General features: G+C 38.0%; 6 protein-coding genes and 1 long non-coding RNA gene across 9 annotated transcripts; 2 read left to right on the top strand and 5 right to left on the bottom strand.

Annotated features, from left to right (window-relative positions):
* Positions 1–4,730: 4,730 nt before the first annotated feature.
* On the bottom strand, positions 4,731–6,142 carry LOC136759560 (E3 SUMO-protein ligase KIAA1586-like). The gene is made up of 2 exons (XM_066714566.1): positions 5,684–6,142; positions 4,731–5,516 (listed from the first exon to the last, which is right to left on the bottom strand). The coding sequence occupies exons 1-2, from the start codon at positions 6,062–6,064 to the stop codon at positions 5,211–5,213; spliced, it is 687 nt and encodes a 228-aa protein (XP_066570663.1). The 5' UTR covers positions 6,065–6,142; the 3' UTR covers positions 4,731–5,210.
* Positions 6,143–7,197: 1,055 nt separating this feature from the next.
* On the bottom strand, positions 7,198–11,357 carry LOC136760371 (cation channel sperm-associated auxiliary subunit TMEM249-like). The gene is made up of 6 exons (XM_066715744.1): positions 11,232–11,357; positions 10,399–10,496; positions 9,744–9,936; positions 9,338–9,423; positions 8,960–9,138; positions 7,198–7,809 (listed from the first exon to the last, which is right to left on the bottom strand). The coding sequence occupies exons 1-5, from the start codon at positions 11,344–11,346 to the stop codon at positions 9,001–9,003; spliced, it is 630 nt and encodes a 209-aa protein (XP_066571841.1). The 5' UTR covers positions 11,347–11,357; the 3' UTR covers positions 7,198–7,809; positions 8,960–9,000.
* A 10,211-nt stretch (positions 11,358–21,568) lies between these two features.
* LOC136759628 (uncharacterized) lies at positions 21,569–23,680 on the bottom strand. Its single transcript, XR_010820078.1, has 4 exons — positions 23,557–23,680; positions 23,439–23,468; positions 22,860–22,892; positions 21,569–22,460 (listed from the first exon to the last, which is right to left on the bottom strand). It is a non-coding gene; the product is annotated as an uncharacterized LOC136759628 (long non-coding RNA).
* A 3,769-nt stretch (positions 23,681–27,449) lies between these two features.
* On the top strand, positions 27,450–38,355 carry matcap2 (microtubule associated tyrosine carboxypeptidase 2). Of its 2 annotated transcripts, none has more exons than XM_066715743.1 (7): positions 27,450–27,704; positions 29,534–30,210; positions 33,049–33,192; positions 33,651–33,783; positions 33,939–34,244; positions 35,957–36,054; positions 37,703–38,355. In XM_066715743.1, exons 1-7 carry the CDS (start codon positions 27,680–27,682, stop codon positions 37,784–37,786), a joined length of 1,467 nt encoding a protein of 488 aa, XP_066571840.1. In that variant the 5' UTR covers positions 27,450–27,679; the 3' UTR covers positions 37,787–38,355. The 2 variants fall into 2 exon arrangements, with proteins under 2 accessions (XP_066571840.1, XP_066571839.1); XM_066715742.1 differs by having other exon boundaries at positions 37,628–38,355.
* Positions 38,356–40,997: 2,642 nt separating this feature from the next.
* On the bottom strand, positions 40,998–68,401 carry eepd1 (endonuclease/exonuclease/phosphatase family domain containing 1). Its single transcript, XM_066715741.1, has 7 exons — positions 67,147–68,401; positions 52,687–52,738; positions 46,971–47,081; positions 45,545–45,679; positions 45,305–45,440; positions 44,750–44,944; positions 40,998–44,372 (listed from the first exon to the last, which is right to left on the bottom strand). Exons 1-7 carry the CDS (start codon positions 67,995–67,997, stop codon positions 44,176–44,178), a joined length of 1,677 nt encoding a protein of 558 aa, XP_066571838.1. The 5' UTR covers positions 67,998–68,401; the 3' UTR covers positions 40,998–44,175.
* An 11,076-nt stretch (positions 68,402–79,477) lies between these two features.
* On the bottom strand, positions 79,478–102,657 carry LOC136760368 (septin-7). Of its 2 annotated transcripts, XM_066715739.1 has the most exons (13): positions 102,460–102,657; positions 95,172–95,278; positions 90,123–90,223; positions 89,627–89,761; positions 87,526–87,643; positions 86,595–86,687; positions 85,864–85,960; positions 83,349–83,400; positions 83,102–83,227; positions 82,301–82,321; positions 81,171–81,306; positions 80,926–81,071; positions 79,478–80,561 (listed from the first exon to the last, which is right to left on the bottom strand). In XM_066715739.1, exons 1-13 carry the CDS (start codon positions 102,623–102,625, stop codon positions 80,522–80,524), a joined length of 1,338 nt encoding a protein of 445 aa, XP_066571836.1. In that variant the 5' UTR covers positions 102,626–102,657; the 3' UTR covers positions 79,478–80,521. The 2 variants fall into 2 exon arrangements, with proteins under 2 accessions (XP_066571836.1, XP_066571837.1); XM_066715740.1 differs by lacking the exon at positions 82,301–82,321.
* Positions 102,658–110,655: 7,998 nt separating this feature from the next.
* On the top strand, positions 110,656–141,261 carry nek10 (NIMA-related kinase 10). Its single transcript, XM_066715738.1, has 37 exons — positions 110,656–110,792; positions 111,928–111,958; positions 113,020–113,130; positions 113,221–113,281; positions 113,525–113,664; positions 113,976–114,074; positions 114,519–114,603; positions 115,369–115,410; positions 115,656–115,734; positions 115,825–115,892; positions 116,339–116,418; positions 116,586–116,672; positions 116,862–117,086; positions 117,925–118,064; positions 118,652–118,713; positions 119,335–119,412; positions 119,695–119,759; positions 119,861–119,963; positions 120,127–120,255; positions 120,469–120,606; positions 121,675–121,720; positions 121,840–121,961; positions 122,568–122,670; positions 123,634–123,709; positions 128,159–128,288; positions 128,773–128,843; positions 129,573–129,786; positions 130,284–130,461; positions 130,918–130,998; positions 133,165–133,216; positions 133,557–133,597; positions 134,500–134,600; positions 135,328–135,438; positions 136,067–136,172; positions 137,005–137,057; positions 137,868–137,923; positions 139,353–141,261. Exons 3-37 carry the CDS (start codon positions 113,057–113,059, stop codon positions 139,372–139,374), a joined length of 3,318 nt encoding a protein of 1,105 aa, XP_066571835.1. The 5' UTR covers positions 110,656–110,792; positions 111,928–111,958; positions 113,020–113,056; the 3' UTR covers positions 139,375–141,261.
* The last annotated feature ends 2,918 nt before the right edge of the window (positions 141,262–144,179 follow it).

Here is a 144,179-nt window from a genome sequence, read left to right as displayed (position 1 = left end):
GAAGGAGCCGCGACGGCTGCAGGGAATGCTGCGGGGAAGTGTGGATGTAACATGGGGTGTAGCGGGGGGACTGGGAGGAGCCGTGCGGGGCTGCAGGATGACCATGAGGTAGACGGGGAGGGGCACGAGCCGCAAGGGCTGCAGGGGGGGCCGCTGGGCAACCAAAATGAGGCTAGGGGTGGGGCAGGCAAACAGCCACCCAGGGCTGCATGGAGGGCCAGGGCTAACCAAACGAGGCTAGAGGTGGGGCAGAGAAGCAGCCACCCGGGGCTGGAGGGAGGGAGCCAGCGAAAGAGGGGTTTGGGAGGGTGTGGCCCACTGCCAACACTGCGGGGCATGAGCCGATCATGCAGAGCAAGGCAAGTGACGGGGGCATCGGGGGCCACGGAAAAGGAAACCGGGGTCCTAGGATGGGATACGGCCCATGCCAAGCGGCACACCAGTCCGGACAGAAGGCAGGATAGAGGAAAAAGACGCAGAGTAGACATGGCGGACGGCGCTGGGCCCAGGGGAGTGGAGGGGGAGGGGAAAGGTGGGGGAGGAGCGATTGGGGGGAACTCAAGGATGATGGATAGGAACAAAGAAAGCAAAAGCAAGTAAACAGTGGCGGTGTGGGACAGTGGGCAGGAGCCACTGCGGGAGGAGGGAAGCGAGGTTTTTTCGGTAGTGTTGTTGGTGGTGGTGGTATTATTAAGCGAGCTGGGAGGGGGCGGGGCCGAAGGGAGGACAGAGATGTCATCATGAGGGGACGGCTGGCATCCAGGTGGCGGGGGTGGGGCGTAAGCAATCGTCCGGATGACAGGCAGGAGAGCGAGAGAAGCGACGCAGGTGAGCAGAGGGATGGGCGGCTGGATGTGGGCGGCGCGCTTGAATGATGCAAGAGGATGAAGCGCTGGAGGTGTGTGTTGATGACGGGGTATTTATGCGCTCTGACCGGAAGCCAGCGTGATGAAATTGGAGTAGTTCACTCCCGAAATTAATTCATAAATTCCACAAAGTGCTTTGAAATGGATCCGCCTGTCTATTACAGCTGCGTACATCAATGCAGAAAACACACTTTTCAAGTCAACAGGGCTGGGTGTTGCATTAGCAGCCTGTCAGTGTCTTATTCCGTGTGCCCGGGGCAGCTGGCTGAAGGCGAGAGGCTCCTTCAGTGCTGTATCGATGCTGAAGCCACAGCAGTCTAAACGCCACACCAGCAAGCCTGCCACTGCCCTGCACCAACACACATCTGTCCCGTCAGAGGACAGGCAGACGAGCTACATCACCTGCGATTCTTCAATGCATCAAAATGTGCGCATAAAGGCTACATAAACAAGAACAAAATAAAATTAAAAGAAAATTAACTTTTAGCAATAAACCGTGTAAACTGGTGTATGAATCGGTATGCACATATCTTATCAGACTTGTGCAATATGAACTTAAATAACCAGTTATAAAAATAGCATAAAACGAAAGAGCTTTGAAATGACTCCTGACTGAAATGAAGCTGTTTTACAGCTGCGTATCAATGTAGAAAATGCGCAATTTCAAATCTACAGTGCCTACACTAACACAAAAATTAACATCATGATCAAACAGCTGACTAATCAAGACATTGATCCAGAGACCTGGGTTTGAATATCCCTTAATGTCTTAATGATCTCGTTGCAATCTAAATCAAAAGAGACAGACCGTGTGTAATTTGTAACTAAATATGCATATTGCTGATGAAGTGCAAGACGAAAAGACGCGCTCCCGCCATGAAGTGGTATCGGAACATTTCTATGAGTACTGTACGAGTACATGAGCACAGTATCGGCCCGATACCCAATGCTGGTATCGGTATCGGTGCATCCCTAATATTATGCAAGCAATCCGATGCATTATGGCCTGTTTGGCCCCCATACTACACACTCCCTGTTTAAAAGATTCAGCTATTCTAATTCTGTTCATTTAAAGAAAATCCCTTCAATGAGCAAGCCAAAGATGACATGACGGCCTCTCATTAGTGACAGCCTGTAGAAACGAGCCCCGCTTGTACACACTGGGAGATGCAGCTCCGGAGTCGGTCACATTTGCCTGCAATTCAAAATGACAACATATAAATGACGAGTTATGAGCAGTGGTGTAGTGGTGCCTGGAGAAGTGGGTATACTCTTAATTTATGCCCCCCATTACTCATTTTTTTAAGGCGGCCCAGCAAAGGATCAACGCCCTGTGTTATAAACTGTGACATGGAAGACTAGTTTTAGTTCACCCCAAAATGGGCCAGTAGTATTTGCACATTGTCACTTAACTTCTGCTGCTTGGAGTAAGGATAATTATGAAATTAATATTAGCCACAGAAGAGGTGCAGATTTTGCAAGCAATACTGACCCAAAGACTGTAGAAAGAGACAACTACATAATTATGAATTTTGAGTGAACTATTCCTTATTCCTTAGTCCATCCACACATGAAAATTGGACAACTATTCTCTAACCTTGCAAGTAGTCTGCGCCAGTAGTTTCTTTTGTAAACTATCTCTTGAAACAGCTGATTTGCAACAGATAGTGTAGGCCAGAATGTGCCACCATTATAAGTTTAAGGGACATTTTGCAAATATTACTGGTCCTACACAGGCCTAATGCATGAATATAAGATATACCAAGATTAGGCAAGCATGGGGTTTCAGTCAGAGATTCATTTATTAAAAAAAAACATTAAAATATCATCAAAGAATTCAACAATATATTCAAAATAATGTTAAAAAGAACAATATTTAGTTAAATATGTTGTAAAATGTATATATTTTTGTTCATTATATTTATGAAAACCACAGTGAAATACTCCCTCAACCCAATGCAGGGTTTCTAAATAAGTGATCATATTTTTGGCTCAAGGGACTTAACTTCAGGTAGGTAAGTAGTGCAATACTTATATAAATACGAAATAACAAATAACTGAATTTGAACACAAGATTTTTTGTCAGTGCAGGATTTGAAACATGAACTACAGTATTTTCCAGACAGACTTGCTCTATGCAGGGGTTTTCACACTGCATTGTCTAGAACACACATGTAGCGTTATGTTGGGTGTATTTGGATAAGAGCATTTGGGCTCTGAGCTGAAGCACTGATCTAAAGAAGACCTCTCCCCCCCACAGTTATCAGATTCCCTTGGCTCATCAGCTTGGAACTGGTTTGCATCAAAGTGACAGTTTTGGGGAGGATGGCACCAAGAAGAGGCCAAATAGTTTGGAATTCTGCTATGAGATTTCTGGAGGAAGGGGCCTGTAGGTGATAAAAACTCTTTGAAGTGGACAGGAGCCGAAATCCCGACATAGAGCTACGAACCCGGGCCAACCGGCATTTCCAAAAGATGGCATGGATTGACATCAGTCATAAATCAAGCCCCCCTCCAATAGGACACTGGGGGCTGAAACCGAAATCCAATCTCAAGAACTCAGGAACCAATCACCTATTGATCTGACAGACTATAAGGAACAGCGGACAGTCAGTCGCTCTCTCTCTCACCTGAACCAGTAACTCGCTGCCACAGCTCAACCTGTAGCTCTGTTGCCCGAACCGGAACCAGAAACCAACCAAGTCTTTGCCGGCAACAGAAGAGTTAAACTGGGAGAAGGAGATTGAGCCGTACGAAGAATTCTTTTAAAGGACTTTATTAAATAAAGAACTTTACAGACTGCGCTGCCCGCCCGTGCCCACCTGATCAGTGGAGTTTTACGGCTGGACAATTGACTAAGTCGACTGTATACGAAAGTGTCAGTCATTTAAATAGCTATTTGAGTCCAAACCACACGGACCTCGTGCCGTGTGCTGTTATCTGAGCCCGAAGACAGAGAGGCCTCTCTGCGACGAAGTTCACATAAGTTTAACAGTTTGGAGTTCATGATTCATGACATTTGAGAAATCAATTAGAAATGTTAATCTGTGATTCATAACTCTAGAATGTGTAATATCATTTAGTTTTCTTAAATATAAATGTGTGTTGCATTAAACTGTTTTGTTGATAATTTTAGAAATAAAATCTGTCAACGCCGAGAAATATCTTCTCATTCCTGTTTAACTGTTTAGTCTGAAACTGACACAAGTTAATAGACATTAGATTATTGGTGGCCCTGCCTATCCTTAATCATTGAATAATAATCATTAAGGGGAAATTGTGGTAACAAGTAATGATAGGATCTTTCTCGGCACCTAAACGTAAATGAGACTGATATATATATAACGAGAAGTTACCTGAAGTTACATAAATACTAACCTGCGTAGTTATTTAATGTCTGACTAACAATACTAATGAGAGACTCACCTTCGTCTTACTAACCGGTATTGTAGTCAATGTGTTTATAACCTTTTTTGTTTAACGATTTGTGTTATCATATGCGATCCCATGGTCTTTGATTTGGTCACGGAAGTGATTTGTCTTTGATTTGTTGATCTAGAGTTGAATTTTAATTAGTTTTTCCCTTTTGTATAATTAGTGTAGTGCTACATTTAGTCTTTGTTTTGAATAAATTTGACAATTTATATCTTTGGAATTGGTGTCTGCGTCCAATTATTACAGAAATTGAGTTCTACAAGATTCCAGGATTCGTGATAAGGTGATACTATAAATTCACTTCTTTAATTGAAATTTATAAGTGTGCCTTACGCTACACACAGAAGAGGCAGCACGGTGGCTCTTCAATCAGGTTCTTGTATACTTTCTAGGATCAATCTTGGAAGTAGGGGGTCTGTTGATGTTAATCATCATTAAGTTTGATATGTTTGAGACCAGTAGGACAGCCCTTTTGTCTGTGCTGATATTGTTCATAAGGCTAAAGTTCCTTTCACACTCTGCTATGCTGACAGGGAATGTTTTCATACAGTTAATGAGCGGTTTTAGGTTGTTGGGCTCACTGTTGGGCTCTTCCAGTAGGTCCCGCAACCCATTCAGTGCTTGGTCTGTGCACAAGTTAAATCGCTTGCACAGTCACTTAACTTGTTCTTCACCATGGCGGATGCTGGGGTTTGATGGCCATTTACTCTGAGCAAGGATGTGGAGGTCCTTGATGGTCTCATCTTCGAAAGACAAGCGTTGCTCAAGATTGTTCACAAGGCTTTGTAAGAACTGGCCTGGATTGATAGACTTGAGCTTTGCATTTCTTTTCAAGGCTATAGATCGATACACCCCACTCTCTTTTGCTTCTAAAGCCTCACCATATTTCTCACCTGGACTCTCTTTAAATTAATGTAACACTCTGCGTTTCAGCAGATGCTCTGCTCTGCGGAGAGTTATAGAACGAGCCTGAAGCTCCTGTGACAGGACACTTAGTTCATGGAGTGTGTCATACATGAGCCCAAGGTCACAAAGAAATTCAGGACTTTGAACACGGTCCAATAAACCTCTGTACATTTGCTTCTCATTGTTGGACCTCCTCTCATCAGAACAAGCATTCTTAAAGTGCTGCACAAGAGCTCCCAGTGATGTCCAAACAGCACGAACAGTCCGAAAGCTACTGGCCACCCAGCGTACATCCAAGACTCTGTGAGCCTACTTCGGCTGCTGCACCTTTGAGTTCACGCTCATTTTTGTCTGACATACTAGAGTTTACCTCATCAACTACATCTGACACAGCTAGCTCAGTACTAGGCAGCACTGTGGAGTAGTGGTTAGGCAATGCTGTGGTCCCCTTGAGCAAGGTACTTCACTTAGATTGCTTTAGTAAAATGCCCAGCTGTATAAATGGCTACAAATGTAAGTTGCCCTGGATAAGAGCATCTGCTAAATGACAAATAATGTAGTTCAAGTCTATGGTTCATACTCGATGATGCTATTATGCTACTGACGATTTTGCTCTGCATCTCATTGGCAACATATTTGGTTATTTGTGTTGCACTGTAACGTGAATGAAGTATTGAGCCCATCTTTATGCCATTCAATTCCTGCAGCTCAATGAGGCTCTCATGGTCAGAAAAGGGTCTGTTCTTTTTGGCCAAATGGTAGGCTGTTCGAAACACAGCTTCGGTTTCCTTCATGTAGGAATCAGTCATAGCCTCCACCGCATTCTCAATGACCACTTCTTTCTGTTGTTCTGCCATCTTCACAACTTGAGTGTGGGCCTTAGACAAAGCATGTTTCCTCACCTTATTTCTCAAGACTGACAGACTTCTCTCTCTACTTCCATTCTCTCTCTCTCTCTCTCTCTCTCTCTCTCTCTCGATACACCTTGCTCCTTGATGATTCCAATGGAGTTCACAGTGCTACAGACCAGACATCCTGTGAAGCATAAACAAACAATGTAACTACTGTATTCATATTTCTATGTGTGTAGTGTCCATTTCACCCACATACATACAAGCACACAAACACACACACTGTATATTTCTCTGTGTCCACTGTTTTAGAAGCTGCCAAAACTAACAATCTACCTAAACTTACTCAATTTTTTTCATCCTAACCAGGGGTTCTTGGATTTATAATCTTATTTTTGTTTGGCTGTCCACAGGTCTGGCCAGTCATTATTGTTGTCTACAAAAACAACAACAACATGAGTGATTGAATTATGGGCTATAAATGTAATAATGGAAACAATTACCATAACCTGAACATTACTGAATTTAGTTCACTGACACAAAAATTTACTAACAATGTGAAATCTAAATATATTTGTCATTGAATCATTCATTCAAGAGATTCGTTCAAAAACACTAAATCATCCAGTAATGAAACAAGTGACGTCTCTATGAGTGAGTCATTGAATCATTCATTAAACCAGATTATTTTTAATAATTCAAATTAAAAAAAAAATAGACTGCAGCAAATTAACATTTTGTCAGAACCTCTAGTAAATTACATGCTATTTTGTTTAGTTGTCTGTAGTGATGTTACATATGACACTGAAGATTCAAAGCGTGTATCGAGTTCGCAGCGCAATTTCTCATGAAGCTCCGTGCCGGAGCGCGTATCGTTTTCAGAGAAACACGTGATCAACGAAAAAGAAGCCTCACTTTCTTTCCAGTCACGTGAATGCGTGTCGAAATGTTTAACACAAGACCACTACTCTATGGGTCTATAGAAGTTCAAGTCCATTTACTAAACATTTTTATATATATTACATTATCATATATTCGGCCATATAAACCCCATAAATATAAATGTAAGGACATATAAGTATAAAAACCATAAAATAAGCCATATAGGCTACTTGCCTCTGTTGGTCTTATTATTATTATTGTTGTTGTTACATTTAATTTATTGCCACACTATAATATGTGAATTATATTATGAGAAAACTGAACACATTTGTTAGATAAAATGGATACATGGATTCATGGATAAAACATCGGAGCTGCACACTCTATTTTATGGCTGCTATAAATTTAACCTGCCACAAGATGGCACTGTTTTTGACACTCCTGATGCTTTGAATCTTTTCCCGAAACAATCAGAGAAAAGCTTCAAGAGGCTTCATTTTTCCATCCCTAGTTGTCTGTTCAGAATCGTAATCTATTTGAAACAAAAAAATAATGATTCTCAATTTATCCCACTCCTATGTGTGACTGACTGTTTCTCCTGTGACATACAGTGACGGGCAAATGGTAATTTCGAGCCCTGACATTTGTTATTAACATAATTTACAAGGTCCTGCTATCAAAAAGTGCTCACCTTGGTTGACGTCTTCGATGACTATATTCAAAGTTGTGGGTGAAGAGGCAGCATCTCTGTCACCGTCAGCATCCTCTCTGACTGGGGTGGGGGACGGAGCGGGCGCGGGCGCTTGGCTATCGTTAGCTGAGCTGCTGGCTAAAAGCACCGATGCAGCATTGCAAGGTCGTTTGCAATTCTGAAAACAAATGTTTGAGTAGTTCGCTTCATCTTTCCTATTCATTTCATTAATTAAATATTCCAAAGGCCATATTTTAACATGGCGTCAAGCATTGCCAAGATGACAGGCAGTGGCTCAGGCAGTGATTGACAGGGCTCTGATCCAATGGCATTGGGCATTGTCAGATTGACGGTATTATAGTCCAATGGCGGCGTTGGGGGGCAATTATATTTCAAGGGAAGCCAGCACCTCGGTCCTGACCGCATCACTGTCTTTACTGGGTGTTTTTAGGGTATATTTGCATTTATTCACATTCGATTGGATTAGCTACTCATGTGCTGGACTGTCATGATTTTGTCTAATGCAGGACACTACTGAATGACGTGCATCAGAGGGGATTTAGAAGTGGGTATACGCCGTATACCGTGCACTACGTCCCTGGTTATGAGTGCAAAACACAAACATGAGCACATGTTTTGTTGCCTGCAAGGTATTCATTGAGAAACATATTTCTCCAGCTTTCCTAAAATTGTAAATTACACTTCAAATGACCTGCAAGGAGATTTTTTAACTTGTAATCCAGCATGACACACAATGACAAATTAACCCAAATCAACAGTATGTAACTGGTGGTGTGTAACGAAGATCAGTGCTTCAAGCACATTAACTCAATAATTCTACTATGTAACAATTTTTGTTCCTGGGTAGTAAGTGTTATTTCTTAATTGCTTATGCCTCAAAAGTATAGAAAATGGCTATTATTCCCCACAGTATAATCGTAAATCTTGAAAAACTACTCACTACTAAATCTTTTGTAGTCATTTTTTTATTATTTTAGTATAAATACATGTTCATTTGGATTCATATGTTTTCTTCTGACTTTGTGTATGAAAAGACAGAAATTCACCCGTTTTCTCATTGGAAATAGGTACATTTCTAAATATCACTGTCCTGGTCACAAAAGCAAAGTTTGTGGGGAATAGCAGCCATAAATATAATTAAAAATACTTTTATAAAGTATGGCAACACATTTACTGAATTGAATATGTGTTATTTATGATTTATTAATAATCTCTATTGGGGGTTTAGTTATGTAATTTGTAAGTGAACATGTACATGTACTATAAGAACCGATTCCCAACAGAAAATATTAACCATTGTGACTTACTGTCCGTGATGAAAACCACGTGATGAATTTGGTCCTATTCATCATACAGGTGACACCTCTTCATCCACGTTCTGATGCCTGGGCCACTGATTGATCAGGTGCCTTGCCGAAACATCCCGATAATCAAAGTAATTAATGTTCAGCCTGGAAGCCATTCTCTTTCCCAGGATTTCCATCACCTGTGAACGCAAGGGGAATGAGAACAGCACTGGCATTGCTTTTCTAATAAAGAAACCATATTATTTGAAGTAATTTGCTTACATTTGCCTTTTTATATTGTGTAATTTATGGGTTATTGCTGTTTTATTGATTTTTGGATTGCATGAAGTACAGTACAATCTGCCTAAACACTTTGTGATTTCTTTTGAAAATAATTACCTCATAGCATTCAGAAATGCCACTCAGCTGTTGACAGTCTATGTGGATTCCACGCAGGGTGAGTTTGTAGAAAACACAGCTGTCCTCTGATAAGAATGAAAGGAAGGACATGTTTATCAGGGGCAAGCTACCAAAGACAACAAAATACAGATGCTGAATGGGCAACAGATGTTTTCTCCTGTATAGTCAGACACTGTGGTCTGTGGGAAGTGTACAAAACTAGCCTAGGTTATAAATTCATTTGTTTAAGTCTTGAGTTTGGCACTTCAGTGTTGTGCACATCTGGTTCCTGTAGGCTGCAAGAATGTTTGCTTCCTCTGGACCACTTTAAAACTTTTCCCAGACCTATAAACCATGCTGGGTGTGCATTATTTCAATCCCACAGCCACTTAATGTAGATACTGACCGCTTTTCTTAGCCACCATTTGGATCCAGATATCGTTGAGAGGACACTGGTGTCGGAGCTGCTTGTGCACATAGAATTTGTAAACGCCCAGATTGTGGTCTATTACCACCCTGCGCTTGACGGTGGCTACAGGCATGAACCACAGGGCCAGACACAGGGTGAACACAAACAAAGCTGTTAACCCCTGGAAATCCTGAAATACAGATTTGAAAAAGCAATTTAGGCATCATTTCACCTAGTCCTTTTATTGGGTCTTGTTTACAGTTTATTAATTATAACACAGTGGATACTATGCTAGCTGGCACTACGGAAGATCATATAACAAGCCACTTGTTTATTTACCATTTCAGACCTGTGCTTACTATTCAAACATGCTGTATTCTGCATTACCTCTTTTGAGGTCTCATATTGCATTGTCCCTTTTTGAGCCATGCAACATTTACATGCACATTTTGAGGGACTTCCAAGTTTAAAATGTTATTGTTATTGTCATTGTTATTATCATCACCACCACCACCATGGGTAACAACATCAGCCAATTAAATACAATACTCTGTTATAGCACAAGAGAGATAGAAATAGTTTGATTAATAGGGGTTTGTTGTCCTTCACACTCCTGCCATCCTGCCCTACGCAATCTGATCAGAAGTGTTACCTTGTAGTTTCCAGTGACATGCAGTAGATTGCCAATGATACTGGCGATCAGCAGTATTACAGCCTTCCAGATGTTCTGCCGGTATTCTAGAACAAAAACTGAAAGCAAGCAAAGGGGGCAGCTGTAAATGGTCATGTCATTTTTGTACACATAATCTGACCCATCGAGGCATGGACTCCACTAGACCTCTGAAGGTGTGCTATGGTATCTGGCACCAAGACGTTAGCAGCAGATCCTTTAAGTCCCGTAAGTTGTGAGGTGGGGCCTCCATGGATCGGACTTGTTTGGCCAGCACATCCCACAGATGCTCAAGTGGTTTGAGATCTGGGGAATTTGGACACCAAGTCAACACCTTTAACTCGTGATTCATCAGACCAGGCCACCTTCTTCCATTGCTCCGTGGTTATGTTATGGCTGATTGGTGTAACTCTGTCACGATTACTATTTTGTATTACAAAGCCCAGATTGTCGGCTATATTGTGTTCAGTATCCTACTGCATGAGCTAAGAAAGTGTTTATAATATAACTTAAGAACCCAAGAACATAAGAAAGTTTACAAACTAGAGGAAGCCATTCGACCCATCATGCTTGTTTGGTGTCCATTAATAACTAAGTGATTCAAGGATCCTATCCAGACTATTTTTGAATGTTCACAAATTTTCAGCTTCTACCACGTTGCTGGGGAGTTTGTTCCAGATTGTGACGACTCTCTGTGTAAAGAAATGTCTCCCATTTTCCATTTTGAATGCCTCGAAGTCCAATTTCCATTTGTGTCCGTGTGCACGAGTCCCTGCTGATCTGCTGATACACATAAGGGAAGTAGAGTGACTTACCATTCGGCTCCTGCAGAATGAAAGGGTGAAATCTGCTCTCTCTCAGTTTCTCATTCAGAGTGTGCTCTGGCCTGAAGAGCTCATTCTTCCAGCTTCTGAGAAAACCAATCAGCATGATGGGAGCTGGAAAAGAGCATCACAATTAACATTGCTCCCCATGTTCGTACAGCAATATATTATGAAAAAAAAAAAAAAACGAGGATGTGGTAGTACTGTACTGTACCTTGTGATTTATCTAATTATTCTCATACCTGCCATGCAGCCTGGCATTTTTATCCTATATGTCATAATCATGACAATTTAAACTAGAAGTCCAAATATTCAGGCTGAGGAGCCCTGCTTACAGACCGTATCAGATCACAGCCCACGCAGTCAGCCGGCGACATATGCACCGAGCCCGGCGTCTAGGCTAACCGACCATGTCTCGCAACCTGCAATGGAAAAGTGGTTCGGCGGGGACACAAATGGCGCACACCGATCCGACGTCCGACACGAAAGAAGTATACACCGATCTAGGCGTAAAGGCCAATCGTCAACGTCTCAAAATCTGCAACAGAAAGAGGGTTTGGGGGAGACAAATGCACTCACCGATCCGACGGAAGCACTGATTACCCATCAGTAGCAATATAACCAACAGCCGCAAACGTCTGCCTTGTAGTTAAATCTGCGTGCACTATATGTAGGCTGTTTCAGCAGGCGAGCCAAGTACGTCACTGCACACAGGCAGCTTTGTCTGTGTGACGTCATAAACACACAAAAAATACATTCTTTCGTTCTCACCGTCGGTCTCATTTAAATACATTTACGACAGTTGCTTTGGATTGTGGGTAGAGAATCGATTTACGTTAATCCGGAAGTAAAACAAGAATATATCCAAATATCTTCTATATACTACTTGTCTCCCCCGGTTGTTAAAACAACACAATGTATTGATCTTGTCCCCCACAGGATAGTAACAGTAACAACTCTAGTAACGCTCAGCAGAAATAAGGGAGGAGGCGCAGGATGCAAGCAACAGCAACTTAATTTGCGTACAGGCTCTCAGGCTGGCGCGACCGTCTCTAGGCTCCAGCCACACCACAGCTCTACTCGGGCACCAGGCACCCCTCTTTATTAGTTTGTACCCCGTGACTGGCGCCCCCAAGTCCTGACCCCAGGACGTAACTAAACACCAGATACATGAGCACAACAAGACCGTAGCACATATACACATACCCCACATGACCCCCCAGTCCCAGATCCTTACACTATGCATATATGCACGTATTATAGGGACTAATTATCGTCATACAATTAAAACTGTAGAGCTACTTTTATCAACTCACATTTGCAATGTACCGTCATATTCTTACCATTAAAATAATATAATTAGTTAACATCTTATTTGAAATGTACAGACTACACAACTCAGTGCAATGAACTGCAACGTTTAATACTCTCTAGCCTAGGCTGAATCCATTTGAAATCATAATGCAATAGGCTACATATTAAACTAAATTAGTGAATATTGCCCTTATATAATTAATCACATTTTTACTGGAATAAAATATTCGCGAAGGGCGACGCGGAGAGAAAAGTTTTGAATAAGCAGAGAAGATTGAGATTGAGAGATATGTTGCAAACTATGGCAGATTTCACTTTTTGTTCTATGTCAGTTATGTAAAATGTTTTTCTTAACGTTAAGAACTGAAGGAATAGATTTGAGACGGACAAGGATTAAACAAGGGCGGCGGCCCCACCATAACAACCAAGAATACCAGCGCGCAGAATCAGCGCAGCCCGTTCCATCTGCGTCACTGCGTCACTGCTGCGTGAAACTGCGGGCGTTAGCATGCAGTGCATCACACATTACACTGATCCGAGCCAAATCACTTAACGTTAGCTAACGCTAGCTAGATAGCTAAGTAATTTGGGAAATTGTAACATTGTTAGCATTATGGATCGATCCAACCACAAGATCCGGCGGATTGTGCTCCTTTGAAAACGTAAATGGTGAGTTTGAATATATTTTAAATAATTGGGTCGATTTGGAAACTGCTGACTTTGTCGCGTTTTGTGTGGCTTCGGCGGCCACCTCTTGTGCTCCGTTAATTACTCTGTCTATCTATCTATCTATCTATCTATCTATCTATCTATCTATCTATCTGTGTGTGTCTCTCTATCTCTTACTGTGTGTGTGTGTGTGTGTGTGTGTGTGAGGGGAGTGTGACGCGTCATGTACAATGTGCTGGGTTTGTAGAGGACAGGTTTGCCAGACAACGTGAACGAGTTGAAATAGCATGCAGAGTTTCAGAGGTGGAAAGAGTACTGAAAAATCCTACTCAAGTAGAAGTACTATTACTTTGATTTTACTCAAGTAGAAGGAAAAGTCCCCTTGTCCCCTTAGAGTAGTGGTTCCCAACCCTTGTCCTGGAGGACCCCATACCCTGCTGGTTTTTGTTCCAACCGAGCTCTCAGTTATTCAGTTGAACCTTAATTGAAGTAAAGATCTGCTTTGATATGACTTTTTAACTTGGGTAATAAAAAGGTTGTTTAAAATAGTGAAAAGGCTCTGATTTAGGAAATTATTAGTTCAAATAAGGGTTCAATTAAATAATTGAGAGCTTGGAGATATGCAGAGATACAGGGCATCCGGAAAGTATTCACAGCGCTTCACTTTTTCCACATTTTGGTATGGTACAGCCTTATTCCAAAATTGATTAAATTCATTATTTTCCTGAAAATACTACAAACAATACCCCATAATGACAATGCGAAAGAAGTTTGTTTGAAATCTTTGCAAATGTATTAAATATAAAAAACAGAAAAAGCACATATACATAAGTATTCACAGCCTTTGCCATGACACTCAGAATTGAGCTCAGGTGCATCCTGTTTCCACTGATCATCCTTGAGATGTTTCTACAACTTGATTGGAGTCCACCTGTGGTAAATTCAGTTGATTGGACATGATTTGGAAAGGCACACACCTGTCTATATAAGGTCCCACAGTTAACAGTGCATGTCAGAGCACAAACCAAGCCATGAAGTCCAAGGAATTGTCTGTAGACCTCAGAGACAGGTTTGTATCGAGGCACAGATCTGGGGAAGGGTAAAAAAAAAATTCTGCATCATTGAAGGTCCCAATGAGCATAGTGGCCTCCATCATCTGTAAATGGAAGAAGTTTGGAACCACCAGGACTCTTCCTAGAGCTGGCCGCCCGGCCAAACTGAGCGATCGGGGGAGAAGGGGCCTTGTCAGGGAGGTGACCAAGAACCCGATGGTCACTCTGACAGAGCTCCAGTCCCTCTCTGTGGAGAGAGGAGAACCTTCCAGAAGAACAACCATCTCTGCAGCACTCCACCAATCAGGCCTGTATGGTAGAGTGGCCAGACGGAAGCCACTACTCAGTAAAAGGCACATGACAGCCCGCCTGGAGTTTGCCAAAAGGCACCTGAAGGACTCTCAGACCATGAGAAACAAAATTCTCTGGTCTGATGAAACAAAGATTGAACTCCTGTCTGGAGGAAACCAGGCACCGCTCATCACCTGGCCAATACCATCCCTACAGTGAAGCATGGTGGTGGTGGCAGCATCATGCTGTTGGGATGTTTTTCAGCGGCAGGAACTGGGAGACTAGTCAGGATTGAGTGAGATGAATGCAGCAATGTACAGAGACATCCTTGATGGAAACCTGCTCCAGAGAGCTCTGGACCTCAGACTGGGGCGAAGGTTTATTATCCAACAGGACAACGACCCTAAGCACACAGCCAAGATAACAAAGGAGTGGCTACAGGACAACTCTGTGAATGTCCTTGAGTGGCCCAGCCAGATCCCAGACTTGAACCCGATTGAACATCTCTGGAGAGATCTGAAAATGGCTGTGCACCGACGCTCCCCATCCAACCTGATGGAGCTTGAGAGGTCCTGCAAAGAAGAATGGGAGAAACTGCCCAAAAAAAGGTGTGCCAAGCTTGTAGCATCATACTTAAAAATACTTGAGTCTGTAATTGGTGCCAAAGGTGCTTCATCAAAGTATTGTACATAAGTATTCACATCCTTTGCTCATGAGCTTTTTTTGTTTTTTATTCTTAATACATTTTCAAAGATTTCAAACTTCTTTCACGTTGTCATTATGGGCTATTATTTGTAGAATTTTGAGGAAAATAATGAATTTAATCCATTTTGGAATAAGGCTAAAACATAACAAAATCTGGAAAAAGTGAAGCGCTGTGAATACCTTCCGGATGCACTGTATGTAACAATAAAGTAACGGTTTTATTGATTTAAAAGTTTGTATTATTTCTAAATGGCTGTAGCTGATATTTAAATAAAAAAAAAAATACAATCACAACACCACCTTACCTACAACACAAATAAGTGTTGATTTAACTTTACTATTAGTTTATTTCGGACAGACTAAAACAAATGACAAAATGGAATACTCATTGACTATAATGGAGAGTGGAATGCCCATAGACTACAATGGGGAAAACAGAAGGACGGCCTGTATCTCCAAATCCCACACAGGAATCCTAAAATTCTGAATACTCTTTCTTTAAAATAACCTCGGGTAAAAAAATTAAGTGGAATGACATGGAATGACAGCTGCTTTCTATGTAATGACAGGCCTGGGATACTGAAAACATAGCACAAATAGGATTGACTGCCTATTAATCTATATTGCATTAGTTTACATACAGTTGCCCATTTACACATAATTTTCAGATAAGGTTGAACTTGCAGTGTACATCAATGTAGATGACGCATATATACACACCGATCAGCCATAACATTATGACCACCTGCCTAATATTGTGTAGGTCCCCGTTTTGCCGCCAAAACAGCCCTGACCCGTCGAGGCAAGGACTCCACTAGACCTCTGAAGGTGTGCTGTGGTATCTGGCACCAAGACGTTAGCAGCAGATCCTTTAAGTCCTGTAAGTTGCAAGGTGGAGCCTTCATGGATCGGACTTGTTTGTCCAGCACATCCCACAGATGCTCGATTGGATTGAGATCTGGGGAATTTGGAGGCCAAGTCAACACCTTGAACTCGTGATTCAGCAGACCAGGCCACCTTCTTCCATTGCTCCGTGGTGCAGTTCTGATGCTCACGTACCCATTGTAGGCGCTTTCGTCAGTGAACAGGAGTCAGCATAGGCACCCTGACTGGTCTGCAGCTACGCAGCCCCATACGCAACAAACTGCGATGCACTGTGTGTTCTGACACCTTTCTATCAGAACCAGTATTCACTTTTTCAGCAATTTGAGCTACAGTAGCTCGTCTGTTGGATCAGACCACACAGGCCAGCCTTCGCTCCCCACGTGCATCAGTGAGCTTTGGCCGCCCATGACCCTGTCGCCGGTTAACCGCTTTTCCTTCCTTGGACCACTTTTGATAGGTACTGACCACTGCAGACCGGGAACACCCCACAAGAGCTGCAGTTTTGGAGATGCTCTGACCCAGTCGTCTAGCCATCACAATTTGGCCCTTGTCAAAGTCGCTCAGATCCTTCCGCTTGCCCATTTTTCCTGCTTCTAACACATCAACTCTGAGGACAAAATGTTCACTTGCTGCCTAATATATCCCACCCACTGACAGGTGACATGATAACGAGATTATCAGTGTTATTCACTTCACCTGTCAGTGGTCATAATGTTATGGCTGATTGGTGTAACTCTGTCACGATTACTATTTTGTATTACAAAGCCCAGATTGTCGGCTATATTGTGTTCAGTATCCTACTGCATGAGCTAAGAAAGTGTTTATAATATAACTTAAGAACCCAAGAACATAAGAAAGTTTACAAACCAGAGGAAGCCATTCGACCCATCATGCTTGTTTGGTGTCCATTAATAACTAAGTGATCCAAGGATCCTATCCAGTTTATTTTTAAATGTTCCCAAACTTTCAGCTTCTACAACATTGCTGGGGAGTTTGTTCCAGATTGTGATGACTCTCTGTATAAAGAAGTGTCTCCTGTTTTCCGTTTTGAATGCCTTGAAGTCCAATTTCCATTTGTGTCCCCGGGTGTGTGTGTCCCTGCTGATCTGGAAAAGCTCCTCTGGTTTGATGTGTTCGATGCCTTTCATGATTTTGAAGACTTGAATCAAGTCCCTACCTAGTGTCCTCTGTTCCAGGGTGAAAAGGTTCAGGTCCCTCAGTCTCAGTAGGACTTTCCCTTCAGACCTGGAATAAGTCTGGTTGCTCTCCTCTGAACTGCCTCTAGAGCAGCGATATCCTTCTTGAAGTGTGGAGCCCAGAACTGCACACAGTATCCAGATGAGCTCTAACTAGTGCATTGTACAGTCTGAACATCACTGCCCTTGTGCTCAATTCTACTCTTTTGACAATATACCCTAGCATTCTGTTTGCCTTTTTATTGCTTCCCCACATTGTTTGGATGGAGAAAGTGAGGAGTCCACATAGACTCCTAGGTCTTTCTCATGCGTTACTTCATCTAGTTCTATTCCTCCCATAGTGTAATTATAGTGGACATTTTTGTTACCTGCATGTATTACCTTGCACTTGTCCACATGTCTGCCAGGTGTCGCCCCACAACTGAATATTGTTCTTATTACATTTTTGTGTTACACTTATTACATTTGAGGAGTACACCACTGAAACGCTGTATCTAATTTAAATATGTAGTGACAGAAGGACGGATAAGCGGGAGGAATTCACACATGCAGAGATATTTACTGTATGCTGTCATTTTGTTTTTCTGATACTTTAATTAGTTTTGGTTTGCCGAAGCCAGATAAATAAAACGCGACGCCGTCTTTCAATCCGATGGTCGCAATGAAACGCCCGTTCCGATCAATCTTCGATTTCGATTGAAAAATGTTCACTCTACTCACCAATACTGGTGTCTTTATAGCGTGTTAACTCACCTCACTGCTGCTGGACTAGAGGACTGACTTCAAATCTGTGATTAATTGACTGACCACCCATAACATCACACACGCACTGTGACTGGCCTGCTGAGTGCTGTGGCCGGGATGCTTGACATTTGAATGTATTCCTCCTTAATTTATTGGTCTTTCTGTCTGTTGTCCACATTTTGTTTTTCCACTCTGTAACGAATGCCTTTTTAAAAGTAACGAAGTACAATACTTCGCTCAAAATATACTTAAGTAAAAGTAGAATTACCACATTGGAAAAATACTCAAAAAAGTACAAGAATACGAAAAAGCTACTCAATTACAGGAACAAGAGTTGTAATTTGTTACTTTCCACACCTGCATAGTATTACCTAAACTCAGTAGTAGTGACTGTCCACGTCGATGTAACTTTGCGTGTGAGTAAAGGAGTCAGTGCAATCATCTACCCCAGAGCAGCCTAATGCGTGATATTTCTAGCTACTGGGAAGGGTGCTATTCTATTGCGTATGTATTCACACTGAAATTCAGACGTTGATTTGAGCCCCACCACTGTATGGATTAGCCCCACCGTAGTTTAGCCAAACAAAATACTCTGCCGCCGCCAATGGGATTAAAATACATGTTTGCCAGCATCTGTTTTTGGGGATTGAGTCGACGGCACCAGTGTTTGCTTTGTTGGGTTTAACCAATGGGCATCAGGACCAAAGCTTTATCAGAAATGAGCGCAAAATGATGATGAAGACTGCGAACAGTATGAGAAATCCAGTGTTTTTTAAATTATGTAACTCGGGACTGTTTGTGTTTGAGCTTGTTGTTTGGCTTTCAGATACAAAACAGTTGCTGTGTTGGTTTGGCATGGATACATTAGTGGAACACAGTTTATTCAGAGTCACTAGAAGGAAGGAGTTTCTTCTTCTATCATCAAACCTAGTACTGAAGGGGAAGTTTGTGGCTTGTGTTTTGTTTAACCATTCATTGTTCTACGTGTACTGTACTATATGAGATTTATTCTACTTACTTATGGTAAGGTTAATTCTTGCCTGGCACCCCAGCATCATTGTACAGATATGATTACAAGTTAATCAGGCCCTAATATATTTTTGTATCTTAGAATATTAATAATTTTGATTAAAAGAAATATTCATAGGCATACTAATATTATTATTGTAGACGTTTTTTCAAAGCAGTAATCGCAACAATTTAATGTGCACATTTGCAGTTTTGCCTTGCTGCATATTTGCAATTCACGCTACTGAATTATTTTTGACACTGTGGTCTTACACCCTGACTTCATAATGACATCGACTTCATCTGCTCTATCTTGCTCCAATCACATCAGATTTGCTGCAGATTGAATCCTTAATAAGATCCTTATTAAGCAGCTCACAGTCTCCGTAGGACAGATTCTTTTAACACATCATTGTACATTGAAACATTGTCTGTTCCAGAGATCTACAGGTTGAGTTTTGCAATGAATCAGTTAAATGGAAGTAACTAATTATATATATACACTCACCTAAAGGATTATTAGGAACACCATACTAATACTGTGTTTGACCCCCTTTCGCCTTCAGAACTGCCTTAATTCTACGTGGCATTGATTCAACAAGGTGCTGAAAGCATTCTTTAGAAATGTTGGCCCATATTGATAGGATAGCATCTTGCAGTTGATGGAGATTTGTGGGATGCACATCCAGGGCACGAAGCTCCCGTTCCACCACATCCCAAAGATGCTCTATTGGGTTGAGATCTGGTGACTGTGGGGGCCAGTTTAGTACAGTGAACTCATTGTCATGTTCAAGAAACCAATTTGAAATGATTCGACCTTTGTGACATGGTGCATTATCCTGCTGGAAGTAGCCATCAGAGGATGGGTGCATGGTGGTCATAAAGGGATGGAAATGGTCAGAAACAATGCTCAGGTAGGCCGTGGCATTTAAACGATGCCCAATTGGCACTAAGGGGCCTAAAGTGTGCCAGGAAAACATCCCCCACACCATTACACCACCACCACCAGCCTGCACAGTGGTAACAAGGCATGATGGATCCATGTTCTCATTCTGTTTACGCCAAATTCTGACTCTACCATCTGAATGTCTCAACAGAAATCGAGACTCATCAGACCAGGCAACATTTTTCCAGTCTTCAACTGTCCAATTTTGGTGAGCTTGTGCAAATTGTAGCCTCTTTTTCCTATTTGTAGTGGAGATGAGTGGTACCCGGTGGGGTCTTCTGCTGTTGTAGCCCATCCGCCTCAAGGTTGTACGTGTTGTGGCTTCACAAATGCTTTGCTGCATACCTCGGTTGTAACGAGTGGTTATTTCAGTCAAAGTTGCTCTTCTATCAGCTTGAATCAGTCGGCCCATTCTCCTCTGACCTCTAGCATCAACAAGGCATTTTCGCCCACAGGACTGCCGCATACTGGATGTTTTTCCCTTTTCACACCATTCTTTGTAAACCCTAGAAATGGTTGTGCGTGAAAATCCCAGTAACTGAGCAGATTGTGAAATACTCAGACCGGCCCGTCTGGCACCAACAACCATGCCACGCTCAAAATTGCTTAAATCACCTTTTTTTCGCATTCAGACATTCAGTTTGGAGTTCAGGAGATTGTCTTGACCAGGACCACACCCCTAAATGCATTGAAGCAACTGCCATGTGATTGGTTGGTTAGATAATTGCATTAATGAGAAATTGAACAGGTGTTCCTAATAATCCTTTAGGTGAGTGTATATATATATATACACACACACACACACATACAGACGTAAATAAATGAGTGGAGGAACATAACGAATACAGATGCCTCTGCATTCAGTACAAACAGGTGTACTGCATGATACAATTAAGAAATTAACATCCTATCATGCTCTGTGGCATGTATAAAAATGCTGAGTTCACTTGTCCCCTTTGAGGGAAGGGTGACTGCAAATCATTACAAAGTTATTCTGAGTGATTACCTTTATCCTATGGCGACACATTTCTATCCTGATGGGAGTGGTCTGTTCCAGGGTGACAATGCCTCATCCACAGGGCTGAGGGATCATTGAATGATTTGTTGAGTATTAAAATTATGTGAATCATATGCTATGGCCTTCGCAGTCACCAGATCTCAACCCAATTGAACACCTATGGGAGATTTTGGAGCAATGTGTTAGACAGCGCTCTCCACCACCATCATCAAATCACCAAATTAAGGAATACCTTTTGGAAGAATGGTGTTCATCCCTCCAGTAGAGTCCAGAGACTCGTAGAATTTGTGCCTGGATAGTATCCTTGGATCATTTAGTTATTCATGACCACCAAACAAGCATGATGGATCGAATGGACTCTTCTCATTTGTTAACTTTCTTATGTTCTTATGCCAAGAACACTTTATGTTGGTCTTTCCTTTAATTTGTCACCTGTCTGTATAAATATATATATATATACACACACACACACAATAAATTGCTCTGATACTAGTTTTATTAAATGTTTAAAAAATATAAGAAATATAAGAATTTTACAGCTTATGCCGTATTGCCATTTAGATGCTCATTTCACATATGTAAAAGGTTATATTCCCAGAAAGAAATCAAAAAGATTAAAAAAACCTCATCCATATTGCATACCTCATGGTGTTGCACACCTGACCTGATTTTGTATTATTCCTTCATTTTAACTGGTCTTGGTTTATTGTCCTGTGAACTATGAACCTAAATCATCTGTATTGCATAGAATCCTATTACAAAGGTCCTTCCTAAAACCTTTTGATTATATTTAACATCGGGGGCATGAAACTCCATGGCTAAACCTGTAATTGCATTGAATTGAAAGTTGTCAACCAGGCTTCAATAGTCTTAAGACAATTTGCATTGGAGGAAAAACATGTAAGCCCAGTTCTTGAGAAAATGGAAGACAGAATTAATCAAATTGATTTCATATCACATCAGACTATACAATCCCTTCTACCCAAAATATGAATGTTCAAGACAAGACATTGGTTGTTTAGATTCATATTCAAATAACATTTCGGTCATAGTTCAAGTCTTAGTTTATAAATTTGAATTTGGGGCTGTGGTTTGGGTTGGAAAATTGCAACTGGCTGCAAGATAATTACCTACATTACATGAGTTGAAAAATAACAATAAAATGAGTCAAAATAAAAATTCGTAAAGGAATTCAGCAAAGATTTTCAGGATTCTCATAGATTGAATTACTTTCCATTGTATCTTCTTGGACTGGTTTGAGTAACTGAAGGTCTTCTAATCTTTCTCTTATCTGAGAGATTTCCAATTGTACATGGGTAATCCAGAAGATACAGACAATATCTATGACCCAGACAGAAAATAAGAAGTATCGGAACCATTCCCCAGGAAACCCTGTAAGGAAAGAAAAAGCTTAGGCTTTAAACTGTAAACTGTATACAGTTTAGTCCTGACGTTGTCACAAAATATTGCCCCTTCACACTTTAACGTTGTATCTCTGTGTTTGTGGATACACACACACTTCCTTTTAACACATTGGCCAAGGAAACTTGTACACAGTGGCATGGTGGGGTAAAGTTACATTTATAATGATACCAATATTATCAATTATATTTTTCATTGAAGATTTGTTTTTACAAAACATTTTTATCCAATTTGACTATCACCATAATAGTGGTGCGAACAGTGAAATAAATAAATACATGTTATTGAAAGTATTATGTTGTTTTTTTATTTATGAAACAATCTAACTCATCACATCTGTGTTTGCCATAGCATTTCTATATTACTTACAGTGCAGGTGTGATGTTCTTGAGTAGGAATTTCCTAAAGATGAAAATCAACATAAAGGCATAATAAGCTGAAAATTATTCTTCCTCCACATTTTCAGATGAATACAGACTCTTGTTTCAGTGTTTCAATGAAACTGAAGAATATAAAGTTAATCCTAAAGGCAGACTGAGTGTTTTCCATGGTTCCATGCAAAATTATTTTAATTCCTATGTTAAACTATTGCATGTTTGAGGAGTTTATAGATACAATCTCTGTAAGAGGAAATATATAATTTCCTTCTCTTTGAAGGATTATTGTAATTTTAGTTTTAAATAATCTTGCTGTAACAAATCATCTACAAACAGAAAGACAATTGTGCAAAATGAATAATGAATATTGTTGTAATTCCTAACACTTGCTTCTTAAGAAGGGACACTGGAAATGAAATTAATGCACTTCTGTCAAAACACGGAAGCTAATATACAATCAAAAAATATTGGGTCATTTATTTTAACTAGTTCTCTGGGAATGAGGTATTCCACTTTAAACAAAAAATAATAAAATCATAACAATTTTAACAAGTTCAATAAGATTACTTACCAAATTGCATGTTATTGAAGTTATCTTCAGCTGCCAAAGAGGTAGAAGACATTAGTCATTTTTGATTGTACACAAACAATATATTATATTATATCTTCATAATAAACTCACTTCATACCTCTAGATGCTTCACAGAAAATGAGAATCAGACTCACTGTTATAGCATTCATTGCTCCTGCCTCTTGGAACAAGATTAAACTGTAGCCTACTCTTGTAAAGGTCTACAGTTTTTTTTTTTTTTTTTTTTTGACGCCTAACTAGAAATAACACCCAATCCGTTTGCAAACACTGAGCTCATACATATCAAAATGCAGAGTACTCTGGTAAACTTTGCTGATGCCTATATTATAATATTTTCACTTCTCTTTACTACTGCAGTGGTATTTCAGAAGTTGGGGGGCTTGAGGCTGTCAGTTATATTGTTGGTGAGCTCAAAGAGGGAGGGACATGTCACAGGCATGTATCCAGGTTAAAAGGAATGCGTCAGCTTTTTTTAACCACTAAAAACTATTTTAAAACCAGAATTACTGTCAACAAAAGTGTCACACAATGCACGGTACAATGCAATAATCTACTGTGTAATATAGCAGTATTTAATGTGCAAAATGACTATTTTTTGTGCAAAATTAGGAAGATATATATACACTGTCTGCCTGTCTGTGTGGAGTTTGCATGTTCTCCCCATGTCTGTATGCCTTTTCTCTGGGCACTCTGGTTTCCTCCCACCATCCAAAGACATGCAGGTTAGGTTAATTGGTCTGTCTAAATTGCCTGGTGTCCTGTCCTGGGTGTATTCCTGCCTTGTGCCCTATGCCTGCCAGGATCAGCTTCAGCTTCCCTGTGACCCTCAACAGGAAAAGTGGTTTCGAATATGGCTGGACTATGCTGGCCATTCCATGATTTGAAGCCTTCTGTCTTGTTCTTTTCTGCTATGGTAGATCTGACATAGCCTGGTGGTATGTTTTGGGTCATTATCTTGCTGTTGGATGAACCCCTGACCAACTTGGTTCAGGGTGCCACTCACTCAAAAGAGCCCCAGACCATCACGCTTCCTCCTCTATGTTTGACAGTTGGTGTCACACACTGAGGAACCATCCTTTCGCCTACTGGACGGCGTAAAAAACCCTGCGTATTGAACCGAAGACTTAAAATTTGGGTTAATCTGTCCATAAGACCTTCTTACAGTCTTCAGTAGTCCACTGGCAGTGCTTCATGGCAGAGGCAAGCCTCTTTTTCTTATTTTGCCATCTTAGCAATGGCTTTCTTACTGCCACTGGACCTGTCAAACCTGCAGCTCGAAGTCTTCTCTTACTTACTTCGAACAGTGTTAAGCTGTGCTTGTAGCTGTTGTCGTGTGAGCCACCTATCACACAAGCTGTTGACTCTCAGACACTTGTCAACTGATTCTGTTGTGGCTTTGGGTCTGCCAGACCTCTTCCTGTCAAGAGTTTCCTCCAGTTTCCCAGTGCCTTTTGATGGTGTAGGAAACTGTACTCAGACCTTGGCTTTCTTTGCAATTTCTCTAAAAGAAAGACCTACTTTTAAGCGATTTATAATGGTCTGTCTGTCTTCCTTTGGTAATTGCCTTTTTCTCACCATTATGATAGCAATATACTTCTTCCTGCAGTACAATACTGTCCAAATAATGCTTAAGAGGGTGTAGTAAGTCTGTTCCAACACTGCTTTTATACACACTGAGGGTTTGTAAGTACTCAACAAAAGTTGGGACAGCTATAGGAATTGTTAGCATCAACTTTGAAGGCTTAATTTACTTCCATTGCTGCAGAATAGCTGTAAGTCATTAACCCATTACTTGTTCCCTGAAAAAGGCCTTTTTTATAACTATGTATAAAAGTACATTATTTTTCATTTTTTTGGTTACCTAAACTATTTTTTTAAGCTTTGTGCAGTTTACCGCTTACCTTTGTACCATTTCAGGTTATTCACTGGACTAAATTTCATTAAAAAAATTGAAGAATGGAGGTGTCCTAAAACTTTTGGCCGGTAGTGTATGTATATATGCACACTGACAACCAACTGTACAGATTAAACCCATTAATGTTCTCAAACAAAATAAATAAAAAACATAGTTCAAGAGAAACGGTGTTAGCTCAAAGATCTAAACTGCAAATAAATCAAATCATGTGAAAACTCCACAATCACATGTTATTTGAGTGGAGAGATGAATGAGGCACATGCGGGTTTATAACCCCTGACCTGGAACCCCAAGGACATCACCCTTGCTAAATACACTTTGTGTATAACATATATAATAACATGAGTATTGCATCTTTCATAATGATGAGGTGGACAATTTGATGCTCTCTCACAATTGGTGGGAGTGGGAGGGCTAAACCTATGCTTATGATGGTTAACAACATAATATACAACATTCCTTACAAATTTTCTTACAAACGTTGAGTCAAAGTTTTTCATTTCTTCTACCTGGATGTCAGAAGCAGTTTAATCCGGATCCACAAAGCTGACTGTGCATCAGAGCTCATAGTTTGAGATGATTTCTCACTTAATCCACAGTTCAGTAGGGATTGTAGCAGTCTGATTCACCTTTACAAATAATGGTTAATATAACGGGCTCATCATGCGCACAACAGAGTGCAACAGTATACTACACAGCCCTTCCTACATTTAGGTGAATTGTAATGCATACACATTTCCATCAAGATTCTAGCATCATTCCACTGATAGTTTTCAGCTCCTCTCTTAACTTGCTATTTCTAGGGCCGTTGCCTTTTTATACAAGCACCTTTACCACTCTGCCAAACAATGGTCATTACAGATTGAGATCACAGATCTGTATATCATATAACGTCCACAATATCAAAAAACTATTTGGCTAAAAGTGCTTTGTGCTCTACTGCCCCATCTTCATGGAACATTTTGCAAAAGCACTTGAAATTTGACCATGTTCAGATTGATGATGATTAGCCACAGATTGTACATGTTTGTAACATTAGGAAATCATCTCTTATTATGTTTTAAAGTTTTTAGTCAAGACATTGATATATGTTGTATGTTGTGTTTCTTTTATGTCTGTGTAACTTGGTGTATGCTGACTTGTAAAAGAGATGTAAATCTCAGTGTGACTTCTCTGGTTAAATAAAGGATCAATTAAATAAATATTTAAAGCTGTATATTTATTTGCCACTGTCTCTAAAATGTCATGACATTTTAAAGTTGCTTTGCTGTGTACATAGTTTGTCAAGGTGTGTACAATGGGATACACTCATATATACAGTGCCTTGCAAAAGTATTCAGACCCCTGACCAATTCTCTCATATTACTAAATTACAAATGGTGTGTATATTTGACATTTTATTTTAAAACACTGAAACTCAAAATCAATTGTAGATGACATTGGTTTTATGTTGGGAAATGTTTGTATGAAAAATAGAAAACTGAAATATATTGCTTGCATAAGTGCTGTGGAAGCTTCCAGTTTACACATGAGGGAAATGAACCTAACAAGGACACAATTACCTTACCATTGGCCTCCACCTGTGAACCATTAGTTACTCACATTTTCTGGACACAAACCCCACTGTTGAAGGATCATTGGTCAGGCTGTGAATCTGAAGGAAAATGAAGACCTAGGAGCATTCTACAGAAATTAAAGGTAAACACAAATGCATACATTAGGAAAAGCGTACACAATAATTTCCAAATTGTTGGATCTCCCAGTGAGCACCGTTGGATCAATAACCAGGAGCTGGAAGCTGCATCACACCACCCAGGCACTGCCAAAAGGGCCGTCCCTCAAAACTCAGCACTCAAATGAGGAGACTTGTTAGAGAATCCACAGAGAGGCCAACAATCACTTTGAAGGAGCTACAGAGTTCAGTGGCTGGGTGTGTAGTAATGGTGCACCAGTCAACAATAATGACTAGTAATTATTAATTTCACATTTTCACAACACTGAGCCTGTGCAATGCAGTGAGCACTGGTCGGGCATGCGCACGCCGCTCTCCAGAGCTGCGCCAGTCGCGCGCAGGACGTTGCGTCAGTGCTATGGCAACTGCGGGAGCGCCGTGCTGATATACATTCAGTACAATTTATTTTTTAATTGATTTCTGACCACGGTTTACGATGCTGTCTGTGCTCTTCCTGGTGATTATTTGAATGGTCTGCATCTTAGCCATATTCGTTCCTTTGAAGTGGATGTCTATACGACGCACTGCTCTGCCTTGCCGGAGCTCAGAGGATCTTGACGATTGAAAACAAAAATGCTTGAATCCATAAAAGTAACTGGTAGGTATGATGATTTACAAAGCAGACGGTTATTAATCGATCTTTAAACAAGCGTTAATGCAACTAAACTGTACAATAGTATTTTAAAATCTGCATTGTAGAAATAGTTTTCGTGCCTAGTCTTTTTATTTTATACCGATATGTGTATGTAACTGTTTTAAAATATGTAGATTGCAATGCTGTGCTATATAGCCGATTAAAATATCAGTACATCAAAGTAATTTAAAATGAAAATGCCCGGCATGTACACAGCAAGAGCACTGAGCTGCTAAGCCTATACCAATGCAAGTAAATAATCTGCAGATTTATATTCATTTCTTGATCAGTATTTTTATTTGTTTGCAAATGTTGATTGTGCATTGTTAAGGAGCAAAAGGCAGTCGGCATTTTGTACTCGGAGCAAAACCTTTAAAGCCAATATACTTCAAACTATAGAGAATCAAATAACATGAAGGGCAAGAGTATTCAGCGACAACGAGTCAATTTTAGGGTGCAAAGAGACCAAAACAATCATAATTCAGGTGCCTTTATTTTCTACTTATGTTAGGACACAAAATGTGATTGGGCTTCTCGAATCTAGAGAGGAATCGAAAAGGCAATAAATAATGACCTATACAACATTACCCCGAACAACATGGTTCATTTGTCTAATGTTTCAATATTAAAGGTGTTATGTTATGATGGTTATGATATATATCTATATATCTATATCTTGTTTTGAGCCTTTACATGATCAGTTCAGCAATAGAGGGAATACAATCAGTTTACAATTTTGAAATCTGTAAAAGTCTGTCCCAATTTGCCTATATCAGCTACATTACCATGACATCAGTCCTTAGCTGCCTTTAGACAATTATATTTTTGTTACATTGATTGACACTTCCAGCAGGCACTGGCAAATTCAACTCATTATAATAATAAAACTGACACCTAGGAACTGAATTCGTTTTTGCAAGTCCGTTTGATACAAAAGTTTAGCTTTTAACTTCGAGATTTGTATTATTAATAAAAAAAGTTTATGCCAGCCATCTGTATTGAATTAGTTTTTGACATATTTGCTATACCTGGGATTGTGTTGTTGATACCATGAAGAAAGCATGTTTTTTTTTTTTTTTTTTTTTTTTTGCAAGAAAGGCTAACCCAGTGTCTTTTAAATCATTTAAATAAAACCAAATCAAAACAGACCTTTGGTTTTTTCCTTGCAGACTGTGTATACCTGCTTCTTAGCCAATCCGTTTCAATCTATACAGTAAAACAGTGCCGGCAAAACATTCATTCATATACTGCTGTTATGAGTGTGTTTGTGACATGTAGTTAATGCATCCTGGAGCGTAGTCTGGAATAAATTATTTGAAACATTATGGAATAGCTATCATCATATATTATTGCAGTTCACATTCTGTAAGGAGCTTAACTGTGTTTTAATTCCTTGCTAATACCCTAGAATTGGTTTTCTGCGTATTCAGTTGACATCATAAGCATCAGTGTGCTTGGGGATGTTTTCAAACAACATCTACAGGTCATTCCACAGGATTCTTAAAATATTATTAAAGAAGAAAATATTACATTCATGTTTTAACACACTCGCATTCACAGTTGCCTTTGTTTATCATTTATCTTTTTACTTAGTTGCCTAAAATGTTTGTACAGATGGAAAAATATATATGTACCAAAAGATTATTAAACTGTTTAAGTGAAACAAAACAAAGGCAATGATGTTGATGATGATGATTTGTATCATGTTTTTTCTGGGCAATGAGCTTTGGAAAACAGTCAAAATCCAAAGTTTTCCAGACCTTGACTTCCCATTGTTTTGTATTTCATTACAGAAAGGCTTCACTGGCCAGAGCTGGAGCTCTCAAAGAATTACTTACTGAGTCCTACTGACAAACCAGTGAGTCTGAGCCCAGTGGGCCTTCAGAAGCTTTCCTCCAGTATCCTCAAAGACATTTTCACCACTGGCACCAGTAGTTACAATGTCCTGTTGCAAGCTGAAGAAGAGAAGGCGAGCCCAAAGAAGTTGTCTTCCACAAACCATAAAAAGATGAAGGAGTCTCTAAAATCCACATCAACAGGGTACAGTAAGGAGCAACGCAAGGCAGTTACGCCATTGGCACGCACTGACTGGAGTGGGGACCACAAGCAGTCCGTAGTCTCTGGGGCCGGCTGTTTCTCCAGAGGCATTAAGCTCAGTCACCCTATTACCGTCACAGGTAGGATGATGGGCTTGTCTCCCAGACCCAGGAGCAGGCCGAAGAGGCTTGGTCTCTGCAGCACTCAGAAGGGAAAACTCCCTCACCTGTCCAGGTTGACCATGAAAGAAGGGGACAGCGGTGTGAGGAAGCTCTGCATCCTGACCGCCATCAAGCCTTCAAATGTGGAGAAGGAGAAGGCGAAATTCTTTAAGTCAGAGTTCACCTACAACCCTCAGTTTGAGTATGCCAATCCCATCTCCCCTCTGGTCCTGGCAAGGCACAGTAATGCGTCTGATAGATTCCTAACACAGGTAAGCACTGAGTACAGACTGCCCTTGTAGCAGAGCATTATATACTATTCCTTTGTGTGTAGCTGGGGTTGTAGTGGTGGTAATCCTGTTGCCACTGAAAATATGAAGTGCCCTTTCTTTATTAAACTATGATTATCATGATGATTATTAAGTTGTTCAGCAGAAGCCTTTATCCTTTATCCAAGTGTATGCCTTATACATCAACTTCATTTAACCTTAAGAGTATGAATACATTTGTAAATATCTGTATATCAGATGTTATATAGCCCTTTAGATTAATTAAATGGTTTTGGTAAATTTGATACACGGAAGAGAAAGTATCAAGATTAAACAAAATACGAGAACATGATACAGCATAGGTTCTGTTGGCTTTCTCCTATAATGAAGCTGTCCAGTCCAAATGGAGAAAGGACATGTTGGCTGTATCAAGGACCAAGATCATCGTTCTTAAAATTTGAAAATAGATTGAGTGGCACTGGAAAGCTATATGACACACTGCAAACACTTCTGGATATGGGAATGAAATACCTAGGCTGATTATTAAATATAAAACATTCTTGTCCCTTTACAAGAAGAGTGTGTTTCCACTGAAATAAAAGCCTTTCTTGGCCTGAAGTGTGTGCTGCTCTGTAAGCTGCTCATGTACTGACCCTCATTAAAACAGTGTCTTGCTTACAGTTGAAAACAATTATTTCTGCTATTGTTTAAATGCTGTGATTATACAAAATAATTCTACCTCTCTGATCAGTTTTATTACTTGCATCTTTATGGGTTACATATAAGGTTGAAGTTATAGTTACATGTCTTAACAGATTGGCTCGGTTTCAAATCACTGCCTTCTTCATTTAGGAGAAAACTGGCTGATGTATTCAGCTACAGGACTGCTTAGAAAGTCATTATCTTGAATCACTGTCCTGACTGTCTCGCTTGTCTGTGTGAGATTTGTTTTACACTACCTGAACATTAGCATTCCATAGAAGACAACCAAGATGAATATTTGTTAAAGGTAACAAACATTGTTTTAAGGCAGTAGTGGTATTTAATTGAATAATGGTTTCAGAGAAATTGTCTTCAATCATTTAATTAACTCTCGGCATTATGCAATAACCTTACTGAATGAACTAAAGTTTGGGTCTCTGATAAAACTAATCTAGGCAGTGTATTACTTTAGACAATTGAATTATCAGTCTGATCTATGAATTAAGTTACTTAATATAAAATAATTACACAGTCAGTTCATGCATCCACCCAAACAGGGAATATGATCCTTATTGTTTACATGTCTGCAGTGTTGCAACGTATTTCTTTAATCTCTGTACTTAATTACATTTACTCAATGGCCAAACACTTTTGGTTTATTATTTGGACATGTTGATATATTTTATAATTGAATTATTTAGTTTATTAATCATGAGGCTTGACTTAAAATACCTTTGGGTCAGCATTACTTTTGAGCCCTTGAAGTTCCCAGTCATGTAACTCCTAAGGGTTGCAATTGAATCTAATGATGCCCTTGACTGGAATAAACTTTCTGCATATTTAATCTTTGCCAGAATCAATTCTCATCAGCAGAACTTAATTGTTAATGGCACATTCATCAGGGCAGAGAGAGACTGTTTTTTACTGCTGTGTGGATATGCATCAATTTGTGCATACTGCTGATGACTGAGGCAGCACAATATGGCTCTTAAACTGAGTGGAATAGTTACACACCATTTAACAAGAAAACTGCCCTATAATTATGTGCAGTAAATTCCTGATGGAGGCTTAAGGTATCCACTCATTTACACAAGCCTAATCCTGATTTGGGTGAAATTTCCAGTCAACTGAAATGCGGTCTAATTCATTTGAAAAACCTTTGCAGCATAATTGAAAGACATTGCAATTAAAATTATCCTTTCACAAAAATGATGTTGGATCCATTTCCCAAGATCAAGATTAGAACTGAAGTCTGGAAAACACATATTAAACAACTGCAAAAGTATCCCTTTCTCTTTGCAAGACATGAAAATCATTGTTTTCCTTTACTTTTAATGAGCTTAGACTAAGCATTAGCATTAGCTAAGCCTTCTTGTGTTGTTCAGAATTTATTAAATGTGTTCACTGGGCTGTATGGAACCTATGAAACTTGAATTGGGCCCCAAAGGTTTTATTTATCCCCTGTGTACTGGTAATAGGTGTCGTAAATCAGCATCTTTTCCACCAAAAAACATGAAACATTTGCTAATATTTTTATTTTAAGCTAAAACGTTCATGGTACTAAAATGCTTCATCAAATAAAATTGGGAGGTACTGTAAGGTAACCTGGTAAGATACTATCATCTGCCTTTTCCCTCATTGTCAGGAAACACCCTATTGCCTTGGTAATGCATACTTTTCATGGAAGCCAAAAAACAATAGGCCACATCCCTTTCTGTAGATTACTTCTGTTGTAGAAATTATTGGTATCAATAGATAAAGGCTTGCCAAGACTCGAACATACAACCAAAGGACAGCCAAAAGCAAGAAGAGATCACTCAGAGGAAAATTGTAGCAGCTCTGTAAAATATAACCACTTCCGGCCTCACACTGAAATAATACAAACACGTATCTGAGCAAAATACACTGGAAAGATGGCAGAACAACAATCGGCTGCAATATTAAAATGATCTTCCCAGAGCAGCACACACAAGGTGACATTTATTTTCCATTCTAAGAGAAGTCTGATTTTCAAGCCAGTCTTCCTTAGACTGGAATATGGTGACTTATTTTATCTAGGCTTCTACAAGGTTAGCTTAAAGCATTCAGGCATTTAGTGTGGATCACAATAACTGCATTCCTATTGATTGTGTCTCTCAGGCTGTGAATATCATGGAACTAGCCCTACAGAAATACGGCAACTATGAGAGGTTCGAGCAGGTCACTGGGGGAAGCCTTCTCACCAAGAGTCGAATCTGGAATCATGTGAAGAAATACATGGAGAAGGAAGGCTGCCTGGGGGAGGTAAGCTACAGTCTCAGTGCTCGCACACACATGCATGGAGACCGTAATGTTGTTTCTGCTCAGCGGTGATCCGTACATGTTTTTTGTAGGACCAGGATATTTTCATCACAGACCATATTAGAGTTGGGATGATAAACTCCAGTGATCACAGTTTTCAGTGTCGTACACTATTAGTATATCATATATTGAAATCTAACATCCCCAGACAACTACCAGAGATTAGAAAAGGCTTTTACTGTTATACAATGTTACTTTTAAAAATATAGCTTTATTTGAGTCTTTCACTATTGATTTATTGCACCATTTAATCATAGGTGTTCATTCTTGTGTCAGATGGACACTTTGATGGCTGTGGCTTGTCAACATTATACGCAAGTGCCTTTCTCCACCACATAGCTTTTGCAGCTACCATTCTGTACAACTCTGTGGATGTGGAAAGGGTCTATTTCTTTTGGCAGATTGTGGTTCACTTGACAGATGACCTTCTCTCCAGAGCCTCAATGACCGTGGTCAGTGGGCGGCCAACACTTACCATCAACATCGGCACAGCTCGAGAACACTGGCTGGAAGGCATGCTGAGACATGAAATAGGTCTGTACATCACTGGGAAAAGTAGAAGACTGATAACTGTGAAGGGACACTATAAGATGTCCTCTTTGCTTACTATTGCTGTGTTGTTTGAGTCTCGGTAAAAGTACTCTGAAGAACCACGCGTACCTTAAAGATATTCTTCTCTTTATGATTAGGCACCCACTATTTCCGGGGCATCAACAATAACCTGCAGCCCTGGTGCAATTGGAGTGGGCGTAAAAAGCACAACCTGAAGCCCATCAACCCCACGGAGGAGGGCCTGGCCAGCATCCACAGCGTGCTCTTCCGCAAGGACCCCACACTGTGGAGGGCGGCACTGCTCTACTTCACCGTGTATCAGGCGAGCCGCCTGTCCTTCAGCGAGCTGTTCCGCAGTGTGGGCCGCTTCGTCAAGGACCCCAACACCCGCTGGGACTACTGCGTCCGTGCCAAGAGGGGTCAGACCAACACCGCCCTGCCAGGTGCCCAGCTCGTCGAATAAGCTTGTGTCAACGATGCAATAATATGAACACAACCAAGGTGGCGTTGTGGGAACCGAACCGATGCTGCCAAAACATTGCAAAATAACATTCAAGAGAACAATTATTCTTAAATTACAAAATACATGGAGTAGAAACATTTAAGTATAACCTTTTATTAACTAACTGTACTATACACTCACCTAAAGGATTATTAGGAACACCTGTTCAATTTCTCATTAATGCAATTATCTAACCAACCAATCACATGGCAGTCGCTTCAATGCATTTAGGGGTGTGGTCCTGGTCAAGACAATCTCCTGAACTCCAAACTGAATGTCTGAATGGGAAAGAAAGGTGATTTAAGCAATTTTGAGCGTGGCATGGTTGTTGGTGCCAGACGGGCCGGTCTGAGTATTTCACAATCTGCTCAGTTACTGGGATTTTCACACACAGCCATTTCTAGGGTTTACAAAGAATGGTGTGAAAAGGGAAAAACATCCAGTATGCGGCAGTCCTGTGGGCGAAAATGCCTTGTTGATGCTAGAGGTCAGAGGAGAATGGGCCGACTGATTCAAGCTGATAGAAGAGCAACTTTGACTGAAATAACCACTCGTTACAACCGAGGTATGCAGCAAAGCATTTGTGAAGCCACAACACGTACAACCTTGAGGCGGATGGGCTACAACAGCAGAAGACCCCACCGGGTACCACTCATCTCCACTACAAATAGGAAAAAGAGGCTACAATTTGCACAAGCTCACCAAAATTGGACAGTTGAAGACTGGAAAAATGTTGCCAGGTCTGATGAGTCTCGATTTCTGTTGAGACATTCAGATGGTAGAGTCAGAATTTGGCGTAAACAGAATGAGAACATGGATCCATCATGCCTTGTTACCACTGTGCAGGCTGGTGGTGGTGGTGTAATGGTGTGGGGGATGTTTTCTTGGCACACTTTAGGCCCCTTCGTGCCAATTGGGCATCGTTTAAATGCCACGGCCTACCTGAGCATTGTTTCTGACCATGTCCATCCCTTTATGACCACCATGTACCCATCCTCTGATGGCTACTTCCAGCAGGATAATGCACCATTTCACAAAGGTCGAATCATTTCAAATTGGTTTCTTGAACATGACAATGAGTTCACTGTACTAAACTGGCCCCCACAGTCACCAGATCTCAACCCAATAGAGCATCTTTGGGATGTGGTGGAACGGGAGCTTCGTGCCCTGGATGTGCATCCCACAAATCTCCATCAACTGCAAGATGCTATCCTATCAATATGGGCCAACATTTCTAAAGAATGCTTTCAGCACCTAGTTGAATCAATGCCACATAGAATTAAGGCAGTTCTGAAGGCGAAAGGGGGTCAAACACAGTATTAGTATGGTGTTCCTAATAATCCTTTAGGTGAGTGTATATGCATGCAAAATAACCCAATTGATATGCGTTGAAGTACCAGAGATGGGCCTGTGAAATGTGCACACAATATTACTGCAACCGAAAAATTTAATTTGCACTGTGTGGTCAGAGTAAACAGTTCCAATTTCTCTTGTCACCAAAATACACCATGAGCTCGCACAGCTATAATTAAATATTGTGGCTGAGTAGATACTATCTGCTCCCTCTGATCTGTACTGACCATGTCTATTGGTTTTCCAATGTCTGTCTCTTTCAATTCTGTTCTGATTGTGTGTGTGTGTTTTTAATGTTAGGCTGTTTCAGTAAGGACCAAGTCTACCTGGATGGCATCCTTAAAATCCTGAGGCACAGGGAAAAAATCAACTTTCCACTGCTGACCGCTCTAGGGAAGGTAAGCAACCTTAAAAAAAAAAAAAAAAAGTATACGGAATCTTTAGCATTGAATAAAAATGCAGTTGAATCATTTCTCCGTTTTCTCTTTATTGTATTTAAGCAGTGAGAAGTTGAAAGTCTGTCATCTACTGAGTATTTTTTCATATAGTTGTCAATGAATTCCTTGATTTTAGCTGTTGTTGCCATTGTTAATACACAGATCAATTAATGAATTTAAAATGCAGATGCTAAATATTTTTCTCCCTTGCTTATGAAATGGAGTAATTAATGATATAGCTTATTGTTTACATTTGATATAGCTGTATCATATCCTAATTCATTCAATTAGAAGTAGTGTTAATTGCACATTTGTGACCCATTGAACTGCAGGCTCATGCTATTTTATTAATGAAAAAGATCACACACTCCAATTACTGTGCATGTTTGATCCATCTGCATCCTAAGCAGTGGTTAAAATGCACATTGCTGCAACAAACAGTGCAATCTATTTACAAACATGGTCTAATACCAAAGACCAACTTTGCATACAGTACTATATATGCAGAATAGAGACAGTGACTGAAGCAAAAGATAGCATGGTTTGCTTACACTATGTAACACAATTTTTGTTCCTGAGTAGTACGTGTTATTTCCTAATTGCTTATGCCTCAAAAGTATAGAAAATGTCTATTATTCCCCACAAACTTTGCTTTTGTGACCAGGACAGTGATATTTTGAAATGTACCTATTTCCAATGAGAAAACGGGCGAATTTCTGTATTTTCCTTCACAAAAAGTCCGAAAATACAACGTATGAATCCAAATTAACATGTATTTATACTAAAGTAATACAGAAATAACTACAAAAGATTGAGAAACTTTCACAATTCACGAACCTTTCTAAATCTTTTCTATACTTTTGAGGCATAAGCAATTAGATAATAATACTTAATACCCAGGAACAAAAAAAAAAAATGTTACACGGTGTTATGTTCAATGTTTCACCACTATAAGGGTGTTTATCTCAGGAAAGAGGAAGCTGCTCAAGGGTACGCACTTAGTTTTGTAGTTCCTGCAGTTATGTAGACTTGCTATTATTTCCCTGAAGCCCCGGAAAAGAGAAATTCAAACCTGAGCTCCAATAATACAGAACTTTGCAGAATTTGTACACACACACACACACACACACATGCAATCAAGTCTCTGACCTCAGAGTCAATTCTCTGCTTGACTGTCATCTCTGATAAGTTCAGATGACAGTTAGGACACTCACATTGCAGCTAAAAATGAAAATCTTCATGCACATTATTTGGTTTGACTACCTTATCTGTGGATTCCACCAATCACCACATTCTCATCCACAGAGTTGTATTATCTTATCATCTGAGACATTCTCACTAAATCCCATCCCATCAGTATTCTCCTCAAGCCTTCCTCCTGTTCTTCATCTCCTTCATCAGTTCAGTTTGCAACTTTAAAGTGTATAGTTTGCAAACTCTATTCCATGAGCTCCATGTGTGATGAGATCATGTTACCAATGGCCCCTTTCCTGAGTCCAGACCACAGTGTCATTGGTGCGTTGGCATTTTAAAGGTCTCTTATGAGGATGTGGATCGGCTGAAGGACCTGTCAATGATGGAGAATGTGCGGATACCTCACTTCCTGCAGGATCGGGCGTGCTATATGGAGCAGCTGAACAAGATCATGGATGTGAACCAGCTCACCGATGAGGAGCTGCAGGCTCTCATCTGAACCCAAATGCCCCGAAACAGTTTCTCCTTGCCTCTTGCCTTTTTTCCCAAAACTGAATATATATTAAAAAAAAAATCTCTTCTAAGTAACTGCTCAATTATAATCCCATTTCTGATGGTAAATTGAACTCCCATCACAACTAAAATGTGTTTTGAATCTTTGCTGTTTTCTATGTATTTTGGTACTATATACTATAGATGACACTCAAACAATTTATTGTATAAAGGGTTTTAAATGAAAGAGATGATTTGGACAATTCTTCAAATGAAAAGGTAATTCGCATGGATTTTCTACATTTTTTGAACTAGTTTATTAAAAACAGCATAGATACATAGTCAAAAGGGAATTACATAGACATTGTTTACACTAAGTGAAAACACTGTGATCCAGCCTCTTTAAGTGGTATTGCGTCATTCAGCACTTTTGTCTGAAGTAGCATGCCTGTTGCCACCACAGATGTCTTCTTGTTTTGATCCTTTGTACCTAATGTTTGATCTCTTGAATATGTTAAGCAAATGTTAATCTGTAATTAAGTTCTATCCTGGAAATAAAATATAGACGTAACCATACGATTGAGCTGAATTGACTCCATAATTTCTTATCAACACTGTTTGGAGAGTTGAGTATTTCACTGGGAAACCATGTGCGATGTGTGGTCACCTAGGATTCAGAAACAAACAACCAAGCAGGAAAAGCTGAAGTCTGTGTGAATAAATTGGCATCTTTTCATGTGTAATCTGAGAGGCGCTTACAAACTGTAAAACTCAAGTGAACCGTATTATCGGTATCCATCCACATCAAGTAAATAATACTTTACCTGCCTCTGGAAGACCTGAATAGCTGTTCTTAACTTGGCAGAATGTAATTAATATTGTTCATTATCCCCAGTGTATGGCCGCTATTTGTACAGACTTGCTGAACAAATGGTAATTGCTGGGTTCCGCCTGGTAACATGGGGGCAGAGACGTGGCCACGGTGCGGGACTGGCTGGTTCCCGAGTGGGTGGCCAAACTGGGGAGCTTCCTGTGATTGGCCTCTTACTACTGACCCTTTGTGAAGGACTTCGCCAGCATTGCCAGCCCCCTCAACTCAATATGTTGCTTGAGCTTGTTATCATTCAAAATTATCGTTTTTTTGATGGATTAACAGTTAAAGGTCTGTAGGGAATGTCCTACGCAGAGAGACTGAGGGAACTGAACCTTTTCACCCTGGAACAGAGGAGACTACGGGGGGACTTGATCCAAGTCTTCAAAATCATTAAAGGCATCGACCACCTCAAACGCACCCGGGATACAAATGGAAATTGGGCTTCAAGGCATTCAAGACAGACAACAGGAGACGCCTCTTCACACAGAGAGGCATCACAATCTGAACAAACTCCCCAGCGATGTGGCAGAAGCTGATAATGTGGGAACATTTAAAAACAGACTGGATAGGATCCTTGGATCACTTGGACACCAAACGAGCACGATGGGTCGAATGGCCTCTCGATTGTAAACTTTCTTACGTTCTTAAAATAATACCATTGGCAAACACATACTCTGACAAACACAGATACTGGCAAATACTTACACAGACCAGTGGATAGTGGAAATTAATTTTGAATGTATTAGTTTTAATATACTTGTTTTACCATATTTGTATGTGGCTCGGCATATTTTATTTAAACCCAGTTCTGATTACCATGGCTTCCTCCAAAACTTAATGTAAACATCATTCATTGTTACCCTAATTATACCAATTAAAATATTGACTCTAATAAGCACCAAATATAATGTCAACAAGCAAAACCAAATCCAACCAGACAACCTATCACTCAAAAAGCCACCCAACCAATTTTGACCCTATCCACATTACTCTTATATGAAGGTGACATCAGCTGGTAATGGGAACCCTCTGTGTCAGTCCTAAGACTTAAGGCAAGTCTATGTCTGGGCTTGGTTAGGTTTAGGTTTGGGGATAGATTTAAAGGTGGACTTGGGTAACAGATAGGTTAGGGTTTTGGGGTTATGTATGAAGGTAGAAACATTATTACAATCTCAATGAGAATACTATAACCTAGACTAACATGAAAAATTATTCTTAGACATCCTCATACCCATAAATACTTTCAGGATGGTTTAATCTTTTTCATGCTGTGAAAATCACTTTTGTCCACTAGAGGGCAGAAGCAGCCTATAAAATACCAGACCTAGAAAAGCTATGGCGTCCTTAGGTATCTACTCCAATAAATACTACCACTGAATCCTACAGGACTGTGCCTCTGCAGGGGATCTACACTGCTCTAAGCAGGAGGCGCTGTCTCACTGCCTCACAGACCTCTGGGACATTGCATTGACATTGACATTGAAAACACACTTTTGGTCGAGTTCTACCAAAACAAGACAAGCACAAGTTTCTGCTTTAGGTGACCTTTTGTGACATTTAAATATCTAATTCTTCTCTCACTGTGCACTGGTAGAAACAAGCATGCTGATCCAATATGAGCTCACAGTGGTGGCCCATTATAAGAAAAGGGAACAAGGCTTCTTCAGGCTTAAAGTCTTAAAGACACATTCAGAAAGGGAAACATTTGCAGTTTTACTCGATATAAGTTAATGGAACAATTCCTAACAAAATACAGATTAGCTGAACATCAGGGGTAGTTTTGAGGTTTACCTAAAGGTTAACATACAGTATTGAAGAGGAAGGTGTAGTGAAATGGAATGGATGTTTGTGCATTTAGGCCTTTTCTGCGTTTCTTCTTCTTCCCTAACTGAAAATAGTACGACAGCAGAACTGCAACCAGTGTCCACAATCAATTACCGCATTTCCTTCTTTCAAACGGTTACCACAGTTCATGTAGCTGAAATGCTATCAATGTTTGAGAATTTCTACTGAAGATGAACTAAATACAATTAACTACTAATATCTGCAGATTTATGTATCCACTGCATTAAGCACAGAACAGCACAAGTCACTGTACTGATATATATGCGTGTGTGTATAGTAAAATAAATTAAACTTTGTTCTAAAAACCTCAACTGTACAGGCTCCCTGAGATAGCATAGCTGATTTTTGTTTTGTTTTAATTCTGCACGTGATTTTGCACACACATGATCAATTATTATGGCTGCATTCTGGTTGGCACAGTTGACTAAATCTTGGCCACAAGTTCAAGAAGCATGTGTGCAAAAGAGTAAACATGCATACAACTTAATCAACCATGAGCAAATATCAATCCCACATTTTATTATTATTTTCAAACTATGTCACCTTCAAGACTCTGTAAAATACATTAAAAATCCCACAGGAAAAAGCCAATGTGCTGGAGGGACCAGTGAGGCACTTGATTCCTCATCTTATTTCTCCGTTCACCCCTCTAACGCCTGCACTTACATTTTTAGCCGTATGATTGGCAAGGTCAGCTGTTTGGTCTGGAGGAACATGACGTTCAAAAGATGGGTACATGTTTTCTAATTATATATATACTGCTTGAAACCTGAAACATGTAACATGTTACCAACAATATCCAGATACATTGATTTATATCAAGTTTATAAGATTATACTAATCACATCAAGTTTGCACCAGTAGTAATGAGTATTGTTATGCACTTTGATTTAAATTTCTCATCCGTGTGCTCCAAACCTTAAAACAAATTGAAAGAAAAACATGGTGGTAAACTTCAATTAGTTTTAATACAGCATTTTTTCAGTAAACAAAGTTAGCATAGAAGTCAGATAGTTACAAAATGCTAGAACACATTTTTTTTTTTTTTTTTTAAAGGATCCATGTTTGGAAACTAAGGAGAAAAAGCAGAAAATATGATGGGATTGGAAGGCAGTGGTGCATACTTAAGGTGAGCAAGAGTTATCATTTTTGAAGACATTGACATTCATTGCTGATTTTTATTCACCAGGAAAAAAACAAAACAAAAAAGCGTGTCACATCTCATTAAGAACCTTTAATTTAGGTTTTATACAGTATACATTGTCACATATAGATTTATCTTTAACTGAAAGTTTAACACTTTCCCTTAAAGCAGACACATCACTGCTTTGTAGTGCTCTCACTAATCATCGTCTTGAGCTGTGCATATCCAATAATGTCCAAAACAGACCTAGCTAGCTATTTTCCCCCATAAATATATATATATATTTTCAATTGTTTCCATCTCTCACCAATCTTTCTGAAGATGCTGAGATAATGCTATATCACCACCATCTCAATGTATGACTGCAACCTGTCCTACACTGTTGTAAAGTAGGTTATAAAATGGGCACAGAAAACACAAGTCTTTAATGGGCTTTACAGAGTTAAAGCATGAGACGTTCCATGTCCGTTTTATAACTCGCATTAACTTACTAGCTGTTGTGTATGTCTTTTCTGCAGCATTACTTCATCAACTAACATTCGCATGTCACCACCAAAAGACATAGTCTATTCAAACTTTTACACTTTTTTGGAATTTGGTTTCTTGTTAAGGTGTGCAGATTCTGTGAAAAGGAGTTACTTGTTACGTAATTCAGCTATATGACATTTCAGTCTTTATTCAGCCAAGCCAAGGTTAACCAATACTAGCCACATAAATAAGTGTATGTATTGAAAAGTGCTGTTCTACTAAATTGTAAATATATTTTCACAGTATGAAACAAGCAGTATGAAAGTCAATATGAGGTGGCAGATCAAAAATGCTATCCGGTGTTTTGAAGTGAGTGATGCGAACGAGAGAAACCATTAAAACCATCCCTGGTCACCTTCTATTTTGCTTTTATTTTTTTCTCACCAAAAGTGGCAGTTGTCAGAAGGCCTATAAACTAACCTTTAGAAACAGACTTACGCCTGAAGGAATGTTACAGTATCTGCATTTCGCACTCTGAATTGATACACATGGCCTTATTCGGTCAGATCACCTTGGCCTGGAACTGAGAATGCTCATATTAAGATCGGTTCTCACATATGCAAGTGTATATGGATGTGGTGAACGACTACGTCATGCGTGCAGCGATTCCTTGATTTCTGCAAACTGGAATTCCGAATAGCCAAGCAGCTTTTTTAATAGCTTGTGTTTTATGGGACAAGTAGAGTATATTTTATTCAACAAATGGATTTAGTGTAAAACGGAGAGCCTAGCAGCGGCAATGGGCTTGTTGGAAATCTAGAAAACAGGACTGTCTGTGTGCCACCATTTTAAAAGATTTTGCTCACTTCTCTTTAAAATTATTATAAAAACTAACAGTTCCTAAGCCTGCTGTAAACATTGACCTTACTTTTTTTCTCCCTTGCTCTTAAACTACATTACAAACTAAAGCTGACACATCTGCAATGCAATGCTCTACGAATTAGGAAGTTAATATTGCACCATTACAAATATAATCTGCTCTAACGTGCAGGGCTCACAAATGTGTTTTCTTAAGACCTGTCATGAATACTTTTTGACAAAAGGAGTCGTGGAAAAAACATGATCAGCTGTCAATTTTAAAGACCTGTTCCTTATTTTTTTTACAACACATATTGGAATCTGAAATGTTGGCAGTTTAGAAACTTTACACTTTAAACGTTACAAGTGTATATGTGTGTGTATTTGTGGTAATTTGAACATAAAACAGATTGCACATAAACGACTGATTACCATGTTTTTTCCAAGACATCCGAAAAAGAAACACAGTGAAACAAGGATGTGCCATTATATAATATTCTTAATTTAGGAAAATAGTTATCTTCGGTTTCTTTACAGGATAAGGTTCACCATCCTTCTAAGGTTATACAAGAAAAAATGTGATTTACAGACAACAGGTGAGGAAATGTGAGTATAATGTCTTTGTTTAAATAACAAATGTGGATGAATAAAATTGTGGTACATTTTTGATTCACCCCTTATACACAGCTATTTAAAACATGTTGTAGAAAGTTAAACAATATGAGGGCCCAAACTTCCAATGCTTTTCCCATGAGTGACTCCATCACTCTTGAGACCCGAGTTCAAGTTTTATCCTGACAGACCCATTTATAGGTCTCCAATTCTCCCGCAGGTAAAAGATAAAATTACTTTTTCAAAAAGTGCATTCCACAAAATAGACAACTGTTTTATCTATCTTTTATCTATAATTTTCTTTTAATTCCTTAAACATTTATATATTTATATTGGCACATTTTGGTGTCCATTTATTTATTTATAGAATATATAATATGTATGTATGTGTTGGTGTATTTTCATTTAAACAAAAAAAAAAAAAAGATGCTATTTAGTCTCTGAAGCACAAAATCCAAAGAGAAATGAAGGCAAACGCGGTGCATTTCACATTCATAGGTAACCTTCATTCATGTCACCAGGAACAGAACTCTAATACAAACAGAATTCCCCAATGTGTTTTCAATATTCGCTCGGAGTACGAGTCCAGCTGCCGTCACCGTTCGTGTTTGGGAATCATCTCACTGGGCTCCACCACCGTGACTCCGTTCCCATTGCGGGTCGGCTCCTTGTGATGAGTATCAGCATAAAACTCTGCAAACACGGGACAGTGATCTGAAGCAACTCCGCCCCACGACCAGTTATCTGGGATCCAGGGATTGGTCAGCCCTTCCCTCACCACCGCCCAATGACCTACATTGCCAGGAAACACAAGTGTGTACAGTAGGGGTGGATTAGTTCAAACAATAGGGCCATTTCACAAACAACAATCTTTGCTCAGTTCGAAGGAAACCTATAATAAACTGACATACATAGCTGGACATGGCCTGAATACAGCATAAAAAGTGCGAAACGGCCTTGTTCTGAATACCATACAAACGGTAAGAATGCATCTTCTTGCCCTATTGTACAACTTGATGGCATGGCAATTACAAAAATAAACTCGTAGGAAAAAAAAATAAATAAATGAAAAGGAAGTTCAATCTCACAGTGTAAGCGGAGATTTGAGTGAGAATACCACCCACGAAAATATGACACAGGAGATCATGCGAACCCCGAGATGTACTCACCTGTGTAAACCTTCTTGAGTGCGCGGCTCACCCAGATGTTGTCGAGACTGCGGGAGCCCTGGGGGTTCTTGGTGCTGATGTTGGTGAAAGTGCTGGCAGGTATGAGAGGAGACAGCTTTTCCTTCTTCAACACGTCCAAATCACTGCTGTCTGGAGGCAGGTTGAAATCACCGACTATGATCAAGTCCTTTCCTCCTGTTCAACAGCAAGAAAAGTACAACCTTAGAGTCCCTAATAAATCATTCAACCTGTCACCAGGCGAGTTTGAAGTATTGTCTGAGTGCTGTGAATTAAACTCAAAAGAGGTTTTTTTTTTTTTTTTTTTTAATGAAGAATAACGGATCATTTAGTGCCAGCTGAAATCTTCACCAACAATGATTACAAAACTGTCAATTGAACTTGACTGTGTTTGTCAGGATGCCCATGTAAAATGTCTGTCATAAAAAAGAAATCATTGATCACCTGGACTCTTTAAAGCTAGTTTTTAAAATCAGATACAGAGTTTTTGAAAATGTTACAGAGAAAAAAAAAGAAATGAACCAAACAGTATTTTACCTTTAAGCACATCCTGGACAGGCTCGGTGAAAAGCGAAACCTTGTGGCTTTCCGAATGGCTCTTCCCATTGGCTTCTCCTTCAGTGGCTGGGGCTTTCAAGTGTATATTCACAATTGTTACCTCAGATACTCCAATCTGTTTAGAATGATAAAAACCAGCATTACTTCCAAAATGTCTACATTGGAGAGTATATCCGCCACTTACGCTAATATAATCAAAATGTTGAATTACGAACTTACATTAAAATGTGCAATATAAGGCCGGGGATAGGTCTGCTTCCCATTCCCGTTGACAGCTGGGCTCTCCAGTAAAGCCACATTTTTCAGCTCGATTCCAGTACTGCTTTCCCACAGGAAACCAGAAAATTCAACCCCCTTTAAGAAAGTTATCAAGGTTATCAAGTTAGTAAAAAAAAAAAAAAAAAAAACATGAAAGCATCTTATCTCAGTCTTTTCATCAGATAGCAAGAAAGCTAACTTCACATCCTCTTTAACAGAAAAAAGGGTGAAACATGAAAGACTGCCGTCAGTGTCAATGCACAGGTAAATTATGCACAGGTCTTTTAGGGCAGTGGTTCTCAAACTTTTGTGAGAGTGGGTTGCTGACGGTTAGATTTCGTGAGAGTGGGAGGGTGGGGGGGGGGGGGGTCTTGGGGCGTTATGCCACGGACCCCCTACGATTCTCTTGTGGACCCCAGTTCGAGAACCGCCGTTTTAGGGAATGCAAAACTCATTATTTGCATTCTCATTACTATACATGTCAATTATGATTGAAGCAGGTCAGTTACAAAGCTGGAGAAGTTGCACAATATTCGGGTCTGGGCGAGACCAGGATGAGAAACAAGTCTGCCGTCAGAATTGCAATATCAGCAGTTTTCATAGACTGAAAAAGAAGGAAACCAAGAACTTTACGATTATGATCTGCACGCTTCCTTACATAATGTCTTTTGGCCTGATTCTGTTCTTGTCCGTTAATGACCCTGGTCTTGTGCAATACGTATTGTGAGGGAATAACCCAGTGAGACTTGGCTCTAGCTCTTATTTTTTTAAGATTCTGCATTTTTTCCACTTAAAAGGAAAGTTGCATTGCAGGCTAGAAAGCCCTCATTCCAGCATCACAGGGACAATGTACTAGTACAGTAGTGTGAAGCAGCAGAACTGTTAAATCTATAGATATGGGCAATAATGATCAGTACTGAAACAGCAATTACCACAACCTAGTTGTGGTAAGAAAAAAGGGGCAAAAACTGAAGGGAACATTCACTCATTTAGAATATAAAAACAAAAAATTAAGAGTGAGTGAAGTGTAAGGGCTACATTACTTTTAAGATCTTTCTTTATAGTAATGCAGTCCAAAAAAATATCAAACTGTAGTAACTGTAAGGATGAATTTTACAGGTACTGCTCAAGTTTATTATTGATTATAGATCATAAAAATAGGAAAATGTGTTCCAACATATTGCAGCAATATCTGACAGTTACTTTGTGATACCTCAGGGCAGTATTAGTGATAAGCACAAAGCTACGTGACTGGATTCCTGCCATGCAAACATGCACACCCTAAAATTAAAACCTCCTGTTGAAAAGAGAAGTCTGCATAGACAGCCGCAGAGACCAGGAATCCAGTTGTTTTCTGTGGGGGATTGGACACGTCTAACTACTCTACCTTGTGCGATTGTCCAACAGGCTTTTCCGAGACGGTGCATTTCCACACGCCCCGGGGGCCCTTCCATTTGCGGACGTTTGGCAGGGTCGACTGGTTCAGCTCTGCACAGAACTGGAAAACAGGAGCAGCAGATTGGTCAATACGCCATCCAGCCCAGGAGCAGCAGACAGTGGGTGAACAGTTACATGAATTCGAAGAGCAGAGAAACTCATTTAAGACAATTCTGACTGTTTTTCCCACCCTAATCAGGAGGTAAAATGAAAAACAGTTAAATTTTTTAACATAACATAAATGCAACCAACCATGGACATTAATGGATTTATATGAACCATAATATAGTTAGTTCAAATAAATACACAACAAACATAGATCTCATAAGATCAGAGGACTCAAAAGGACTTTGCTTTTGAAAAATCACGAGATACAAAACCATATTTCAAGAGAATAAATGAACGTCTCCATAACTTCAACACCACCACATTCTGGATGATGCCAGCGCTTCGTCAGGAAAGCAGGTTTATGTCTATTCACACCATGTGCTGTGCCTATTAAAATAATATTTATGTTTTGGAGTTCAGCATTTCTCAGCCTCAGGGTTTGCAATGCGTTACAATTCATTTGCTTTTCCATAACTATGCTACAGAAACAAAACTCCTGTGCTCGAGCAATGGACAACAAAATCTCTCAGCTGTGAAAGCTGCCAAATTTCAACACATACTGTTGACCAAAGGGCATTACTGTAATCTAAAAATAGCAGAGGTAGGAAAATCCTTGAAGCAGAATGCCCCACTTCTATAACACAGAATATATACATGGTACAGTGATACATTTGGCACACACAAAAAGTTAATGGGGTTATATTGCAATTTTAATGGGCAAGTGTGGCACATTTCTCCAACCAATTCAGTCTGAGGTTTAAAAAAAGACACCCATCAATGAATGGGCTTATAGGGGGAGAGTCTGCTATTAAAGACTCAAATATGTAAAAGGTCCCCAGCTTGGTCTCTACATGTATATTAGCATCTGTATATCCCAGGAAGACCTCCTCTGAATGTATAACTGCTGAGGTCCCCACACTACATGCTAGCAAATAGCATACCACACTGCACTGTATACAGGCAGCTTCAACTGACAGCTGCCAAATTGTAAAACACTATAGATGACAACATTCAAATAAGAAATTAAACAGCTTGGGGATTTCCATCACAGGAGATCTGCAGGAAGTCTGGAGAAATTAGTTAATAGTAGCAAGGGAAATGTCAGCCTTTGAGGTAATTGAATTTGGGAAGGCGAGGGCACTGGTGCAATAAAGGCGTCTTTGGCAAGGTTTGCAACTGGAGTAGAAATGTGTGATGTAAATCAACCTCATCTAAAGCCCTCCGTGCAATTAGCATTTTCAATAAAAGGTGCTTCACAAAAGGCAGAACTGCTGTGCGCACAGTTTGCACATCTGACGTAATGCGTTTTCAAAGCACAAACACAGCCGTCTCCTCGAGGCATTTATAAATACTGCATCATGGCACAATACATCATCGCCTACAGAAAATGCACACTTTTATGCATAGTCACTGTGGAACTATTCATCTGAGCATCCCTCTGGGTAGCTTATTATCTGGAGAAAGGCAATGCTGAAAAATGATGGATACTGTCTGTTCAACACAATCTCTGTAATGTGACATCAGCTGTGTCTCCAAGTCTCTGCTGCATCTTTTTTAAGTGAGAGGGGAATTCAGGAGGAAGTGGTGTTGTGCTCTAAGAAAAGAAAAAAAAAAAAAAAAAAAAAAGGTGCTGTACATCATGTAGCATTTTTTAAAACAGACACCTTCCCAACGGTCTCTGCCTAACCAAAAAAACGCAGTTCTTAAATAGTTGCTATTTATACTTGTAGTGGGAGTCCTTTCAGACTGGTATGAAGTGATTAGTGGTGAAAAGTATGAGGGGCTGTCCGTGAGGAATACACAGTGAGTCAGTAAAGCTGCACATGTCGAGCACCAGTGCTGCACTAACGGAGAGGACTTCCTTAGTTACTCCCGACAAACAGAAAACACTACTTCGTAGCCGCCAATTTTCAAAGCTGGATTACTTATGCTACAAAAACCCACTGTGTTATAGCTGGCTTAGGTGGAAGTGAACATATTTATATTCCATTATCATATTTAGTATTACATGGACATTATCTTAAAAAATGTATGTAGTTAAAACCAAGATAGTTAGACTGAGTTTCATTTGGTGTTTGTGTATATATTTTTCAATTTAATTTAGCTACTGAACTCAATGCATGTCATTGGGTCTGGAATCTATATTTTTCTGCATGTTATTGTTGATGAACTGCTCCGACATGTTACAGGAGTTCAACAAATATGTCTTGCATTTAGTTTCCTATGAAATAAGTAAGATTGAAACACTATTTAAAAAATAATAATCTTTTAGGACCACTGCCAAGCATTGCTTTGTTCACATGAGGAGAAATTAAAAAACAAAACAAAAAATGTTGAGAAAAGTGATTCTGTGCGAGTCTTGTTGTGTCTAGTTGAAGCTTGTAGAGACAGGAGAAGCAGGTTGTGCTGTAGTGCTGGGTGAGATGATATCTGCCCTTTGATAGCTTGCTATCTACACCAAATGCACTTTTTCTGACTTAGAGTTGAAAAGATTCTTATATATATTTTTTTTTTTAATGTTTTTTTACCCAGTTACATATATATCCCATCTCTCATTGTTTACAGACTGGCTCAAACTATACTAGATATATCCTCATGTGCCTGGTAAGTATGTGTAGTAAGTTAAAAAGACTCAACTGATGGAAAGCTGAATGCAGAGAAGAGGAGGCAACCAGTTTCCAATGAAGGGGCCAAGGCTGAAGGAGGTGAAAGACACTGCCACGCATGATGCAGTGCTTTTACTCACCGAAGGAGTAGATATCTGTAACGGACACGGAAACGCCTTGTGCTGACAAACTTCTACACCCAAGAGGATCTGGCCATGGCAACCGCGGGGCACTTTTTTATGCCCTCGTTTTGGGGGCTGGCTGGCTATGCATTTTAAATTTCCTAGGGTGAGGGTTAATCATTTGAAACCTTAATTTGGTTAAATAAATATAAAATAATCATCACATCTGGATTCATTTGGAGGATTACAGACGCTGAAGTTTTTGTACGTGCCCTGTCTGTAAAAGGCCAGGAAGACTGAGAATGATTTTCAGGACACAAAATCTACAGAAATGGAACAAAGCAGCCCATCTCTGAAAGCATAAATTATTACTGAAGATGTAGAAGTTTACTTTTATTTAGGTTTATCTGGATTTTTTTAAATTAAGAACTGGCAGTTGAGGATAATTACATTCTTCATTCTTGCCTCTGGTCAATTAAAATGCAAAACTAGTATCAATGTATGTCAAACTATACATGTGAAACTATTCTTTTTCAGGGCTTTCTGTGGAACAGCCAACAAATGCACATCACAAACACTGTCCTGTCACTGGTTTATGAGATAATATCTTATTTAAAAATAAACAACAAATATTATCTGGTAAAAGAAAATAGTTTATATCCAACATAAAAACAAAAAAGTGTGACATGCTATTCTGTTAAAAACTGCTGACCTCCAGCAAAGGATCCTCTTGGCCCTGTTAATCCTTCAATAAAGGGTGGATTCCATCCATTAAATTACAGAGGAAAAGCTATAAAGTATGCAGGACATTTATGTCGAACTGTATAAACCATTTCTCTCTCTAGTGCTTCAGCTGTTGTTATTGCATTTGCCCTTGAAAGGTGATTTAATATCTGCTGCCAGTCGGTGTGTAAAATCTACAAATCTATCGTCTCCACAGATTTTATTAACTTTGTACAGTTCGTACTGATGAAAAAAAATATTACTGTCTAATGAGTGTTCAGTAACACAGAGGAATTATTAGTGTTTAAATTTAGCAGGGTTAATCCTTAGTCAACATGTTCCTATGAATTACTGGTATATATAAGCCACTAACAAACATTATTATGTAGACAGTTATTATAACTTGAACCTGCATGTGAATCAATCTTTATCTCCAAAGCAGACTGTACTTTGAACCTGGTTTACTCTTCTTTATTCTTGGTTTGTTTGTGTGATTTCTTTTTTTTTTTTTTTGTCTTTTATCTTAGAATGTATTTTTACTTGAATGTGTAAAGATATTTGAACACAAGTGCTCTGGCTCCAGGGAAATCAACAAGAAGAAATTAATTCTAAGCAAAGTGTTGACTACTGCGAATTTACTGTCCCAAGACATTTGACTCTCTAGAAACTTCTGTGTCATTGATGGGGATTTCTTAATACATGTATACAGAAAAATAACTGTGTCCAGGCTGGATAGAAATACCCTGAGCAGGTCAACCTACTTTTTCTTTGATTGGATTCCGGGTGAAACTATTTATTGCCAGTCGCATGCACTGGATGGCTGTCCGTTAATTCCAGCCAGCAACGGATGACAGTACTTTATTTATTACATTTGGTGCTTGCAGAAATCTAGTAACCTAAATATGTAATTAGAGCTAGCAGAATGAGGAGCAGAGGTGAACCACAAGTTCAAACTACATATCGGTATGTGTTAATGTCATGACAGTTCAGAACAGTTTAGCTCAGAGTTTCCCAACCTTCTCGAGCCCGAGCCAAAACCTGTGTTTGGCACACAAACCACTTCCACCCACAACATTATAAACTTCAAAAACAAAATTACATTCAGTGTAAAACCTGAGTTCATTCTGATTTACAGAACTCCTTGGCACAACTGAAATAAGAAAATTTGATAATGGTAAATGTTAGTTTTAAAGTTGAAATGTCTCTCCTTTCAAAACATTGCAGTGCAGGATACAGAATACAAATTCTGAATATTATTCAGGTGTAATGCAAATTAATTCCATTGGTGAAATTTGGATGTACAAAAACTATATAAAATGACAACAAAAAAGGAAAATACCAAATGAGAAAGTATGACCAAGCTATGCGAGTTAGGGAGACCGTTGGAAGTAGGGATGGTCTAACGGTTACATTTAGGTTGTTTAGAGAGCATTATTTTGAGCTAAATTGTGTATTCAAATTAAGTTAATAGATCAAATTAGGGTTAGATTTGGTCTGGGCTAGGGTTAGGATTGGAATCCCCATAAAAGAACGTGATTGTTAAGGTTAGGGTTGCTTTTCTACCCATTTATCTGAATTGGTTGAAGATTTGTAATGGCCTAGCTTGAAATCTTGGTGTTGGCTGGGCTGGGATTCAGGCTGCTGTTAAGGCTTAACATGTTACCTGGATGTAATACAGTAGTGTTTAGAGAAAGGTATTTGCCGACAACACTGCAAACCTATTCAGTATCACAGTTCAGAGTAAAACAGTCTGAAAATTATTATGAACAAAGCTAATTAATTGCCATGCTTGTATAAACTGAAAATTTCAATATTTAGGGGAAAAAAATCACAGAAGAAAAGTAAACAAATGATGAAGGAGTAGATTGTTTTTGTAATAAATCCACACTCAGACAGACAGGCAGGCAGGGTGAGTTATCTCTGAAGCAGGAGCGGTCTCACAGCACCGATTAAACTTAAGTAAAAGACTACTCATCTAAATTAAAATCTTTTCTGCTATCAAAATGAGTATTGATTGATTTGGGGAAACGCCACTTCCATTAAATGTTTATTAACTTCCCCTTTGAAGGGAACCGAATAATGAACAGAACGAGCGGGAAATCGATACCTTTTCCAATGCGTCTCTGTCCGCCAGATCCTGAACTGCCAAGAGCTTGATGCTGCAAGGAGAGGGAAAAAAGGGTCAGTGATTGAAGGAAGGACATTTACCGCATGTTAGTAATAAACATCAATGGGCAACATCTGTAAGTTCTCTGTGAGCTTGTTGTTTTAACTTAGGGTTGCGTCTTTCATAAGAAAAACAATGTATCGCTGTGTATGTGAAGAGAGACACTGAGATTTCCTTCTCTGCTATAGATAAGCAATTCAGAATACCATATTTTTGTGAATACCAAAAGACATTTCAATTTGAGGGGAAAAGACACAAACACATTTGAAAATGCACAACAAAGCATTTAGCTTTTGAGACAATATTCTGGGGTCCAATCAGCCACAAAAGCCAGGTGCTGATAGACTACGGGGAGGGGGTCTAAGGCCATAACGTCAGTATGGATGTTAAAAAACTGGTCAAATAATGTATGTGATTTAGCAGTAAGTCTAACCATGAGATTTATATCCCCAAAAGGGTTTTGTACTTTTTTCCAGGCTGTTTACCAGCAGCTCTAGGTTTTATTCCCAAATGAAATGGGGAGTTAATTTTTAGTATCTCTGTGCAATACGTTTAGCAGGGGATTTATAAGGCGAGAGTGCATTATCTATTTCAGACACATTTACATAATTACAGTCTGCAGTTAAGCCCCATTGTTTTATATTGTTAAGCAGCAATCTGGTAATAATGAATTGCACATTTATGCTTCATACCAATTTGAGACCACAGGTCATTTTGAGCTTTTAGTCAGGTTAGCAGTGGACTCAAAAACTAAAGAAGAACCAGTGAAGAGTACCCCAGGTCACGACAGCACGTGTCCAGGTATTACTGCAATGGGGTCATTACAATCCACATTTCATTTAATTAATTGATCGACACACTCCAGATCAACAATTCTTGAGGAAACCAGGCCTCTGCACATAGAGGGAATATGTACAATGGATCCAAGCAAAGTTGGTGAACTGTTCTCATAATTCATCAATACGCCCTTAAGATGTATTGATTTGATTATACCTGCCAAGGCTATTTTAAGGGTCATTTTAGAACTCGCAAGTCCAGTTTCTCTGCCTGCAGAGATCCCTCTCTGTCTACTGTGGGATTCCTTTCTCCTTAAACAGATAATAATACCGGTCACTGACTCGACCAGCCGGTGTTACAGTGCTTGTCCTTTTGTGTCTAATGACCTTCGAACACAGCCTCTCTATCTAAGCCTATACCTATACAGGAGTCAAGTGCAACCCACTAACCAATATTTACAGCTGTCACCAGAATGAAATACATTCTCATTACAAACGCACCTTTCAAGTCTGTTTATCCTGCATATATAAAGACATTAAGCACTTGCCAAATGTAAAATCCTTCTCCGCAGTTAAACACGGCAGATCAATATCATTTAAAACGGTGACATCGTTTAAAGCTTTTATAAGGTTGTACAGCTTAGGAAACAAATCGATACAACACACAGCACAAACGAATACTCAACATGCATGTGAATTGCCATGCAAGCACTGTAGTGTAAAGCTGGCTACATTTCTACTTGACAAAGGGTGAAGAAGAAAAGGTTACTCACTGCAACTGATCAGCCAGTGCTATCCTTCTAGCTCCTTAAAAAGCCACTGTTAATATTCAGTTCTTGTTAGAAACCCCTCAGACCTTCTGTACAGACCTTTTTCAAGTTAAACCATTCCACAGAGGACCCTGTCAAAATTGACACTGGAGAATATTTAATACTTGAATTGCAAAGTCAACTTTGTTTCAGCATTTTATCCTGCAGCATTACAGCGTGAGGTAATCAGAATCATGTATTCGAAGATGCCTGCCAAATTGTTTCTTGCTTTTCTTGGCTACAGTCTCCAAGGACAAGTTAAGCTCCTTCCAGTAGGAAATTAAAATTAAACAGTACAGGGAACATTTGTGCAATTGCCAGTGCAAAATAACAACCAGGGGATTTTCATGCATACAGTGCTACTGGTGCAAAGGTTTTTCGGTTTGGGCAGTCTGGAAATGGACTGAATTTCAATGCAAATGACAAATGCATAGATTCAGCTTCAAGCTAAATCACCCACCTCCTACACAATACTTTCTGATTTGTAGGCCTCTTATCTGTTTAGAGTTGTCATCCGGAAACATGATTTGTTTTATGAATAAACTACTTACTATAAGGCTACTTTAAAGTAGCAATTTTTGAAATCCTAAACCACAGGGGGTTTTGCTTGCTGTTGATACTTACAGTGCTGACAGAGTTGCTGTTACATTAAACCGATTTTTATTTAACTGATTATACACAGCTTAAAATCAGGGGCAACATATTGTGGGTGCAGAGAACATATAAAATATGTTTAATGTGTTTAAAAAAAAACATGAAAATTAGGCTAAAGAGAAAAGTACAGTATTCTAGTCAGTTTTTACTACATACAGGCTGCATAAATTAAATATTATTCTTAATGTTGTAACTTCAAAATGTAATACAATTAGGCTTTAGCTTCCTATAAATACTTAGGAGCCATGTATTATCATGATTTTAAAAATATAATTTTAAGAATTTTAAAGAAATTACAACATGTAATGCACTTCACTATGTTAATCTTTCCAATATAGGCTCATGGAGAAACAAAAGTTTTGAAGTGGCATAGAGCAAAACATGAAAGTATTAGGCTAAAGAGAGGACATACAGCCATGGAAATTGTGTAAGAGAACAAACAACCCCAGACCTCAATTCAAGGAAGCAATTTAAGGCATTTCGAAACTGCAGCGTCAAAGTCTTTGGTTTAAACCAGCTGCAGTAATTTACATTGTTTTTCGGACACGCATGGTTTTATTGAAACTGACTGAACTAAATTAATGTTTTCCTGCTGTGAATGTTACATATCCCTAGGACTGTCAGGAGAGAAATCAATGCCGATTTTAACACAGACATTTTCAGTAGCCCTAATCCTAGTCTTAATCTTACCCGAACTCCAATTTAGCTTTGACGTTGTTTTTAATTCAACTTAAACCTTTAACTTAATCCCAATCCTACCCCTAATTCTATCCACTACCCCTATGCCAGATGGGATTTGTGTCTTTACAGATGTTCATTTGGACACTGTTTGGATACAGCTGCAATCTTAACCCTACCATATTGTACTCTCTACAGCGCCAAGGCGTGTGTAGAAATATAATCCATTCCATGACTGTACAAAATGAATACTCTAGAGTAACCTTTGATGATGTCATAAAAAAAAAGTGAATAGACAATTTGAAAACATGAACAATATAAAGCATGTGATGTGAAGTCATGAAGACTTTTTTTTTGTTTTTCTTACCCTGTGAACGTACTGCTGAGTATGCTAAAGTTAAACCCAGACCAATTCTCTCAGCTGACCCGCCTGAACTCCTATAGCACTTTCTCTGGCACGGATCCAGGAGACAGGACTCGAGGTTAATATCAGTCACATCTGCTGCAGGAGTCTTACATTCGTCTACTTGATTGATTTTATTGTACTCAACTAGGAATAATTACTACATTGTTATACCATGAAGTTCATTCACTGATTCTTGGAAATCACATGTACAAATGTCATTTTTAAATTGACTTGCACAGCCTTCATCTGAAAACAGACCTCTCCAAAAGCTGTTAATTCATACAAAGCCAAAATCTGTTACCAGTCTTTAAGTTCACGTTATCTAGTATTAAATTAATGATGGTGTTTTTTCTTGTTTGTTTTGTTGTATGGACTGTATATATATCATCATCATCTTCACAGTGTGTCCTGGGTATGGCAAATTGCATTTCTTAACTGGTTCAGCTTCACATTTTGACAACCCTGAAAAATTGATGATTTTCTACAACTCACTGACAAACTTAGCAAATCTACAGCTACAGAACAAAATACCTATGAAAACAAATTATACTTACATAAAGACACGGCTTAGACAAGTTACATGCAAAAAGAGATGCTCCAAAGTGATACATAGATACACAAACACAGCTAGACAGTCACGTCAGAATACCACCATGAATAAACTCAAGGTCTATGTCACAGAGAGAGAGAGAGAGAGAGAGAGAGAGAGAGAGAGAGAGAGAGAGAGAAAGAGAGAGAGAGAGAGAGAGAGAGAGAGAGAAAAGCTTTTAATCTATTAAACTGAACTAATTAAACAATTACTTTGAACATTGTAGGTTAGTACCAATTTCCTTTCCACACCCTTTATCTGCTGGTTAAATGGATATTGGACATGGAAAAGATCTTGTGATGATGTTGGTCATGCTGCTGAGGAATATAAAAACAGACAGTGCCGTGCCAACACTGTTGCCTAGGCCAACATATTGCCTTGATTCATTTGTTTTTATAATGGTTATGAAAGTCAACACTGAAGTAATAAAGCTGGGTAATTTCCTGTGGAAATTCATGTAGCATTTGTTTTATGCAGGCAAACACAACACATAGGCCTACGACATAAAACCCCATAATCTGCATATCAGTTAATGTGTGCTGATGAGTCAGCTGCTTACAGATGTACCCTGTGTCCAGCATTAAAACACATCTGACAGACCACACAGTACAGTGCAAATCAGAAACAAGTGCACCACCAGAATGCAGAGAAAAAGAATGTAAAGATGACATAACAGTATGCCAGTAACAGTTTATTGTTTTAATCTCGGTCAAACCTAGGAACTGAAACAATAATTACTTCAAAAGAAGACAGGATTGTAGATCGGCCAAATCTTACCGGACTTCTTTAACAACTTGTTTTTTAACCTGGCCTCCAAATCTCCACGGCCTCTTTCTTTGTTATAACAGGATGAAAACCAGCTGAGGTTTAACTAATTTGTTTTATCATCCCAGGAGAAGTGCAATATGAGAGATAAATAGAGTAAGCTGGGATTAAAAAGAAAATAAAGAAATGACAATTAAGTTAACTGGTTCCAGCCGTGACACGTGCCCCTAGCTCCAGGTGTCTGTGTGCAACTCAGGCCAAATCTGCTTATCAGCGAGGCTGCACAGCTGCACGGGGACCACACAGTGCATCACTTGTCCCGTAATTAAAAAAAGGGATATACTCTGAATTAAAACAAAGCAGATGACTGGATATGTCAAACTGACCTGTACAGCTTGGGTGCATTTGGCAGGGATTCTGTTCAGAATTACTCTGCTCTCATTTATCTGGAAAGCTTTGCTTATTTAGGTCAGACGGTGGAAAACAGGCTTCAACATCACAAACAGAACCCGAATAAACAGGGTACCATAAACGTGAGAGCGTTATTCAGGTATCGTGCACCACATCTTGTATTTTGAACCGCTGTGCTGAGAGGTTCCATAGCATGTCGGAATCAGGACAAGGTGCAGGAAAATACCGTTTGAGGTTTGGTCCCTAATATACTGGCTTTATTATCATCTATTACAGAACAGTAATTAATACACATGACATTTCTTCTTTTCCTAAGGTTTTCCCAAATACAAGGACAACATCTCTGCTTTAGGACACAATCTTGTAACAAAGAGAAGACGTAAACGTGGAACGATCTCTGTTCTACCAATATTCAACAAACCCAGGGGTCGTACTGTAAAGCTTGGTCAGTCACTGGCCAATTCAACCATCAATCTGTACATGTATAGGCTTAGATAGAGAGGCAATAGATTGATACTCAGAGCAAGTAAGACTGTTAACCTTTAAGGACAATACTCAGCAGTCAGATGAAGAGAAAAATGCACATATTGCAGGTCGTTTGGTTCAAAGCCTGAAGGCTGTCATTAACCTCTATTTGGTTACTTGATCCTCTCTGTTGTTGTGGAAGACAGCTGTTACAGACAGAATTTTCCAGTATGCGGGGGGCGGGGGGGGGATAGAGGAGTGCTCGGGAAAGAGCTTGAATTTGTATTTAAACAAGAGGTTCAACATCAGAATTTCTCCTCAAATAGTGAGCATGACTTCTGTAACCTGTTGGAGCTCGCAGGGAAAGAGTCTGACTCGTGTTGACACTAGATCCAGTCGTGGGCATATCAGGAATTATTTTGGAAAAAGCCATGTCAAAACAAAAGGATACAGATATTATGCAAAAGGGGTGTGTCAGTGTCAACAAGGGGCAACCAGACTTTTCTGAAACCACTCCATCTGATCTGGAATAGGATGGCTTTGACGGCAACAGACTATTCCTCAGTAAAATCAGAGATGCTTCATTATACAGAGACTTTATTATAGTACCCATCTAGTGTATAAGCTACTCAAGTCCTAGACTGACTATAAAACTGGAGATGAGGCTATAATAATAACTTGAACAGCCAGTTAACACATAAAAGTTATCACAGAAGATAGTTAACAGGCTTATGTGAGATGGATCCACAAACATAGTGATGATAATGGAAAAAAACAACCCAACACAAAACAAAACACAAGCCAAGCCAAACAAAGCGAGCTCAACGTAAATATTATTACAGATAGTTCTTCAAATACACTGCTCATTGTTGCCTTTTTTGGAGATACCAAATAGTTGCTCATCATGATGACAATAATAATAATAATAATAATATACATTTCTAGAATACATTTTAGCAAACATATTTGAAAAATCTTCCCATACACACTTTTTTTTTGCCAACATCCCATTGTACTGTATTCCTCCCTCATGAATATCTTTGCACTATTCAAACCTGTTGTCTGTTTGTTCTTTATTTAAAAAAGCCACAAAAGTTGACGATTGTAGATTTTTCCCCATTGAACGGGCTGCTCTGTGTACAGTGCCTGGTCTGACCCTAAACTAAGAGCAAACAGCTGAGAATTTAACACCCTGTCCTCGAATTTGGTGGAAATCGGCAAAGCTGGAGTGCTTTTTGGGATTAACCTTTGCTCCCAGAGAATTTAGTATCCCCCACTAAATTGTTGCTAAATGCTTATGAGTTGAAATAATCCTATCTGACCTCCTTTTGTTTTCCACTAACACCAATTACCAGAGGCTTTGAATGAATGCAAGGAAACCAGTGTCAGAAGCAGCACAAACACAGAGTATTCAGCTGCCTCTCGCGGCCCTCTGCCATTATCGCTGGGCAGCGTGAGAGGAAAGACAAATCTAGGTCTCTCAACCGCCAGCTTTTTCTTGGGGAAAAAAAAAGCGATGAGGGGTTGGCTAAAAACTCTCCTCCAAAATAATGTGAACTGATGCAGGAATGTGAACATGCAATCATCATTTATCAAACACTGTTAATGCTGAGGATCGGAGGAGCACATTCTATACAATGCACTTAAATCTCACATTGACCTGTCATATCTGGAAGAAAGAATATGCAGCCCTGCCTTGTGCATCTGCAAACTTAATGCCTCTCAAAATGCTTGCAAGTTTTTTTATATTTTATTCATCTTTTTCAAAGTAGCACTCTAACTTGCACGCCCACAAGCTAGTTTTGCAAACCAACTCATTGACCAAGGTCTAGAACAATGCATTTCCCCCCTGAGCCAATACTAAAACAATACCAAATTGCAGTACTAGTGCAGGTAAACAGGCTCTTCACAGAGATCAGTAATTTTCCCCGATGAATTGCTGTTTCAATTAATTTTCCACATGAGAAGCTGAAACCAAATGGTCCAGTCAGCTTGAAGCTCAGTTCCCTGGATGACTGCCAAGCAGCAGCACATTGTCACAGGCTGAAGAGACTTCCATCTCTGGGAACTTGCAAAGTACTGCAGACACATGGGTGAACCACCTCGGTCTTCACTAATTAAGCTGTTCATCACATTTTTTAAATCAGGATAATGATACACCAAGCAAGCATCGTTAGTCAGGCAGTATTCAAAGCTCTTCTGTTTCTTGTTTCCATAATACTTACGTATTACAAAGGACTATGAATTTAGAGAGAACATCTCTAACTTTCAGATTTCCAAGCCAATGAGCTCTTATTAAACCTGTATGAAGTAAGAATGTATTGTATTAATTACATATTCCTCATTCATCCATATTATTATGGCTTTTTTAATAATGAACAGCCACTGACATTTTTAATACAACACAAACATGGTGCGGAGAAATACAGTTCCAATAGTGCAACCTATTAATTGTGGGAGTTCAAATAATTCAGTAATATTGCTCTGAATTTTAAGTGTAAATAACTTGTTCTGAAGTTATAATCTTCCTTAAAGCAAGTACCCAGCAGTAATCTCCAACAGTGAGAAGGGGACTGGTGAAACCCAAATAAATCCTCACCTCAGAATAAATATAGCTCTGTAACATCATACAGGGAGAGTCCTAATAAGAAAATTGTATTTATAGTTTATTCTCCATGACTCTGGACAAGTTAAACCTGTTAAACCACCTGGTTTGGTTTTTAATTGTATGCTGCATCAATACCCCATCAGTGCCCAAGATTTCACCCCTGGCATTCCCTCAGAGAGTGCTCCTGCTCCTATCTGTTCATTGTGTAGCTGCCACTGACCTAACCAAATAAAGGTTTGTTACCTGAGCTCACTACTGAACTACTGTTACATAAGCAAGAGTGCTATTAATAAACAGGCCATTCAATAACCTGCTGTATAGTAAGTACAGTAATATTTAAAAACATTATTTTTCTTCTTCAATTCAATTGCTCAAACATTGCTTGCTATCTACAAGCTAAATGTTGATATTATTTTACCCTTATCCCACCTCCTAGAAATCCATGAAAGAGGAGAAACTACCTGAAGTTCCAGCGGGAAAGGTTTAAAAACTAACCTCAGATTAGTTACATCTAATCTTTGTAAGAGAAAAGGGTAATCGGATCCCTGGCCGGATTGCCTTTGAAGTCACAATAATTGAGGCTTAAAAAGCAGGATGCATTCACTCGAGCAAAACATTAAAAGCAGTGTTCCCAACCCACAAATATAATAGATTCTCAGATCAAGTACATTTTCCAATGGTAACAGGGTATATTAGGGTGGAATACAATCAAGACTGATATACCTGTAAAACACAAAAGAAGAAGAAAAAATATCAAACTTTTAGTTCACAGGAATATAGCCCAATATTGTTTGATCATTAAAAAGCTACTTGGTGGGCCCTGTCCAGGCAGGTATAACTGAAAGGGCACTTTCTAACCTGCTGACAACCAAATTAAAATAAGTGTGCCTGATACAGTTATGCAAATGAGTTATTGAACTCAGTGATTTGAAACCAAGCAACTCCTCTTCGGTCTAGAGAGTACAACAGAGCATGCACAAATTAGGATTTTAGCCATGGTTGCGACAAAATGGACAAAAGGTTAACTTCAAGTAATTCCTGGTTGCAATTCAGCTGATCTATATTCTTAAAACAACTGTCACCTGCCAGTATCCAAACACACTAGAAAATGTTCTAATTCTGCCACCGGATAAGCCTTTTGTCCAGTAGTATACCTAAAGTGTATGCCTCATAAAACCAATTATCCTATGAATATAATAACTCTAAAGAATGATCTGGAGGTAGAATTCCAAGCCAATTTATTCATTCATATTTCACACTGCTTGAACTGAATTTGTTCTTGTCAGTAACTAACTATCTATCCACTTGCATAAACTACCTCAAAAAAAGTTAGCCTAATTGGATGGTGTCAGAAATGCAACGTGGGCTGGAGTGTTGAGGTGCAAACTCCTGCTGATCTCTTGATACAGTGGGTTATGCAGGAAATGATTCTCCCATGGTTACTGTTGCTTACACATAAGCTATAGCAATTGCTTGCATTGAAAACCGCATTGCAAAATTTTTCTCTTGCAAAATATTTAACCAACGATTGCGCACAAGTACTTTTTCCTGAGTGGCAGTCTAGTGCATTTAGACTGACAGTGCTGCATTACTTTTGGGACAAGAAGATGCCTTCAAAAGCCTAACAAAGAGGGGGTAGTTTATTCAGAGCTGGCCAGGTTCTGTCATATAGCAGATGGTCACACTCACAAAACATGTAGCCTATGGTCTCTAACGGACCTAGTTAATTACTACAACTATGAATGCGGCTGCTGCTACTTCCACTACCATTACTAGTAATGATATTATTAACCATAATATTATCCATGTTGAATCTAAATAAAGCCATTTCAAATGAGAATTCAGAAATATATGCATTTTTCTGTTTCTCCTACTCCAGTCTTTGTAACTTTAGATTGTGAGGATTACTAAGGTCAAACTATTAATTCAAAGTTTAAGTTTTGTCTAATTCTGATTAGCATTGCCTTGTTAATGGATATGCCTGAAAACAACACATTTGCATCACACTATCTCTCCAGATGTTAACCTTTTATCAGAATAATTCACTAAACATTCTGGATGCTCTGATATTTAGGGAAGAACTCTGTATACAGTAGTCCTTGCGCTCACTCTCCCCTGCAATATTGACTGAAAGTGAAAAAGTAACCAAATATTTATGAAGAAACTAACATATAATTTAGTATTATTGTGCACTAATACATTGTGTGCTTCGTGTGACTTTCCTTTGAAGACACACCTTTTTGATCTTGCCACTATGCGTTTAGACTTAACATGTTTTCTCCCACATGATCTTTTGAATTACAGAAGGTTACGTCTTTATTTTTCAGAATCAGAATTAATCAGGGAAAAAAGCAAAAAACATTGTACTTTATCAGCCAGCTGGGATACAGACATGTATTACTTGCCATAACAAAATCCAAAACTTGTGTCTCTTTGTTAATATGGGGCCAATATACACCAGTGCCAAACCGAATGAATTACCATGGAATAATGAAATGTTCTAAAATAATCTGCAGAGTAAATTAACATCAAGGGAGTAGTGTGTGCATAGTTTTTATCACTTCAAATTAACTGGAATTTAATTTATTGTTTACACATCCTATTTTGTGTGTACTTATCAGTTCTCTGCAGTTAACCCTTTAGCCTGTTATTGCAATGCTTAATAGCTACTGCAGCTGGTTTAGAAGACCCTCTATGAGAAAGTTTGTTACCGGTTTCATTCATTATCAGGGGCCTTCATACAATGCTAACTGACTTCTATAAAATCACCTTTGAGACACTTCATTGAGTATTTTTACTATGATAACTACCATGGAAGTTAGCAATGCAAGCACAAACTAAAACAGGATCACTAAGTAACATGTTTAAAAGGACAAGTAATAATTAAAGGTGTTAATCTTATCTAATCTAATTCTAATGTTCCATCGCCCAGTAACAGTCCAGACCTCTCTCACACACATGCGCATTAAACAGAAGCAGCAGAGAAAGCATTTTTGTGCGCCACCGCTAGCCTTTGACCCTAAGTGACCCTGAACACACCAGCCTGAAGGCCCTGCAGTTCAGAAGGATATACGCAGCTCTCCACTGATCTAGTTTCTAGGATTCAGGAGCTACAATGTTCGTCTTCCAAATCCAAGCACCACCGCAACAGCCTGTGCCCATTCTTTTAAGAGAAAGCATACTACAATCTTCTCCCAGTTGAATGCCCTACATAGGCTACATCATACTGGTACTTTTGACTGAGTACTACCTGAATAAGTCATGTATGCATTACATTTAATTTCATTTAATACAGGCTTGTGACGAAGTCTGAATCCGCATTCGCAGATGTGTTTTAAAGGTAGGATTACAACAAGGTTTCATGAAAGACCCTCAAGATAGAAAGCATAATGATAATAGAAAAAAAGCTTTGCACATTACTATTAACATAAAATACAACATTGCTAACAACGAAACTTCCATCGGCAACTTTACCTTTAAATATTGCACTTTTATAATGCAGTCGTTTAAGGATATACAAGATTAATACTGTTTATATTTGGAATGGGCATGCTTTGTTTCTCCTCATGTTTACATCATTTACTTGAGTACTTGAGTTTGACCCTGTCCTTCTCTGGGCGTTTTGTCTTGACCACATAACTGATGCCCAACGTGTCCGCGCATCCTCACTTCACAGTTAAACCCTGCATGTCACCCCCTGTGATGCTCATCACAGCAGCTAGTGCCTAACAAAACAGAGCTGCTTGTGTTTTTGAAATGTACAACTACTAGCCTAAACTACATGTAAGTAGTAAAGTGACTAGTAATAGTAGTATTAGATACATGTGAAGAACTTAAGAAACCATGATGAATTGCAACTTTTGCATCTGAACAGGTAATTCAAAATGTCTGAAGACCCATGCTGATGTTTTTTCAGCTCTATTTCACATTTACAGCATTTAAATAAAATGTGATAAATATATATATATATATATGTATTTTAATAAAAACTGTAGCAAACAGATTTACTGGCAAATACAAAGTGCCCAACAACCTACAACTAAATATGCTACGTCGGATTCAATGCTTTAAAATCCGCATTTGATGGATGCTGATTTCTGTCAGCTCTGTCACATCCCTAATTTAATAGAAAGCCATGGTACCAGGTGCAGTAAATCTATAAAGCCTCAAACAATAGGACAACTGGTGTGAAAACTAGCAAAATTATGTATTTCCCATTTTCACACCATGATTATGAAAACCTCACTGAAATACATATTGTGGAAATACATTGGAGAATTTGCCTTGATATTTTAACTCCTCATATGCAAATACAGTTATATATTGCCTGGTATGGCACAGGACCTGCATTCCATAAGAACCACCAATGTGAAGCTCGTCTTGTTCTCTTAATTATCAAGCTATCTATAGCTAAAGGGTGAAACTAATACAGCTTTCAAAAAATAAGCATTCAAATAGTATCCTGCTGCAATGATAGTAAACCACTAATAAACAAATCTCCAAATATTTTGCACGAGGAAATCACAATAAAAAAAGAGGAATGGTCAATATATATAAAAAAAAATCAGATGAGAAAAAAAAAAGAAATCTACTTATGCATTAATGTTTTAATAGTTCAGAAAGGTCATTAATAAAGTAAACAAAGTGTGATCCTGCTGGTTTTCTGCACATTGGAAAGGAAAGGGGCCATGAAGGGAACTGACTCATGTCCGCCTTCTCATAAATAGCTTAATATGAGGATTTCTTGGCTGCTAACCTTCAGTAACTGCAGCTCAGAGAAGTTCATTGACCTCAAGTTGCTTTAGCCTGTGTCTGGCCTGAAGCCAACAAGGTCTGTCTTTATCAACCGCAAGCATGTGACAAAGTGACAGCTGAGAGCAGGATAAACATCAGATATCTATACCATTGGATTACCTTAACAATATGTACAATAAATAAGAAAGTGAAAGATTTGCTTGAAAGAGGGTTTTCTCAGGAAATGTTAAACGAGACCTCATAACAGTTAGTCTTCAGGAAAAATCAGTTAGATAGATTGCGAAGGAATGAAAGCATATAATTTCCTGTAAGGGACACCAGCATCTGTGTATATTTTCAGCAGGCAGATCAAAGCTTCGTAACACACATCAGTATCCCGCCTTAAACAAACAAACTAAACCTGAACAATAACTGTACACCTGCAAGAATCCCCCCCTTATCTAGCTCATTTGTTTATTATGTTATGTAACATGTATTTATCTGCCTTTTAAAATGCCTTCCTTCCTATGATAAACCCAGCTTCACTCCCAGTTTATGGTCTTCTCTCTGCACCAGTGGCTTCAATCAAGTTTTATTTTCGACTGCTTGGCATAGAAACACCTTTAATACCTGGTAAACAGGGCAACCTTGCTATGTTCAGCAATATGCATAATCAACAATATATTGAGGGCAACATCAGGCTGCTGCTTACAAAAATATGCTCTAAGTGTGAGAAGCAGTTTTTCCAAGTTAAACACCACCTCCACACCATTAATAACTACTAAAAACTGAGCTCAAATATTTTGGAATTTTAGAAATTATTTAATATATGATTTCAAGAATGGATACATGGTGGTTGAATGATAAAATGCATGATACCACTTAAACAAACGCAGAATGCACACACCTAATTTATATATACTATATACATATTTATTATACTAATGGATACATACGTCTATTATCCTATAAAACTGAGTCTGGTGCAGCATTGTACTTTTCTATTTGTTTTGTTTGTTTGGCATTGTTCCTTAAAAACGACAATCGGCCTCAGCTGACATCAGTGGCTTACTTTTGCACATGTCTGCCTATGCAACCCAGTGTTACAACAGCACAGTAAGTGATGCGGGACAGAAAAACAACGAGGAAAGACACCAACAAGAAGCTTGCATGCCTGCACCGTGTGCAAGTGTTGAAACCTAGGCTGCAAAAATACTTCCCATTTTGCAGTGTTTTAGCAACCGGTTGGTACAACATCAGATGAGATCAGACCCCAGTGCACCTCTTTATTAGCGGCTGCACTGCACGTCACTACACACAAAGGTAACCGTCAACGTGTATACAAGTGCAAAGGTCGCATTCGTTAAGCGCAGATGTCCGCAGTTGTGCGCCGCTCTGGGCGAGAGATCGCGGGCATTGCGCAGATCCGTGCAGGACTGCGGACATCTGCGCTGCACTCACTCGACCTCACCTGCGCACCCTCACCCACACTTACCCACACTTACCCGTTCTCCAGCAGAGTCATGCACACCACCTCTCTCACCCCGGGGTTGTTGGCCTTGTCGGCGGAGCAGCACTGCAAGTTCCAGGTAGCAACCCTGACGACCGCCTTCCCTTCCCGCAGCCCCGAAAACACCTCCACATTCGGCCGGACCGAGAGGATCTGGGTCGGGCCCCCGGGGGGGAGGTCCAGGTCCTCGCTCTGCAGGCTGAGCGACGTCGGGCTCGGGTGCGACTTGCTGGTGAGTGTCAGGCCGCCGTTGGTGTTGGTGGACGGCGTCCTGGAGCGCTGGGCGAAGATCTGGAAGCGGATCTTGTCCAGCAAGGAGGAGTTGATGCTGTGCACTTTCACCAGGTCCTCGATGCTCTTGAACGGCCCGTGCTGCTGCCGGTACTGCACGATGCTCCGGGCCATCTTCTCGGTGATGCCCCGGATGCTCAGCAGCTGCGCCGGCGTGGCGGTGTTGATGTTGATGCCGGTGCCCGCCAGGTGTTCGTGATCCCGGCGCACCGAGGAGGGGGAGTGCTGCGAGGAGCCGAGCCTGTTGCTGCTGACACAGATCTCCAGTTTGATGGCCTCCAGCTTGGCAGCCCCCACCCCGCTCACCAGGGCCAGGTCCTCCACCTTCTTGAAGCCGCCGATGCAGCCCCGGTACTCCACGATGTTCTGCGCCACGGCGCGGTTCACCCCGGGCAGCGTCATCAGCTCCTCCGCGGTGGCCGTGTTGATGTTCAGCCTCTCCTGGTTCACCAGGATGTTGCTGAAGTTGCACGCCGCGCTGAACTTGCGCTTGTTCTGGCAGAAGTCCGTCGGGTCCTTCGGGATCGAGCGATGACAGCCCAGATTGCCTCCCATCGCTGCTCAGCTGGGCATGTAACCTGCGTGCCCAACTCGCCCACACAGGTGGATCAATAATGCACCCCCTCCGAAGTGAAAACGAGGAAAAGATTGAAGAGCACGAACAAGCCCCTTACATGACCGGCATGCAAAGACAGGAATGTACGTGATGACAATGTTAATAATAATAATAATAATAATAACACTGGAAATAAGTAGCATACATTCCTGCGGAAAAGCTAAATCCCTAAGTAAAGCCACTATGTAAAAGATATGGTTACGTCCATGCAGTGGGGATTTCTCTGTGCGGTCCAAAGTCCTGCTGGTTTCCCTTTAATCCTCGGGCTGTCCAGCTGCATTGAGCTCCGCACCACACAAGCAGCGTCTGTGCCACCTTTCCTCTCAGACGAAGCAGCACACAGCGGCGGCTCCTGACGTCAGGCCTCCCCCCGCCGAGGCCGAGAGAGGGGCGTGACGCCGGGGCTGACTAATCACATCTGCCGGGGGGCGAGTCACATGGGGCAGGACTTCAACACCGAGCTGCGTGGCAATGCACGGTTCCCAGAGCCAGAGCAGTGTGCATCAGAAATGCAATTCATTCATTTTCTTCTTCTTGATTACATTACGGTTATTGCTGCTGACCCACTGTTACGGTCTTCATTTTCTTATATAGAAACGTGTGCAATTGCTTGTGCTTATCTGATCTGGTTTCCAATTAGAATACTGTACAACGCAGTTTCAACTTAAGACAAATATCCTGTAACAAATTGTTCTTGTTCTGTTTTGTTCTTGCAACACACACACACACATATTGTATACATTTATGTTTTTATTTTGCATGTTCTTACCATTGCCATCAAAGTTAAAATGCCACCTAAGTGAAAGAGCCACTTTAATAAAAATGAAAAGGCCTTTACTTCACAATTAAAGCTAAAACCCAAAGAAGTGCTGGTAAAATTAATTTCTCCCCATCTGAAACAAAGTGCATTCTAAATAGTCTAAAAGTACTGGAACAGGTCAATGAAACTGCTTTTGAATTGATAGGACCTTGTCTAATCTATTAAAGAGGGGATCTTGCAACCTCGTTAACTGTTTGCTTGAATCTCATTTCTAATCTGTCTGCCTCAAAAATCCTGTTAGTTTTTCAAAGGATGTTACTGCCTAATTACTCTCCTGGCCTTGGCTGGAGCTTTTGTTTCACTTTGCATCATATTTAAAATTGAAATGGACCAATTAGTCAGCATTTTCATGATAGCTTTAAAACATGATCATTTAGACCCCTTAATGGATCATATTCAAATTAAGCCTTTTATGATATTCTAAGAAACTTTAGAGTTTTGCATTGGGAGAATTGTTTAACATACGTTTGTGTACAGCAGTCTCCAAACCATACTGGCACCTCATGTTGCTCAGTGTTTGTATACAGCAGATGTACAGGGAGAGGCGTGATACTGCAGTAGTCAGCATTGCAGATATATAGAAGTTGAATCCCCAAGCTTCAAATACAACTCTCTTTTATTTGTATTCCAGTGTATGCCTTATTTTGAAAGTTTAAATAGGAAGCACAGACATTAACTTTATATAATACACCTACAAGGTAGAATTACAATTTTTTTTAATTTATAGTACAATAATTAAAATATAGGTGAAGTAAAGTTTTGATTATTTCACAAAGCTCCCCATGCAGAGGTAAGGTGGTCTTTTCCCAGGAGGCTCTGCAGTGTGTGGCTAATTCATGCAGATTTCCGTGAGTTCTTACATTTTGGATGACAGCCTGCTCATTCCTTCCGAGCCACACTGCCGTGATCTACAGGCTCAGCTTGTCTGTACCCTGCCAGGGGCACAGCGGGCATTGGGAGGAAGCCAGAGGATAAAAGCGAGGAGGGCTTGACAAGAGAGCCTGGAGAATAATAGCCCTCTGCCTCCTGAATTGCAGATATTCTTTAACGAGTCGTCAGACCTGATCACATCCAGATTGCATGAAAGAAAAGGCCCCCATTTACTAGGAATCTGTGCAGCTTAGCATCAGAAAATGAAATGTGGCAAATGACTTTACTTTTCATAATGAACTTATGCGTTATGAAATGTTACTAAAAGGAGACCTGCTGTGTATTGCCCTGTAACACAATGATTTTAGCAGTATGTGTAATATACGCTGAATCTTGTGTTTACCAAGTTTCAACAAGCCGTCATATATATATATATATATATATATATATATATATATATATATATATATATATGTCATTATTCATTTTTAGAAACAAACGCTTGATAACTACAATTTACACGTGCACATCCCATCCTGAAAAACAGGCTTAAACAGCTTTGATAAAATCAGCATGAGCCAGAAAACCAAAAACACTTTGGGATCAATACACTGCCTTCTGCTCATACAGAGCATCACACATTAATGCAGGTCTTCTCCACTTTAGAGGAATCTTCCTTTGATATACCATGCACATTTATTTCCAAAGCCTTATAAGGGCCTTTTCTTTTTAGACAACCAAGGGAATGTCTTAAGAGACAAAGTGTGCTTTTATTGAATTATCCCTGGTTTATTTATTTACCGATTCAGTAGTGAAGAGCTCAAAGGTACACAAAGCTTAGCTGGGCAGAATAAAGTGTATACATCCTGAATAGATTAAATACTGTCCACATCAGCTAGTACTGTCATGGCTGCTTTTAAGGTCAATGTGAGGAGAACCCGTTTAACATAGCTGGAGCGTGTCTGCGCTTATGGTAGCAGAACACCATTTGATTCATGTGTTCATAAATGATAAGTGAGTTATATGTTTATATTCCAGCAGGAAGGAAATGAAGGGGGAATCTGCTTAATGGCTCTGCACTGCAAATGAACTCTTAAAATATCCTTTTTATTTATTTTTAAAATGTATTTATATATTTATTTATTGATTCATTTGACAAATTCCAGATATCAGACAGGAATAGCCTCTCCTTCATCAGGCAGCTTGCTTGGCTTCACAACACATTAAAAAATAAATCAGTTTAAATCAAACAAAATAATTTGCTGACGTCTAGTGATCACGTTAGCATAAATTGTGACTGGCATTTTCATTTGATGTCCTGACAGAAATCGAGTGATTATGAAGCAGACGAAATGTCAAAAATCACTTCCTGTTCATATTATTACAAAGAATTTCGATTCGAAAAAATGATTTCCTGTTTTCTAAACAAAGAATTTGATTGCTGTGGTAGCTAGGGAAGATTAAAGGGCTGCATCGTGAAGCGGTTGTTGTTGTTTTTTTGTTATTAATATTATTATTGGATTTTGCTATTGTATAGTCAGTTTCATGAAGTGATAAAGAAAATAGAACTGAACAGAACAAACACAACCGCTTTTGACTTCATGTTTGGTTTAGTGTCCTATTCAAAGCTCATTCATTGTTTATTTGTACAGTGCTTTAGTTCTCTGTAAAATATATCCCTCTAAAGCAAAACAGCATGTTCATTTTCACTATCAATAACGTAAGCCGTCCAGAGAGACTGAGAATATGTTTTCTCCATGTCTGTACGGATGTGTCTGAAGTAATGGGTGCTGTAATGGTTTCTCTGTAGAATGCTGCTTCTATATTGTGCAGATTTCTTCACGTAGAGAGTTGAGAGAAAGGCAGGGGCCCATGTTGTATAACTTTACAGGTCGATGCACAAAACAAGCAATGACAACACAGTTTGCTTTGGTGTTTCATTCAGAAAAAAGAAGCTGAATCTACCCTGATGGGAAAAATGTATTTAAAAGCTTCCAAATTGTTATGCCATGCCATTCCCAAGACATCATGTGTAACCCAAACTGTGTCTTTTTATATGCATGGATTTAAGTTCATTATCTAAAAGCATGCTGTCTCTATTAGTTTCCTGCTGATTATTATTATTACATTTTACCAGAGAAGGTGCTCAGCATGCATTGCATAAACCTGTTATGGTTCGCCTGGGTTCTCAAGACTGTAGAAATCCTCTGTGAACAGGCCTTTTTGCACTTCAGATTTGTCGCCTGTTTGGCTTTTGTGGATTGTGCATCTAGAGGTGTGTTAAAGTGGTTATACTCCAGGCCCTGATTACAAATGCTCTCCAACTGTATGCTAATAAAATACTTTAAGGGTTAATTTTTAAAGAAAGATAAACATTTAAACCACCTTTGATTGCTGTGTAGCTCATTTATAAGGAAGCCCTTTGGAAGTTTAGGAACTAGTTTTATCTACAAAATAAACCCATTGGTACATTGTGAGATGTTGCTGAGGAACTTATTTCTTCCTTACTTGTGAGTCTCATGTGAAATCAGGCTTTCGACTCTTCCTGTTTTAGGTGTCTGTTTCCTTGGGTTACCTTTTCCACCACCCATAAATTAATTACATGTTTGATATATATACTCAACCCAAAAGACTTACAGCTGTCGAAAGTGGTTCTACAAAGTTTTGAAAAAGTGAATACTTCTCTTACCGAGACATTTCAGGTTGGGTTTTTTCCCATTAACTTGTTTGAAAATAAAAATTATCTTTTAAATAAAGCAAAAGGGAAAGAATCCCATTTAAATGCATAACAATTTCAGGTTGTAACACAACAAAGTGTGAAATGTCCAAGGGTGGTGAACACTTCATATAGCCACTGTATACATATATAAATCTGTCCTGTTTGGCTATTTCTTATCGTCTCTGTAACCTGCTGTTTTGGGCTAATTTATTTTATTAAGATCAGGGGATGGACATACACATAAATAACTTACAGTGAACTGACTAGGATTTGCAGCTGAGGAAAGGAACATTTAGGAATATTTCCATGACAACTTGCATGAAGGATGTGGGTTAAGAGGTGGCGACTCTGTCACTTGCGAATGCCAGGGACATATCCAGGAAAACCCTCACGCTCGGGGTGTCTTGGTATTCTCTGGTATTTGTCAAGAACTGGCATGTATGCTGCAGTATCTGTGTAGTCCTGATCAATCCTTGCCAAATCATTATTGCCACTTTGAGAGCAAGAAACACAAAACCAACAATACGTGGTGAGTGAAGTGGAGGATGTGGGCTTGAAAGTAGTTTCAGAATGAATGGAGCAATTCTTGCAATGCAGGACAACTTTGATTGTAGGTTTCCATTTTCAATATATCACCTCATTCTGAAGATGTTGCACTGGTTTTGCTCTCGTATATGTGTACTTATCATGTTATAGCCTTTGAGAATTTTTGCAAAATAAAACCATTAAGACTTTATAAAACATTCAGTATGATTTCTCTGTTTTCTTCTTCTTTCCTTTTCATGTTTGTTTAGGGACTTGACTGAATATTCTTCAATAACCTTCAAAGGACAGAACCTGGCAAATTTGACAGCTATTGAGAATTTATCTAAAACTATGGGAAACAGTGAGCTGATAAGTGGCAGAAAGTTATGCCATCCATGTCCTTTAGAAGCTTTGCGGGGCTGCAGACAGCTGTCTAGATCTCAGCTGAAGTTGCCCAACAGCTTGTATCTGTGAGAGGTGAACAACAAGTCAGCCAGTTCATTTGGACTGGTGTTCAGATTTTTTTTAACAAGAACCCAAGGATCCTGGTAACGTACAAGTCAGCAGCACAAAGGGAGATGGGAGAGAAGTCAAGTGAGCTGCTTTTCACACACTTTGTTGCCTAACCTTTTACGGTTTGAGGGTTGAAGTCACATAAAGTGTACTTGGTTAAAACAGATGTAATATATACATTCTTCTTCTTGATTAAAATCCGATAGTCACATTGACAATATGTCACTGCAAAAGCACAGTGGAATGCATCCAATCCATGCTAGTCATATAATATTGATTTGAATATAAATTTGGCTGTTGAATTCTTGCAGAACAGGTATAATTAGGTGACCGATTTAGACTGATAGGCTAAAGAGATATTATGGCCTTTAATTTGTTGTGATTCCAGCAGACACTTAACATGCCATTGATGGACCTGTAGGCCATAGTAATAATTATCACATCCTACAGAGCTTCATCTGGAGGGGATTAAGTTTAATGTTGTTAATTTACCTACTAAAAATATTCCCCAAATACGACTATGATAGGTTGTGGAGATACTGGGTTCATATCAAAAAGGGGCACGTTTACATCACAGGGTGAGAAAGTTCCTGAGATAGTTAATCTTCGTGGTTAAATGAAAGCCTTCTTTCTCTAGATTGCTTGAAATACCTTTTGCGTTGTCTTTCCTGTCTGTCTTCCTCACAGAGGGAATAAAGTGACAAGAAGCAACCAGCTCCATCGTCCATCCACACTAGTGCAGTCACAGCATTTCCTGCGCTGCTGCTGCTACAAACGAGCATGGACAAAAAAACACTGCGGACAGCTCCCCAACACAGCACTGCATCAGCTGGGGGATTTGCACAGTCAGAAGGAAACACAAGGTTCGTGATGACCACCAGGAAAAGCTGAGGCCTCCTTTGGGGTCTGTAATGAGAGAATGGCAGGGAATGTTTCCCATTTGCACAGAGCTCCTCAGATTACCTTGTGTGGAAAGGGCAGCTCCTTCATGTGCTCTCCAGCGTGCACAGGGTGCCGTTCCACAGGCTGTACTGCCCACACGTTTTAATGTAAAAAGTAAAACCGTTCTCACCCCGCCTGTAGTAATGTGCCGATTTTCACAGCGTAAGCATTAGATTGTGCGTTTTAAATATATTGTCCTCTTTGTTACTGTTACACTGCATACTTTATTTACCCATCTGCCCCCCCAGGCTTTTATACTGGGGATGCAGTGTGAGGCGGAATCTGGCAATGCATGTGGAAAAAAAAGACTTACTGTATATCAGGCTTTCAGGGCTCCCGTTGGCATCCGTATTCGACAAGAAATCAGCTTATTCAGGCCTTTGCAATCCCCTTTAAACCGTTCCACACATTGAAAAATGTTCTGCACCGCAGGGACCCACGGCAAATTAGTTTTGTAAATTGCCTGGGACAAAGCATGTTGAGATTATAAGTATTTTACTTCGGTGATTATGCTGTGTAGGCATGATGAAAATGAAAGGAAGAAGTGAAGAAAAAATAAAAAACTTCAGATATGGAGCAAATTCCAGCTAACAGCTTTAACCACCCCCTCACCCCACCCCACCGAACATGTCTAAAGTGTACTCTATTTCTGTTTTGTTTATCGTAATTATGCTAAAATCAAGACGCAGGGGCAGAATGCTGAATGCCACATTGTCACGCATCACCACAGCCGTCTGCACTGAGATAAGAACTTTGCGTTTCCAGGCAACAGGCGCAGACTCTTCAGTCAACAATAAAAGGCCTCGGACTTGAGAATCACACAGGTGCAGGCGAAACACTCTGCCGGGGAGAAAGCGACCAAATCCGAATGGCACAGAATATTGCTGTTGTTTTTTTGTATGTCTCTTGCTCCTGGTCATTTGGCAAAATATGTGTTGCACTTCTATTCACAAGAAATATCAGTCTGAGGAGGAACAATCTCACAGAAGGATAGGAAGGATGCTAAATATCTGAATCAAGAACATGCTTTTTTGGGATTTTTAAAGTGGTTGGATTTATGCAACAACATATGGTCTTAGTACAGTACTGCTGATGTGTCACTTGGGGTTTGTGAACCTTGTCCGATAATATTGTTTAGTTTGACTTGGATGGACTGATGTGGAAGATCAGAGGGTTCAGTCAGCTCCACCGTTTCAAGGGTCCATGATATGAGTAGAGTAATTATTAACAGGTCTTCTAGAGCAAGGGCTTGTACTACCACTACCGACAACCCCACATTAAATTACGATCACGTCTTGCAGATTTTGCTCTGTGCAATTATAGCTTCTTGGGATGTCCTAGCTGCAGTCATTGCTATGAATAAAAACAATTAATTATGTCTCTTCAAAACTTTGGATTAAGTTACCCAGTCTGTTAAAAAAAGAAAACCCTGCAGTGCCTCCAGACGGGATCATTCATGTTTCTAATGGGTTTCATTAACTCAAAAGCAGTGTGTTAATCAAAAACATGCATGACTTATCAAAGATATTAAAATGACGCCAAAGGAAGCACATTCAATTTCACAGCACCTTTCAGCTGGAACCTTTTCAGTAGCTTATAGGTTATTACTTTTAAACAGCTATCGTTTCACCTCAGTACATTTCCTGAATTTCAATTAATCGGGTTCTAATGATGTTACAATATTTGCATTACACTGAATAATAAAAAAAAGCAGGCAGGAAAGACTTATACTCAGTACCTGCCTCTTCTGAGGAAAAAGGGATTAATATTACTGGAAAAAAGTTAATAGCTTCTATCTACAGTGCTGAGCTACGAAAGCCAGGAAATCAAAGAGGCTAAGTTGTGCTTTCAGGTTTGTTGTAGCTGTAATTAATTCAGCAGTGTTTGGCTGCATTTTGGCTTTTGCTGATGTGCAGAGTGCAACTTCATTGACCTGGAGACCGCTTAAACCTGTTTCACCTCTGGCAGTGTTTTACATTTAAATGAGATAAGAGCGATAAATCCGTTCACTGAACTCACTGAAATTACTGTAAAACCTTCTTTCACAGTTGGAATTGTGCTTAGTTGCTATTGTAGAGGCCAAATGATCTCGCGATTCCCTTCATTGGTATTGCGGTAGACCCTCAAAAATGTTCTTGTAAAATTTGTGAGTATGGTTATTCCATGAACATTCCCATATATACAGTACACATGTTCATGTGTTCCTGTTCCACAGATGAAAGAATGCCAGATCATTTTCAACACTTCTAATATATAGGACGTGCATTCGTTCATTTTGAAGAAAGCCCACTCAAACATTTTAATTCACACAAAGCGATTAACGACCGCCTGGTCAATTGCTACGAGATGACAGCTCTCAAGCCCGACAGACGTACTAGCTAATGTTAAAATGACGATGACTGAGCTCTGGAAAAATCCATTGCTTTCATCAGAGCCTTCAGCGACAATGCAGTGATCTGTCACAAATTATAACAAAAAGCCCTGCTAAATGCCAGATATTCTGGGAGCCATTAAACAGGGTGCGAAAGGCTGTCTGTGACGAGCAGAAACAAGTTTATAGTGCGTTACAGAGAAGGCCGACTCATTGGGAATACTAACAATCTGTGTCTTACTGTACCCAGTCTGTGCCCAGTGCACAGGTATCGAACACTGTACTGCATAGGTAAGCAAGGCTCTCTCATCCTTAGTGCATCACTGGAAAGGTAAATTAAAATAGACAGGGGGCAACATGCCTTAGACAACAGTTGTAACAGTTGTGGTGGCATTCACAGGATCCATATGTGAACACCACTGGAGACTCACAGAGGGACTTTGCAAGACCATACACAGGAATTAATAATATATTAATAATATATTAATAATGTACAGATCTTTACAGACTTTTTTTAATGACATAGTTTTAGAAAACATTTTAATAGTTTTTTGTTTTATATACTAGGATTGAGATTAGGATTTCATATTTGCAATTAATTGACCTCTAATAAGATTGCAATGCCTGGAGGGGAGGCAACCATAGGCCTGGGCCTTAAACCGAGCACCCCCAGGGATTTATTTTGGGTCACCCTATAGAAGTTTATTTTTCTTCCCTCTTTCTAATGGTTTACTTTTGCATTTTGTATGAATCAGTCTTGTAATGTTTTAATCTATTAAATGCTCTGTGGCAATGAAGGGCAATATACCAAATACTAAATTCTGTTGGGTTAACAAAGCAGGGAGCTGTCGTTTAAGCTTCTGCACTTATTAGGCAAAATATACAGCTCTGGAAAAAATTAAGAGACCACTGCATTTTTTTCTTAAATCAGCATCTCTACATGTATGGCAGCCATTCCATTCCATTCATATTTTTATTGGAATTTGGGAGAAATGTTGTCAGTAGTTTATAGAATAAAACAAAAATGTTCATTTTACCCATACACATACCTATAAATACTGATAATTTTGCAGTGGTCTCAATTTTTTCCAGAGCTGTATTTATCTATATTTATATAATGTGTTATGTCACATGGTCTTGAATGATAAAAATAAATAAATGGAAGCCCCTGATTGGTGGATTAAAAGAATGATTTACAGGAGGTTAACAGGGAACCAACTGCAGGGATTATAAATCCTGTCGTCATATGGTCAGGGAAGAAGTGGAATCACATGTTCTGTCCAGTCCAACAAAAATGTAAAATGCTGCGTTTGGTTTACTTTTACGAAGACAACTTTATTTGAAGATAACGTTTACGACTGTAGGACAACCAATGGAGCTTTAACACTGTCTGCATTTAACTTTGGAAAAAAATTAAACCGCAAAGACTAGTATTAAAGCAAAAGTCAAGAAGAAACAAGAAGCCAAACACACTAAATATGACACTAACACTGAAAGTCGATGGTTTGTTTTATATGATCCCCAATGTTTATACAGAAAATCTTGAGAAATTGTGAGAATGTGGAGTTGCCAGCCGTAATACCAGATAAACAAGCCAGAGATCTTATTGTGTCATGGAATAATACACGACAGCAGAGACACACAACAGATGGGACAGACACAATCCCAGCAAAGACACAATCTTACACCCAAAACAGACACTTGAAGCAGTCTTCTGATAATATGGAAGAACTTTGCTAGTGACCCTCAAAGCTGGTAAAAGACAAGTACAATGTTATAATATAATACATTATATAATACATAAAAACAACAGCTCCTACTTATTACCTCAAGTTTTCATTTAATTGCTAAGGTTGCAAAAGTGCTCTGGGGCAACTCCCAATTAATTCCTTTGCAATGCCCAAGACATATTTGCCTATATATATATATTCACACACATTACATCCCTATGAGAACAGCAACCCTGGTTTCTCCTGTCAGACAACTAATCAGGGCAGCCACATTTTTGCAATAAAGTCACTGGACATTTAAACAAGATCTCGTTGAACTGAACCTGCTGCATAGCTGAGTGTTGTTAGCTTTCTTAATCCTCTTATTTAGATAAAGACAATATAAACTCCAAAATCCGTTTCAAAAGAATTCAAACTTCATACCAGTTACTTGGCATCTCCAGTGTAGACCCTTGCTATCCACATGCAGTCCTTTGAAAGTCCCAGTCTCTCTCATTCATTTTACGTTCCTAGTCTTCTGCTTCCATCTGCTGTTGTTTTGGAGCAACATCACTTCAAATTGGTTTTATTCCAGGTAATCTGCTGCTTCCATGAAACTCTTCTATGAAGGCCCTTGGAGCAAACTAACATTACATTAAGTATTTCGATTGAATACTATTTTACTGGACTGGTTTGCTTAAATTTATTCAGAAAAGTACATTGTTTTTATACAATGAATAGAATCGTAATTTGAGGGTCACCTTGAATTAAATACCAAAACCAAACCAATACTCTGATGATTTAAGAATACACAAAAGTTCTTACAAGTCTAACTCCATATGCCGTGTTGGATGAAAGCGGTCACCTGAAAGCGTATTTTAGTTTTACATTGTCTAATTTCCTGACGGGAGTGTTTCAAAGGTTTGCAGTTTAAAATAAATGACACTATGTTGACATCATCACAAGCTTGTTTATTATGTGACTTTGTACAATATGAATGAAACAAAAAAATATATTAAAAAAACAAAAACAAAACAGAAATGCGGTACATGGACAAAACTAAACGTGGAATTGATTTGCTGATGTCAGGATACCCACCTCCATGGCAAGTAAAGAGTATAATTACAGAGAAATGGGACTTTATTATTTATTGACTTTGAACTGCCTAATGCAGCTCTTTGTACAGGTAAACAAAAAGTTTACTCTCCAGATTAATCCAACATACAAAACCAATATATTTCATGAGGGCCGATATATGAACAAAAATAACAACAATAACCTCAACAACAACGACTAAATTAAACAATTAACTGGAGTTATACGTTGTGATCCTGTCTAGATTATTTAAATTACTAGAAATGGAATGAGCGTACAATTTTGGGAAAAGAAAGCAAGAACAAATGTTATATAAAAAAAAAAAAAAAAAGCCTGATGTGCATTACAGCCTATAAGTATCAATTCTTTAATTCGGTCGTTAAAGCCTTTTAAAATGTGAAATTTCTCTTCCGTTGGTCACGAAGTGTTAGACTATGTTGTATAGAATGCCGCACAGTATGAGGTTCACGTGTTATATTTAACAAAGCATAGAAAAGAAGAATATTTATGGCATTTTGTTCAGAAACACCTTCATGTTTTTGACATCATGGAAGAACAGTTACATTTTTGTCTGTAAACAACCAACCACCAGAACATGATTGTACAATAGTAAAACAAGTTGTTTTTTTTCTGCATAAAACTGGAGACATCAGTTTAAAAACAAAACGTTAGCATGCCCAAGTGCAGTCTGTCCAATACGATCAATTTCATCAAGATCCAACTAAAAATCTAAATGAATGTACAAAGACAGTACTGATCTGGCTGTGTGGCATGCTAGTGTGTCCAACGCTCTGGACAGAACCGGTACGTTGTTGGCTTACAAAAACCAAAATAAACACTGACGTCCAAGCTGGCATATTGGCAACTAGTACATCATACATCGGTGGTCCTCAAATAGTTTAAAAGATCTTCCCCTTCTTTTTGTTCTTTTCCAAGGTCCTACAAAAAGTCAGACAGAAATGAATTTAGTAGGTAGAAACACTGAGATGTACAGAAAAAGGACAGTTTATTTTTTTTATTTTAACTGGTTACAATACCGATATGAATTAGAAATAGTTCCTGCACTTTTATTTACACACAAAACTAGGCCAAAATACTTCTGGTTTTTATACATAACAACAAGTATAACAATGGAGTTATTTCAGCGTTCCAATGTATATGGACTTATTACCTTTCAGTCATTTCATTTTGAAAGTGTTTTCTTTAGAGCGCATCGTATGATCTTTGTTCTCAAAGGACGGCAGATAGACGGTGGTGCCACTGACACAGAGTGGGCTGCTCAAGTGCATGGCGGCAGGTTTACCTTGATGCGTCGAGCTTCTGCTGCTCTAACAGGCGCTGCTGGGCCTCCCAGTTGGATTTCTCGTCCTCATACTGGCGCCGCTTCTCCTCCAGCTCTTTGTGCTGGGCCTCCAGGTTCTTCTTCATCTGCTCGTGGCGGCGCTGGAGCTAGACAGGGAACAAGGTGGCAAAATGAACACTTCCGCAATAATAACTCCGCTATAAAGGGGACCAATGCTCAGTCCGCTGCGGTTTTATCATGGATACCTCGGCCTCTGAGTCTTTCAACTTCTGGATCTTCTCCTTGACTTTCATCTCAAACACCTGCTCCATTTCCATCTCCATCTTTTTCATCTTGGCCACATGTTCTCTCCTCTCCTCCTCCATCTGAGCCAGAGGGCTTCTGCAGGAGTCACAGCAAAACAGAGAAATTCACACGTTACATGTGCACTCCTTCTCAGAGTACATCAGGCAAACCCGTAGGGGAAAAAAAACACACAATGATGTGATTTAAATCGATAATAATCAGACTGTCAATGGCTGGAGATACTTTGTTTTATATAGAGAGCAAACCTGTCCACCCATATTAGCGTTTATCAACCTATATCTTTAGATATGATGCTTTCATCTGCTCTCAAACATTAACAAAAGTATGAACCTGTTATAATAGGTGTAATAACTACAACTAATTTTAGTGAGGCTATAGCTTATAAATATGTTGAACATAAGAAAAAGCCAAATGATTAAAAACTTGGCAAAATCACATCATTGTTCTCAGACATGCCTGTCAAAGTGAAAGGGGAGCAAAGAAACAGGCGACAGAGGACAGTCTAACCCTCATTGTTGAGGTCCCAGCGATCCTAAGAAAGTTGCAGAGCGTTGTTAAATAAAGCTTGCTTAATATTAGTCAAATCTGAAAACAGGCCAGCATACATGTTTTGCACATAACTGGAACAGAGCATCTGAAATCAGAAAACTTTGATGTACAAATTAATTTCCATCATGAACTGGAAACAATTTGACCACAATAAAAATAAAAAATAAATCAAGCACTTCAGAAACATGTAGAAGAAAGTTATTTTGTAACTGTTTAGCAGTCAATTTCTGCAAACTAGGATGGGTTTTCATAGGCTGTCTTCACTTCAAAATGTTCACACTTACTCTACAGGTTGTTTTTCCCAGCACACAAACCCCATCGGTGTAGAAATTGTAATGCCATACTGGTATGTCATATTACAGAAACAAACAGTGAAGACAGTGAGCTCCAACAGCGAAGGAAAAGCATGCCTTTTTTTTTTTTTTTTTTTTTTTAACTGCAAACTTATGACAAGTAAGATACTGAAAGGGTGGGGGGGGGGGGGGGAGAAATCTCAGGAAGAACTTAAATGACCACTTACATGCCTTCAACTGTGTCAAATCTAAAAAACAAAAACACACAAACTTAGCATGCTGAAATTAAATCATGCACTAAAAAGCAAACATTAAAAAGGGAGAATGACTGAACAAAATGGAGGACAACTCTGCTCTAAATGAAAAAAACCATGACACTTCACGTTGTGTTGTGATGGAAAGTGGTGGTGTGTGCTGGCCACTTCAGATTAGTGGCGGCTCCACGCTGCATGGCTGAGGGTTAAGTAGGCTGCAGGCTGGTTTAGAGGAGTGGAGCTGCAATGGTGTTAAAGCGTTCATGCCATCCTACAGTGCAGTGGACCAGGTCTGCAATACTGAACTGGCGAAGTGACATTCAGCAACTTGACTCGTTTGGTAAAAATAAAAAAAATAAAAAAAATGCATGGGCACACTGGGCGCCATTGGAGAGTTAATTTAATAAACGCAGACACACACAAACACACAGGATATGAAAAGTACATAAAATAGATTACACAATGGCATGTGTCACGTCATTCAGACGTCTAATCACAGAAGATTGGAGGGGTGGGGGAGATGCGATTAACACATATTGCAATATCTCAAGATCGTGTAACATTTGAGATGAATGCATGAGTCTAGCTGCAGCTAGAACTGACCGACAGACGAGAACTGCAGGCGAGTACATTTTAGCGGAGAACACACTACAGTACCTTGTGGATTAATAAAGATGCATTGACATTAGTGTAACTATATTTAAATAGCCTATGAGTTTCCACAAATAACTTAGAGAAGGATTAATTAAGATGTAAAATGTTCAACAGACTTACTTGGTGAGCTGCCCCTTATTTTTGTTATTATCTACTCCATTGTATGTAACAGCTGCCAGCTTCCTGCTTCTGTAGTTCTCATAGTGTACATTGTTGGTGACATCTTTAAGGTCTTGCATGTGAGTTCTATAAAGACAATAGTTTCAGTGAATCGGTCATCCAGCTTTGTAAAAAAAAACAAAAGGCACATTACAGGTTCGTTTCCGTGATGTATGTCTAGGAATCACAATGCAGAGTTCATTCTCACCTGATCAGCATGTTTCGTAGAATTGTGAAATCACAGTGCTCCCCATTTTCAACTGCAAAGAAAGAACATGGAAACTGAGAACCTTAGCAGACAAATGTATAGATGCTTTTCAATAATGTTTTTATATTAAACAAAACAAAACAGGGAAGCTGATTTGACAGTTATATTTTTACTTGAGAGTTAAATGCATCTTGCTGATGTGTTGCCTGGAAGATCTAATAATTTCCATTGGGAATCGTGTTCCACTCCCGTAACCCTAAGGGAGCTGCTCCTTCACATTGTTAGTGATGTGCAAGTCATTGTGGTTGAACAGGAGAAATATCACATTCCAGAGGGGAATACCATGACTGTCTCTGCAGACCACAGTGAGAGAATCTAAACATGCATTTGGCAGATTTCCGGTGATGGCAGTGTAGTTCAGGATGCTGTAGATGTGCAACAGAAGTCATGCTTTGAGTATCCAGCAGGGGGAGACAATCACTCTCTACCTGCCCTGAAAGTCCCCATACCAAAGACATATTTTTCCTCATTGTATTGAATAATTAAATAATAATAATAATAATAATAATAATAATTCCAAGAAGTTCTCCAGGTATTTTGGAAACAATTTTGCTGCACAATCAGTTGGCAATTTGTATTGGGTTTGAATTTTACACCGTAACTAAAAGACAAAAAACAATACAAAAAATATTCAGTGCTGAAATAATATTATTAATATTAAGTAATTAATATTAAGTCAAAATATTAATGGTTTCTTACCGACTGATATTATGACAAAAAAAGGAGTATTTCTTTAGGATATAGAAAATACATTTTGGGGTCCTACAAATTACATCAGCTCAACACAAGAGGGAGCCAGCAGATTAATAGGAAGATTTCACTTCCACACAACATCATGTTACATCTTAACTTTGGTATAAATTGTAAATGTTACTCTATTTTTAGGAAAAAAAAAAAAAAGTACAATAAGTTATAGACTAGTATATAGACTAGTCTATACAATTTTTAATAGGGTTGCATTAAAAAAGGTAATGTTTTTAATATGTTGCACATTTACCGGAAATGTCAATTTTAATTGAGAAATGTTGCTCTGAAGAACTTTAAAACACCAGACATTTTTGTATTTTGTTCGTCCTTAAGCTGCCAAATAATATAAATCTAATGTTTTGATAGATTTTATATCAAGCCCAGGAATAAAATGACATTTTGCTGGAATGCTGGTTATAATGTCCTTGGTAATGTTTTACAAGATTAGTTATTGCTGTGGGAAATGTTAACACTGCTTTCCACACTGAAGTATATCTGTTCACATGGCCTCAGTCTCACCTCAGACACTGGCTGTTTGAATCTGAAACAATTTAAGTGCAGCTTGGCCTAGCAGCTCTTATTCTGAACCAGAAATATCAGGGTGGTGGTATGGAAACAAAATAAACAGCAATACTCTCAAAATATGGTATGCAAAGCATTCTGGGAAAGGTCTGCTCTCAGTGTTATGTGCTGTGGGAAGCGCATGTTCTTGTGAGCGGCCATTTTTCTTTTGATAAACACTATCAACGGCCTGCCTTATGTCAGCACTCTGCAAGCTTCCTTTCTCACACAAACTTCAAAGTACAGTTACATCCTGTAAAGATTTAAAATGAAGACCTTACATTTTATTTAGCTCACATTTCAATTAAACATTTCTTTTTAAATCACCACAATAATACATTTTAATACATTCAGTAAATCAAGATATCAATAATGACAAAAATAATCCTAAACAAATATTATATATGTCTCTAATGGAAATATTTTCTAGCTGTAACACTTGCCAATGGGATTTGCAATAACAGAGCATCTTCATGGAGAAAGGTTGGCATGGTTTGCCAATTAAGAATCATATCTAAGATCAACACTGAATACTCCCAGTGGAGGAACATTTGCTTTTAAATTATTTTCTTTGCCTTCGCTAAAAGGACAAATCTATAGAAAAGGGTGAATTGAGGCCGTCATCTATTACAGTATGGGCTCGGCAGCGGCCTGGGTTTTAATCCGACATTTGTACACAGTTTGGTCACTGAAAAACATTTTATGAGGAATTGCAAGGAGGGCTTGGAAAGTGTGATGTTTGCATAACGAAAAACATAAGGCCCTCTGCCATCTGCGTATTCAGAACAGGAAACGGGCAGGGTGTAAGAAAGGTTTGCAGTTTCATAACATACGGTCTGTATAAATGGTGGAAATTACAATCCTCTGAAATACTTATAATTTCAAACTTAAAATATAATTATTAAAAACAACCACTAAACTAACTTAAACGATCCTTAACTTTTTTTTTTCTTTCTGTGCACCTGCGTGAATTTTGATACATCAACATGAATGACACACTAAATACAGACAGTTATCTATATATGCAATTCCATTGTATTCACAGGTTTACTAATAAATAAGGATTTAATATTTTAAAGAAGATGAAACGCATCTACTGCCCTTATTTAATGGTTAAGACAGACACTTTCACATCCCATGGCCTTACCTTCTGCGACCCCCCACGGGTACTGGCGCCCTCGCACTCGCTTGCCATTCACTTCGATGATGGTGTTGCTGCCTACTACTGCCAGTGGTAAACGATCCTATGGGGACAAGACAAATTGGGGTTTGTTACTTTATTCTGTGCACCTATGACAGCAAACAACAATTAAACTGCAAGTAAACCGCAATTAACTACATACACAGACAACATTTCTTACTACTACAACCAACTACAGCATTCTGCACACAAATCTCGTGCTTTCAAAGTGTGGAAAAAAATAAAAAGGTTCATTACACATTCCTGGTATTTCCTGTACTAAAAAAAGGGCTGTTCAGTTTAGGCTGATGACTGCAAATTACAGTCAAAAGTCCTGCCAATGTATGGAATTGTAGGATTTGAAGGAAAACGGAAGTGTGCTGCTACTTCTGGAATTCATTCCTGGGGTTTTGGTTTTGAAAGCCTGTATAGTCTCACAGACTGAGTAGCTTCAAGGTCAAAGACATTTTGGACAATCACGCTTATCTTATTGACTGAATGGTTAGTGTTCCAATAATCTGAACACAGCAGGGCAGAGGACTCTGGGTTGGGATGGATCCCATGCTTGTTCGCCCTCATTAGATGTCATTCGCTCTGATAACCGTGGAAACCATGGCAGAGCTGTTTTAGTTTTTTCTGGTCTAGTTTTGTTTTCTTGCCCTTCCATTCTCATGTAGACCACATAAATGCTGCATTACCTTTATCTTTTTAACTAACTTGTTTTCCTCTTCATCATCAGTCTCTGGAAACTCATAGATTTTAATTTTGTGCTCCTGGATTTCCCGCATTATCTAGAAATAGGGAGGAAGAGGTTATTTTAAGGCCATTTGATTGATGGAGGAAAAATTACCAGCGTAACACACTGGATCAGGAATACTGTCATTTTTATCCCCGTCAAGTTCGCACATGATCATTTACAACAAACACATTACCTCACGCACGCTTGTAAAACCATCACAAAGAAGATCATTCAGGAAAAGGTGTTGAAAACACTGCAACATTGATCGAGGAACAGCCTTTTCTGGTTTATCAGCTAGATAACATTTAAGGTAATTGTTGCTTGTTGAAACAACCGCAGATTGTCTCTGCTCTCTCTACCTATTATCAACTCAATTTTACTGATTATAAGAAGTTTAGAAAATACTAGACATGAATTGCCACAGTGTTGAAATCCTCTGTTTAACAGCACACCAACTGTAATTTCCTTAATGCTATGACATGACACTTTTGGCTCAATTCATTGTCTTTTTTTAAGTGGTAGCAGTACTGCAATTACAGGTTGGCTTTCTTGCTAAAATATATTTGACAACGTACAAAGTAGAGATCGAAAAATTAATAAATTAAGTGTTCTCAGCACCTTAGCTTTCTAAACTTAAAAAATTTAAACTTCCTCAACTTGTCATCATTCAAGCTATCCATTAAAAGTAGAAAGTTATTTCATATCTGGACAGATTGACAGCACATGAGAAAATAACATTCTCCAAAAGATTCTGATTGCGTCTATTTTGTATCATTTAATTGGGAAACTGTAATAAGATACATACAGGGAGCAGCAGAATGAATACTAGACTGAAACTGGTACACTACTGAGGGGGAACATGTCTAATTGACATGTTATTTCATGCTCACCTGTTTCTTGAACTGTTGGCATTCCTCTGGTGTGAGTGTATCTGCTTTGGCGATCAGAGGGATAATATTCACTTTTTCATGTAACCGTTTCATGAACTCAATATCCAAAGGTTTTAGTCTGGGGAAGAGAAACAAGATTGTTTTAATGAATTGAGACTTAACAGAAGCACTGAGGGAACAATTCAATAGCAGCTCTAGGACAGTCCAATGCTTGTGTAGCTGGACTTCTTTCTGACAGCTGGCTTCAGCAACTTTCAAAATTTCCTATGAACTTCCTTATCCGTGAAACATTATTTAGATTTATGATTATTTACGATGCACAGCTCAAGACCACTGTATTGGGCTATATTCCTTATATACAAATACCTAATGACAGAATATTTGAACTGCAATTGATCAAATTTGGGTTGGCTGTCAATTTCACAGCATTTGAGTAGTTACATTTGGGGACATTGGAGAAACTGCTGCAGACTCCACAACATTATCTGAAGCAAAATCATATTAAATGCGATCGAAAAACAAACTAGAATGCAGGGATGCACAGATATAATCAGCCAGCTATCGGTATCAGATGATTGCTTTAAAACAGCCAATATATCTGACTGATGTTGCGTATAAATAAGCGTCCAATTTGCTCTACTTGTGTGCTTTTAACAAAATATGATTGACGTGCACAAACCGTGACACCGTAATCAAATGCCATGCTGCTTTGTTGTTTATATGCACTTTGAATGTTCCCGGTTACGCAAGAGTGTCAACCCATTTCAAAGTGTCAGATCAGGACAGCAGTATGGCCATTTGTAGGAGGAAGCTTGGGAATATTTCAACACATCAAACTTGATCAATCATCTGAAAGTAGATGCACCAAGGAGCATGCAGTTTCTCAAAATGCAAGCAGCAGCTACAGAGAAACTCCCACCTTGGTAGCATTATATACATTTCCTGTTCACAGTTCTGTTAATAAAGCCTAACAAATTATATCCAGGGATTGTAGTTACAATTACAGAAATTTAAGGATTTTTTTTATTCATTAAAATTATTTTAAAAAAAAGGCACAATGAATAAAAATGAAGTTTTATTCAAATACATGGATAAACAGAACATTTGTTGAAGAAGTCTGGGAAGAATGTTACAGAAATTAATACAAAAAGTTGTTCCATCACTTTGTAGTTGTAAAATTGATTTTATGCTAATTGAAAAATATAATTATCGGCCCCAAATTTTCATATCAGTGTATCCCTACTAGAATGTTATGGGATTTTCTTTACTTGTATCTCTACTACTAGCAGTGTGTGTGTGTGTATACAGGATATGGGAATACTGCTGAGAAGCCCGATTAGGGTTACATGAAAAGCCACTCCTTCATAATGGTTGCTTTCCAAAACAAACCTGGCACGGCGAATTACATTCTTCAGTTCACATTCTTTGACGGGATGATAAAATGCTTATTGTGCAACCTTTTCAAATAACAAACAAAGCAGATGTTGCTCTCAGACTAAACGGCCATACAGATCAGAACTGGTGAGCTTCAACAAGACATATTAAGGTTCTCATTGATAATGATTACAGACATCCGACACACTAAAGGGATAATTGTTACAGAAACAATGTCCAACAGAGCTGTTTTTTCATCTCCCAGAAAAAACAACAAGTTCAGCTAGCAGTTTGCTTTATGCTTTATGCTGACAGGGAGCCAAACCAGGGAACTCCCATGAAACAATCTTTGTTATGTGACTAACAAAACACTCCACTGTAAACACTAACTGGCCCGATGTACTAATCAATACAAAATGGGTTGACATTATAGGAAGTTATACTACATAGGGAAAAAGATTTTAAAAATAGATATGCTAATTTTACTTAGATGCCCTCTGATTAGAAACTTTACATTTTAAAAGATTCAGATACAAATGTTTCTTAAAAAAAAAAAAAAAAAAAAAAAAAAATGAGCAAGTTTACACCAATCTGATCAAGTTAGTCATACACAAATTAAATGCATAACCTTTTAAGAATTATACAGAACAAGAATTAAAAACATATTCAATTAAATTATATAGAAGCCATTTTTACATGAAGGAAACAATAAAAACCTGATACTGACCCATGACCTGAAGGTGCAATGAAGTACAAACAGCAATGCACTCTGTTGTCTGGCATCTGGCGTCGGTTCACACGAGACTCAGCATTGAGGTAATCCTCAAACTTACTATCGATGTGGTCGATGACTGGCTGCCAGCTGTGACAAGACACACATTGTATTAACATGAGTCATTCCAGATTAAGATACTCAAAGATTATTTTTCCCCCTAAAGCATATATTTCATAAGACAAAATAGGGCATTAGAAACAAAATGCAGTCCAGAGACCGAAAACTGACTGTTGGATTGCAACAGAGTAAATGAAGCAAGAACATCAACATATGGGTAATTGTAAATTATGCTTCATCTAGAAGAGACTGTATACTCCATTGAGTCATGTTTTGTCAATATTGGTTTATCTTTAGTTGAAAGAAAAACTTTGATAAATGTCTTTCAAATGCTTTATGCTTGACTTGTATAGGAGGAGAAAGAAGATTTTTCTTGAATTCATGTCCTTACCAGTTACTGTTGTCCACAGCATCACCAAACCCAGGCGTGTCTACTATCGTGAGAAGCAGCTGCACCCCCCCTTCCTTTATTAACACCTTAGACTGTTCCACCTAGAAAAGACAAGTATAAAGATATCCCAATTAGAAACATGACCAGTTATGACAATGAATGCCTTTGAATCTATATTCATTCACTTATTTTGTAGTAATAAGAAACCAATTCTTATTCCATAAAATTTTAGTATCAACAATTTAGTAACAGGCTTGGAACTGTACACTTTATGAACTCAAAGCCTAACAACTGCTTGCTGGCTAACTAAAGCTTCCTGTTCATAATGCAGGAAGCAGATCTGACTTCACACTAGTGCAAAAAAGCTGCAGACAGATTCAGCAATCGTTGATGATGAGACTTTTTTTCTACTGAATTAACATGCAACTATCATACAGTATCATATCACCAATAAAGAAAAATCTGGTCTGAGGCCATGCACATTTACACAGGTTAATGAAAATCAAGCCTATCCTGTAAGCTTTACAAAACCTAGCCAACCCCTTTGCAAAGTTCAGTAGCAATTTACAAAAAAACTAAATAAATGTAACCTTTAATATAAAGATATAACCTGGCTGTAAATCAGTGACATCAAAGAGTAAGTCAATCAATGTCTACAAGAGTGGAATGCAAAACAGGCTGTTTATGGGTGTGCATGAAGACACACGTTTTAACACCTGGTGCCGCTTGTGGCTGAGATTCTTATATTTTTACCGTCTCTGTAGCCACAGTGACCTGACCTGCTGAGCTCCAGGAATCTGTCAAACTTCCTGGCATACATTCTCTCGTCACAGATACGACCTTTTGAATCGGAAAGCTGCTGACAGATGGATTTCTGGAGCAGTCTCAACTGGCACTCTCCCAATCAAAGAAAAAAATACAATAAATACAATAAATGGAAAAGTCAGTCAAACCAAATGGATCCAACCATATTCCACTAAAGGTCTTTAAAGTTCACAGGCTAATGAGAAGAACGTATAAGATAGTCACGGTCTTACACCTTCACAAGCATTAGTGGGCGAATTCACACTTTTGAATCATCCTGTTAGTTCCATGTCCAAGCTTCAATTAATTAACTGTACTGATAATTGAATGGTACATAAAAATGATAACAAAAGAACTTCTAACTGTAGACATGGAATACAAACTAAGACGAGAATTCCAATTGTATTACAAAGTAGGTAGTTGAGATTTAAAATGGTACTATAATTAGTATAGTTAAAAATACATAGAGATTATAGGAATTAAATGGTTAATTTTAACTCCAGCCAATGTATTTGTCTCGTTTCAACATCCACAGACGCTACTTCCAGCCAAGGCACATTTTCTCCTAGATGTACAAGTCGAAAACCAGTCCAGCTGTGCCTCAATGATTGACAACTCGTTATACTTTTTCTGTGCAGTTTTTGATTGTAAGAAAACATCCTACCCTAGGCTAATGCATGCTAAGGTCTTTCAAGTGTGTGATTTTTGATCAAATGAGTTTGCAATGTAAATCTTGATTTTTTTAAATTCAAGTACAATCTGCACAAAGTAATTTGTTTTGTCTTTATTATAAAAGGGGTCTTTAAAAATAAATTCTGTGCCAACACTCCAGTAGGTGAACGCTCCACCTACATTTTTTTTTTTTTTTGGTTAATTGATTGTTGATTATATAGCAACATGTAAAGATGCATATAACCATAATTTTAAGAACTTCTTTAGTTCCCCTATACTAGTATACAGACTATAGTTAGTTAAATGCAAAGATGAAAAAAACAAAACCGAAAAATAAACATTAAGCCTAACGTGATATAAAGATGTTAATTGTGTGTTTATACACTGCACATGACATTCTGAGAGCTAAGCAGGAATTCAGTGACAAAACACAGAAGCTGATCATGAAATGTAGAAAATAATTCTACAACATCCTGAAGGCCATTAAGAGAATGGATACATAAAACGGGACCAAACCAACTATTTTCAATGCAGAATTTATTCCTGGATTGAACAGAATCATGGGAGTTCTTTACATGGTTTGCTCAGAATTGGTAATAAACTGATTGATCTTGTTAATAAATGAAATTTTGAAAAAAATAGGTCTCTCACCTAATCGCAAGTATTAACAGTATAAGGCTGTCCCATCAGGTAACAATGTTGTGAAACCAGAAACTGAAAGGTTCAGTTACTTTTATTATTGTGCATGCTGTGAGGGGTACCCCACTAAAAACAACCAATGTAAGCTCAGAGGAGGCATCAATAAAGTAAATCAATAAAATTATGTAAAACAGTGGCTGAGTGTAAATGAGATCCAACAAATTCACTGTTCCAATAAGCTAATTTCCTAATAGTCCTAAATAAGGACTATTACATTTACAGTATTCGGCAGGAAATCAAAGCAATTATCTTATTTTTTCCCCTCCTCACATTATATTGAAATCAAGTTTTGACTGGGAGAGACAGTATCCCATGCAGACACACCACAAACACTAAACCCGGATGCGTGTTTGATGCTTCAGTGTAAGAACATAAGAACAGAGTTTACAAATGAGTGGAGGCTGTTCCATCCATCAAGTTCCTTTGGTAACTTAGTGATCACAGAATCAAATCTTCTTTTTTTTTTAAATAATCCCAAGGAGTCGGCTTCAACAACATGACTGGGGAGTTGGTTCTCTCTCACACTACCCAAATAAAGACTTGTGTGAAAGCTGAACAGGGACAGAAGGAGAAATTCATGTCTCAGCTGATCGTGTACTCTCCTGAAAGTGTGAACTAGGCATTAGTGGAACGCCCCTACATATCAAGCAGATCACTGATTCACTGCTGGCAGCATTAACATAAAACGACATGTTCTGAGTGAGAGAATAAAGTACTTTCTGTCATGGTGTAAATTAATCCCAGCTCAGAAAACCCATTCTGGCACACTAGGCCCGGGTCTTCTGGAGCAGATATTGCCAAAACACAGCAGGGGCTGCACCCCCCCACACCCCTCTAATAATCCAGAGCTAGTTTCAATCTCCTGTTTAATCTATTCCTTCTGCAAAAAATCATAAATGTTGAGATTCTGGTGTAGAACTTAGCCACTTTTACAGAGTTTACTTAATCAGGTGTAGCTTTGTATAGGCGTACCTGGCACTCTTGTTGGTGAGGGTTGGGGATCAAGCTTTTGCTCAGGCTTTGAATTTGACTAAGTAACCGTTGTAACACAATGGTGTACTGCTTCCTGTTTTCTGACCACCAGAACCCTATCTATAATCCACTCAAAAGGCAATAAAGCTCTGAAGAAACAAAGCAGTTTACAAATAAATGTAACAATTGGATAAACACATTAAAACGTTTGTCATTCCAAACATGAGCAGCACACAGAGAATATTTACAGTAATCTCATCTGCCTTTTGGCCAGGCATACCGCTACTACTGGGCAAAGAGTCAATCAAACTCCCAAATCCTGTTCTGTCAGCAGCTGAAATTTTTTTGGACGCTAAAAAGTTTCCACAATCTGCAATACACAAAAGTGTTTGGCAGGGCCACTTGATTTATATTCCGTCAGTGATAGTCACACAGTTGGGAGCCCCTAATGAGTTTTCCACCTCATGGTGAACATAGAACCGTTCTCAAGCTGAATTACATTTTTTTTAATTTTTTTTAAAGACAATCCCTACAAATCGATTCAAAAGTTTTGCTGTGGTACTGCACTGGGTTGGGCGCCTTGTTATCTGACAAAAAATCATGTTAAATATAACACATATATACATTTTCATATTTTTTGTGTAATATTCGTATATGGTGATTTGTTACAAACATTTAGCCAAAACAAAAAAGGCTGCTTGGAACATTTTTAATTGTGAAATAAAAAAGACATTTTGACAGTTGAATAGCACAAAGAGATCTTAGAATTATTTTCAAAGAAAGCCCTTGGGTAGCTTATTTTGTTACAGAGATGGCAGGGACTAACATGATTTCCATATTCATGTCTCAGGCTTGTTTAATTTGAGACTATGAAAGTATTGAAAGACACTATATTCAACAAAGGATCTTCATCCCAACATGAAAAACTAGAATATGCTCAAACCTTACATTTTTAAGATGACAAAATATTTTTTAATGTGGGTTAACTAAACTACTATTTGTAAACTGTGAATCAGTGCTGAAGAGAATGTGACGGATTCCTGATCAAACTATTAAAAAGTAATGAAAGTGCAGGGTTGTGCTGTTGCATACAGCACAGTACAATACAATTACCCTGAGATTTAGTAGCAGTTTATCCAAGTAGCCGCAGAGCAATGTCAAAGTAGGTGTCATCAAATATTTGAATGACTATGTAGGTTTTAAATCTGGAGGTAGTGAAACAGCAATACGTTTCATTTTACTTTCTACGTTTTGGGCCATACACTGTTCATTTTCAAGCATTATAATTAGACCTTCAACAATGTCAAACATTTTACAATGTCAACATGGAACAGAGTAAATCAAATAAAACATAAATCTCTACTTACAAATGATGGTGGTCTTACATTTTTACTATTTTTTTCTTGGCCTAACTCTGCGAGCCAGACAGTTTTATGAGTTACGTTACATGTATACATTTTAAGATGTAGAAGTTGGAAATCACCATGTTATTCTCTAGAAGTAATGTCTTAACGTAAGCTTTTCCAGGCCATTCCTGTGGATTTCTGCATAAGACTCAAGGTCTGTACAAGTACATGATCAAATTCATTGTATGGATTTAATCCCATTGCTGTAGCCATTTCCAATAAAGAGCAGAAGTGGCAAAATTCCAAAATACACAATGGACTTTCAGTTCATAACTAAAATACATTGAAAAGTATTTAGCCAAGTGAGAAGCTACCAGGCTTCATTCCTTCACTGCCAAACACGAGGTGTAGCTGAGTTTTTAATCTAACAAACTGAGTAACAAACTCTTGGAGGTTTAATTCAATATCAGTTTTAAGAAGTGTTTGAAAGGTCTCCTAATGTCATGCATCTATGAAGACGAGAGGATCCTGGGGACACTGTGGAGAAGAGATCTACCTGTACAGTCTTCTTGATTCTGTGAGAAGGACCAGGGTACTCTGGAGAATACAGGTCTGTCAGGAACAACGAGTTGATCAGTGTAGACTTCCCAAGCCCAGATTCACCTAAAACAAAAACATAAAATTGATATTCCACCAAAACAGAAACCAGGAATCAGGGGAGGTGGGTGGACAGGATCAGATGCAGTAGGTTACATGGACATCTCAAGTTGATTTCATTTTTACACATCTGCCAGGTGTACAAGGGGTAAAAAAAACAAACAAACAGGATGCAGCCTTTTTTTAAAGGGGTTTAACACATGATGCTGTCAGGAGAATATGTGCAAGAACCTTCTGCGTGTACCAGGAGGATCGGGTATAAGGATTAAGAATGCAAACCATTTAATAAAAGCAACCAAATTATATATATGTTAAAAAGTCAACTTAAACGTCAAACACTTTGAAGAACACATGAAGCCTTACCGAGTGAAAATGTACACAAATGATTCCTGTATAAGAATGAAAACCCTTCATTTTGACATAGGCCATTAGGTTAGAACAGTCCATATCAATCACTGTGATTTATTTTCTCATGTAGGTTACCTTTATCTGCCCAATTCAAATTCACTTGTCCTCAATGGAACAATGGAAGTACTGTAAAAGCAGGCTGGCACGGACAGTTCTGCATTTAATTTGACCTTTTACATGCCAGCATCCAGTGAAAATGAGATTGCAGCGTACTAGCTGGAGAGATCTTTGTTCGATGGAAAAAAAATAAAAAAACAGTACTACTGCTGCTCAGTATAGTATAAAGATCCCATTTCAGCAGCAGAATAAACACTATTACTGTTGCTTTAGTACAACCAAATTGTTCATATTGCAATGAAAGCTACTCCCTCATTGATTCCTCATCCCTCAAAATTAAAATAAATCATATCAAATCAATAGGAAATACATAATACTACCGTCATTTCTACCATAAATTATACTGTAGTAAATAAGAATTCCATGAACTGAAGGACGCACCATAAACTTGCATTATTGTATATAAAAGCAAGACATTCTGCACATTGTATTAGTAAGAGTGGAGTCTGAAAAATGCATAAGACCTGAATGGTAGGGCTTGAGTTTGCTAAATGTGAAAAGACAACCTAACACAGAGTAACAAGGGGAGACGAGGCGAGGCTCAGGCATTGGAGAGCAGAGGTGTAGACTTGAGTCAAGTGACTTGGGACTCGAGTTGTCTCGAGACTTGAGACTTGACTTGAAAAAAGCTGAAATGACTTAGACTTGGCAATCACTGATTTGACTTACGGGTGTTTTACTTGGCATGACTTGAAAAAAGAAACTCACTTTTCTATGTTGTTTGTTATTGTACATTTTTTGTTACATTCAAATTGATGCACGGCAGTCCCCGGATGAATATGGTACTAATTGTGTCAGGGTCTGTCATACTATGTATCCTTGGGCACAAACTCTTATCAAAGACAATAGAGAGCCGATGTGGTGTTGTCACTTTGTAGGCACTAGCATATGCAAATTAATTTCCGGTTCCTAATGCAAAAATCCCATTCATTTTTCCCCATAGAGATTCAGAAAAATCTCTCAAATATGGTCTATGTTCAACAGAGGCTTAGGCCATCTTATACGTTTTGTTGTGGAAGTTACCTTCTTCCAATACATTTGGCCATTATAGGTCTTGAAACACAAACTTACCAACAGCAAGGAAAAGCTAAGAAAATGGTAACTTTTAGAAGAACGGGACTACAGCACAGGCGCATGCCTGCGACGTCTGCTCCACTAGTTAACGTGTCTTCGCTGTCCCAAGCATGATCACCTAGCTAGCTCAGCGGCAACTTTCTACATTCTAGCAAAATTGGGTAGTGTTTATTTTAGTAGTTAGCTAGCCAGTTATCTCTAAACAGAGTCATAAAGTGCTAAAGTTGCTTAAAATATGTATCAAAATGCATCCCCTGTCCTCTCAGCTCAGCCGGTACCTCAAAATGTGTGAAGGACAAAACAGCCTCCTGTTCTGGGCTATGAATAGGAAAACTGTGCCATCACTATTTGGTGTGGCACAGCAACAAGTGCACCTATTGAGAGGGTTGTCAGCCATGGTGGATTAATTCACCACATCGTGCACAGATGAGTGACAGGGTTCTGTCCAACTTGATATTTTGCAAGTGCAATCCTCTGTAGTACAAGTACAATACTTAATTGATGCATGAAGACATCTAGCAACATAGTTGATGTTCTTCTACTTATGTTCGAAGTAAGGCTCAGTAGTAGGAGTGTGCAATTTCTGCTTTGGACCAAAAAGAAAACCCATATTCATATTTTTTCCTTGGATTTTGTCCCATAATTCATCAATATATATATACACTCACCTAAAGGATTATTAGGAACACCATACTAATACTGCGTTTGACCCCCTTTCGCCTTCAGAACTGCCTTAATTCTACGTGGCATTGATTCAACAAGGTGCTGAAAGCATTCTTTAGAAATGTTGGCCCATATTCATAGGATAGCATCTTGCAGTTGATGGAGATTTGTGGGATGCACATCCAGGGCACGAAGCTCCCGTTCCACCACATCCCAAAGATGCTCTATTGGGTTGAGATCTGGTGACTGTGGGGGCCAGTTTAGTACAGTGAACTCATTGTCATGTTCAAGAAACCAATTTGAAATGATTCGACCTTTGTGACATGGTGCATTATCCTGCTGGAAGTAGCCATCAGAGGATGGGTACATGGTGGTCATAAAGGGATGGACGTGGTCAGAAACAATGCTCAGGTAGGCCGTGGCATTTAAACGATGCCCAATTGGCACTAAGGGGCCTAAAGTGTGCCAAGAAAACATCCCCCACACCATTACACCACCACCACCAGCCTGCACAGTGGTAACAAGGCATGATGGATCCATGTTCTCATTCTGTTTACGCCAAATTCTGACTCTACCATCTGAATGTCTCAACAGAAATCCAGACTCATCAGACCAGGCAACATTTTTCCAGTCTTCAACTGTCCAATTTTGGTGAGCTTGTGCAAATTGTAGCCTCTTTTTCCTATTTGTAGTGGAGATGAGTGGTACCCGGTGGGGTCTTCTGCTGTTGTAGCCCATCCGCCTCAAGGTTGTACGTGTTGTGGCTTCACAAATGCTTTGCTGCATACCTCGGTTGTAACGAGTGGTTATTTCAGTCAAAGTTGCTCTTCTATCAGCTTGAATCAGTCGGCCCATTCTCCTCTGACCTCTAGCATCAACAAGGCATTTTCGCCCACAGGACTGCCGCATACTGGATGTTTTTCCCTTTTCACACCATTCTTTGTAAACCCTAGAAATGGTTGTGCGTGAAAATCCCAGTAACTGAGCAGATTGTGAAATACTCAGACCGGCCCGTCTGGCACCAACAACCATGCCACGCTCCAAATTGCTTAAATCACCTTTCTTTCCCATTCAGACATTCAGTTTGGAGTTCAGGAGATTGTCTTGACCAGGACCACACCCCTAAATGCATTGAAGCAACTGCCATGTGATTGGTTGGTTAGATAATTGCATTAATGAGAAATTGAACAGGTGTTCCTAATAATCCTTTAGGTGAGTGTGTATATATATATATATATATCTATATCTATATCTATATATATATATATATATATATATATATATTGGGAACCTACTGTATATAATTATTTTTTTATACTAATCACACATTATTTCAGTGATATATGGACAATAAAAATGTTTTTTGATAATCTGCTGCTATGTATTGTATTAATTAAAGTATAAAGAAGATAAGTGGTAATTAATTATAAAATGGAGAGCATTAACTCCAAAATTAAATTAATCTCTCTGCATGAACGGTGAAAATGAGGGTACCTCTGTCTCATGACAGCCAAGATTAACACACAGGCCTAGAAACCTCTAGTGCTTATCACATAGGTCAGTGATTATGTCAGACACTTCTCACTTTAACCATGCTTGTGTGTGCGTGTGTGTAAAGCTGTCTTTTGCTACTCTTGAACATCTGGCAAAGACAAAGACAAGGCCGCCAAGGTTTAGACAATGCCGTATGTGCTGTGAGATGGGAGGTGGCCAGTGATGATGAAGCAAATTTACACAAGATGAAAAAGATACAGCCAAAACAGCAACGCTTATAATGGTCTCAGCAGTGACATTAAAGCCACAACAGCAGGTGATAATAAAACAAGATAAAAACTGTTGCACAGCTTTGTTGTGTGTAAAATAAGGGTTGTATGTTTTATTCAATGAAAGTTAACTAAATGCACTACAAAAGAAGAATCATCAACAGGAGAATTATGAACAATCACAAGAAGTTTCTTTAGCTGCTTCCCTGCTGTAAATTCTCTTTCCATATATAAGAGAGCAATTCACACACTAGCTTCCCTTCACATATGGCAATAATACAGCCATCATAAGATGTTGTTACTTTGAATGTCACAGTGTATGCCTGCTCTAGTCACCCTTTTCCATTCATAAAAAAAAAGCTGGAAGTGACAACTGCAATCTGTACAAAATAAAGATGTTTATGGGATGTAAACACAAAACTACAACAAACTAAATGACAGCAGAGAGAGTATACAGGTTTTCCATAACATCCTTATGCACTGGAGAGTGTGCTATAAGCCCATACGTTTAGTGATAATTTAAAGAACAGAGCTCTCTCTCTAAAGACCTGCACCAGAAATTAAACTTCTGTCCCCACCCCTAACACATGAAAATTCAGAAACTACTTCTGCTTAGTGATGCAAGAGGGTGTCTGTTAAGCTTCAGATCATGGCAGCTTTTGTCCCTCGGGGGTGTAGTAATGCCATTCTATAAAATCCATAGAATATCAGAGCAAACGAGTATTGGCTAGGCAATGTAAACTGGCCGAGCAACCTAAAAAGCCATCTGTACACCTGGTGCAAATTATAGAACAAGATTAAAAACTCTACAGTGATGATCACCGATGTGAAAGCACTTCTACACTTGTGGTTCTCTCTTCCCCATCAAAATATGCTTACTGAGCTAACCACAGCATAATTCTAGACCAAAGAACCACTAAGGTCCTGTTCGAAGTAACCAGTAACAATGCTGGAAAACAAAGCTCACCACTTTAAGCATTACATTACATACATACTCTGGAACTAAAGCACCCGTGCAAGATATTCAAGCTCTTGAAAACAAGTGTAAGAGTGATATGAAACAATGTTAAATGAACAGTGAAAGTGTGGGGAAAGAAAACGGGAACTATGAGACAAAAACATTTAACAAAAGAATTCAGACAAGTGAGTGAATGCTGCAGCTAAAGAAAATATTATTCATAGCAGGTAAGACTATTACAAGAGTACATTAAAAAGATATTTAGTAATAAAGGCATTGACAGATTGGAAGCAGTAAAAAACACAGCACTGAAGTAGTATCAACCAGCAGAACAGTTTTAGTAAACCGAGGTCTGACCAGGCGACTCGGTCACCGTCCAGCAGATTTCCTTTAAAGGAAATTTTATGCAGCTGTATAAACCATGGAGCGTATTTAAAGAAACTCCCTTTTGCATGCAAGTACTCACTATGCAGCAGGAAAATAGGTCTTGGATTGCATAGAATATTTCACTTTAATCATTTTACTACATTGACATCTACATTCTTAAATTAAAGACTGCTATGGAAAAACGAAGACAGCGTTCTTCTGGAAAAACATTGAGAAGAAAAATATGAATTTTCTCTGCTGTTATTGCTCCATTATTTAACCAAATATCTAATCATTTGGAAAACCACTCAAGTAAATGCATTTTGCTAAACATCGTGATATTGTAGATGTTGATTAATCGGAAGTCATCAGGAAATCTAATTTCACAAAATCTTCCTGTAAATACACATCAGAAAACTCCCAAGTGTGATTAAGGCTGTTTGGCCCATCTGGCTCATGAAGGTTGTAAGTAGCTTAATTATTTGAAGATCCTATTAAGTTCAAAGTTATAACTTATTTTTTCACTTGAATATTGAGCTCTGATAGTCTGGTCAATTCAAGTTCAATATATTAAAAACTACAAACACTGATAATAAATCATAGCAGCATAGTTAAAACAGCTTGCAGATTTAAATGTATATCCCTTACTTAACCAAAAGTACGATCATATGTATGCATCAATTTAAAAATACAATTGCTTTCTAAATTTCAATATATATCTTCAAAAATGTATAAGCTTAATTTTAAAGCTTACAGGTTTCTCATTGAAAAGTATAATTCATATTACAAATCTTTAATTGAATTTCATGTTCATGTACTTATATACAATATGTATACAAATGTGCATAAATGCCAGATATGTTTTCTGCAAGAAGATTGAAAGCAATAACAATGTTCTTATGCTTCTGGAGTCCTATTTAAATCTTGGTGAAATAAACTGACTCTTGCAAGCTCTCAAAGACTGGATTTTTTATAAATTAAGTTTACAGAGTAAGTTAAAAAGTGTCAGCTATGGAAATTGTACATGGACTGTAGAAGTGAAACACTTTCAATAAACAATGCAGATCAACTCCAGGATGTAACTGCTTCAGCAGAGATTGAGAGGGGCCTTCAATGAGATTCCTTGCATCTGTTTTCCTGCTGGTTTTATCCTAAAGGTAGTCACCAGCCTTCTATCGCTAAGAATCCTAGACTCAGTCTGCATGGAGATGAACAGGAAATGATGCAACTCAGAATGATCTTGGGTGTTAATGAGTTTTTCCTGCTCAGGTATCCCTGGCCAAGTCAGAGCACAACAGGAAAAGCTGCAGTTGGCTTTCTACACCAAGTTATTCGGCTAGATGTGAATTTCTCAGCTGTTTGGCTCCCAGTCCTGGCTGAATGAATGAAATTACAGGAAGTTTCCCCACCCAGAACCCAAGGAGCAAAGAAAAATTCCAGAACTCAGAGGGGGAAAAAAATGCTTTGATCAGAGAATGGAACGTTTGCTTTAGATATTGCTCCTATGAATTCTGCAGTATACAGAAAAGTTAACTTTACTCTACAAATATCTTATATTTCTTTCCTTTTGGAAATGTATAATCACATATGTTCTTACTCCTATACTTTATAGATGCAACTTTATTTGCCCTGACAATGTGTTATAATTAAGCTGAAGGCATTCTGAATGGTTTTACTTGTAACTTGTTAGGCTTGAAGGTTTAAGAATGAATGCTTCCTCTGTTGTAGCTCTGACAATCTAATTGGGGTATTAGCTATTGACGAAAAACACTAATTTGTCAAAGCTGCTGACCTTTCAAAAATAAAACAAATACAAACAAATACAAAGTACAACTTACCCACTACCATGAGAGTGAACTCAAATCCTCTCTTCACCGACTTTCTATAAACTTGATTGGGAAGATTTGCAAATCCCACATATCCCTCCAGGTTTTTCTGTTGCTGCAAGAACCACAATAAAATATTGAATTTCACTGACAGACAATTCCTGTCACAGATGTACATAAAATAAAATGTGTGTAGTCAGTCAAAATAAAAATATAGGAGATATGAAACATTTAATATCAACAAACAAGTAGAAACTTTAAAATTCATATGATCTTAAATAATTGAACAGAAACTTCTTACTATTAGAAATATATTGGATTACTAGCTAACATTAATTAACATTGAAAGATGAAATTGCCATAAATCTAATTAAATGGACAATCAATTTCTGATACATTAACAGAGGAAACATTACTTACAGCTACTTTGATAAGCATATGTACAACACCATTCCATCAATACAGGGAACAGAGAATGACGGTTCCAAGCAGGTGCAGCAGCATTGCAGGAGAAAAGGGTGAAGAAAAAATAAAATTAGTTCTTTGAAAGTATTTTTTTTTCTTTTAAACTACTTCTAAAATACTGCAATTATAATAGAATTTAATCATCATAATGTCAGAAAAACTAAAACACACACAATTCTGATAACACACTATAATTCAAGACAGTCTAAAAATAGCACTATGCTGTCAAAACTCTGACACTATCCTCGAGAGACAGCTCAAAAAACAGGTGGCACAGGGTTACCTTCAGAGACTGGCCGTTCCCATGTAAGCAGATGTATTTGGGTTAGTTCACATCCTGTGTTGTGAATTTACTTCCCCCCTTTGAACCAGCCCATATAACACTTAACATTTAACTTACACAAATTATGCAATACAAATCTCTTTAACAAAACATGAACAGTGCTTGTTCTGATATCTAAAATATTTAAAAAGCACAAATGAAACTTGGCAGAGGATAAGAAAGTTTTAAGACAATATGGGCATGTTATAAGATAAGGTTTTCAATGAACAAGGCTTTAAAAATGTCTAGAAATCACTATGCCACACCTAACGAATGTAGCTAGCAATGCCAGAGTGTTAACACCTTTCCGCATCGGGCAAGAGATCCATAACAAGTGACATCACTACATTCCATCACTGAAGTCACATGATCTTGCTCAGAGCACACTCAGTCAAGGGAACACACATCAGCACCCTAAGCAAGAATGTCAGTCTTGCTCCTATGAAAGGAGAACCTTATACTGGAGGGTTTAGTTTTCATTTTTATGTGGGCTACATAACAGAAGTTTTTAAAAGTTACTCATCTTCTCTAAGGAGCCTTTTTTCACACACATTTCAGAAGAACATGTGTTAACTAAAAACACAATCACTTTGTTCTCTGTACTGCAAACATATATATACCGCCTTCTCTTGACACTGGAATGACAATACAGAAACCAATTCAGCCTTAGGTTTCCTACAGGATAGTGGAATTCTATTTACAGGAAGTTGTCAAGACTCAAAACTGGTTGAGAGGACAGTTTTGGCAGCTGCAAAAACAGAATTGCCATTCATCTCCGAATCCTCTGTACAAAAGCTTAAAGAAGCAGTTCGGAAAGTTATTTTAAAAAATATTAAATCACTCCTACATGCTGCTGTAAGTGCCAGTCTGTAACTGAAGTCAAGTGTAAGTAATACAGAACCCTACTCCAACCAGCTGCATGCACACGTTCACTGAATGCTATCTTCAGTCTCAAAATCCCTTTATAAAGGATAGCCATGATCTCAGTGTTTTCATTAATACTGACACTACCTTTAATTATAACTGAGCCCAGGTCTATTAACTTTCAGTTTATTAAAGACTTCTTGTTCCCTTGGTATGTTTTTGCAGCTAATAATTTAATTAAAAAGAAAGTAAAATGAATATTTAAATCTGAAGCCTCCTTAAAATTTGTATTTGGTATTAATACATAGAACCTCCAAAGAGCAGAAAAGTTAAGAGTAGCCAATTAAACCAAACAGTCCATAAAGTAAAATCCTTGACAAAAAAATATTTCACCTCCCCCCCCTCGTCCAATGTGAAAGAAACAATTTCCAACACTTCAACAAATTCTCTTTGAAAAGCAAACTGATGGTGAGATTTAAAAATAAAATAAAAAAAATAGCATCACTTCCTCTAGATTTTATCTGTGACGTCTGCTTTTCCTCTGTAAGCCAGGTGTCACGTACACTCGGGTCTCATTTAGTGCAAGAACAAAAGGAACACTCAGGAGAACGGTTTTGCCCAAATTGCTTAGTCGATAAGCAATTTCAAAGTCTTTTTCAAAACTGTTCAAATGTGTTAAGCACAACCACATGGTGGATACATTTTCAGTATAACTTCATCACTGATTTGATGCCTTGTTAATTTTCACAAGACAGGAAATTTCAAACATTTACAAAATGATTCAGAGGTTAACCTTAAATGAAACTGAAAAAATGTCGGGTGAAGGGGGAACAAAACTTTGACTTTTCATACAAAAAAAAAAAGAACAAGAATGTTCAAAATGGAAAAGCACTGAAGAGTCTTCTCATGCAACAACTCGAGAAAATGTGCAGTGACTTGCGACTCTTGTTTTCACATGTCAGTGTAATTCAACCACCATATATCACTCTATAGCAGTGCTGAATTGTAGAGGGATGAAGATATTAAATACTTAATCTGTGAAGAGACAATAAATTGCAGGTAAGCAAGCTCAACGCAAAGGGCTTTTGTATCCACTGACAATTATCACTTAAAAGGCAAATCTGTTTAAGACATCATACAAATTGGATTACATTCTAGACTTGTTTTTTTGTTGGTGGGTAAACTGACGGAAGTGCTGTGGTGTGCTGCTGTCTGCATATGCATGCTGCTCTCAGACCTCAGGCTTGCTTTTCCAGCCCCAGAATGTAGTCAACCAATTACAAGCACAGTGATCAGCAGAATACAGCTCTAAGTCAGGAAGAGTGTGAAAATATATAGGCCTATAAAAAAAATGAAATGTGGTAATGCATTTTATCTCATACGAATTTCTACATTTTTCACAGATAATTAAACCTCTGAACAATTGGGGACTATTTTCTAATTTTGATTTTAGTCTACAGTTTTCAGGCTTTGAGAAGAAGTTGATCTGTTGCTTTTGCTGCTTCCTCCTCCCACTTTGCGGTCACACTTATTTTCAAACCTCTTGGGTCTTTGCAGCACCTGAACAAACTCAGACTGGAGTATTCAGTCTGCTAAAGCTCTGTCATCTCTGCAATTAACATCTTTTCAGACTCACTATCAAGAACTATGCTTTTGCTTACATGCATGCATAAGGTATCAAATCTGCAGGTTTACATTTTTAGTAGCACACATGAGGAGAGCAAAACCAGCCCAAAAGTAACTGTGCACAACAACAACAATCTGACAAATGTGAAGTTATGAACACCAGTGATAACTATTGCATTGCTGAAAAATCATGGAGTCAGAATTTACAATGATCTTAAACCATTTACCCCAAAGTACCAACAAATTACTGCTATTAAGTTAATGTTTTAAATTAGTCTTAGGTATACCTAGTTTCCGTCACTATTTTTAGTTTTGCTTAAACAAAAAAATATATTAGCTGATACACAGCCTACTTCTTAGCCTATGTAATTTAAACTCAACAATAAATAGATTAACAGGGGTACTGGAAGTCAGTGCTGAAGTGTATTAATGCACTCACAGTATAGAAATAATAGCATAATGAGCTGAGAAGAGATTACATAAAGACTATGCATTTACATAAAGCTGGACAAAAAAAAAAAACAAGAACAACTCAAAACAAATACACTCCCAGTTGTACAACCCATCTGTAACTGGCCCATTCTCAAATCTCCACAAACCAGAGATCACACGAGAGAATCACATGTCAAAAAAAAAAAGACATGCCTTATCAAAACATATTTCTGGCAAGTAGAATCATGTGATGTAGCATGGCTGCTAAAAATCTACTACAAAGTATTTGCTTTTTACAGTAAAGGATCTCATGTATTGTTTTAACACGAGGATTCGTTGAATTTAAAATAACCTTCTGCCAAAAAAAAAAAAAAAAAAATCGAAATGTTTAATTTATGTAGACCTCCAGGATGCCACATGTGTGATTACCCTTATGTAAGGTAATGAGATAATGAGCAAATCATTAACATACAGTTTTTGAATTTGTAGGACAGGATTGCTGGTAAATACGCTGTAATGCATACATGTGAGGCAAGCAATCTGACAAACTGATTTAAAAAACAACATTTCATTATTATTTGATTTCCTTCACAAAAACATTGAGACTGCTCCAGAGGCACACTTGCCTAATTTCTGGCATCATTCCTTTCTCAAAAATGAAATGACTTTCTGGATGCCAAAACGATAACCTACATATAAAAGGTCACTAAATGTAAGTAACAATATATAGTTAACCACTGTACAAACACTACTCAATAACAAGAGCAGCAAAAACAGCATGGATCCAAGTTATGCATTTTTAAAGAGCCCTGTATGTAGTTAGCTAAGGATAATGGTACTGCCTGCAACAACCTGCATGGCTTGCATAGTGAAGCACATAGTGTCTCTTGCTCATTATCATGCGATGAGTCTGGGATCATTACAGTTCTAATGATGGTTTGCTTAAAATCTTCCTTTAGGTTGATCTTTGTAATCCACACATTGAAGTAAATTCATATGTATTCTGTCAACTCCTATCTGCCACAAATGCATCACTTTAAAGGATATCCTCTTTGCAGCACAAGGCGGGGGGAGGGGCGTGACCCCATAATGTGGGATTTCCTGGGACCTCTGCATTTCTTCTCCACAATCAATACATCTCCCCTCCCCCCATCTATGTACTGTCCCAAAAAACAAGCAAGCAAACATTTGGGATGAATCAAAGAAAGCAACAACAACAACAACAACAAGTCCTTCATTCACCTACTTACTTACATAACGAAATACATTCTCCAGAACAAGTGAAGACGAAACTACACGTCATTTAAAAATCAATTGAGAAACGGACGATTTCAAATGTGTTTTTCTTTAATAAACCAAACACACACCTACACAAACAGTGAATCCCAGGCGGAAATCAAGAGGGTCAATACAATAACGATTTGACAAACACATCCGTGTGCCCTGGACAAATGCACATACATGACGTGCCTAGTACAGCTCAGATTAAGCCAACTCATTTCGCAACCTTTACCATCCATGCATTTCTCTTTTAGGATCCTCAGACATACAACACAGACATTGCCATCTATCATCTATGTTGGTCGTTTGGCAACTGCCTCCACACACAACCAAACCCTGGCGAGGAGAGGGAAAAAAACAGAAACTTCTAGTTCAGTCTAACTAGAGCAAACCTTGCAATGCAAAACGTGTGAGCACGAAACACGCCTTTATCCAAACCCACAGTCGTGCAAACACGATTTAGCGCGCAGATCAGAAGCTCTACTGAACAAAAAGCGGAGAAAAGTCGAAATATGTCTCAGTAGGAAAAGGCACAAGACTAGAGGAGGCGCAGGATCCGCACAGGAAATGCCTCGATCGCGCTCGCTTTGCGGACACATTTCCATTTACAAGGCTGTCCGCCGTGGCTGTTCCCGCTTACCAGACGCCTCTAAGTCGCCCATCTTCCTCGGTATGTTTAAAAACACTTCGTTTTGCTCGATATCATCACACGACAGACTCACCCATGGTGTTGACGTCCCGAGCCGCCTCAAACGATCTTGCACAGACCGACAGTCCCCTTCACGAACTCCCGGCGGCCCCCTCGATTCGGCAGTAGACGCACGCAACGTTCTTAGCGTAGCATTGGGGTTCCTGACTTAAAGCTCCGCAGGAAACCCGTACTAGATATTTCGCGAATTGCCACTGAGCGCACCCATTGATATCTCGCGAGATTTTAGGCGGCCACACCAAAGAGATTTTTGAGATTTTTTTAGCGAGGAGGAGGGGGGGAGGACCAGAGGCACGGCAGCAGGGCTGGGGAGAGGGCTTCCTTATTATTATTATTATTATTATTATTATTATTATTATTATTATTATTATTATTATTATGTATTTATTTATTAGCAGACTTACAAAATATAAGAGCAACGCAAAGTGCAATAATACAGTGCAGGCCAAGGCATAATACATTTTACAAGTTCAAAATGTGCACCAGTGTATACGAGATACACAGTAATCAATATATGAGGTTGATTCTAGATAGTAAAAGCTGATGAGTGCAGACAAGAGGTTAAGTCACAGTCAAGAGCCAGACCTATGGGACCACAGGGGAAATGAAAGTACACAAGACAAGTGCAATCTTACAGGAGAGTAAATGACTAAATTACAAGCCCAGTCCGAAGAGACGCGTCTTGAACTAGGAGGTGAGGGACGGACTGTCCAGACTGCAGTGGACTTAGGGGCCAGCGACACAAAGGCTGCTGAGACAACGTCAGTAAGTCTGTTCAGTTGTTCAGTGGGGATGAATGAAGAGAGTAGCCCAGACCAGCTACAGGGTCTGAAGAAGAAAGCATAGGTTTTATTGACCAATACGGTAAACTGACGGCTAGATTGAATCCCCAGGTGACCGCAGGCACTAAACACAAACTGGGGGATGAAATAACGGAGGCTGTAATTAAACGCACGGACCCTCGCTGTGCAGAGGATCTTAAAATAGTTATATGAAGTTACGAAACTACGTATACAATACAGACAACGTCTTGTCATACCTACTTTATAAATAAAGTGTATTGGAAATAAAAAATAAAAGCGTGGTTAATATTTAAAACCTGCATTTTACTCCCCCCCCCCCCTTTTTTTTAAATAAGGATTACCCTCAAGTAATTTTTTGCAACCATTAACTACCTTAAGAGAAATACTCACTTATGATATCAACTTAAGTAGGATTGCTTAACTTCCCCTTAAGACATTTTACTTAAGTTGTTTTATAAAACACACTTAATCGTACAAGTACAGGTTAAGATGAAAACTAAGGGGGAAATTCACTTAAACTGTTTTATGCAACCGGGCACATGATGAGAAGGAGCGGGCTGTGGAGGATGAGGAGAGGAGGGTCTTCTGTACCCTTCTGCAGGGTCTGGTTTGGGACTCTCTGAATGTCCTTGGTTATACTGAACCATGTTTCTTATTTTCCGTACAGTTCAATATTCCATTTTTATTTACTGCTTGGTAAATGGAAAGAAGATTAGTGAAATTAAATGAATAATAAAAAAAAGAGGATACAGGAATATATCCTGAGACTTTTAGATCAATAGGCTTCAGACTACTACTAGTACTACCACTACCACTACTAACAATAGTAATATAAGACGAAAATCCTGTATGTAAGTGTCCCTTAAATTAACAACACACCTATGAATATTCAAATATGTGTGTTTTTGTTTGATTTATAATAATTTATATTATAATAATTTCCCCCTCAACTGAAATTTACAAATCAAACAGACAGACAAACAAAAACAACCCTAACGTGATTAGGGTAACCCTAATGATTTGGTCTGTATCCTTTAATTAGAAATAAGTATACATATTTAAAAATAAAATTCAATCATGTAGTTACAAGTCAATTTTTTTTATCAAAAATACTCAAACATTTTAATTAACATTTCAGTAGTTGCGACATCTAGAGGAGATCATGTGTGGTTACAATTTCTGCTGGTTTGACCTGATGTCAACCCAGTATTATTGCATCCCAGATCTATCTAGTCTCTCATTAACTTTGCTGGGGAAAATCTTAATATCTAAGGTAGCATGATTATAATTCTGCGGGATATTACTTTAAAATAATACACACGCATTACACTGAAATTCTTAGTTGTAATAATATGGAGTATATAACTATACGGTTAATATGGGTTACTATGCTAGGAATGTGCAGTAATAGCAACACATTCCCATCTTATAAACGTATGTATGTCTAGACCGATATTTTTGTTTGATCGAGCATTCACACTAACTGACTACACAGATCAATGAAAACAGACATTGAAAACAGAGCCAGAGCGCTAATGGACTCTTGGATCAGAATGTCACGCCGGCCCCACGGAACGTCTGCGTTCTAAATTCCATGGCGACCAAATAGAAAACGGCGTCACCGGTAGCCCTAGTAATAGGCACTTATAAACATCGGCTCACTGGATTGGTTAAAATGTACACTATGTTTTAATATCCAGTTTTATGATTCGACCATGAGCTGTCAATGTTTTTCGGGCTTTATTAATAATAAACTGCTTTGTGATAGATCGGTCTTATGCATTTAAAGACGGATGTGTTCAGGGTTGTTTTCAAGATCGGTTTTGTAACAGTTTTGAAGAGGGTAAGTAAAAGTTGCATGGCAGTCGTTATTCTGACTTTTGCTACATTCTGTTAGCATTAGTGACCTATGTTTAGATAATTTAAGTATAGCTAAAGTACTGCGTTAAACAGCAGTCATTTACAAATATAATATTACTATAAGCTAAATCAACAGAAAATTAATTTGTGTTTTTCACAAAAACATCACCAATAATTAATTGTGAAAAAGAGGGTTGTTTTCATGTAAAGAGTTCTCTCCTCTAGATATTACCACAAAAAGTTGGAAATAAATAAAAGAAAATGGTGCCAATAAAAAGGATATATGTGATCATATGTTCATAGCTACTCAAGAACCTTTACAAAGAGTTTCCAATATATATATATGCACACACACACAAGCTGCTAAGGTTTGTAGGCAACACAACAAGGTATTTTCTTATTTAACACAAAATGTCATAATGTCATAATTTGTGCTTCAGCTGACATTCTTTTATTTAAAAAAATGTATTTGTAAATAAGAATGCTGTTATATGAATTAGAAAATGTACAGGGACAGAGTGCAGCTGCATTATGGATGATCACCTATCTTTGTAGAAAACATATTTTTCAACTCAGCTGTATTATCACATATATTTAATTGATTTTTATCAAAATTAAACAAGAAAACACATTTATATTGCCACCCAACAAATATTTATGCACAAGAGTAGGCCTTTTTGCAAAAGCAGTTTCTCTGGTTTTGTATTACTTGTTGAATGAACTCTGATGTTTATATTAAAACATCTGCATGGAACTGAAGCACCTCATCTGGGATCAAATCTGTTTCTTATAAAAACAAGATTAATAAAATCAAGAAACATCTGGTGTTGGCATTGTTCTCTTCAGCAGCACTTGCATTAATCCATTTTCATATATATATATATATACATATATATATATACATATACATATATATATATACATATATATATATATCTTAAAAACATGACTGAAATAGATTATAAAGACTTTCATATCAAATAGCTTTGCAAGTTGCAACTGTGTTTCTTAGCCAAGAACAAAGTCCATTTCTTGCTAATGATTAAATGGTAGCTATTTAAAAAGCTCTGCTCCAGTTCATTAAGGAGGAATGTAATGGCCTTTCTTTTACTTAACAGATGGGAAAATATTTTCAAGATGGATGATAATGTAAGATCCTTTTCTCTCTACATTGCCATCCTGGGAATTAATAAAGCCTTAAAGTCTAAAATGATATTTTTAATATATGATTTTTAAAAGTCTTTTAAGTTTAAGATATTTTTTAGTGTTAGTAACTGATAAAGAATATAAAAGATTAATTCCTCATAAACGTTAATGATTTTGTTTACAGTTATACAAATAATATGTTGTATTATAATTCTTACTGTGTACAAGACTATCCAAACTATCCAGTTATGAAACCGACATAAGCCAGGACCATCCCCAGACATAATTTTATTATAAATATCAAAACTTTCCAAAAGTATTTGGTTTGTAACTTAAAATAAAGAAAAGCTAGGAAATTGAATGTCACTCTTCATGTTCTAATATCAGGAAGATATAACTTAAGTGTTTAAAACCACATTTAGCTTAAAATAAAAGTTGATGCATTTCTAAGTCTGTAAATATGTTTATGCTCTCTGCTGACACAATTAAATATTATCTCCTGTGGGTCAATTAGCATCACAGTTTTCCTAATGTTGAATAAACAATAATGTGTACAAATCGGCTACTGACAATGTGCGCTGGGAATTCAGGCAACGTAGTCCTGTAATGATGTCTTACACTTCACAACAAATAAACTGGGCAATAATATGTTTACATGTGTTCATTAGTATATTTATGGTTATAGTTTCAACATAGTTTGTATTAAGCATTTTCTGACTGCTAATAAAGATGTCCCTACAAACTATATTTTTCATGAAGAGTGTTTGATGAAAACTTTATCCTCAACGGTGATTACAAATCCCAGATCTAATGCTTGGTGGTGGCTTTCAATGGAGAAGATACCAAAACCCCTAACCAACAGAAATCTGCCATCAACTTATGTGTTTGGAACTTGCTACAGGCAGGTATATTGAAGATTTTAATTAAATCTTGCTCTTGATCAAGCATTCAATTAAGTCATCAAAACAATCAGCCTGTGGAGAACAATATGTTATCCCCTTCATATCACAAAATAAACAAAACCTTCATTGTATATTGTATAAGATGCTTGTGTACATTTATAGGAATGACTTGTGAATTCAGCAGGCCTGCAACCTTACCATGCCCGATCAAGACAAAAAGTTAAAGCGAACAGGTAGAGCACCACAGAAGAAGACAAAAGGAGTCACTGACAAGTAAGTGCATTTATATATAAATATATAAATGCTATATTATATAATGGGTCTTGTATAGAATATATTATTTTGTAATGCTTCTTCTTGCAGGGAAGTTTCTGATCTCAGAAGACTATTGTCCCTGCTCAATGCCCCAGCAGGAAAATCTCAGGTAAATCTCATAGCTTTATGTAGCATTTGTTTTCTCCAGATATATAAGCTATAGGAAAGTAGGCCATTCAAAGCCCTACTTAAACCACATGCTGTATTATAAGCTGTAATCTTTACACAGAGGTTGTGAAAAGTTGTCTACCTAAAGTTTCTCTATTCAAAATGAAATAATAGAATTGCTTAACTTTAACATAACATAACATGCTGGTATTAAAAAGCACATTTTTCTTTCCTGTCATTACAGTTGCAAGCTGTGAGTTTCAATAAAGCACGCAGCAGTGTCATAAAATCACAGCATCACCCTCCCCAACAAAAGTGCAATGACAGCAATACCAGGAGTTCACAATCCCAATCTGACGAGGCCGTGGAACTGGAGAATTTCAGGTTTGATTTCAAAATAATGGAGCTGACTGGCATTGTAGTTCTATTGCCCAATATATATATTTTGTTGAATGCTTTAATCAATTACTAATGTTTTTGTCCATTGTCCATTCTATTCTAAATAATTTAGTAAAATAAATGAATAAATTAAAGTCTTAATTACATTTAATTAACATAATCTGTTAGGTGATTGATGCTTTTGATATTTAGTTATGTCTCCCAGAATACTTAAACAAACTCTATATGAATTAAATGAGTAAATTCCTGATTAATATGCCCTGTACATTTTTATTTTATTTTTTATAACACTTAAGTGTGAATTACAAGAACGAAAGGAACTTTAGCAGCCACCCACAGCAAAAACTGTTTCTAGACATCTTCACGGTTCTGGTCAAGAACAGGTTCACCTGCAGGTAAATCAGTCAGTCAGTAAGTTTTAATACCCTTTTAAAAAGTATAATATGTACTTTCTTTATTAAGCAGTATATACATAATTTTATATTGTGATTTAATTTAAGGGGTACTTTTTCTATGCAGATATGGTTAATTCCTGATTATAATCATGTTTTTTTTTCTTTTCTTTTTTTTTACATTTTCTCTCTTTGATAGAAAAAAGAAAAAAGTTTCAAGTTATAATATAAAGTACAATTTAGGAGTTGAATATTATATAGTTACACAGGAAGTACTAGCAAGCTGCCAACAAGTTCAAGAAAAAGTTACGAGCTAACAAACAAATTTGTAACAAATTAACTTAAAGGAACATTGTGATAAATACATAAAAGTGAGTTAACTGATTTAGTATGAATTAAGAGAAAAATGTGTTTATTCACATTGCTTTCTCTATTTTCTACGCCCAGTGAGTGGGCTGGCCAGGCCCAACCTGATAACTTCCTGCGGGTGTTGATATGTCTGCGCTTACTGATGAGAGAGCTGCTCTACCAGGTACATATCGTCCAACGACAAAAGTAATAATAAAACCACAAAATGAACAAACAGACTTGTGTAACTGAACTAGAAGACATAAGGTTTCCTGCTGTTAAATACATGAATAGGAATGGAGGTTTCACAGAACGATTGGAAGTTATTATTAATGTGTTTCACAGGAATGCTGCTTTGGGAATACTTTCACTGAAGCATGGTGCACTGGGTGGAAATTCAGCTGCCAGGTGTCCTGTTTATCCTGTTACTCGCTCGCTTTGACCCCTAGCAGTGTCAGCAGTGTCATGAACGCACAGATGGAAACAGCTGGCCTTTGAGCAACATTGTTTTAGAGCTCTTTCCTCTGGACCATTGAGTGAACACTATTCCCAAAACAGTTTTTTACTTGAAGAACAAAAAAAAGGAATTCTTGGATTGACCCAGTAAGAAGTAGAATAGTAGTAGTACCCTGGCCCTCTATTGAGTTGCTTTACTGTGTGTACAAGCTAGAACCCCACAGAATGCATATTTTCTACTCAATTTGTAATGTAGACATCGGCTCTCTATATTTTATAACAGGACACACCTATTTCAAATGTCAGTGAGGTGCTGTGTACAGTTTCTTGTTGACTTATGCCCTGGCAGTGGCCTGGATCATGCTCATTTTGTTTACTTCTGTTCTACTACTCACTATTTGTCCATATTGTATTGTGTTCTCACTCCTCTTTACTTCATTTCACTCGTTGTTTGGCTTCACTTATAACTTGAAGTATTATCTTTGTCTTTTAGAAAGTATTTCATGAACTACATGGAGTCAGTTGTCTAGCTCAGGTAAAGGGTTTAATAATAATGTTTATATACGGTACATGGTCTGTTGATATATATATCTGTCTATTTATAGATGTGCATTTGTACTAGATTCACAATTTGTCTCAGTGTAACTTACTAGAAAATAAATTTAGATACAACATGAATATTTTGATAAATATCAGATACATAATATTCCAGGTGGAGTAATAATGTGGCAAAGCTACATTTCTTTTAAGTTATGTCAGCACTGTATTTCTCTTGTGCAGTACATGGAGTCAATTTCAACTTGCTATCTTGAATATGGAGAAGAGCCATTTGTAATGGAAAAGCTGGTCAACATGACTTGTAAGATTTTTCTCATTGTATTTCAAAACACAGATGTTTTTTGAGTGATATAGCAGTCTGATCATTCCTTTCTTGCATGTCTTTGTCCAGATATTTTTCAAAAGCTAGCTGCAGTCGAAGAACAAAAGCAATGGATAATAGCTTGTGGAGCTCACAAGGTATTGTGATGTTGTTAAACACCCTGCATTTTTAATTCTGCTAGTTCTGTAATCATGTACTGCAGTGGTTTTCAATCCGGTCCTGAAGTACCCTCCGCCCTGCTGGTTTTTGTTCCAGCCGAGGTCTTAATTGCTTAATTTAACTGTATATTGCTTTGCTAGTTCAATAAAGTATTCAATTAAGCAATTAAGACCTCGGCTGGAACAAAAACCAGCAGGGCGGAGGGTACTCCAGGACCGGTTTGAAAACCACTGATGTACTGCATTTTTGCTCTATTTGACAAGTATGAAGGTGCGAAGTACTATGTTTTGTGGCAGGAAACTGAAAATGAAAGCAGTTTTCACTTTTGAGACAGTACAAGAAATGAATTGCTCACAATATAATTACAAAGCTGTAAGAAAACTTCAAATATACATAATGTATAATACGTTGTACTTTTTTGCAGACTTTAGTGAAACTTCTTGCAGCCAGAGACAACAGTGTTCTGCTGGGCGCTCTCCTGGCACTAACTAGCTTAGCAGACAGGTAAGTGTGATGCCACATGTAGGTATATTGTATGTCCATTTCAGTGCAATAATTCATTTGGAGTAAACATGACCATGACATTGGGAAATTGTTGAAAGGAAAATGTTATGTATTCATTTAATTTTAAATACCAAATTAGTTCTACATTTTATTTGATTTTTTTCCAGCCCAGTTTATAGAGAGAAGATCGGAGAGCTCAGCATTGTGGAAAACCTCTTGATGATATTGCAGGAATACGACCTGCTTTCGAAAAGGTAACCTGGTGTTTGTGTGGGCTCAGAAAACGACTCTGTGCAGCATCTCCACTCAACAGGCCTAGAGCAGTTCATCTGGCAATATCCATATCTTTAAACTAGAGAAGGAGAGGAGAGGAAGGGTGTGATGCTTGCTGAGTGCGTCTCTCTTATTCTTGGCTGTGAATACAATCCCTTTGTCCTCCACAGGATGGCGGCAGAGGTGCTGCGTCTGCTGTGTGCTGAGCAGTGGGTCAGGGAGCAGGTGAAGGTCTATGAGGGGATTCCCATTTTGCTCAGTCTGCTGCACTCGGAGCACCTCAAGCTGCTGTGGAACGTGGTGTGGATCCTGGTGCAGCTGTGCGAGGATCCCGAGACCAGCGCCGAGATCAGGGTGTGGGGGGGCATCAAGCAGCTGCTGCATTTATTACAAGGGCAAGTCTGACAGCACGCCGACCACAGCTCCTCAGACACACTGTGATTAGGAAGGCTTGAAAGAGAGCAGGGGCGTATAAACCCCAAAGGTCCCTCCATGACATGCTGCAAATCTTCTCTCCCGATGTTCAGTGGAATTGGTAATTAGTAAGTGAAAAGAAAATAAAGTGGTCATTTTAGTGAAACTAGAGGAACAAAAACAACAAAAAAGGCAATAAACTGAGCCTTCCAGGTGGCTGAGCATGAGTTGAAATTGGTTAAGTATAATTATAATAAAATAAAATAAATCTATTTATGTGCTATAGCCTACTAATCGGGAGTAGATGGAACGCACATTCATTAGAAGGAATGGATGTCAATTTGAAAAGACTTCCATATTTAAATCACTATTAGCTGACCTTAACCAAAGCAAGTACTATTTTAGCAGCAAATTATTAATTTGCATATTACATGTTCATGTCTTTTTGGAGTAACAGTAATTTCTAGTACTTTTGGCCATTTCCTGTTGGATTCTTTTAGTTGCTATGAAAACTAATAAGCTGTACAAACAGGAAATTACTTGTCTCTATAGATAATGGGCTTTATGTATTATTCATTTTTTCGTGTTTGTGAATTCTTAGACACATATTAAGACCATGACTTTTAATTGTTTGTTTGATTTTAATTACACAATGTGAAGAAGAGAAGGTCTGTGAAATTATAAGGCATTTCTGTGTCCTTTAGAAATGATGAAACAATAGGATTTCATAGGAAAATACTGAAAAAGTCTTCCCCAGCTATGTAGAATAATGACATAATGGGAAATATAATAATGTTTCTGCATTCACTTTCTCCACAGTGACAGAGATTTTGTGTCTGATCGTTCCTCTGTCGGGAGTTTGTCCAGTGCCAACGCTGCTGGCAGGATTCGGCAGCAGCATGTATCTGAAGAGCTGAGTCCTCTGGAAATACTAGAAAACACATTGTCGCTGCAGGCTGGTGAGCTTCTACAGCCCACAACTGAGTTATAGACCACCTTAATAGCTCTATCATCTATCATCAGCTCTATCCTTAGGGAACGGATATGCTACTGGCCTTCAGGAATGGTGATTAATTAGAGTAAAGAGCCAAATGCACTGCTAGAACACTTTGGAACTGGGGTGCACTGGGAGGAATTAAGTGAAAGCCCTTCTGCAGCTACATGATCCCTGTGAGAGACAAGGTGCTGCTGTATTATTTCTAAAGAGCCAAGTTTAGATAGAATAGAATCGAGAAACTGTTCCCGGATGCATTGGTAGGTGAAATGCTGTCTTAGGGCTTAGTAGTTCAATATAAAAATAATAAAGCTCTCTCAATAGTGAGAGACCCACAGAAGACTGGCTAATTTCCAAAGGGCTTCTTCCACTGTGTGTTTCCTGTGATTGCCTTTTGTACAGGGCTTTGAATACACGAACTATCTGTTGCTTCTCTTGCGTGACACTCCAGAGCTGTTCAATTAGCTGCAATCAAACCCCACACACCAGGGACCGCCTATTACATCCCCAGTCAACAATATTGCCTCCTAATGCCTCTTCCCTCTTTTCTAGCCTGCTGTGCTGCTCTGACAGAGCTTGTATTGGATGACACTAATGCACACCAAGTAATTCAGGTAAAAAATGCAATACAACATCTCATTAAAATTCTAGTCTGTGATTGCCAATAAATCACTTTCAACTTCAACGCTTTAGAAAAAAAAAAAAAAGTGAAAAATCCAGTCTGTTAAACCATTTAAGTCCAAATCACCTTCTTCTTTTGCAGTGGAATCTTGCCAGGTTTGATTATTCTTTAATTTACTAGATTGTTTACTTACCCAGAAGGTCTACTGCACATATACATTTAAGAAACAGCTTTACATTCTGCTGGGTCATCTAAACATGTTCTTTACTCATTTATTGCTGTTAAATCTTCTCTTTGAAGGGTCTCATAATAGTTTTCCACAAAGATATTCTTAGATCAAGCAAAATAGTGGAATGAGATACAAAACATATTAAGTACACATTAAGTACAGGTTAACAAATGCATAATTACACTGTTCTTATGAGTAACTAAAATGTAATTACTGAGTACCTCTTGTGTTAATACACTGTAACTATGGAGACCTATTGTAAAGTGTTATCATTATATCTATAATTGAGGTGAGATTTCCTATACCCATTAACAAATTCACTAATACTAATTCACTAATACATAATACTGTATTTAGAATGTATTTATCCTATTGCTTCCCTAGGAAAATGGGGTCTACATAATAGGGAAATTAGTTCTGCCACATAAGCAAAAGACTGGACCAAAGGCGGAAATGCTTCAGGTACCCTAACCATATGTCTATAATATATATTAATATCAATACTAAATCTGCTTGAAATCGTTCATGATTTGAGGGTTTTAACAATTTGAAACTGAGCTTTGTACAATAATCAAATCTACTCTACAATTCCTAATATTTTTTAACATAATGTACGCTATGTTTTGCAATTCATTACTGCTTCATAAGGTATAACTCACTTTAGTTTTTCTGCTGCAAGAGATTGATGTCAGCATTTTATGCCATGCGATGTAGCTGAATGTCTCTTTTTCTTTTCTATGACAGTGCTACGCCTTTAGGGCTTTGCGTTTCCTGTTTAGTATGGAACGAAACCGGCATCTCTTCAAGAGGTAATGAGATGAAATGTTATTAAGCAGAAGCATTCCTTATTGTTTGACATGACATCCAGTAAAATGAATTACGGGAGTAACAGGAGTGCTTGCCTTTTCAGAGTATTTTCGACAGAATTGTTTGAGATGTTTATTGACATTGGCCATTATGTTCGTGACATCACTGCCTATGAAAAGCTGCTAGCAAAAGTCTCCACTCTTTCAGTAAGTGTTATCCAGTATAATTTTAAGTCTTAATTTTACTAATAGCTTAATATTATATGTGTGTCTGTGTGTATAAAAAATCAATCTAATTAGGTTTTAAATTACATTTGAAATAAAGTTGTTATACATGTATTTTTTAATTTATTTGTATTTCTAATTACAGGATGAAGAATTAAATACTATCAAAGAAAGTATTGAAACTGCAAATCAGAATAAAGCTCCATCGAAAGTAATCAATGGTTATGCCATTCTCGACCATCTTGGGAGTGGAGCGTTTGGGAGCGTTTATAAGGTACTTGGCTGATTAACAGCATTGTGAAAAGATTTTAATCTAATGGTGCCTGGGTTTGGTAACAAATCAAGTCTTAACAATATAGTAGTACATGCACCTTCACCTACGATGGGAATGTGATGATACATATTTTTCAGTTTGGACCTCTCTGAATCCTGAAATCCTTTTAATGTACTGTTGGAAAAACAAAATTGCAACTGGTTTTTGGAACAGGTGAGGAAACAGAGTGGCCAGAATCTGTTTGCCTTGAAAGAAGTTAATCTCCATAATCCTGCCTTTGGCAAAGACAAGAAGGACCGGGACAGTAGTGTGGAGAAGATTGTGTCAGAACTCACCATCATCAAAGAGCAGGTAACTCTCCAACCTTCTTGTGTGCAGTTGTAGTCTAAAGTGTTCTCAGCCTACATTTTGAATACAATGTTATTCAGTGATTCATGAAGTAAAATACACCTACTTCACATTTAACCTTTAAAACAAAACTTACTTTACGTGAGAAATTCGGTCGTGTCCTGGTGTTCAGAGTTGTGTAATTCTGGTAGGAATAATTTATTTATGCTGCAGGTCTCCCCATTCTCCTCTGCAATGCAGTCTCACTTCTAAATATGATGTAGCTGTAAGAGAACTTAACTGCAATATCTATATTAACTAAATATTTGGATTTTAATATTTAATCACAATAAAAAAGCAATATCCAAAATTAGAAAACTTGACAGAGCTAAGTTTTAATTAGAGATAAAGATGAAGGCAGGAATGCTGTAATAGTTACATTTAGCTTATATAGAGAGCATTATATGGAGTATTGTAAATAAATGATGCACTAAAGAATAATTTTGTGATGAAATTAGGGTTATATTTTGGTCTGGGCTAGGGTTAGAATTAGAATCCTCTGTAAACAATGTCAGGGTTGATTTTCAACTAACTTACATTGACATTTGTTTGAAATGTGGGTTTTGGCTTGGGTTGGTTTTGAGGATATTGGTAGGGCATAATATAGGGTAGGTAACTTACTTACGGAATACAATGGTGTAAGTCTCTTCATTTGGCACTTAAATGCAATATCATGGTTCAGAAGAAGGATTCTGATCCTTATTAATGTATTCAATTTATAATACATAATATAATATAATAAAGTGAAGATTTCAGTGTTTAAGGTAAGTACGTAACCTAGTGATGACTGATTATTGCACACCAGTATGCCACAGTGTATACCAAGTATATATTTTCAGATTTTAACATTGATTTAGATTGTAGGAAATTGTGCTGATTCCATTGAAATCAATAAAGTAGCAGTTTAAAATGAATACCCCCCTCCCTTAATGGTTAAGATGCATTATATACACATCGTAAAATAGTTTTTTTTAAGGTTCTTGTTGATCATTTTTTTAAACTTCATTGTTTCTTTTCTCTTTTGCATTCCAGATGAACCATGTTAACGTTGTCAGATATTACAAGACCTTCTTAGAAAGTAAGTTTGTGTATATATTTTGTGTATATTTTTTTGTGTATATACAGATGTGTATCAGTAAGCCAGAGTGTGTCCCAGTGAATGTGTCATGATAATGTTGTTCTGAGTCTCTTGCGCAGGTGACAGACTGTATATTGTGATGGAGTTGATTGAAGGAGCGCCCCTTGGTGAACACTTCAATTCTCTCAAGGAAAAACAACAGCGCTTCACAGAAGATAGGATATGGACTATATTTATTCAGGTAAGGCCTTTTAACTTCTAATAAAATACAGCATTGCTTAGATATATCCATCCATATGTTTTGTTAGACCTGTAGTTCAGATAAACTTTTACTTATTGCTTTACTTCTTTTTTAGCATTTGCTATTTGCTCTGTGGGCTTCGGACATTCATTTCTACTATGTTATTATTTGATATGCTCATAGACTATTCCAGCAAAAACGTGCCTGATCTGTCTTCCTGAAAATGCAGGAAAAATACAACATAGTTTATTTCTCTGACAAAAACTGAAATGGCTAAAGCTTGCTTTTGGATTCCTTGTACATATCCTTGCTAAAATGTTTTAGCACAAATGTTAAGATTCAATGCAAAAACAGCATCAAATAACACATTTCCCAGGTTAATCGAAATGTTTGAAACAGCAGAAAAATGCTTCTGACTTCAACGTTTTCTATTTTAACAGACATGTGGGAATAAACATGTATATCTTTGTTTCACTTGTCGTCATATATAATGTAATTACTTCAGAGAGGTTTGAGATTATATATATATATATATATATATATATATATATATATATATATATATATATATAAAAGATTCCCTCCCTCTTCCTTTTCCCTTTTCAGATGTGCTTAGCCCTTCGATACTTGCATAAAGAGAAGAGGATAGTGCATAGAGATCTCACTCCAAACAACATAATGCTGGGTGAAAAGGATAAAGTAACCATAAGTAAGTGAATTATGACATATTCACTTAAAACTAGTTACCGTGTTTTGCAGTGATTCACTGAAAATACACCCAAATGGCTTAAAACCAAGAATAAAAATAAACTAATAGAAAAGTACAAATAATATAAAGTACCCTTGAATTGAAGCTGAATGTGTTCAGCATCCTCTTCTCGCACTTCAGCTCTGATGTCAAGTAGCTTGCTTGTCTGTCTCTGACCATGTCTTACTGCATCACTTCACTGTTTAGATATATCTTAATGGCAGGCACAGTGTACTCAAAAACACTTGAGGCTCATTTAAAAAACAGAGACACAGTTAGGTTTTTTGGTCAGTGTTTACGGCCCTTCCTGCTAAATAACCAAACTCCTGCGTGACTGCCACCCATTGTTTTCAAGAATGGTAGGTATGAGGATGACATGGTGATAGCTGTGTTTAAATTAACATTCACAGCGTAACCCTGTAGATATTACCACACACCCTGTTCAAAAAGAAGCTCAGCATTTTAAAACACTGCCCTACCTGCACATAGTCCATGCTGGTAAACCTTAATACTTCAGCTCAAAACCTTGACCAATGTGTTGACTGAGTAAACAGTATTTTAGAATAAGGACTAAATAAAATAAATGTCAGGTATGGATACACTAGGTGGCATGGTTGCTTAGAGAGAGAGAGAGAGAGAGAGAGGCATACTACTGATCAAGCCTAAGCCTATAAGAAAGTAATGTTTCTTCTTACAATCAGTTTCGTTATGTATGCATTTTTTATAAAATTGCTCAGTTTATTTATTCAATGGATCAAAAATAAGTCTTACTTATCTTACTTTTTATATCAATGTTGAAAAATCAAAACAATCACCACACTCAATGAATGCTGAGCTCTGTAAGAAAGGCTTTGAGGGATTGTTTACAGGGTTTTGGGGATGTGAATTTAAAATCAACTGACTGGTTCATAACTATTTGTTTAGCTGACTTCGGACTTGCGAAGCAAAAACAAGAAAACAGCAAGCTTACATCTGTTGTTGGAACTATTTTGTATTCATGGTGAGTATTGTCAAGATGCAGGAGCTGCACATATTTAGCTATAATTAAGCAGTGGTGGAAAAGGAGCACTCACTGTTCTAAATAGCTAATTTCTATGTTATGCTAAGTATGACAAGGCATTTGCTTCAGATAGTTTCTACTGTTTCTACTGTATACCTTTCTGCTATATTATACTGTATTTGCATCCTGGTTTATGCATATAGTGTACTTGTCTTTTAAAACTATAATTATCATCTGAAGCAGAGGCAAATGCTATTCTCTACAACAGAATAGCAAACTGTGTAATCTGTGCCACAGACACAAACTCTACAGTACAGTTAGAAGAACAATAGCCCTCATTACACCTTACCAGTCAGGTGGGACACATAACTGCTCAGAATATTAACTGGACAATTGGTAGTTTTCTAGTCTTGTCTAGGTAGGAAATTATTTTAAAGGGAAATTCCACAATTTTAAACTATTTTTAATGAGTGCTAAATGTAAAGGTTAAACTCAAACTTTAGGATGTTTCTGAATTCTACATATTGATACATAGAAATCTATTTATGTGTTTCTTTGAATGTATTACAAAGACAAAGGGATCACAGCAAAGATTAATTTTGAATGTTGAATTACTTACAATTATTTACTGTATATTGCCCAGCGATGGACTGACATCCTGTCCTGGGTGTATTCCTGCCTTGTGCCCTATGCCTGCCGGTATGGATGGATGGATGGATGGATGTACTCTATATGTTGATGATTCTACATTCTGTTTTATAAAACTTTGTGCATCAATCAGCTGGATTGTGACAAATGAATTATATGCTTGCGAATGCACACCCAATCTTTCTCATGAATCTTTTGCTTTATATTATATTAGCCAGATTTAATTTCAATCATATACGCACTGCACATACTGTTAGTCAAGACCTGCCCTAAAGTCTGTATTTGATATGTGCTAAGTCCGGAAATGAAATACATTTATTTAATTTCTCAGAATTTCACAGAAATACATTTTCATGCACAACATGGGTCACAGACCTTTAAGAAACATTGCACAGCTCTCGATTCATCACTTAGGTTAACCAAAGAAACTGAAACATTCAATATATGTATTTCATTGTTGAGAGAGCTTAATTATAGTGAATGCATTACAATTTTAAAGGAAAACACCCATCTAAATGCATTTTACAAAGGTATCAATTAAAGTCGCATACAGTTAAAAATGAAAAACAAGCTACAAGTGATATCTTGTGATTATTTAAGTGTAATACATGTATCATTGTGTTGTACATAGTATTTTTGTTGCAGCCTGCTTCATCAGTCACAAATCACCTTTTTCACGTTCAGCTTTCCACTGAGAAATCGTGTTTTTCTAATACACTAAAAATAGGTAGTACTTATTAGTAGGAGCTCCAAGAGCAACATAAATGCAAAATGTGTAAAGCAAACCAACACTGCCGTGAAGTGGGCCTCTTTACATCATGAGATGTGGTTGTGTTTTCAGCTTTCATGCTGTAAACCTTACATCTTAAACCCTTAAAAGCTTTTTTCTATGTCTTTGAAGGCATCATAAATGATTATTAGCAATGTCTTTGATGGAAGGGAAGCTTTGGAAAGATTAAATAGTCTCCAGGATGAAGCCAGCTTTCTAATATTTGTAACTTTAAATCCAAAGCAGCTGGGATTTTCTGTTAAACAGTCGTGAATCAGGTTACAAACCTGCAGCATTGGTATAATTAAATTATAAACAACAACAACATCACCAACGACATTCAAGTGATATTAGGTGGCCTCAAGTGCAGCCCTCAACTCAGATTAAATCAATACTTCAACCAACCTGCCAAATGGAAATATATCTGAATGCGTTGATTGCAACATTCCTGATTAAGTTCAAGAACATTTTGTTTATTCAAGGCAATGCCATACCTGTTTCCTTATCAGCCACAGTTTCATTCATGGGTGCTTTATACAGCCTTTCTAACTTCTACATGTTCATTACATTGTTGTTTTTGTATTTATTTTTCTTGGGTAATCAATCTGCCCTCAGGCAGCTCTGTATTCCCAAAGGTTGAACAGACATTTCCAGAACTGCTTCCTCAAAACGACATGAGGCTGGGGAATATTTCCAACTAGGGTGTGGATTAATTTTGCAAGGTTTGATTGGGAGCATTAACAACAAGCATTCACAAAGCAACACTTTGAGGCACAACTTGTTTAGCCTTGTGTCATTCAGACCTTGTACTACCTGTTCTAGTAAATAAAGTGTTGTACAGTATTTCTTACCTTGATTTTCAACTAACTCCAGCAGCTGGCAGTGTGTAGTTTAGTCCAGGAGGTTACTCTCTGTGTATACCAAGGGGACTTATGGGTATAATCTTAATATTAACAAAATCTTTTGATTTGATACATTATGGTAAAATCTATTTAACTGAGGGTACAATTAGATTGATTGGTAAATTTTTTAATGTTGGAATTGGCTTTGTTTTATTCTAGGGATGTGTTCATTTAATTTAGCATCACTTAAGTGGTGTTGGTTTTCTGCCTTATTGAAGTGACCATGTGGCTATCCTTATGTCTAAAGTAGTTTTCATTTTGCAAATATTCAGTGAAATTAATTTGCTACACTTTGAACACTAGACCGATTGCATGCTTGGCATTGACTCTCATGTCTGGTTCAAAGACTCCAATTATCACATATCTTATAATGTCTGTAATATGTGACTAGCCAGTACTAATGGAGGTCACTGAAGGCAGTTCTGTATATGTTCAAACCATTAGAACAAGTATGTGTCATCTTGAAAGTGGCTCACAGAACTTAAAGTATCACATCTTAGGATAATTTGTACTTTGTCATTTGTGCTATTTGTAGAAAAGCATATAGTAGTCATAGTAGCAACTATTCAGAGTAAAATTTCCTCAAAACTCAATACCTTTAAAAGTCTGTCTCCTGTTGACTACAAATATACCGAATTTACTGGCCCTGTGTTGAAAAAATATTAAAACAAGGATGCATTACGTAATTTTACCATTTAAACTGTAACCTTCGAAAGCAGCATATACAAAATATTATCCTGACATGAATGTGCAGTTCAGCCAGTCCCACCCATAAGTTTGCTGAAAATGTATCTTTGTGAAAAATGTACTTCTTATATTTCTGTTGGGAATGCCCAAACACTCGTCTCTAGGAGCACAGGGCTTAACAATGAAGCACTAATTTTGACAACACAGCTCAAATACATTTGAGGTTTTGAGCAGAAAAATATTTGTCAAAGCAAATATTCATGCAAAGCAATTAGTAACTGCTGACTGCTCCCAGAGAGATGTTTCTTCAGCCAGTGGGGTTGCTTTGTAGCTGTATTCATTATATTGCACTTGTAAGTAAAGGATTACTCTGAGAAGCTCCTATTTTTCTTATTAATTTGCTTTGTTTGAGAAAGTTGCCAGCTCTTGCAGTTTACCTGCGGCAAGGATATTTTTTGTTTAGTTTTTTTTTCTGCAGTTAAGTTTAGACATTGTTTTTATTGATTTCCCTAAGGAAAGGCCCTCTTTTGTTAATAATTGATTTATCTTGCTTGCACACATCTAGTATTCAGTTAGTTGGATCAGAGCCACCGTGTGTGGTGGAGAGCAGAACTCACCAGAAGACACCAAGATTAAATAGGTCTGTTATATATGCGCTGACTGTGTTGCACTGGGTCAAACGTGTCACTGTAATCTTAGCAACTATCTTCTTCTTATTCCGCCTATCCGCACAGTGTTAACAAACCTAGATAGCTGTATCAAGGCATGTGAATGGTGATTCAAGTTTGCTTGAATGGTTGCTTAACACTTGTGAGTTAAAAAGGAAAATTCCATAGGACATCGCATAGACATTAATGAAAATAATGATACAAATTGAGTAAAATGGAGCCCAAACATTAAGGTACAATGTAAGAAGACTTGCAAGGAAAACTTGAGTTGCTTGAAGGTCAGTAAGACAAAGGGAATGACTAGCAGCTCTGTGCTGTGTGATGATACAAGGGATACTCTTCTTGTCTGAAGTGCTGCAGGAAAGAGTCAGGTAGAGTCAGTTCCAGTAGATATGTTTCCAGATACAATACAACTGTAGGCTATTAAAAATACACTCCTAAAGAGCATATATTGAATAGGTGCTTCAGTGAACTATGGTTTACTGTGTTCTTTAAAAGTGGAATTCTGTCTTGACATTGAAGATGTCACAGATGAGGGATACGGTACGTAACCCATCGATACCCAAATTGTAGACCTTGACGTATTTTGTGCTGTGTATAAGTTTTCTCCCATTTTTCTCTGCTCCGGTTTCTTGTTCTGTATTCAAGCTAACCCTCCTTTTATCTGTGTAATGCTGCCTTCTCATTATTAAATTCCTTATCTCCATGCCTTTGTTTGAACTAAATAGCGCACATTTCATTGAAAGGCCGCTCTGTGCTTTCCTTTGCCTTGCAGTCCTGAGATTGTGAAAAGCGAGCCGTATGGGGAGAAGGCTGATGTGTGGGCCGCCGGCTGCATTCTGTATCAGATGGTCACTCTCAGCCCGCCCTTCTACAGTACAAACATGCTCTCTCTGGCCACCAAAGTAAGACCCAGATGTGAAATATGGATATAGATTAATCAAGGCTCAAGTAAAGTGTGGTTCGTGTGAAGATTCCCAGTTCTTTAACAGACATAATGGTTTACTGTGGCTTTTCACCATGACAAGAATGTGCTTTTATCAGTTTATCACCCGGAGTTATTCTCTTAATTTCAGCTGTGAAAAAATAACAGAAAATTACATCAATCAAATGTTGTAATAGAGCAGTAATTTAACATCTCCACTTGTGAAACAGATGCGAAATATGAGGTGGATGGGCATCGGTGGAGCTGTGGCATTTGTTGAGGCAGCGTTTGTGCAGCACACCAAAACAAACAATCAAAACTGAATACACGTGAATGTGACACGTACATATTTCCATTTCAATTATATATGTATTCATTACACAAGAAAAACAACAGTATTTATGATCTTGTACAGTGAATCTGAAAGCCCTGATGTCTTTTCTTGTCTTTGCATTTTGTTCTAGATAGTAGAGGCTGTTTATGAGCCAGTTCCAGAGGGTGTTTTCTCAAACAAAGTGACAGACATCATTAAATGGTAATCTGGCTACTGTGTGTGGCTTCATTTCATCCGGCTTTGCATACAGCTGCATTGATTTGGTTTTAAACACAAACAAGTTCCTTGGTTTAAATATAGCACACTTTGAACTTGTGCGCATTCAGATGTATCATTCTGTTTTCATCAATGGATGGAGAATTTTATATAGGTTTGTGAGGGGCATTAGGAAGACAGAAATAATGAGCTAGCAGAAACATGAAACTGCTCCACTGCTAGGGATGGCTTGTGATTGAAATTTTAACCTCTTGTTATCTGTGCTTTTTAAAATAAAGCAGAAAGAAAGTATGCTAATGAAAAATGCAGGAGTATACACGCTTGGCTCGGTCCATCTCTGAAACAGAAAAGTGCAATTTTTTCCTCTTGATTATAAAGCAGCAATACCTATTAGGCAATGTACGTGTTTACTGCTACAAATACACCAATCATCAACTTTGTGACCATTAATCCTTCCTATTGGTACTGCACTCTAATGGCCAGTTTTCTAAGAATCTTTAAATATTCCCATTGCTGTATCGGCTATCTAAACAGATTTCACTCTCTGTGTTCTCTGTCCTGTTCCTAATATTCTGAAGTTCAGTTCTGAATGGTTCATAAATATGCAATTTCATCCAGAGCAGCTCAAAGTGGCCTGCAGCTTGGGTATTCTTACGTCATCCCCCAGACAGGATCTTTTTATTCTTTTTTTTTTTTTTTCGGGGAATTGTCCAGGTGTTTGACCCCAGATGCGGAGATACGGCCAGACATTGTGGAGGTCAGTGCCAAGATCTCAGACATCATGATGAAGTACGTGGATGCCCTCCGTAGCTCCCAGCTCACCCTGGAGAAGAAACTCGACCGGGAGAGGAGACGCACACAGAAGTACTTCCTGGAAGCCAACAGGAGCATGCTGAGTTACTGTCAGGCAGCACCTGCATTAGCCAAGGTAAAAATAGAGAAGTGGGGTTTGAGATGATCCTATGGGGGGTAGGGAAGAAATTGTAATTGAGATTGCTGACAGACAGATTTACGTGGTGAGCAAGATTGATTGTCAAGAGCATCGAACCGTTCTCTTTTAAACATGATTTGTACTACTGCTTGAGGGTGCTTAAGAAATAGACCACTACTGTTCTGTTTTCACCTCTTCTACTACACATCTGGAGTATGATGGCTGGAGACAGTGTATGAAGTGTGTGGCAGAAAGGAAGATCTATAAACCTGCAATGGCTTGAGCACTTCAGCTGAGCTCCTCATTAGCACTTACTAAGCTGTTAATATTCCTCTCCATATCTGCCTATCATATGACATGAAAATATACTTTGGAACTGTAATGACAGGAAGCTGCACTTTCTCACATTCAGAAAATGTGAATAAATTCTACATATACCTGCATACATGCATATATTACTGTTGAGAGTCTATTTTTTGTTTTTTCTACAACAGGAATCCTGTGTTAAATCTTGTAACAGGGAAACATGCGGTGAGGCTGTCATTGTGAAGAGTGGATCTTCAGAGACAGCTCCATTTACCTTTCAAGCCAGTCCAATGAATGATGCGGCGGTGAAAGCAAGTGCGGCCCACTCTGCACTTGAAAACGCTGCTTTGGAGAGCACTGAAAAGGGTACGTGCCAACTCGTACGCAGCTGGATAAATATGTCTTGCTTTAGGAAGCCCTGCAGTTGCCTAGTCAATATGAAGGTGACAATCCTCAAGCTCAGTTTGTTCTGCTTGATTGTGGTGGAATGGGCTGTTTTTGAAGAAAAGTACCACTTGACCCATCTAAAGGTCATATTTGTTCTCTCTATAACTCTTACTGTCTAGGCTTAGTTGTAATGATAGTTATAAACCCAGCCCTAATCCTAAAGGTACCAAAACCTCTTGAAACATCACTACCCTGACCCAAAACATTCACATTGACCCAACTCTTACCCTACCATTAACACTTCCATATCTCAGAATACCTGCAAGGTATCTCCTATCCCTTTTCTCATTTCAGGTCTTGTCTACATGCATGGCCTGTTTATGAATTACCATCACCCCCTTCATTTTAAAAATAATTTATATTGATTGTTTGTAGATATTGGATCTGATGAAGACCTGGATACATCTGATACCTCCAGCAGTTCCACTTCAAGCCCAAGTAAAGATTTAGCTTTGAGTAAGTGATCCAAATTGATTTATTTGCTTGCTTTAGTGCTGCACTAAGGGGAGGTAAAATGATTAACAGCAGTGCAAAGTCAGCCTGGGGCAAAAGAGCAGAGATGGAGGGGGATTACAATTGCAGTGATACGAAAAGAAGAACACGAAGCAGCAGTTCTTTGCTACTTTTAAACTTTTCAAAGGAAGTTTTAGAAAATGTTTTGCAAGAAAAGGAACAATAGTAATGTAAATACCACACTTGAGTTTGTGTTCTGGTTGTTGTTATTGTTGGGGGTGTTGTTGGTGTAGTTGTTGACTGCTTAGTCCTGTGCAATTTAACTGGGTAGGAAAATAAATCTCCACTTGTGCATCACTTTGAATTACCCAAGGGATTTATACAGAGAGAAAGGCTTGATTGCATGCCGAGTAACATTTTGAAAGAGGCAACATTTGTCTTTGTTTAATTACAGCGACAGTTCTCCATTAATGTGACATTACTTACCCACTGATATTCTGAGTGTCTTTAATGGTAGAAGTTACAAATATATGTGGAACTGTATCAAAAGACACACAAAACTGGCTCCACAGACTTCCATGTTGAAATGAATGAATTAATTAGTTAATTCGTTTGTTTTTGCAGGCTAACATGTACTTTTGAAATATCATAGTTTGTTCAGCGAAATGTAATTCGAAACACAGTGTGGTTCTCTAACAGTGATTCCCAGAATGCTTACCTATATACATGAAACTTGCACTGAACCAATGTACTGTGTATCAAAGAGCTCAATAAATAAGGGGGAGATAAAGCATCTGCAAGTCATAGCTTGCTTATGTAAGAAAAAACGATTGTATCATTAAATTAAAGTAAGATGAGGTAAGCTGAAATGAGTTAATCTGGAGTCAGAGATGCAGAGATATGTGTGATAAATGTAAGAAAGATGGAATGCCTTGGAATGAAATATAAGCAAAAAAAGTATGGTAGCCGGCAATTATGTCATGATTTAAGATACAACGTAATGATGTTATAAATGTACAGTTTTAAGAGGAGGTAATAAAAAACGAGTGAGCTGGCAACTTAGAATTTTTATGCTTCAGTGTAATATCGAATCACAGTATCACAGAATAAGTTTCCTTATACTTGTGTCTTTCTAACAATGTGCACATTAAATAGTTTAGTTACTAAAAGTAATTTTAGTATTTTTCCCCTTGAACTGTATGTTGGATTGGGTAAAGGAATTTAATCTGATCTGCCAAGGCTTCTTCACTGAAACATATTTATAAAATGAAATCACAATATTCTCACTCAAGACGTGCAGAATCATCACTTTGGTTCTTGGAGATGGAAAATAAATGTCTTCCAATAAAACCGTTAAAGCTTTGGGGGCTTAATTGGCTATAACGGAGAAACAGTTAAAATAAAGAATAACCCATACCACTCTGCCCCTCGTGTATATTCAGGTCATTGTTACTATTAGTTCTCACAGCTGGGAACAGAAGAAACAAACGGCACTCATAGATACTCTCGATATGTGTTTGTGTTTTTCTTCAATGGCTATTTCTGTCTCTAAATCAGTCTTTTGTATGTGAGTTTATCTGGCTGTTTTCAAATAATGATTTATTATTAGATTTTTTCACCCATTTAAGAACTGTGGAGATGAGGAAATGAACTGCAGAGAAGAGGCTGAGAGCACTTAGCTGATCTTCTGGCAGTTAGTGCTAAATTTAGGAACGCATCTGTTCTTTTGAGTATGTTGAAGAAATGGAAAATTAAACATAACATTCTTTGTACTGATATTTTCCTCGAGTTTCTGTCTAGGAGTGTACTTATTGATTTGCAGGCTCAGAACTGCTTTGATGGTTATAAATAGCCTGAAATCCCAAAAGATGTTTTGCTTTAATCATGTTAATCCAAAGAAAAAAAAAATCACCTCAAGAAGTTCACCATATATATATATTATATATATATATATATATATATATATATATATATATATATATATATATATATATATATATATATATATATATATATATATATTATACTTAATAATACTATACCAAGTTTGATATGAGCTAATGCCATGAATTCGATCTACACATTTTGAAAATACCTGCCCATGGTCTCTAAATCCTATACATATGTCGAGCTTCGAGTTTTAGTATTTATATATTTTGTTCTTCCCAGGATCAATAAAGCGAAGTATTAGTGCTTCGGGGAGAGAACAGCACCAGACTGGGTAAGTTAGATTCCAGTTCAGTCCTGTTATTGAACAATTATCATTTGCTCATTAAGTGTCTTAATCTTACTGGACAATCTCTAATTGACAACACTGTTCTGTGGAAGCCCTGAGGGGTGTGATATCAGCAATAGCACAGACCCAGTGAGGGCTGTAGACTGAATGGAAGCTCAAATTGGGTTTCTGAGGCAAGACAGATGATCTTCATCTCAGGTATTGCAATAAAAAAATAAAATGTTGTTTTCTTTCTTTTTTTTTTTCATCAAAACTCAGTGCAGTAGATATTTATTTGCCATCTAATTGTATTGCTGTGGGTTACTTTCATCATTATATCTTTCAGATGCGGAGACTTTAGTCTACCCACAGTGAAACCTAGACCAGGTAATGCCTATACTGATCCATTAGGAAGGTTATGGACTAAATTGTCTGAAGAATGTGGTTTTTCTTCTCGAAATGTTGATAAAAATGTAATTCTCTCCCTACTTAGCTCAGCTATCCTTTGCTCTTGTTAAAACAGTGATCTCCACAGAAGCAATGCAAGCAGTAGGATGCCAGTGTCCTAGTCTCCCAGCAGTAGTTTTTCACAATGTTTTGCACACTGTGGTAGTACTGAATACGCTAGTTCTGTGAGAATTCTAGTTCCAACTTTTTCATTCTAGTGAGAGAGAGAGAATGCTAAAAACCAGTTAAGAAAATCCCATGATCCATTTTATAAATATTGCACTTGACTTGGGGTTTAAATCCATAATGGATGAGTCCCCAAGAAATGGGACACATGTTGTCTGATGAAATCATTTCTCCATTGGAGACATTTCAAAAGCATGTATTTCCTTAATAATATATGTACATGTATTTGATCTGGCTACAATTGTAGGAGCTCTTGCAAAGCCCTCATTAGCACACATCTAGAATACATCAAACACGGGGCAAATGTACCTTATAAAAGGGAAGCATGGCCTATTACTGGGCTGCAAGCAATGAGTTATGGAGAACAGACAGTCTTTTGAGACTCTGTAGTTGATACTGGTTGGTGCCTCCGTGTGTTTCTTAAACAGTGAAACAAAATCATCAATGGAAATGGCAGTAATGTACATTCAGCTGGGATTCTTCTGGGATCTCGATTTTTCTATCAGAACCAGTTCCTTTGCAGGACTCGAGTGGACCTCTGTTGAACTGAGGGACTCTGTTATTCAGCTTGATTCCTGGTTTTCAATGTGATTTCTCATTTTACACAGCACTGTGTGTAGTATTCACCTGATCTATAGCCTCTTTCTCGCCTGCAGCATCTGCAGGAATCGCTGTGTCACAAAGGAAAGTTCGCCAGATCAGTGATCCTATCCAGAGAATACTTATTCAGTTGCACAAAATTATCTACATTACCCAGGTACGGGCTGTCTGTGTGTCCCTCTCAAACTGGTGTAATTATCGGTTATGGCCAAGGTCATGTGAATGCTTCTTTAGGAGTACACAGCAGAATTGAAAGTCGTTATTTTATTTCTGAAGAGAGGTATAATTTGTCTTATTTAACATGACACAGTATTTAGCTGTAATGTAATACTACATATATTTTTCAATATGTCTTCATTATATGTACACCAAAGCATTTATGACCTTCTTAAGCTGACAGGAAAGAGTTCTGAATTAATCACTTGCAACTATCATCGTTGTTGTGATGTATTAGGCACTATTCTGTAAAATGATACAAATATGACTTTTCAGGAATGATCATCTGTCCATGGTACATTTTTAACTAATGAGCAGTCATTAATAAATAATAGAAAAAATGACCATTATATACTGAACAGATTATCTGTGTTCGTCAAACATTAAATTGTTCTAGTGCATTTTCCATTGTACAAAAATGGTAAGACTAACTAGTGAAAGGAAACCTGACTGATTTCAATGCAGAATATGTATTTTTATAGTTTATCTACATGAAAGTGTAATATTTTGTTTTCAATTAGCCTAAAATTGTCTGGAATAAATATTACACTATACACATTAAATAATATTTTATTAACATGTTATTCATGTAAGTACTGGGCTGTTCTAAAATGAGCAGTGATACTCCTTGTTTCTGTGTTATTTTTCACAATACAATTTATTTTCAGCTTCCTCCTGCTTTGCACCACAACTTCAAAAGAAGAGCAATAGAGAGATTCAAAAAGTCACTATTCCACCCTCTGAGTAGTCCTTATAACTTGAAAACAGAAATGAAAAAGGTTGGTTAAATATTTCCTTCATTGATGTACTTTTCTTTAGGTGAGCCTGAGTAATTTCCTGTGAGGGGGTTTTGATGTTTGAAACTGCAGTTTGGATTTCTATATTTTATGCCTCATAATTCCAAACCCCGCTCAACCTGCCAGCTCATTTCCTCTCTCAAATGTTGTGAAGTACTAAACAAGAAGCATACAAAAAGATTTAAAAGATATGCACTTTTTTGTTTGTTTGTAGTGATTAGGAAAACAAAGTTGATTCTGTGCATAGTAGCTGTATTTAAACTGCATTTTTTGCTTGCCTTCTTGGCCTACAATAAAAGAAACAAAACAACAAAGGATATTTTAGTGCTCTTCAAAAACACCTGTTTTGGGGAGTTTTTCTGGAAAGAAAAAGCTTTCAATCTCATCCAGTAAGTTCATAAAAAGTTGCTAAAGTATGGTTAAGGGAAGGTTTTTTTCCAGCAATATTTACTGGATATGAAAAACAAAAAAGAATATGAACTACATCAGTATGTTGAAATACAAACATCCAGGAAGTCTGTTTGCACTCTATTGTCCCTTACCATAAGTATGGCTTACCTACGTCTGAAGTTGATCTAACAAAGACACTTGTGTTTTCCTGTATTTTTAGCTTCTGCAGGGCTGTCCAGAGCTCATAGAGCCCAGCTCCATTAGTATAGACAGTCGTTTCTTATGCCAGTCCTTTGGGGGAAACCTACATGTTCCCGAGGATCAAGGTAAGGAAACATTTGCATTACAAAGGACATAAAGTCTCATTTATAAAGATATGTCTATTAATAATACATTTATTTTATCCCTTTCATCAGATGTCAGTTACATAACATTAGTTTCAGGCCCTGAAATTCAGCATTTTAGAGAATAATAATTTGATAGTATGCAGGCATTAACAATTGCTATGAAAGTCACTGTCTTTGTGATCAATAAATGAGCCTTGAATGAGCTCTCAGAAGAGGTGAGGGTAGGTCATGGTTCCCTTGAGTCACATGGTATTTTTTATAATTTGATTTTATAGATGAACTTCAAGGTATTAAAATTCTTTCGTTTCTTTCTTCCGAAAGTGAAGAAAGAATTGGAGCTTCACGCAAGCATTCGTTTAAACCAAACAGGAGAATGTGTAATCTAATAACTCGAGAGAATTTGGAGGTGAAAATTGCTTCTTTGACAGCATGAACCCTGAGCTTCTAAAGTTTTTTTTTTGTCATCTAAAAACAAAATTTGAAATACCATCTCTTATCAGGATCCACATTGGTTTTCATATCCTGAGTTAGTTTTGAAAAATACCACATTCTGGAGTACAATATTTTATGATTTAGTCAACATGATGTTCTTAGACTTGGATACAGTATATAAAACTCAGAGTTTTTTAGACAAGAGAGTGATTCCCATTTCAGTTTTTATAGTCTTTGAATTGTTTTGTGTTTTATTATACCTCTTTCCTTTTTAAATGAGGCTAAAATATTTATCTGAAACAATCTATATTTTTTCTACCTTAAAATGACACTATTGTGGTGGCCGGGAGCTCCGACTGTATGTGTGAATTGTTCGCAGGTAGTACAGGAAATGTGAACTATCAGGATGGCATTACATACGAACAGATGCAGGTGAGTTTTTAAAGCAGGGGTTTTTTAAATTTATTTTTTTACTTTTTTATTAAACAGATGTCTCATTTACATGTGAATTAATTTGAGGTTTGTCCTGGAAAAAACAAGCTTGATAATAATCCATGAATTAACTTCCTATGCAGAGAGATAATTAGATATCTATTCTCAATCAGGGACTGTTCATGTTAAAATTGGGCCTGATAGCACGTGGTTCCTTGATGATAGGAACCAGCTTTTCCAAACAAATCATATCGTTATCGACTACTATTATCAAGCAACACTACACTGTAGAGGTACTGTAAAAACATTAATGTGATCATTTCCACTGAACGCTATCTGCCTCTACTAAGATGCTAGTACCTGCTGGTAAAAACTAGACTCTAATATTTCTCTAATAAACTATTTCTCTATAAACTCTAATATTTCAGAAATTGCTTTCATTCTTTCAGAGCCTCACTCCATCTGAATGGTAATTACATGCTGACTGTGAAGTTAGAGACGGAGGCATACTGTGTTAAAATACAAATGATGCAGAACTTAATTAGTATTTCAGTTAATAAGCTGTATTTTCGCAGTACCGTATCGGGTGAATTTGTTTCACACTTCCATAGCCTGTCCCCAAATATTCTGTTCATTTTTTTTGTAATAATTGAGACTACTTGTTTGAAACTAACCTATACGGTCAGCTTCTGAACATATAACATTAATGTATACCTGCATGCTTCAGGCATAACCGGTGTGTTATTACAATTTACATCCCCGTGATACAAAACTGATCAATAAATTATATCTGTTTTTGACTCTGTCTAGACCATGGTGGAGGAGGTTCTGGAGGAAAACGGATACTACAGAGCAGCGTCAAATAGGTAAAGATATTTGTTAGGAAAATCAGCAATATCAATGAAGTGAAGGAACAGTGTGCCGTTTTCACAGATCACCGTTACACTTGAGTTTACAGTTTATTGCAAGTCGAGTACAAAGCAAGTGTTGAAGCTCGTGTGTAAAACCTCAAGGACATTTTTAGAAATGGAAAAAATAATCTGCGTCTGCTTTTATTGCTACTTTAGAGCTTCCAGTAAAGCACCTAATCAATCAGATGATGATTGCTTTTCCATTTAGAAGAACTTGGTAAATTAATTCAAGTCGTAATGCAAGTATTTTTCAGCATTTAAAGGCATTTCTGGATTCTGATTGCAGTTCTTGTATTGCAAAAGGCAAAGCAGGGGAAGATAAAGGTTTCAGTAATTGACATGCAGAAATCAGTCTGGCACTAATTTGCTTTCTCTTTAGTCAAGTCAAAAATAGTTATGAAAAGCACTCCATGTGTCTAAAACCTCTTTATGAAGTATTTTAAGTAAGGATTACAATTACACACTGTTGGGAGTGTTCATTTAATTGGAACTTCACTTCAGGCAAACTGTTACATTAACCAATGCTGTTATATCAGTGCAATGTTTGTATACATGCATTTCAGCACCAATACATTGTATTGAGCAATTAAAAAGACAGTATGATAAATTCACCATGTATTAACGTGGTATTGCAAGAAAATCCTTTTAGAAAGGGTTTATTCTTCCAAGTCATTTTTAATTGGCTAAGCAATGTTTTTATCATAAAAGTAATATAGGTATCACATACAAATTGGTCTTTTTTGTTTCTTTTTCCAATTTTATTGAACTTTGTCTGGTTCATATTGTGCACAATATTGTCTGCTGCCGCCTTTAATCTATATTTTTAATGCCATTTCCCATTCTGCAACAACCCAATTTGGGAGTCAGACACACAGCAGTAAACATGCTACTTAAATTTGATGTTGAGTCTAATTTGTGTTTGGTGCAGCACTGTCGCTGGAGCATAACATGCCTACAATGAGCTCAGACCTCTTGGAGCAAAATTAATCTTTTCAGAGTTTTGTGACCATGGGAACAGTTAGCTACTAAAAATAATTACATTAAAGTAAACCTCAGAGTAAGATGAGCACCTCATACAGACCTGTACAATTTGTACAGTTACTGATATTTAACAATCTGGTTACAGTAATGTGTCACTTGTAATCCCTTACTTGGCAACCTCAAATTGCCACTTGCCTGAACCCTCTTGGATAATTTTCCTGTCTGTCTTGGAGATTTTTAAATCCTAATTGTTCTATTGCACTTCAGCTAAAGGCACAATACACTTTCAGGGCCTTAAACTTGATTTTGTTGTGTGTGACTTCCCATAAAGTCATAGAAAATCCTCTTAATTATGAGATTGCAGTTAGTTTTGCACTAACAGTTTTTTGTTTGTTTATTGTAGGCACCACAATTATCCATGGTGAGACAAGAACCTGCCTGCTCTGAGGAGATAATTATTTTTCTGGTGCCGCCTGTGATACTGTTTCAACTTGAAGCCATACTGCCTGCACCTCACAAAACACAAAAGTGCTTGACAACAATCCCAGCTGTAATCAGAAAGCCCGCGTTCGAGGCTTATCCAGTGGTCCCCTATGCAATGAGACTTATTGAACCCTTCTACCAGCGCTTTAATTATCTTACCCTCATATACTATTTAATTATCTTACCCTCTGCCATAATCTTGCACCGATGCAACACAAACCATCAGCACTGCAATTTATTTATTCCGTGAAGAGGAGAGAAGAGAACAACTGTCTCTTGACTTCTCGACAAGAAGCAGCAGAGCAAATGTGTTTATTGAACATTTACTGCAGAAATATATTGTCAAGAGTTGGTGCAAAGCTTAATTTTATAGCTGACTGAATTGAGCGCAGCTCCTCAATAGTCCATTTTGCACAAGAGGATCTTTACGTGGCGTATGTTCCACCAAGAGGAAAAACTTGAAAAGAAATGATCATATAAACAGGAATAATAAAGCTAAACTGGTTATATCCATTCCATTTTACTTACCTTATTGCATTTCAAAAATTGTATATAATAATAATAACAATAATAATAATGATAGCGCTGTGACATTTTTGTGTTTTCATAAAATAATATAAAATGTTGCAGTGACAGAATTGTGTGAGTTAAATCACAATTTCAAAGAGCATATTTTGGACTCCAGTTCTGATGTTTTTCAGTAACTCAGGTTTTATTTTAGCATTTTCTATATATGTTAAACAAACCAAAACAGGAAATGTTAAATCCTCCTTTGGGAAAATTGTCAGACCCAGACAGGAGTACATATCTCACCTTTCTTCATTCTGTAATGACTGAAATGGGTTTAAATCCAAGGTCTGTCTAGGCAAAGAGGATAATTCTGCCAAATCCATAATTTAATCTCATGAAGGTTTTCTGGGTCAGCACATTGCTTCTCCCCTACCTACAGTACATTTCTGTATCAACATTTTAATAACCCCCGCCCAAAAACCCCCCCCACAAAAAACATATTGTAATGGCTCTTTTCATACAACTGTTTCCTGATTGTTGTTAAAAACTATTATTTCTCAACTGAACCCTCTTTCTTCTATGTTTGTCAGGGAAAATGATGTTGCTATAAACCTACATATCTCAAAGTACTGCTGTGTGAACTAACCCTATTATGAGGCGCAGACAAATTCATATATTTTTTTTTACTTGTTGTTAGAGCAACTGATAAACAAACAAGCGGTCCAATCAAAGGGAAACAGAGATTATTATAATCAAAATAAATGAAATGTCAGCGTGTTCTATATTTGTATTCATGTTACTGTCTTTTATGGTGGCATTGATTTTTTTTTTTTATCAGTGATTGCTCAGTAACAGTGTGAGCAAAAGTTTGAACATAATTTGCAGAACTTTTTATGTTGATATGCATAAATGGTTTTGTGAAGTTTCCTTTTTTTTAACATATCTTCATTGTAAGAACTCTTGTGAGGTATTTGCACATGTAACAATACAGCTACCTTTAATTGTGAATCAGATTATTCCTACTGCGGTCTCTAATAGGTATGCTGTTTTCAGATCATATTAATCATAATAGTGGAATGGTTAGAAACATGTATGTACTGTATAGATCTGCTGTTTTGTAATTAATCTCCTCCCTTTAATAACAGCAATTGAAATGGATGGTTGACTTCTTAGTAGGTATCTCAGGGTGTTTTTGCATGTTTGTTTCTTAGTTTTTTTTTGTCTAGCTGCAATCTAAAGCACTTTATATTGTAAATAATGGTTTCTATTTTATTTGTGGAACTGTTGTGCAGAGCAACACAGTAAATTGTTCATAAGTATTTCCCTTCTATGGGAGTGTGTTTCTGCTGCCTGAAATGGTTCTTTTGTGTCTGTTATGTTTCCTTGTTTTGTGTGATTTTATTTTCAAAATTTTTATGTAATGAGACTGTATTGGGCCAAACTGAATTTTCTACTTTATGGCGTCATACAGTATATATATTGGCTATGTTACAAGTATTGGTTATGTACTATAGGCTTGACAAGCATGGCCCTGCTCATAGCTTCAGGTATATTACTTCACAGCAACAAAATTATAAACAAAACTCTCCAATACCATATGATGCTCTCTTATTATATATCATTAGTTGCTTCTGTGAAAACATCCTTTAAATGTTTGTATGAGTAGCTAATATATTATTTAATCTTGGTATTCGGTGACAACAATTTAATCCAAATTTAAATGTTGGAAGGTTTACAGGGTACCGTTACAATAATCCCATAGAACATATTATTCTCTTTCATTAATGCATTGTTGTTGTTTGTTGTTGATGATAATGTTGCTTCACTTTACTCAGACTATTAGCAGCCCACCAAAAAGGAAATAATGCGGAAATTGGTATGATTAAGTGGGGTGATAGGAAGGTTACTAAGAATGGCTTACTGCAAGGGCTGAAAGATTATTGTTCATGATCTGTAATATCTGTACAGGGATTTTGTTTCAACTGCTCCTAAGGAATTGCTTTTATCATACATGTGAAATCTTGGATAATTTTCAACAATGGCACTTTCAGGCAGACATTTTGTTTAATTTTGTATTGTAGAAGGCAGTCAACTTCGTTAATTGCTTTTCTTGACACAAGACTTCAGTCTAAAACCTTCATAAATATTTTTTTGCATTGATTTGAATTGATAGTTATATGTCATTACATGTATTTTAAAGATCTGTCAATGTTCTCAATAATCAGCACTTCACTTAACCCCCATTTCTTCATTCAGCAAGACTGCGCCTTCAATATTTTCATATAAACATTAAAATGATGCTCATGGAACTTGAAATGTATCAACAATTAAAAATGTAAGATGAGTAGCTATTATGGATATTAAAAGCATATAATGTAAGTTCAAATTATATATATTATTATCAACACCAAACATAACACTTCTCATACTTTCTACTATACAATATATATCTATCTGTCTATCTATCTATCAACCTATCTAGTTAAAATAAGAGTGTATATAAAATGTTGCCATCAGCAATCAGCATTGCACCACAGTGGCAACCCATTTGACATATTCACTACATATTAGAAATATATTAACATAACCATTATGCTATGTATTTAAACTTTGTTTTGTTGTGTTGTTTATGAATCAAAATACAAAAACAAGAAATCAGTCAACATAGACTGCATGTGGAAGACATCAAAAAACAAACTGAGCACAACAGACCTTCACACTCCCAGAATTATAAATAACCACAGTGAGATAAACTCGGTCAGTTTCTGACTCGAAACCAGCAATAGGTGTTGTGAATCAAATTAACAGCATTCTACCTGCTAACCTTGTGTGGCATGAATGTAATTAACAACAGCCTACCTACTTGAAATGCAAATCATTTGATGTCTCTTTTCGAATTAAACATTTGAAATGGCGGAATGTCTGTTATGTACAGATAAAGCTTAGTGAGTCTCAGTCTCAGCAGAAAGTTTGAGCATTAAATTAGAGAATATTTGAAGGGTTTATTTTTGCCAATTAAAATTGTATTTTTATTCAACATTCAAGAACATTATTTTCCAATGTTTTGTTTGTTCCACTATCTGCATGCCACAGGATATATATATATATATATATATATATATATATATATATAAACTAAATGTAATAAGCCATTATGCTAGAACTTGTAGATAGAGCAACAAAGAAAGATTTATAATGGAATTCATTACTTCGTTGGACAGAGTGGAGCGGTGTAAAAAAGAGCACTACCGTTTATTTTATTCAATAGAATTGTTTTGCAGTGTATTTATCAGCATTTTGGTCTTGCCAGGCAAATAAGGGAAAGATAAAAAGGCCTAACAAAACTTATTTGGTCAACTTATGATACATAACATCACACTGAATATCTCACTGTTTATCTAGTTCATAGTTTCCTGAAACATAAAAAAGTAATTGCAATGTGATTATCTTCTCCTTTTGGAAAATTAAATCTACTTAATTAAAAGGACTGTGACAGCTGTCTTTGTTTTCTTTTATAAGGCTCCAAACATGTGCAATTTGTACTTCACAAGCTACCTACAACATAAATTGTTCAATTCAAAGGCTATGTTGTCACACTCGGAGGTGAGGAGTTGTCCATCAGTCCTGATTAGTTCTGTTAAACATGTGTGTGGATATAAATCTCTGCTTTGGCCGTGACATGCGCTGGACACGCTTCTATGAGGATTACAGCTTCAGAACAGATAATTCCAAATCTGAATATATAGCAATAGTTTACAGAAATTAGCTAAAATGCATTTCCATTTTGTACCTTGTGTTTATGATAGACACACAGTGAAAGACATTATCTCTCTGGCTAATAGAAATATTAGTCTGAGAGAGATATTTGCAAATATTCAGTCACTATGGCCATTAATTGTTTCATTCATAAAGGTCTCCTCCCCTCCTTTTTCATCTGGTGAAATGTAAATTCAAAATCCCACATGAATATTACTTAATTAAAATTTAATAAAGAAAATTGAAGGCCAACAGGAGATGAAATTGTAGCCCTCTGGCTCTTGCGGTACAATAGGGCTAATTACCCATCCATAGCCAGTGATTTATGTTAATATTTGGCTTGATTACATCCTACTGTGGAAGGTTCCTGCCCCAAATGAGGGAAATTAAAAAATTTACATTTCAATGTGACTTAATGAAAGGAATGCAGATAAAAGAAGTTGATTGATGGCATTTTAAAAATAAATAAATCCATAAAAAT

The sequence above is a fragment of the Amia ocellicauda genome, chromosome 10 (assembly GCF_036373705.1).
Source record: "Amia ocellicauda isolate fAmiCal2 chromosome 10, fAmiCal2.hap1, whole genome shotgun sequence".
Classification (NCBI taxonomy): domain Eukaryota; kingdom Metazoa; phylum Chordata; class Actinopteri; order Amiiformes; family Amiidae; genus Amia; species Amia ocellicauda.
The sequence above is the reverse complement of the archived record's forward strand: the minus strand, read 5'-3'. Positions and strand labels throughout refer to the sequence as shown.

Coding starts and splice junctions, on each gene's coding strand:
- LOC136759560 (XM_066714566.1), bottom strand. CDS start 6,064: ATGGCAGAACAACAGAAAGAAGTGGTCATTGAGAATGCGGTGGAGGCT. Junction 5,517..5,683: donor CAGCTGGGCATTTTACTAAA/GCAATCTAAGTG, acceptor CAGCCGAAGTAG/GCTCACAGAGTCTTGGATGT.
- LOC136760371 (XM_066715744.1), bottom strand. CDS start 11,346: ATGCTGATTGGTTTTCTCAGAAGCTGGAAGAATGAGCTCTTCAGGCCA. Junction 9,424..9,743: donor AATGGTGGCTAAGAAAAGCG/GTCAGTATCTAC, acceptor CATTCTTATCAG/AGGACAGCTGTGTTTTCTAC. Junction 9,139..9,337: donor GCATTTCTGAATGCTATGAG/GTAATTATTTTC, acceptor TTGCGTTCACAG/GTGATGGAAATCCTGGGAAA.
- matcap2 (XM_066715742.1), top strand. CDS start 27,680: ATGCTTGAATCCATAAAAGTAACTG. Junction 30,211..33,048: donor CTGATAGATTCCTAACACAG/GTAAGCACTGAG, acceptor TGTGTCTCTCAG/GCTGTGAATATCATGGAACT. Junction 34,245..35,956: donor GACCAACACCGCCCTGCCAG/GTGCCCAGCTCG, acceptor TTTTAATGTTAG/GCTGTTTCAGTAAGGACCAA.
- eepd1 (XM_066715741.1), bottom strand. CDS start 67,997: ATGGGAGGCAATCTGGGCTGTCATCGCTCGATCCCGAAGGACCCGACG. Junction 47,082..52,686: donor ACAGAGACGCATTGGAAAAG/GTATCGATTTCC, acceptor CCTGTTTTCCAG/TTCTGTGCAGAGCTGAACCA. Junction 44,945..45,304: donor TGTCCAGGATGTGCTTAAAG/GTAAAATACTGT, acceptor GCTGTTGAACAG/GAGGAAAGGACTTGATCATA.
- LOC136760368 (XM_066715739.1), bottom strand. CDS start 102,625: ATGTACATCTGTGACAGGAATTGTCTGTCAGTGAAATTCAATATTTTA. Junction 89,762..90,122: donor GCTGTGGACAACAGTAACTG/GTAAGGACATGA, acceptor GTCTTGTCACAG/CTGGCAGCCAGTCATCGACC. Junction 86,688..87,525: donor GCCAACAGTTCAAGAAACAG/GTGAGCATGAAA, acceptor CCCTATTTCTAG/ATAATGCGGGAAATCCAGGA.
- nek10 (XM_066715738.1), top strand. CDS start 113,057: ATGCCCGATCAAGACAAAAAGTTAAAGCGAACAGGTAGAGCACCACAG. Junction 116,419..116,585: donor CTAACTAGCTTAGCAGACAG/GTAAGTGTGATG, acceptor ATTTTTTTCCAG/CCCAGTTTATAGAGAGAAGA. Junction 135,439..136,066: donor TGAAAACAGAAATGAAAAAG/GTTGGTTAAATA, acceptor CTGTATTTTTAG/CTTCTGCAGGGCTGTCCAGA.